The 144179-nt window shown below is 42.5% G+C and overlaps 1 pseudogene; it reads right to left on the bottom strand.

Annotated features, from left to right (window-relative positions):
• Nucleotides 1-74519: 74519 nt before the first annotated feature.
• On the bottom strand, nucleotides 74520-74637 carry LOC126189138 (5S ribosomal RNA; annotated as a pseudogene).
• Nucleotides 74638-144179: the final 69542 nt, after the last annotated feature.

Raw genomic sequence — 144179 nt, 5'->3', positions numbered from 1 at the left:
AAAATGTTCGACTGCTGCCCTGGCCAGCACATTCTCCAGATCTCTCACCAACTGGAAACGTCTGGTCAATGGTGGCCGAGCAACTGGCTCGTCACAATACGCCAGTAACTACTCTTGATGAACTGTGGTATCGTGTTGAAGCTGCATGGGCAGCTGTACCTGTACACGCCGTCCAAGCTCTGTTTGACTCAATGCCCAGGCGTATCGAGGCCGTTATTACGGGCAGAGGTGGTGGTTCTGGGTACTGATTTCTCAATATATATGCACCCAAATAGCGCGAAGAAGTAAACACATGTCAGTTCTAGTATAATATATTTGTTCAATGAATACCAGTCTATCATCCGCATTTCTTCTTGGTGTAGCAATTTTAGGGCTAGTACTGTATTTGACGCACTGCTAAAAGCCTTTAAGTGTTTTTTTTTAATTTTTGTAAGACTACACCGTTGGTATTTGTAAGTAGGCTGTTTATGTTTTCTTATTGGCAACGTTACGTAGCGCTCTGTATGAGAATCACTGGCTGTGCTGTGTGCAGTCTGAGGCTAGTTTGCATTGTTGTCTGCCATTGTAGTGTTGGGCAGCGGCAGCTGGATGTGAACAGCGCGTAGCGTTGCGCAGTTGGAGGTGAGCCGCCAGCAGTGGTGGATGTGGGGAGAGAGATGGCGGAGTTTTGAAATTTGTTATACTGGATATTATGAACTGCTATATATATTATGACTATTAAGGTAAATACATTGTTTGTTCTCTATTAAAATCTTTCATTTGCTAACTATCCCTATCAGTAGTTAGTGACTTCCGTAGTTTGAATCTTTTATTTAGCTGGCAGTAGTGGCGCTCGCTGTATTGCAGTAGTTCGAGTAACGAAGATATTTGGTGAGGTAAGTGATTTGTGAAAGGTACAGGTTAATGTTAGTCAGGGCCATTCCTTTGCAGGGATTTTTGAAAGTCAGATTGCGTTGCGCTAAAAATATTGTGTGTCAGTTGAAGCATAGTCTTGTAAAAATTGTTCTAAGGGGACGTTTCAGGTAGAGAGAATCTCCTTTGTAGTTCCAGCCTTTCATTGTTGTACAGTAAAACAGTTGTTGCATGCATGTAGATTTGCACCAAGTATTTCGCAGCCGCGCTTGCAGTTAGCTAGATATTATTTTGTTTGTATTATTATGTTAATGTGTTCCCCTATTTTTGCTCTTCAAATTGTGTTTTTCTGTGTTGTCGTGTGAAATATTGTGACAATAATGGTGTGTGAAAAACGTAATACTAGGCTCCAAAGTAAACTGAGAAATGACAGTGAAGACGAAAGCAGTGTGTTAGCGCCACCAAGTAATGAATTAACTAATGTTCAAAGTAGTAATTTGGTAATTGTACATAGGGAAATGGAGCGGGCTGCAAACAATGGTGTAGACAGTGAAACAATTAGTCAACAGGGATGCATTATCGATCGATCGGTCGGCAACAACTTGCCTCAGGAATCCGAAATGACAGGACAAAATATTGCATATACTGTAGACTCAGGTTTTGGGTTCTCACCGTTTTCTCAAATGAGTCAAGACACATTTTCCGCTTGTCAAAACGTGAATGTTGCCAGTGCAAATTCACTGCCGAAAAGCACTGAGGAACATATTTCAGACACCAGTGCACTGTTATTACAGTAATGCAACAAATGGGACAAAGGCTACAAAAGTTAGACGCAACGCTTGAACAAAATCAGAAACAAATGGGTCAAAATCTTCAAAAGTTAGACACAATGGAACAAAATCTTCAAAAGTTAGACACAATGGAACAACACCAGAGACAAACACAGCAAAAGCTTCAAAAGTTAGACTCATTGGAACAAACTCTCGAACAAACACGTGAAGTCTTAACTGCTGAGTTACAAAACATTGAATCGAAATGTCAAAGAGCATTTCCAACCTATTATTTCGCGGCATGAAAATGCATTACAGAATCACGAAGCAGCCATAAAAGAACTGCAAACTATTGTTCATGAAAATCATGAGGGGTTGCAAGCTAAAATTGACTCAGTTGTATCTACTGATTCGGTTACGCAACTTGCAAAAACTCAGGAAAACTTAAAGGACACAGTAGAAAGACACATGGAGGAAATTAGTTCATTATCAGAGAAAGTAGTTGAACTTGCGGATCAGTTAAATAATTTATCTACGAAGGTAGATGATAATCTGAATGACACAAAACCAGTAGTCTTTAATGACACAGAAGAGTGCGAACAAATTAGGAAATTCAAACAAAATCAGAATCAAATTAATACGCAACACCAAAGAGAAATCCGGGAAGTACAAGATCAGCTGACACAGGTAATACAAGAATTACGTATTTCAGAGGACACTAGCGCTCCAATACGGGAAGAGGGACATAGAAATACGGAACAGCCACAAAATAATAACACAGGGCATTTCGGAAGTTATGAAAGAAATTGGCAATGTGCACCGAATTTTGAGATGGAACCGCTGACACGACGTAACAATGACCAACATGCGACTCGGCGACATGATGATTTTGACTATAAGCTGTTCATTACTACACGTAAATTCAAAACGTTTAAGAATTCTGCCAACGACATTCATCCACAAGCATGGCTCCATCAATTCTCTCATTGTTTTCCTCCCAACTGGTCACTGGAGCACAGGTTAGAATTTATGTGTGGCTACTTGGAGAATGAACCAGCTGTAAGAATGCGATCGGTCATTCACGATTGTCACAGTGAAGGAGAATTTTATCATGCCTTCCTCTCAGTGTATTGGTCTCAAGCTACACAAGACCGGGTAAAACATGGCATCATAATGATGAAACGTTTCGAACAATCTGAATTTTCGAGTCTTGTGAAATATTTTGAAGACATATGGCACAAGAATCAGTATCTTTCAAACCCATACAGCCCCTCAGAACTCATCCGCATTTGCTTAATCAAACTGCCTGAACATTTACGACATATTATTTTAGCAGGACGTTGCAAAGACGACATTGAAGCTTTTCAGGGACTGTTACAAGAACTGGAAATTGACACTGACAATAGCGGAACGCGAAAACAGGGGTACAACAATTACAGGTCACATCTGTCGCAATTCCGCGATGACAGAAATAATACACGACAAGGCTATTCTTATAACGTAAATCGTGACCTAAACAGACACCACCCGTATTACAACCGTTGGCAGAGTAGTAATAATTACAGGGAAAGATCACCTCTCCACGGTAATGACTATCACAGAGACAATAAGAGAAACAGACAATATGGGAACCAAAATAATTATTATCAAGGGAGACAGAATAACTTTAGACGCAACGGGCCAGTGCGCAGTTACGACTCGGAGAAATTCTCCACCACGTGACAGACAAGAAAGAAACTATGGAATCTACCGACATGACGACAGACGATATGATCGTAACGACAGGCCTGAACTGCATCAGAACTGGCGGGACTCAAACAGAGCAGGGCACTTTCGACAACGTGAATTTGTAGAAGCTAGGTCTCCTAATCTCAATAACGACGTGCGCCAACAAAGGAACAGACAATGACTCGCACCGCAGGCTGCCGCGTGCGCCGGCTGGCTCAGAGAAAAATAACATAGACGCTAACCTTGAGAAAAATTTTAGCATTCCTCACCGACATATACCGCCTGATAATTCTGTTCAAGTTGAAACTCTGCGTACTAGGAAGAGTAAAGGTTTTCACCACATTTCACATGTAAAACCGTTTATTGAAAGATAATCTGCTTTTTAACTTTGTCTTTGCCATATAACTTTTCACTTTACATCGGTAGTATGCTTTGTCAGACTTTGAAACTGTTATCATGCAATAATGTTTTGAAGTTAACTATCCAGTCTAGTACCTATGGAACATATTTAGAAGGTAATTACCACTGCATTGTGATAGTGAACAGAGGACACAGTGTTCCTGTGTGTGTACATTCTTGCTTGTTAGTTGCACAATTACGTAACGACTATAAGGCTCACATACTTAGAACATTTACCAGTACCGCTAATGAGATTGTAATGCAACATTTTGGTTTACTTGAAAATACATTCTGGATTTAAGGTACTTTCTGTGAGATACCAGATGAGACAATGGTTAGTTTATGTGACAGCTACACGATTTTATCACGACGCTACTAATGAGTGACAATTTACAATGTTGCTTTTGCGGTGTTTCTTTTTTATATCTGCACAGTTTTTCTGAATTATTCTGGAAAATAAAACATGTTTTAGTAATAACTTTTGTGATATAGCGACAAGGAGACAGCCTCTTTCGTAGCACAACAATACGTTACAGCACAGTACTTTCTTCATCATAACAATAAGTGTAATAACTAAGATATCTATACGCAAAGCATTTCACTTTTGTTTATCATGAGGTAAGTACATTGGCTTCTGCAGAACTTAGCTTTCGGAGGAAAATAACTACGACACTTCCACAGAGATTATCTTACAACAAGATGCACATTTAGCGCTACAGGACACGCATTTGAGTGCTTAATTTTGTACTTAAACCATTTATTTTTCAAGATTTTTGAAATACAAAGGTTTTCTGTGATACATTTCATTCCATTGCTGTAATCTGTAACACCTGAGGGTATAATTACAATAATCCTCAGGGGTGTACACGCTTACTTTGTGTACCATGTGTTTGGCAAGCACAAGGACCCCTAGCTAATATGGTATTTGCTTACACAACTTTACACATCAGTACCATATTTCTCTAACACATAATTACACAGCTGAGAGAGACAAACTTTTTTACTACATCAGTGACACATGTTTACACAATTACATAGTTGGGTAACTTCACACTTATGAAATTATATTCTGTCTGTACTTTGTGAACTGTTCATATTTTTTCGGAACCATTGTGATACTATGAGAGCTTTGAATGATGTATCTGGTATGAGATCATGATTTTTAAAGTATGTTTGAGGTAGATGACACTATTGAAATGAGCAGAGAATTTTCTTTAGGTTTTGAAATTATTGCAGAAAGCTACGACGTTTTTGAGATTTGACTGAGGTGTTTTGATGTTATTATTATGACGACGATGTGTATTATGCTGTTGAGGAATGTTTTTTATGATATGTATTTATTATGATGAATTGTTGAAGACGTGTTGATGAATATGTATATGTGTAATAAGGTAAGGAATAAGGAGTGGTGGTTAGGGACTCTGACTTGTGAAAAAGGATGTTAGAAATCAAGAATCGTACTTTCAGAGTTATGAAATGTGTGTAAATGCACGAATGTATCACAATGCCAAGGAAAACCTTTTGGACACTGTTATATTTATAGGATTTTGTTTCTACACATTTGCAATGTAAAGTCTTGACCTGTGAAATATTTTAATATGAGACTGTCACTGTAGTGGAAACGGCTGTCGTAAATATTTCCGTAAGAAAGTTAAGTGACCACCTGCACGTAATGCGTCGTGGGCACCCAGCTGTGTCAGAGGCCTGAAAAAAAAAAGCCATTAGTGAAAGCCTTTGCTGAGGCACAGGTAGAACAAAAAAAAGGGGGGGCCCTTATCCTCGCTATTGACATTCCTTTATAGAAAGCACCGCAAATACGACACGCTCATTACTTGGAAACATTCTTACATCTGCACACCTGATTATGACAAGGATTTTTTACTACCTTATGAAATGCCATATGGCTAATGAATGATGTTTCATGCCTTCCTTTGTACATAGTTGCTTATTTCATTTAATATCTAGTTTCTAGCTGCACTGCAGCATTGTTTAAAATAAAATTTTATGAATGTACTAATATAGATATTTTATGCCTACAGATCCAGTAAACAATAACTTAAAAAAAAAAACGAAGGAGCACAAAAAGACATTTCCCTTCACAGGACTTGCATACATAATTTTCTTTTCAACTACTTGGTAATATTTTTCGTAGAATAAGTTGTGGTGCACCACTTTAATTACATAGACATTAAGATGTGAATATACATTTCCCTTGTCTGCATTATAGTCTTTAGTGTAATGTTTTTTTTATGCTTGAGCTATGTCATGTTTAGGTATAATTTGCTGCTGCTGCTGTTTGCCAGGCATAGTGTTACTGAATTTGACTTTGTGTTACTCTGCTAAGCCAGTTTACTACTGATTTATTTTTCTTGTTTGCTGCACAGTGCCTTATATTAGTTGTAATATTGCAATTGCTTTGCCTATTTAAATTTTTTGTCATTGATGTTTGTGTTAATTGTTTTGTGCTGCTGCATTGCCTCGTCCCTTAGTTTAGCATCTGAGCTCAGTAGATTTAAGTTAGCTTAAGAGGGGGTAGCCTATAAGAGAATGAGTTGCGATGAATTTGAAGAAATGCACTGTGAGGTTATACGAGAAAAATACAGAAAGCATGTTTGAATAGGATTTTTTTGGTGGAAATAAATGTTGAAATAAGACGAAAGATCTATGGAATGAAGTTTTGGGTTGGACTGCAGTACCAAATGTTACACTGAAAACGAACCCTGTCCTTTCCTTTTGTGTTATCCCACTATGTGTTTGTGTATCCTTGTGTATTTGTTTTCTTCCTGTCTCTGTGTAGTTTCATAGAACTTTTTCTTTTTCTAATACTAAGCTACATTCACTATGATGAGGAATACTGTTATCCTCAAATATAATTGGCATTAATAATATGTTATTTACCTTGTAAATATGCTTAGACATTATTTATTCTGTTTTGTTTTAATGCTCATGTGTGAAGTTGATGTTTCGAAAGTTATTCTGATCTTTTATGTATGTACTCATGTCATAATTCCTGTAACACTGATGTATATGTTATTTAGATTCTGTTGTAAAGCCTGTACTACAAATGTTATCTGTATTGTTACGTTCTTTAATGGTGTATTTTGTACCTTTGTAATTGTATTGTCATGTTATAATATTGTAATTGACACCAGTTCATCAAATTAAGTAACTTGTAAATATTCATTTCACTGCACACATTTCTGTTGGTCATAGTAATGGACAATATGTGAGAAGTAGGGACTGTTAGTGTTTGCATGTGTGTTAATAATTCAGCAAGGGACTGGATAACAGCATTGCTGGTTCAAAGGACATTTCAAAAAAAAATTTTGTGAGTGCTCAAGTGGTGGTTCATGGACTTGCTATATTGTCCACAAGACTCTTCGATGGTGATTGTGGCACCTGCACAGTCGCAACAGATGGCTGCTGGCCATCTCTACAAGGACTACAGTGGGTCTGCATCTCTGATGGCCCACCAATATCATTATTTCTACAAGGACTGCAGTGTGTCTGCATCTCTGGTGGCCCACCAATACCGTAATCTCTACCAGGACTACAGTGGGTCTGCTCTGTGATGACCTATCTACCAATATTCTCTGCTGTGGGTTTGCTCTGTTGTGGCCCATTACCTGTCAGCATGTCAAGAGTCAGCAGTGTCTTTCCGTTCGAAGGACAACACTACTTCTTCAAGACTGCATGTAAATCCACTACTTCCGCGTGCATTGTCTTTTACTGCTCAGACATTGAGAAAAGAAACGGCAGTTTTACTGTGATGAATGATCAGGACTGTCTTTATGGACTGTGAGAAAATTTTTGCTTTTGACCAACATTGTATCAATAAGTGTGTGCATTTGATATCTTTGTTGTTTTAATTATGAAAAATTTTAACAAATCATTATTGGCCACTGCCCAAAACAATTTGTAAAATTTTTTTGTGGGGAGCATGGGGACTATGTAAGTAGGCTGTTTATGTTTTCTTATTGGCAACGTTACGTAGCGCTCTGTATGAAAATCACTGGCTGTGCTGTGTGCAGTCTGTGGCTAGTTTGCATTGTTGTCTGCCATTGTAGTGTTGGGCAGCGGCAGCTGGATGTGAACAGCGCGTAGCGTTGCGCAGTTGGAGGTGAGCCGCCAGCAATGGTGGATGTGGGGAGAGAGATGGCGGAGTTTTGAAATTTGTTATACTGGATATTATGAACTGCTATATATATTATGACTATTAAGGTAAATACATTGTTTGTTTTCTATTAAAATCTTTCATTTGCTAACTATCCCTATCAGTAGTTAGTGACTTCCGTAGTTTGAATCTTTTATTTAGCTGGCAATAGTGGCGCTCGCTGTATTGCAGTAGTTCGAGTAACGAAGATTTTTGGTGAGGTAAGTGATTTGTGAAAGGTACAGGTTAATGTTAGTCAGGGCCATTCCTTTGTAGGGATTTCTGAAAGTCAGATTGCGTTGCGCTAAAAAAAAATTATTGTGTGTCAGGTTACGCACAGTCGTGTATAAATGTTTTAAGGGGACGTTTCAGATTATGTAATTTCACTCTGAAATACTCATTGCTGTAAAGAATATTTGGCAAACCATCGTAACTAAATTTTAGATTTGCAGTGTTCTCAGTTTCGAAATTGATAACTACACCGTTTGGTTTCGGGGGCCATCCTTTTAAGTTTGCTGATTTGGTGAATTACGTGAATTTTTGTAATTTTAATAAATCGTAGTTCAAATGTGCGTTAGCGAATGATCTGGTTGCCCAGGCCTCCCTCGTCATTCCTAGTAGAGGCTTACTGACCTGTTGCAGCATCTATCTGTCCTTGTTATCTTCGGAACATTGTGAGTGACATTTTCCCTTAAGAATGAGCATCTGTTTCCAGACTCTTCTTCTACTCAGCAACTTGAACAGCGTTTAGTCGTCCCGCAGTATCTCATTAGATACGACTGCTCAGCCGGTACCGAGTGACCGCCAAGTGGCCGAGCAAAAGCGTCTGTATGGCATGGCGTGCGGCCGACCACGAGTAGATAAGTAGGGGGAGATAACGCGAGTTCGTCTCCCACCCCCACTACACACACACACACACACACACACACACACACACACACACACACACAGAGCTCGTCCTCCGCCGCCGGGTCGCTATTTTAAGAAGAAATATCGCCCGTTCCTCGGCGGCGGGCAGTTAGGCCCGGTTCATGAAGGTCCAGGCACGCAGGCCGAGCCAGAGCGCGAATTAGGAATGCGTGTGGCCGCGCCGCCAGTAAATTGCGCTCCTACTGGCGCCACTAAACGAGACCTAACGGACCCGAACATTGTTTCCGCGTAAACGCGGCCGTTCGCGTGCGCCTCACGGACGACTGGGAGAAAGTGCTCGCTTGTTGCTGCCCGGGCCGGAGCGGACGACGGGCGGGCTGCACTAGTGCGCCACAAGGACCGCCCTTTTCTGGCACCCTGCCGGCTCTGCCCTGTTACGAGAGGAATAATGCTGCTCCCGCATTTGCTGGCTACTCCTGTGTACACGCGGATAATTCGAGCACAGTAGCAAAATTCTATTTCCCTCCGTCTTTTCCATCGCTTACTTTATTTCGCACTGGTTCGCCCTCCTCGTTTTCTAAATACTCGTTGCAGCATGTTACACCTCTCCAATTCGATTTTGTGCATAATAAAAGCAAAGCGTTTTATACAAAGACTGCAAGTTATCTGTTTATTGTTGGTTGTTGTACGCTGAAACTGTTTCGAAGTGAATGTCTCGTTAACTTTCTGGAAAGTGTCTGACCTCTAAATTTCCGATTATAGATTCGAGATCTAGAATCGGCGTAACTACCCTGACTCACTTCTTATAAATATGATTTTAATTAATCTTAAGTGCACCTTACTCACTGTAAATTGCCTGGCATGAAAGGATAATACACAAGAGTAATAATAAGTAAACCTGCCCGAGAGATACATTTAGAATTTGACCGACTTGGAACAGATACAAAAAGACACTTCAGATTAATAAGAGTTATATCATTTTTAATATATGTTATAACGGTGGACATAGATATGTCAAAAAAGTCTTTTTCTTAATGTCCTTTGCATGGTGCGCAAAATCAAAGTGTATTTAGCATTTTCTTTACCTGAAAAATTCTACACACCCTCATTTTTCTAGAGATGTACAGTAATACAATAATGTTGTAATTATAATGTACAAACAGTTTATAATATAAAAATAATTTAATCTGAAAATGTTACAACTTAAAAAAAGGCAAATGCTAAAAGAAAATACAAATACAACATAATATCAAAAGATAAATAAAATTAAAAGAAAAAATGTATACGGAACAATATATTTAGAATAAACATTCAGCTTATATTTATCTGGAAAACACTAATCGAACAATCCTACATGAGAACTGGCACTGAAGTGGTCATATATCGGGCATGTGTACAGCTTATATGAAGATATTTCTATCTTATTCCTGACAAATACGTCTTTGGAATACCACTTCATAACGTATGACTGAAGACGCTATTAACGACGTCATACGTTTTTCTGTTCATCAAACGTCGAAATGACAAACAAAACAGTGAGGGGAATTTCGTAAAAAATTGCTTTTTCAATAAATTAAGGTTCACCATTGTATCATACATTAAAAGCGGTAGAACTAATATTAAACTCAGTTTTTGTCAAGGGATACCACCGTAACGGCCTAGTGGGTAGATAATAAGAAATCTTATTTGCTCTATAGTACAATACACTCAAAGCTGAACAAAATCGAAGTTTTTCCTTTAGGTACGTTTCCTTGTCACGATGACTAATTGTTAGATAATTTAAATGTTCCCATTTACAAAAATTGGCTGCTGTGGACGAGCGGTTCTAGGCGCTTCAGTTCAGAACCACGCTGCTGCTACGGTCGCAGGTTAGAATCCTGCCTCGGGCATGGATGTGTGTGATGTCCTTAGGTTAGGTAGGTTTAAGTAGTTCTAAGTCTATGGGACTGATGAACTCAGATGTTAAGTCCCATAGTGCTTAGATCCATTTGTACTATTTACAAAAACACATCTGTTTAAATTTACATTACATTTCACTAATTGGAAACCTTATCTAACATTCTGTAAAAAAAGATTCATTCAGTTCCTACAATAAATCCTTACCCTACAATGGTTAATATGACGCTGCTCTAACTACACTGCAAATGGTTACCTGAAATAAATACCTGGACGGCAGTTCATCTTCTTAGCCATTCTTAATTTGAATCTTGATATTTCAGCAAGTTAGTTTTCGGTTCTCTTTCCAGAATTATCAGTTATTGTTTCTCGAAGAAGTGGAAGAAGTGACAACGTCAGGTAGCGCACGGTATGACCCTCAGTTGCCTCTCCCCTCTTCACCCTCAGCTGATGCAGTTCCCCTCCACGGCGGTGTACGACTCCAAACCTTCGAGAAGCGACGATGAGCACTAACATCAACTGCTGCGAGAGATGAGTGAGCATCGGACGTCGATATAGCAGTACTACAGGAAGTACACTTGGCAATACTTCCACACGTCGCGGGCTATAACACTTATCCTTCTCGTGGTGAACACCAGGGACGTGGCGTAGCCATCTACGCCCGAGAAGGCATTCCGGTGGCTCATATCACATACCATCCGTTCGACAGACACCTGGCCGTCACCGTCATTGGGAAGCGAATTATCAACATTTACGCTCCGTCAGGCTCCACCCGCCAACGCGACAGGGCACACTCCTACTCAGAAGAGATCGCCCCTTTGTTTCTTGGGCGCCGTGACAATTACTTGCTTTGGGGTGATTTCAATTGTGTCCTGCGAACTAAGGATCAAATGCGACAGGGCACACTCCTACTCAGAAGAGATCGCCCCTTTGTTTCTTGGGCGCCGTGACAATTACTTGCTTTGGGGTGATTTCAATTGTGTCCTGCGAACTAAGGATCAAATGCCACACTACAACACCTGTCAATAACAGCGCCTTCTCGTCCGTGATCTGTTGCTCCGTGACATTTGAAATTAAAAAAAAAATGGCTCTGAGCACTACAGGACTTAACTTCTAAGGTCATCAGTCCCCTAGAACTTAGAACTACTTAAACCTAACTAACCTAAGGACATCGCACACATCCATGCCCGAGGCAGGATTCGAACCTGCGACCGTAGCGGCCGCGCGGTTCCAGACTGTAGCGCCTTTAGCCGCTTGGCCACCACGGCCGGCGACACTTGAAAAGTTCGGCACGGCGACTCACCTGGATATACCAGACGAGTCGCTCCGCGAGCCGCCTTGATAGAATTTTACGTCTCTCGGGAACTCACATCTGCAGTCCAAGGTCCACAACTTTGGCCCTTGGCTTTCTCAGACCAATGTGCCTACATCTAAAACATTCTCCTCCCTCAGCAAGTGGTCTGTCGCAGCCGTGTGCCATGGAAGCTAAACATCTCCCATCTTCGTGATCCCGAATGTCTTCAACGCGCTATCGAGACATGGGCCACATGTGAACGTTGCTTACCTAAGTACAGCACAACCCTGACGTGGCGGCTGGAATGTGTCAAACCTAATTAAGTATGGCAAGGAAGTAGCTGATTGGCGGCGGTAGACTATCGACTATTTCTACGCCGTTCTCCGCGGCCTCGACGCCCAGCCGCCCATCCCCAAAACCCAGAGGGAACGCAGCAGAATCACGGCACAAATTGTAACGTTGACACGCCGTAGACTGCAGGGGCCGATGGCTCCCGCCAGAAGTGAAGATTCTGCGGAACAGAAACATCCCACCATCCATCATATCATCTCCTATAGTAAACACCGGCAACAAAGACTCATCACCGAATCAACATATTTTGTGCCAGCATATCACTTGCCAGGCCGAAATCGTCAGTGCCTTTGTAGACGACCACCGCACAACGTACCCGGACGAGACTACCAACAACCGCAATGTGGAGTTTGTGATAACACGTAATTCGCGCCCTCGCCGACGACGAGGCGGACGAGCTGATGGAGCCGGTTACGTGCGACGAAGTCCACGACGCAATCAACAAAAGTCCTCTGAATAAGTCACCTGGCGTCGACGGATAGCCTTTAGAATTTTATCCCGGTTTCCTTGCGCTAATGGCGTCACGGTAGAAGACAATGTTCCATGAACTGTTGACGATGTGGAACGCCGTACAGCCGTCCTTTGTCACGGGAATTATTATACCCACCCACATCACCGTCCACTGACCTTGCTTAACGCAGATTACAAAATTTTTGCGCGAGTCCTGCCAACGCGATGCTGCAAAATCTTGCCTAGTATTCTATCCACAGAACAGGTAACTGCGGGTTGCTCAGTTAATATACAAACAGCCAGAGGAGAATTTGATTAAATTGCACTGGCAGCGGCGTGCAGACTCCGCGCCGAGGTGGTTGCCATTGATTTGGGCAGCTCATTTGACAAGATATGGCATTATTTTCTACTATAAATAAGAGCCAAATGGGTTTTCCACCCGCCTTCATCGATATCATCCGCTACCTGCACAGCAACGCAGTATCGCTGATACAGGTCACTGGCCGTGTGGCGGGATCAGCGACAATACAGCGTTTCATAATGGAGGGGTGCTCATTTTCGACACTAATCTATGGCACAAACCTGGAGCCACTCTTCGGATCGGCCTGGGTGGCCGAGCGGTTCTAGGCACAACAGTCTGGAACCGCGCGACGGCTACAGTCGCAGGTTCGAATCATGCCTCGGGCATGGATGTGTGTGATGTCCTAAGGTTAGGTAGGTTTACGTAGTTCTAAGTTCTAGGGTACTGATGGCCTCAGAAGTTAAGTCCCATAATGGTCAGAGCCATTTGAACCACTCTTCGGGAGTTTGACGATTCACCTTTCTGGTATCACTTTGCGGCAGCACACTTTTCGATGTTGTGCGTATGCGGACGACCTCCTCCTCTTAGTCCCCTCACAGAATGAAACACAAATGGTTCTTGATTTGATATCAACGTACGGAACTGCAGTGGGCAGTAATATGGATGTGGCTAAATCCACGGCGATGCCCACTGGACGCGGTTTCTCACACGAAGACTTAGCAACTTTCCCGTGTGTACAAAAACTATGATACCTTTGTATCATAGTCACCTCAACCGTGAGTCACACCACTGACATCAGTTTTCGGCATACTCTCCAAAATATCCGCACGGCAGTGCAGTAAAATCTCCTCCGTCGACTCGACTCTTTACAACGTGTCGAGTACCTCAATCAAGTACCGGTAGCAGCCTCCAGGCCGCTTTCGGATACTTTGTTACGGCCGTGACGCTATTTAAGGTCCGTTACGAAACGCTCATTCTCCCCCCCCCCCCCACCACCCGCTAGTGGGAGGCCTCGGCCTTGTCAATGTACGACTCTGAGCGGCGTCCTTGTACATGTCCGCCATGCACAAGCAGTGGAAGGGAGCGCCTCCCTTGCGCGCAGCTTGCAGGAAATTCTTATTCCAGCGACCATAACGCCACCAGTACCATTCGGCCAAATCACGCACCATCTGAAGCACATTTCTGATTTCGTCGTCTACTTAAGTCAGGGGCGGGCAAACGTTGCACGCGGCTCATGAGCACACGGCGCTGCACGTGTGCTGCTCGCGTGCAATCGTCAAACGGGACAGTGACGACAGCCGGCAGGTTGCGGCAGTGTAGTACCAGGCTAAGCTGCGGACGTTGATGCGAAGCGACCACTACGTAGTGAACGTTGTATTTCAAGAACCGGAAAATGCAGAGTGAATCAAGGAAACGGAGAAGTGGAGATTTGCTATCTTTTAAAAAGGAATGGGAGAATCATTTTTTCTTTGTGCAAAAACGTGAAAATTCGAAATGTATAATATGTGACAGTATTCTCGCTGGTCAGCGGAAGTTCAATATTGAACGCCATTATAATAAATTTCAATATGTTCCCGTACTTAGTGCAATATAAGAGGAATTTCTCAAGCGATTTGGGGATATATCATACTTATCCCAAGGTTTTGAATAGTTCTCGAGACAATTTGCTGTTTCTGTAGATGATATTCATCCCAGTTTGCAAATGAATTAATAGATCTGTACTGTAGATTCTACAGCATAATCCTCGTCTGAGAGACAAGTTCCTTTTGGCAAGACGTTTAATAGATATTTATCACAACTTTCCACAGCAAGAGTTTCCTCGTCTCCATCGTGAAGCCGCGAAGATAATGTCAAAGTTTGGCTCCACATACGTTTGTGAGAGTTTTTTTCTGTTATGAAAATTAATAAGACTCGGTTAAGAGCAAACATCAGTAATGAAAATTTACGTAACTGTTCGCGTTTGTCTTATGTAGAAATTTTGTTCCAGTCATTAAACGTACTGTAAACTCCACCTGTGATAATTAAATAAAACGTATCGTAGATAATAGGTACTCTTTCAAACCACGATTTCTTTCAAGCAGCCGGCCGCGGTGGCCTTGCGGTTCTAGGCACTGCAGTCCGGAACCGCGTGACTGCTACGGTTGCAGGTTAGAATCCTGCCTCGGGCATGGATGTGTGAGATGTCCTTCGGTTAGTTAGGTTTAAGTAGTTCTAAGTTCTAGGGGACTGATGATTTCAGATGGTAAGTCCCATAGTGCTCAGAGCCATTTAAACCATTTCTTTCAAGCACTCATACTAACCTTATTCCTTCATTCAATAAAGCAGGCCAGGAAACAAAACGCATTACAGAGGTACAAGCGGAGAGACGGTATGGTGGGGAGTGGAGAGGAGCGGGTGGCCAGCTTGCCCCTGCGTGCATGCAGAATACCTGTTAACTACACACGTGCAAGTGCATCGCACACGTGCAGGATTCCTGCCCGCCCAAGTTATGCTTACACTCACTTACCGAGCACAGGTCTTCCTTGAACCACCCCACTGCTTCGTTACATATTCAGCAACAACATCGAACTCAAACATCCATCGACGTAGTGCCCAACGGTTTGTCGTCATATCCACCGGAGTTTCCTTCCCTCCAACGTCTGGGCAAGATAGCACCACGACGCATGTGAAAAATTCGCCACAAATCAACGTCTCCACGCCATAGGACTAACGGACACTCCCCTTTGTTCAGTTTTTCACCTCGTGATGACGATGTCCACAAGCTGACTGTTGCTGCCACCACTGACGTCTGGAAACATGGTCGACAATAATGACGCTGCAACAGTATGCGTTCTCAGAAGTGATAAGATCACGAAGTTACATGTATCACATTGGAACAACCGAAATCAAATGTTCAAACTTATCTACGTTATGTATTTTAATTTAAAAAACCTGCCTGTTACCAACTAAAATGAGCCATATGTTTGTGACTATTACAGCGCCATAAATCACAAAGCGAATAAAGTGGTCCAACTAAAACATTCATATTTCTTTACGTACTACACGAATATGCAATGAAAAATGGGGGTTTCTATTTAAAAAAACGTAGTTGATACCCGTTTGACCTACGGCAGCGCCATGTAGCGAGCCAACCATAGCGCCATCTGGTTTCTCCCTTCAAGCTAGACAAATTTCGTTCTTTGCAGTTTTTTCGTTTGATGCTTATTTCGTGAGATATTTGGCCCGGTCACTATCAATGGACCACCCTATATATATGTATAGGTGGAGAGAGAGAGAGAGAGAGAGAGAGAGAGAGAGAGAGAGAGAGGAGGAGACGATGTACGCTCCTCTTCTCTTGATCGTCGTCTCTCCTGTTCTCTGGTTCTAAAGATCTGTTAATATCTTTCGTAGTCATACAATGTCTGTAACCGTATATGTAATGGATTAATTGTTAAAACAAATAATTGATTAAAATTGGTTGCTTCATGCGTTTCTTCTATAATTTTGCGTGCTGTGTGTCAAATATCTGCGTTATTCCAGTGTTCATAGCAGGCCGACGGCAAAACAATCTAGCAGCTTCTGATCGATCAGATCACCGCCATTAAGCAGCAAAACTGAATTTCAAACATTTTTCTTTCCAGCAGTGCTCATATCAGAGTACTAGACGGACCTGGCGCAGCCAGTAATTTATATATTTTTTTTTTTCCAAGTCGGTGGACTCTAAGTAATTTTCTGCTTCGCTGTGCTAGTTACATTTAACGAAAAGCCATTATAATTATATTCTCAGTTAAATAGTATTAGAGCAACTAAATAAGAACTGAAATTAGTCCAAACTGTTTCCTATTTAATTTCGGTGAGAGATTTGACATGGAATTTGGTGTTATAATGTTTGTCTACGACATAGTGTGTTTTATCGCCTGATTTTAAAATCGTGATCTTATGTCAGTTAACGCATAAAGTACAATAAATTAAAATAATTTATTACAGTGGCCAGTGAAATAATCCTGTGGCAGGTTAGTAAATGATATGACACGTACATACGCTCGAACCAAACGAAAATACAAGTCACAATTTCTACTAAAGAACTACGACAAACCTAAATAGCTAAATAATAACCAAAAGTAGTAATAATCAATAAAACATTCCATTATTAACAATAACATCTATAGAGTGTTTAGTATGTTGGGAATTTAATGGTTCAAATGGTTGAAATGGCTCTGAGCACTATGCGACTTAACTTCTGAGGTCATCAGTCATCTGCAACTTAGAACTACTTAAACCCAACTAACCTGAGGACATCACACACATCCATGCCCGAGGCAGGATTCGAAGCTGCGACCGTAGCGGTCGCTCGGCTCCAGACTGTAGCGCCGATAACCGCACGACCACTACGGCCGGCGGGAATTTAATGGGGTGATAAGAGATACAGGTCAGTTTGCGGTTTGGTGGAGCGCATGACGTTCAAGACGCTGGTGGTACAGACGTCCTTACAAAATAGACATGGAAAAGAATAATTTCAACCAAATTTATGAAGTGTGCAGGACAGTGGACGAGTGCGGCTCCCTTGTTTTGCCCACTCCAGTTGTCAAAGGCTGTTGTTAACTTTCTACACCCACATGTACGCGTAGACACCGCAGTATGTGGAAACAAATCGAGAGACTCTTCGTATGAAAATTTCCAACGTGCGACGGTTATTCGATGAATGCGACGGGCCGGTGATTGGACGTTGTCATGCGCAAGTTCGTGGCGTAATAACAGAACATCAGAACCAATTAAAACTCGAATTACCGGAGGTGCAACTAACGCCCCCGTAATGGCCACTGCAGCGCGGTAATAACAGCTCGAATCAATAAGTCGGCCTTCCCGCGGCGGGCGCGCCAAATTGCAGCCTGTCAGCCTCTGGTCCCAGCGCTCGACAGTTGCCCACACGTCAGAGGTGTAATCACGCCTCGGCCCGCGGTACTTAACACGTGGCTGCTGATACTGCCACTCCCCGTCAATGATTAGGTGTGTGCACAGCTGGTTGCTTCTTCACTGAAAGAGTCTACCCATTTATATAAGTTTATACAGTATTTTAATTTATCACACTGTACCCCGTATTCTGTAACAGAAACACGGAATCTATGCAATCTTACTAATGTTAATATTGACAGCACTTAATTTTTTCCCTGTCCACCGGCAACTAAGGGCACAACATACGGCCTTGAGCTGACAGGAGTACTAAAACGGGTGCTCAGTATCTGTTGTTGTTGTGGTCTTCAGTCCTGAGACTGGTTTGATGCAGCTCTCCATGCTACTCTATCCTGTGCAAGCTTCTTCATCTCCCAGTATCTTCTGCAACCTACATCCTTCTGAATCTGCTTAGTGTATTCATCTCTTGGTCTCCCTCTACGATTTTTACCCTCCACACTGCCCTCCAATGCTAAATTTGTGATCCCTTGATGCCTCAAAACATGCCCTACCAACCGATCCCTTCTTCTAGTTAAGTTGTGCCACAAACTTCTCTTCTCCCCAATCCTATTCAATACCTCCTCATTAGTTACGTGATCTACCCACCTAATCTTCAGCATTCTTCTGTAGCACCACATTTCGAAAGCTTCTATTCTCTTGTTGTCCAAACTAGTTATCGTCCATGTTTCACTTCCATACATGGCTACACTCCACACAAATACTTTCAGAAACGACTTCCTGACACTTAAATCTATACTCGATGTTAACAAATTCCTCTTCTTGAGAAACGCTTTCCTTGCAATTTCCAGTCTACATTTTATATCCTCTCTACTTCGACCATCATCGGTTATTTTACTCCCTAAATAGCAAAACTCCTTTACTACTTTACTACTTTAAGCTGCTAATTCCCTCAGCATCACCCGACTTAATTTGACTACATTCCATTATCCTCGTTTTGCTTTTGTTGATGTTCATTTTATATCCTCCTTTCAAGACACTGTCCATTCCGTTCAACTGCTCTTCCAAGTCCTTTGCTGTCTCTGACAGAATTACAATGTCATCGGCGAACCTCAAAGTTTTTACTTCTTCTCCATGAATTTTAATACCTACTCCGAATTTTTCTTTTGTTTCCTTTACTGCTTGCTCAATATACAGATTGAATAACATCGGGGAGAGGCTACAACCCTGTCTTACTCCTTTCCCAACCACTGCTTCCCTTTCATGCCCCTCGACTCTTATAACTGCCATCTGGTTTCTGTACAAACTGTAAATAGCCTTTCGCTCCCTGTATTTTACCCCTGCCACCTTCAGAATTTGAAAGAGAGTATTTCAGTTAACATTGTCAAAAGCTTTCTCTAAGTCTACAAATGCTAGAAACGTAGGTTTGCCTTTTCTTAATCTTTCTTCTAAGATAAGTCGTAAGGTCAGTATTGCCTCACGTGTTCCAACATTTCTACGGAATCCAAACTGATCTCCCCCGAGGTCGGCTTCTACCAGTTTTTCCATTCGTCTGTAAAGAGTTCGCGTTAGTATTTTGCAGCTGTGACTTATTAAACTGATAGTTCGGTAATTTTCACATCTGTCAACACCTGCTTTCTTTGGGATTGGAATTATTATATTCTTCTTGAAGTCTGAGGGTATTTCGCCTGTCTCATACATCGTGCTCACCAGATGGTAGAGTTTTGTCATGACTGGCTCTCCCGAGGCCTTCAGTATCTAAGGCAAAATATATACCTATTTTTGTGTGAGCAAGTTGGTTTTATTCAGGATTCCAGTACATCATAAACTACTGGAGTTTAAAATTGCTACACGACGAAGAGGATGTGCTACAGATGCGAAATTTAACCGACAGGAAGAAGATGCTGTGATATGCAAATGATTAGCTTTTCAGAGCATTCGCACGAGGTTGGCGCCGGGGGCAACACTTGAAACGTGCTGACATGAGGAAAGTTTCCAACCGATTTCTCATACACAAATAGCAGTTGACCGGCGTTGCCTGGTGAAACGTTGTTGTGATGCCTCGTGTAAGGAGGAGAAATGCCGACCATCACGTTTCCGTCTTTGATAAAGGTCGGATTGTAGCCTATCGCGATTGCGGTTTAACGTACCGCGACATTGCAGCTCGCGTTGGTCGAGATCCAATGACTGTTAGCAGAATATGGAATCGGTGGGTTCAGGAGGGTAATACGGAACGCCGTGCTGGATCCCAACGGCCTCGTATCACTAGTATTCGTGATGACAGGCATCTTACCTTCATGGCTGTAACGGATCGTGCAGCCACGTCTCGATCCCTGAGTCAACAGATGGGGACATTTGCAAGGCAACAACCATCTGCACGAACAGTTCGACGACGACTGCAGCAGCATGGACTATGAGCTCGGAAACCATGGTTGTGCTTACCCATGACGCTGCATCACAGACAGGAGCGCGTGCGATGGTGTATTCAACGACGAACCTGGGTGCACGAATGGCAAAACGTCATTTTTTCGGATGAATCCAGATTCTGTTTACAGCATCATGATGGTCGCATCCGTGTTTGGCGACTTCGAGGTGAAAGCACATTGGAAGCGTGTATTCGTCATCGCCATACTGGCGTATCACCCAGCGTGATGGTATGGGGTGCCATTGGTTACCCGTCTCGGTCACCTCTTGTTCACACTGACGGCACTTTGAACAGTGGACGTTACATTTCAGATGTGTTACGACCCGTGGCTCTACCCTTTATTCGATCCCTGCGATACCCTACATTTCAGCAGGATAATGCACGACCACATGTTGCAGGTCCTGTAGAGGCCTTTCTGGATACAGAAAATGTTCGACTGCTGCCCTAGCTAGCACATTCTCCAGATCTCTCACCAACTGAAAACGTCAGGTTAATGGTGGCTGAGCAACTGGCTCGTCACAATACGCCAGTCACTACTCTTGATGAACTGTGGTATCGTATTGAAGCTGCATGGGCAACTGTACCTGTACACGCCATCCTAGCGTCAGTTGTAGTATAATATATTTGTCCAATGAATACCCGTTTATCATCTGCATTTCTTCTTGGTTTAATGACTAGTAGTGTATTATTCCCCACTCTTCTGCTAAAAACACCTGTTTTTCAACATTATCTTCGTTCAATGTGACTGCCCTACTCCACCTTACGGATGTCCTGTATGGCCGCATGGTATCACTCCACTGGTCGACATCGAAGTCACCGTCTTGCTGCGTCAATAGGCTCCACTTTATACACGTACTGCTTCCCGCGGAGAGCTTTCTTCTTTGAGCCAAACAGACGGAAGTTGGAAAGTGCGAGATCCGGGCTGTAGGGTGGATGGGGAGTTCTGTGAGATCCTCTCGGCCTTCCGTTATCAAGGAACAAGAGGATTCCATTTGGATATTTGTGGCGACGAACAAGTTGAAGTTGTTCAATCAATATTCTGAGAGTAGCGCAACACACTTCAGAGTTGCACGTTGCACCATGAGGCAAGACCCTTAGAGTCCCAAACGGCCGTCCAATGACTGTCGGCTGAGAGTGCAGCTTTAAACTTTTACTTCAGAGACGAGATGGTGTAGCGCCACTTCTTGGAGTGCTGTTTTGTTTCCTGTTCGAAGTGATGAGCCCCTGCCCCATCGCCGGTGACGATGGTCTAAAAAATAGTCATGATCCACCTCGTAACGTGCAAGCAAATCCGCACACGCAGTCCCTAGTTGCTCTTTCTGGTCTTAGGCTAGGCGCAAATTGAGACGCGACGCGACTGGGACGCAACACGCGCCTGCGCCAGGTCGAGCGGCGTTGTGGTTGAGGCACAGTTTCTCGCGCCGCGCATCGCGCTTGCCTCGCTAGCATCGTGGGAAATTGGAGGAGGGGAGCGGAAAAGTAGCCCTGCCATATGCTCACATCGGAACGGCGCATATCAGCAGTGGTAGTATTGTCCATACGATAAATTTTGCCTTACTGTGTACTGAATTTTATTGCCTTTGGGGAGTGTTTCGTTTTTCACCATTTAAACGCTCCAGCTTTCTTCGTTAGCACGTTATACTTTTCTGTTATTTATATCTGCATAGTTTTGTTTTTCTTCTGTCAAGAAAAATGTATACTTCAGTAACTGATGAGCCATTGGCCGCTGGAATTGCACCATATGCCTCCGTGATGTTTTCAGATCGCAAGAACGGACAGAGGGTAGTGAATAAGGAAGCAAGGAATATTATAAAATCATGTGATTAAGAATCAAGGCAGGAAAGTAAAGCAAGGTTATATTCTCGCTGCCTAGTAAGCTAGCGTATCTGTACGATCTGTTACAAAAATTTAGAAAGGGATAATCTCCACAGGTGTGATCTCTTTGTTCTTGTGGTAAAAAGCGTCCAAGATCTGAGGTACAGAAGTTTCATTGTGATTACTCTGGTATGTAATACTGTAATACGACACACTGTACTACATGCATGTGAACAACATATTTCCACTGCAAGCTAGAAACAGTCGAAAAGCAGTCACAAATAACAATGTTTTAATTGGTTCGCCGTGATGAGAAAAAGAATTTCAATTGTTGATGGACGTTATCGTTCCCGGGTTCTATTCCCGACGGGGTCAGGGATTTTCTCTGCCTCGTGATGACTGGGTGTTGTGTGATGTCCTTAGGTTTAAATTGTTCTAAGTTCTAGGAGACTGATGACCATAGATGTTAAGTCCCATAGTGCTCAGAGCCATTTGGACATTATCAGCATTAATAAACTAATTATACAGCCGGCCGCGGTGGTTTCGCGGTTCTAGGCACGCAGTCCGGAACCGCGCGACTGCTACGGTCGCAGGTTCGAATCCTGCCTCGGGCATGGATGTGTGTGATGTCCTTAGGTTAGTTAGGTTTAAGTAGCTCTAAGTTCTAGGGGACTGATGACCACAGCTGTTAAGTCCCATAGTGCTCAGAGCCATTTTTGAAACTAATTATACAACAACAGGCTACACAAATGAAGAAAATGGTCGGTATTATTACGAAAGTAGGAATATCCTAGAAGAGTGTTATGTTTAGATATATTTAATTTGTTGAAATGTGCTGCTGACAAAGGCAGATCTACTTTCATGACAATGTTTTTCGAACTCCAACTCACAAGGCACACATGGCTAGCTTGTGCATTCCTGTCGCGCGCATTATCCTCCGTTGCTGACAGTACACTGACCTTTGTGTCGTGAGACAGATCATTTGTTTATTTTTCTCAATAACAACTATTTTATTCGCGATCACGCATTGTCAGTTTGGCAAGCCCTAGGTGAGTAAACAGTATCTGGCATGTGCCTATCATTCCGCATGAAGGAACGCTCGTAATTATTTTAATACTACTCAGATCAAGAGAAGGAATAAAATCCTTCGGTAAGTTCCCATTCCAGTCGCTCAGTGTTAAAAATACGATGGGTTACGGGGATTCCACCAAAATTCCAACAGAATTGCCAATCTGTTTTTGTGTGAGATGTTAACCTTTTATCATTCGAAGAAGCATCACCATTTATGAGTAAAGGCCACATTTCTCTTGGTGACTGGTTTAATTGTACTTCCTTTGTCACAATGTAATGTGCCAAACTCATCTCACAGCAGCTATTGAGACAGAATTCCGAAACGGAGGGCCTCATTAAACAAGTAATTGGCAATCACAGAGCTCAATAGCTTACGAAAAAACTCATAGTATCGGTTTGCAGTAACATAAAAAAAGAAATTTCATGTTTATTTTCATACTAGGAAGCTCTTGTTTCGCTAGCTGTCTATAACTCTTAAAAAATTGCAGTCACTGGAGTGAAATAAATAACAAAAGAAGTATAAGTAGTGATATATCGCCATAGATAAGAAAGTTCCGTGTGTTTAATAATTGGCAAAATACTCTCCTCCTTGTGTGCTATCATTCGCCAAACTTTCGTTTCGATGTCTCTAGCGGTTTAGGAGATAAGAGAGATGTTGCGAGTATTTCATTCTCGCGTGAAGATCGGAAGTGAGCGCAGTACATGGGATCCATTTTCTCGAGATCGGAGGCAGATAGAGATCTCCTCCCAAGTCTAAGCAAAAATTCAGCATGTTAGCTAAATTTCATACGCAGCAACATATGGTGTAATACGTACCAAACGCAAAGTTATAGCGACCCCTAATTTTCGTTGCAAACTTTTTGAGTTTTGCGTAGTGGCTTACTAAAATGTGTACATCACAATAAGATTGGTCATTAGCGAGGTGATGGGCACTACGCCACAAATCTGACATATAACGCTACAAGTAAAGCAAAAATCATATATTTTCCGTGAATAGTTTCTGTAAAATCGTTTGAGAAAGATAACAGGTTGCGCTCGCTTCCGTTCTGTCAGCACACAGCGTCGCCAGTCGGCGCGTACGAAGTATGGTGTACACGTCGCAATATGCGCTGGAACCGCGCGACCCGTGCGGCACGTGCGTGTAGCGCTGTAGTGTCGTGTCACGTCACACGTGCTATACGCCTCTCAATTTGCGCCTAGCCTTATGTTCACCAGCGAGGAACCTAGCGGGCACACACCTTTACGCACCCCAACTGGTGCACGAGTGAGTCAACACTAGCAACAGAGACGTCAATCGTTTGCTACGTTTGCTACTGCCCTTATCCCGCATTGTGCCCAGCGTCGACAAGGTTAAGCACGGAATTGGCATGGTTAATTTTAAGGGGTGGCCGGATGCCCTTCCTGCCGCCACCCCATACCCCCCCCTCCCCACCCGGTACGGAATTAGTGTACCCCAGCTGTCTGTGTCTAGTGTAAATCGTGAAATAATGGGAATGTGTTTCAAATGTCTGCGAGTCGTGTAACTGAGGCGGGACGTGGGGACCAGCCCGGTATTCATCTAGGAAGATGTGCATGAAAACCACTTTCAGGCTGGCCGGCACACCGGCCGTGGTCGTTAATTCGCCAGGTGGATTCGATCCGGGGCTGGCGCGCCTACCCGAGTCCAGAAAGCAGCGCGTTAGCGCTCTCAGCTGTCCTGGAGGGTCAACAGAGACGTCCATCAGAGCGGCAATTTGTTTGATTGTCAATCGTCGATATTCTCATATGAGAGTGTCCGCACGTTCTAATATTGCAGGAGTCATAACTGTGCGGCTGTCCGGTACGCTGAAGGCCGGGCAGGCTTGCGCGACCTCGTTGTGGTGATGGCAGACGCCTCTCCCAAAGACTCACCGTGCTTTTGTTCACTATTAGGTCTTCGTAGACATTCTCGTTGGTGCTAATGGGTGCTCTACGCCGAGGCTGTCATCGTCCGTGGACATTCTTCAAGCGCTTATGAATATCTGAGACGCTCTGGTTTTCCACAAAAGAAACCCAGTGACAACCCTCTGCTTTGGACGCATCTTCTTTGCAGACGCCAGTTTGAAGGTTAAGTATAGCGCCGCTACCTGTCTGAATTTCATGCAACCTATAGGGCTGAAGTGGAAACATTCCACGATAACCCACAACAAGTTCCGCATTTTTTCAACTGAAATTGGGAGACAAAAACATGTGGTCCATTGCTAACTGGACGCCCCTCGTACTTCACAATTACTGTTTCTACTAAAAATGAAAATTAAATCTCATACCACTCCTGACTATATCCACCACTACTTTCGCAGTGCAGACTGTTTCCTGTCTGTCTCTAGCATACATTATAAATAATTGAAACACATTGACGTAATACTACGTTAACAACGATGCTTCTCTGCCACTTTTCACGCGACACTCCGTCGCTGTGCAGCGGCGGGTCCTTCCGTCCCGTTATGACGAACCTGCACCTACCTGTGAACATTGTCTCAGCATATCAACAGTAGGGAAGCCGAGTGAAACCTACTGTACATCGACGTGAACCAGGCTGCAATTAAAATCAGTAATCTACGTTTCGGAAGATAGTTTTCACACGAAATGAAAAGTTGTAAATTTTGTCCTTAATCAATATATTCTGAAACTTAGGTGAACAAGTATCACTGCCAAGCCCGTGCTAGGCTTAACACAGTCACTCAGAATACCTTTCACTCACGTTAACAAGTTTATGGTGTTCCATTTCCCGAAAACGTAATAGCTAAAAAAATACTGATTGTTTTTGATTGAGAATGCTCGATAAATATTAAGTCTGTTGGTACCTAATGCAGTCACAGGTTTTAGCCACAGACCTGCTCAATACGCCACGGTGAATTTATGTCTTTTCTCGTCACAAAATTCACTTAAGTATTCCGAAATTTCTACACACCCATCGGAATAATTATGCTGTTACTTTACAACACTTTTGATGTAGGGAACACTGCTACATCCAGCAACTTATCATTTCCATCGGAACTACTACTACACACGTGCGAACTGTTTCATGGCTAGGCTCCGACTCCTCCCTAGAATAAGTCTTCTCTACCAGCAGAGAAAGGCGCGCGAAGAATATTGCTTTACCATTGGTCAGTTTACTCAAAAACCAATAGCAAAACAACATTCTCCCGCGTCAGTCCGCGCTTTGCATCAATAACCAATCGCAAAATAGTAAACCTTACGACTGCACTTTTACTGACGTAATTATCTAATATGCTGAAGTTTTGTTTAGGCATAAAGTTAGTTACTATTGTTATTTATACCTGAATTAACTTTCCCTTTACCATAAACTGACTTTACAGATCTATTCTACAAAAATCCCCTTTGTCCCCATCCATACTTCTTCGAAATGTTCCCACACTAAATCCCACTACATAACTCGTTAAACAATTATCTTTACATTAACTTTAAACCGCACTCACGCTTCATTCATACTGCTAAAACACATTTATAACATTTTACATACACAAAAAGACTAATAACACTTTATGAAAATACTATAACAGTTTATAAAAAACATTCTATTACTTTAGTGCACTTTAGTGGGCACAATCGAAATTAAATCACAGTTCCCTATCCAATACTGTCCTCTATCGGCTGATATATAAACTACGTGCGCGTCCAGTCTCGCGTCACCATCTGTCACTATCCAGCTCTGAGAAACGTCTCCCACTTAATTGCCTCAAAGGCAGGATCGGTATACTGCGCTACGCCTCAGCTGCGCGGTCCGTTTGCTTACCTTGTCAGTTCCTTGAGTCTTGTGGGGAAATCTGACTGTGCGTGAAACTGCTCCTCTCTTAGTTGAAGGAGTCGTCTCCTCTCATGTTCTGTAAATTGGAGCATGCGCAGTGTTTACAGGTAATGAATTTTCTGAAGACCGAAGGTCTCCTGTGTATGAAACGGCACGGTTTCCTCAAACATCGATGCGTAGAAGCTCAGCTTGCTCCGTTCGTTCATGACGTCCAGAAGGCAGTAGGCAGCCGAGTTCAGGTTGACATAACGTTCATAGACTTCTGGGTAGACCTCCTTACAGTTTCACAACTTTCCAGAGTACACAAAATACCTCAGTGGTGCTTGTGCAAAACTGTTCACGGTGGATAATCCTACGAATTCAGTACTTGAACCTCGTGATAAATATGACTATTTTTGCCTGCAGGAACAACAGGACAGGTGACATTTGGGCTATCGAATTCGTGAGACTGAGGCAGATAAAACAGGCCAATTCATTTTCAGCAGGAAGAAAATAAGAAAGTAACCATACAGTTATTTTTAATTTACTTTTATTTCAATAGTTTACTTCAGCCTGTAAGTTCTTGTAAGATTGCACGGAAGTTTTTCCTGATTACGGCAGTTTAACATAAAGAATCTGACAAACGTATTACCTAATGGCAGACTGATGTAATGGTGAACGTAACGAGAACAAGAGACCGGCTAAACAGACAAATATGGAAAGGCCGTTGGTTGATTTTGCTGATCAGCCAGAACGGAAGAAAAAGAAACCAGAGGAATGGAGGAAAGAGCATACTCATCGGAGATACCGAGTACTTCCAGCATTAATGATGATGAAGATGGCAAAGACTACGACTACCAGTTACTCACACATTGAAATAGTAAGGTACTGAATAGCAAAGAACGAAATAAGTCACGTTGCATCTGTGGAGAAGTAGGTGAACACAGAGAACTATGGTAAAGATATGTTTAGAACCATGCTGTATGTATTGGAGAAGACACGCGAAGACTACGTTTGTGATTACTGTTTATCGACGAAATGATCATTCTCACAGTTGGTGAAATGTGCTGAAGTCCGCCTGCCATGCTACTGTTAACGAAAATTTCAGTATTCTCATAACGAATACAGGCAAATAATTTAACTGGCGATTAATTTCCATTGTTGTTATGGGATTCTTACAGCATACTTACATACAGTTGGTTTTAGGTTCCTTATTACGAGTATGTCAAAATAATAATTTTTGCTTATGTGCACACTATTGCCCCACTTTTGCTCGCATAGGGGATAATGGAATAGATATGTGACTGGACAGAAGACTTCCAGGCAAAAGGAACGTAGGATTTTCACGTGTGACTTGTGGGGGAGTTTAGGGTCGGAAAGTGTCTCAGAAGTAGGGGGGCCTCTCTGTGTACTGCTAGTTCTTCTTGGCCCAAATCATCCCCTCTCAACAAGGAATCCTCATGTCCCTAACCCACACCCATCCTGTTGAAGACAATTCGGAGCATGTTACCGTATTTCTTATTGTGGTTCGGCTACTTAAGTGTTTTTTAGAATTCAGTTGCCACATATATTTTGTTTTCACTGTGTTCATAACTCACAATATTGTTAAAATTTAGTTTGTATCGTTGCCTATTAATCAAACTACTGCCTTATTTTTCGCCTGAGGCAGTAACTTTCTTCTGGTATGAAGAAAATGTTAGTCGGTACATTGTCTGCGGAAGTTCTTGTTATTTGTGCAGCTTTGACCCTGGCCAACCTCCAGTAAATAATCAGATCTCCACATGTGTACCGATGAGGCACAATATCAACAAAGTTACAATTACTGCAGAGGTTAGTGTCACTCAAATCGATAGCACAGAAACGCTCATTAGTGCTGACGATGTTATTAACTACCTTGTACCTTGCTGTTCTCACGTCAAACGAAAGAACATCACTACTGATGATTTTCCAGACTACATTCCATGTTATTCCAGCATATTTAGTTTCTATGTTATTTTTCCTTTCGTGTTTCCTTATTTCCGCTAAAATCGCCTTTGCTGTAATATCTTCGGATTTTAAAAACTGTTCCCTGAGGTAGCTTCATTCAAGATAAAACTCCCTAATATGATTTAGTTTAGAACTTATTTGTTGTATATGATGGGCAGTTCAACACTTTCCGGTCTGACAAGGTCCTATAGTTTTGCTGTAATGCATTCTGGACTGTTACACATTATGCTGAATGTTCATTTTACATACAACACCATCGCTTTAAATTTGATGTCACTTAGTCCCACTACTCCATCGCTTGGAACCAGTATTGCTGTCTTCACAGGCACTCAAAACAACTCCCCTTTCTATAAGAATTTTGCTAAGGTGTACATAACCGTCTCAAAAAAATTACTACTGTTTTCATCCGGAACAATATTTTGCAGTTGCCGTCTCTAGTTGTAATACATTTGCGTGGTTTCGGACGAGTACGCCAACATCGTCCGCGTAGGCACCTACCACGGTCTTTGTTCTCTGAACGGTAATGCCTGTCAGTCTATGCTGTAGCTGACAGGAAACGTTCCAGTGATATAACGATCAGAAGCAATGATAAGGGGCTTCCCTTTTTATTTCATTTTTTTTATCAGTTCGAAATTAACGGACATAAGTGCAGTGAAACCCATTGCCATGTTCTCGATTATGTTGATGGTTTTTGGCAGGACGTCCAATCGGCGCATTGTCTCTACCAAGTATTTGTGATTAATTTGATCAAATGCCTTATAGAATTCTATGAAAAACAATCCCCATTTTATGTTCCTGGTCTGTGTCAGCGCAATTACATTGCGGTACAAAGCCGAAGTCTGTAAAATCTTTCTTCTAAAAGCACAGGTCTGCTTTTGTCCTGTGGTGTCAGCTGTGCGTGGTGTAAAGCGCTTATTAATAACTCAAGTTATAATTTTATAATCCGAGCCGTGCGGGGTAGCCTTGGGGTGTGAGGTGGCTTGCCACGGTTCGCGTGGTTCCCCCCATCGGAGGTTCGAGTCCTCCCTCGGGCATGAGTGTGTGTGTGTGTGTGTGTGTGTGTGTGTGTGTGTGTGTGTGACTTGCCTTAACGTAAGTTGGTTTAAGTTAGATTAAAAAGTGTGTAAGCCTAGGGAGCGATGACCTCAACAGTTAGGTCCCATAGGAACTTATTAATTTGTAATCCGAATTTAAAAGGGAGATCGGCTTCAGGTTATTTATTTTTGTGTAGCCTCTGTTCTTCGGGGTCAACACAATTTTGCATTGTTTGAACTGTGAAGGCACTGGCTTTCCCCCTGAACCTTCATTGGCAATTGCGGTCGACTTGTATTTCATTAGGGTCCAAAATCGTTTATAGAGTTCAGTGGGTAGTCCGTTAGGTCCTGGAAATTTCCTAGCGGGAGAGCTGCACATGACTTTCAGTACATCTTCCTTATTGATGTTCGAATAAATTTCCTCATCGTCATCTCACGAGATTCGTGGAAGATATATACCAAAGAGCTTGTATTCATCTTCGTTTGTTTGCCATAATTCATTCATGCGTTCATAGTAAGTGGAGATTTCTTTAATTATTCCCTTCTGGGTGGTGATAATCGTACCATCATCGATTTGAAGTTCCTCCATGAAAATTCTTCTTCTATTCTTGGCCTGTCTGACGAGACGGTACATTGCAGCAGTCTCATCTTCAATGACTGACTTTGCTCTGGATTTTATTGTAAGTCCCTCCTCCAGTTCCTTAAGTTTTATACTTATCAACTTTTTTTTTATTTGCTTGGTGTCTTTTAATATTGTAGAAATTGCATCTGACTGATCGTAGAGGTACCTTACACCCTATGAAAGAATTCTACAGCCTCTTTCCTTTCTCTGGCCTTATCTATACCAAAAGATCCCTTAGCTTCGGTTTCGACCGTCAGGTTCACCATTCTAACACACTCGGATAATTGTTCAGTGAATGGAGTCACAGTTCCCAACCTCTTGTTCGGTCATCTAAGTCTTTATGAGAAAATAGCGATATATTTACACTGAAGCGCCAAAGAAACTGGTACAGGTATGCGTATTCGATTACTTCGAACACAGAGACACGACGAGACGTAAAATACGGCGCTGTGGTCGGCAACGCCTACGTAACACAAGAAATGTCTGGCGCAGGTGTTGGATAGGTTACTGCTACTACAGTGTCAGGGTATCAAGATTTAAGTGAGTCTGAACGTTGTGTTATAGTGGTAGCACGAGCGATCAGACACAGAATCCCCATGGTAGCGATTGTGGAGATTCATTTCACGACCATTTCACGAGTGTACCGTGAATATCAGGAATATGACAAAACGTGAATATGACATCGCTGCGTCCGGAGAAAGATCCGGTAAGAACGGGACCAAAGTCGATTGAAGAGAATCGTTAAACGTGACAGAACTGCAACCCTTCCGCAAATTGCAGATTTCAATGCTGGGCTATAAACATGTGTCATCGTGTGTACCATTCAACGAAACATCTACGATATGAGCTTTCGGAGCCGAAGGCCCACTCGTGTACCCTTGATGACTGCTCGACAAAAACCCTTTCGCCACGCCTGGGGAAGTCAACACCGATGTTGGACTGTTGATGACTGAAAACATGTTACCTGGTTAGACGAGTCTTGTTGCAAATTCTATCAAGCAGATGGACGTGTATTGGTATGGAGGCAACCTCATAAAACCAGGGGTCCTGCATGTCAGCAGGAGACTGTTCAACCTGATGGAACCTCTGTAATGGTGTGGGGTGTGTGCAGTTGGAGTGATGCGGACCTGTGATACGTCTAGGTAGGACTCTGACAGGTGACACGTATATAATCATCCTATCTGATCGACTGCATCCATTCAGGTCCATTGTGCATTCCGACAGACTTGGGCAATTCCTGCAGGACAATGCGACAGCCCACACGTCCATGATAGCGACAGAGTGGCTCCAGGAACATTCTTCTGAGTTTACACACTTCCGCTAGCCACCAAACTCCCTAGACAATAACATTATTGAGCATATCTGGAATGCCTTGTAACCAACTGTTCAGAAGAGATCGCCACCTCCATACACTCCTTACTTTCAGCCCTGAAGGATTCATTGTGTCAGTTCCCTCCAGCACTACTTCAGACTTTAGTCGAGTCCATGCCACGGTGTGCTCGCGGGGGTCCTACGCGACATTAGGCAGGTGTAGCAGTTTCTTTGGCTCTTCAGTGTAGAATCTGCTGGCTTCTTACTCTTCGGGTAGGTTGTGGTGTTAAATTTACGCTAGTTAACAAAGCACTGTGGTCGGAGAAACTAACGGGAACAGTTTGTGTTTTCAACACTTTGACTGCTAATTTTTCCTATACGTAAATTCTGTCATTCTTACTACAGGAATTCGAATGATATGAGTGAAGTTCAATATTGCTCGATACTTTATTTTAATCGTATCCTTTAGTTTTAAATCAACAACAAGACCTCCGCAGTCTGTTGAGTAATTACAGGTGGGTATTTCACCATTATGACTCAATACCCATTTAAAATCTGCCCCCATTATAAGTTGCAGGGGGTTTTTCCTCAGTGAATAAATTACGGTTTCTTTAAAGAATGTGGCACTTGCAGCTTTATTATTTCTGCCGTAAGGCGCATATAAATTGACAATAGTAACTCCTGCTGTATTTATTACTTTCCCTCACACCGATTTTAATTCATCAATGTTACGTACGGGAATGCTTTCTCCAACTAAAATGGCCGCGTCAACCTTGGTTTAAGTGGATATATTGTGAAAAAAAAAGAATAACGTAACTGGAAAAATTTTGTTGTAGGAACACCGATTCCTGTAGGAGAGCAGTGTCCGTTCCTGACTCTTCTAGAAACTATTTCAGAGCAGCTACTTTTACATCCGATTGTATCCGACTAATGTTTAATCTGGCAATCGTATATGACTGCAACACTGGAGAGTGAGTTCTTTTTTCTAGTCTATCATTTCATGCCAAATCCTTCCTGAGAATCTGACGGGAGACTACCGTTTCGGTTTGCATTTGAACCTTTCTTTTTACTTTTCTAACTGTTTACATTTACACTGGCTTTCACCGAATATCTGCTCCACCCACTTTCAATCGAGAGTAGCGTCGGTGAATCTGAGGGGCAGCCGTGTGCCAGCATTGCTTCTGCCGCACGCGTTGCATACGCAGTTTGCAGACATTCTTCCATCGTCCGGTCAGTTCTGAGAAGACTCTCGGTTGTTCTCTGTTTGTTATTGCCGTAAAACTCCACTTGTTCGTTGTAAGATCTGGACGGTGAGGTTATCTGTTGTTGATAATCACTCGCTATCTCGTTACTGCATCCGTGTGTGAGTCTGTTTGCATTTATTGAGATGCCGGTACTGCAGCGCATGGTTGTGGCATCAAATGGAAGCGCACTGCCAGCTACTGACTGATCTTGGACTACAGAGTGGAGCTGTCACATCACCTCGACCCGTCCGGTTGAAGGTGGCGTACTCGATTTGTCTACTGATATACTTGACTCACACGTTGAACCTATGCTAACAACACTGTCTGAAATTATAGTTTCCTATATAGTTGAACCAACAGCATTCAGCGATTTCTTCTTGTGAGCTACTGCCGCCACAAGTTCGACATCTCTTGTTAGTGACTATACCACTTTTCGTCACTGGATTGTCTACAGCGCCTTTCGTAAGTAAAGGTGGAACAGCTTCAAGAGTATTTAGTTGCCTCTCCTTCACATTTCCCGTAATGCCTGAAGTGATTTTCGGTCACAAGATTAGCCAGTGGTAATCTTTTATGCAGTTGTAAACTGTTCTGCAATGCACCATTTTTGGACAGTTTTGCCGAAGATGTCCACTTTCGTTACATTTGTGACTAGTCAAAGTCTGTCCTCTGTAAATCACTGCGTCTTGTAACTACAACCCAAAATATGAGATGGAATATTTTGGTGATATGCATATCAACAGAACGAACACCACTAAAGCATTGCGATTTGTGTTGGCTTGACCATCGTTCTTTGCGAATTTGCTTGATGTCTCCATAGTTACATAATTCGTCTCTTGAGTAGCAATTTTCTACCTCAGGGAAAAATTAAATACTCTGACTTGTTCGAAATCATCAGCACGTGAAATGGTAACTGTACCCATCAAATTTTCGTAATTCCGGAATTCAGCTTTCGCTTCAAATGTTTTTAAAATCCGTTCCTGTGCCAATGGGCAAAGCAGATTCACAAAAAAGCAGTATTGTTCCAAGGCGTAATAAGCAGTTTGCGTCTGATCTGTAGTAATCCGAACAACATCAACGAGCCAGTCATAAATTTTGGGTGAACTTGGCTGAACATTACGGATCGCTTTGTCAAATTCAGATCTTAGAGTAAGCTTCAAGGGAAACATGGGAAACATGCCAGTAGTTAACAGCTGGCGAAAACTAGGAAAAGACTTTATCACCACAGTGACAATGCTACACAACACTGTAACGCCAGAATGAATAGAAATTAGTGACATCCAAACAGAACTTCACTGCGTCTGAAGCGCCACAGCGCGTCCGCTCAGCACGGCCGCAAAAGCCACTATTCTGGTCCTAGACAAACACAACTTTTTTTTGTCAATTGCTTGTCGAAAGGCAGTGAATGACAATGGACACCGATTAAAGCTGAACTGTCAGTAATATAGCTACATTTTTAAATTATTACTGAGAGCGAACCAAACTACGATATCTGTTTACGTTGCTGAGCGTATACTCGTAGACTGTATGTGAATTGCTTAAGAAAAGGGCATTCTTTGTTAAAAGAAATTTACAATAGTCCGATTGAAATTAGGTGACAGTTGACGTCTGTCAACTGCCGCTACGGTGGTGCCACATGGGCTGCTGAATACCGCTAGGCTCTAGGTGAGCCACAAACACAGTGGGTCATTTCCAAAATGCTTTTAATGTGTAACGCAGAAAAGGGTCGGAAGTGGCTGCTACGAGGTATGTTGGATAGGCGAGATGCTCTGTCGACAGCTGGTTTAAAGTGAATTTAAACTCTTGTCCTAGACTAGCCACAACTTTGGGATGTGCGGGGTACCCGAGTAAAGGGCGGTCAGCAATCCGTGGCACAACTAAAGCCACGATCGCTTTGCTCACGGCAATCGCAAATAATATGTACGACAGAAAAAATTAAGTTTCAGCGCTAAAAGTAAATTAATTTCTCGCTTTCTTTGTTTACCTGAAACCATCAAATGTTCAAATGTGTGTGAATTCCTAAGGGAACAAACTGCTGAGGTCATCGGTCCCTATACATACACACTACTTAAAGCAACATAACCTAACTTACGCTAAGAACAAAACACACGCCCATACCCGAGGGAGGATTCGAACCTCCGGCGAACGGAGCCGCGCAGTCCGTGACATGGTGCCTCAAACCGCGCGGCCACGCCTCGCTGCCTGAAACTATCCTCACAGTGACTACATGAGCTGGCGCGTTACCAAACGATGAGAAGTCGTCATTGGTTCTTGGTTGCTCATTATAGGTGACACTAACACAATGTCAGGAAGAGAAATAGAAGCAAACCAAAAAATTGATGCGTTGATGAAAATTACGCTAAAGAATTAAAAATAAAAAATACATTTAAACCAATTACCTGCATAAAAATAAAACCTAACTCTTTTGATTAGACTTATAAACGGAAGAAGTTTCGTTACATTTCATGAGGTTCTAACCTACAATTTTCTGTATGTCAGGCTTATGCGGTAACCAGTGTGCCATGCCACAACGTTGCATTCAGTATTTATATTTGTGGCTGTTGTGACACAGTTACAACGATGAACTGCAGCCTTCAAAACTTCAGCTTCACGCCATGTCGGGCGAATTTTATATAATGTAAGTTCGCTTTCGCACAATTTCGGGAGAAGCTCATAAGATGTAAGCCGATCTCTGTGATTATGAACCTGTATGTGTAAAGCTGGATCTTGTCTTGTGCGGATGTATACAGTCAGGACCATCTTTAACCTATTTGAGGCCCTGGGAACATTAGGATAATGGAACACCTATGACCTTGACAGAGCAGTATTTTGTTAGAATAGGCGAGGAAAGTAAATAAGCGAAATTCTAGATATTATTTTATTTCTTTATTGTCATATTAAATGAGTATAATCCACAAAAATAACTTCTTTGGCATTCACAGGTTAGATCTTAAAAATCTGTATTGATTGAACAGGTACCCAGATGGACAAAATCGTTATTCACTCTTTCAAAATCTATATTTTTGAGCATATCATATTCTACGGGCATCCGCGATAAACTGGTTAATCTCTCTTGAAACTTGCTACTTCTTAAATCATTTTTTATTCTTTTAAATATGGAGAAGGATCGTTCCGCTCTGAAGTTGGTTACCATCTTGCTTAAAAAAGTTTCTCAACGAGATTTCTATATTTATAAATGTGTCTTCAATTTCGTTTTCTATCAAAAGGTGATATATTTCCAATATACAATTAGTTCCCCCATTTTCACTATGATCAATTCACAATTATTCTGTTCAATTCAGACATTCCGGGTCTAACTCTTGCTTCTTAACGTCTTCATAATAAATTTCAGCAAATTTTTTGCAACTTTGTCCCAGCTCTTCGGGATTCAGACTTTTAAGGCGAAAAAATAAACCAAAATCTTGACTAATGTTCTCATTTCTTTGGCACATCATTCGATGTCATCAAATTTATCCCTGAGCTTAATGATAGAATCATCAAGTGAAGCAAATAAATTAGTTGAAAATTGCAGTGTTATCGTATCTTTCTAATGATAATTACTTGTTTTGTCTAGTCTTTCCAATACAAAGCTCCAAATTTCCGTTAGTGTAATAAATTCTAGCTTTCCCATTTTACTGGACAGACTAATGGCTTCGTCTCTAGTTTCTCTTGCCTGTTCTACACCTTCTACGATTTACATCAAAGTTTCTATAATTTGTTTGTGACCCTCATGCAAGGCACTTACTGTATTAGCTCGGGCTGACCATCTGGCTTGCGAAAGATTTAACAACGTATTTTGCACGTAGATGTTCCGACAATACATTCCACAGGTGGGTAGAGCTCGACAGAGAGTTGTACACTTTCTGAACAATTTCTAAAAAAATTTTTGTTGCCTCTGATACACAACCAGCAGCTTGGACACCTACCAAGTTTAGTGAATGTCCCGCACATGGTACACAGGTGGAAAATTCACATTTATCCTTGAATCTTGCTTGTAGACCAGTATAATTCCCCGACATATTTGAAGCATTGTCGTACCTTTGTCCTCTGCGATCTTTTATGGGAATGTCATAATTCTATAAAACATTCATGATAGTTTCCGCTAAATACTCAGATTAATGGCCATTAATAGGTATAAATTTCAGGATCCTTTCAACATAAATACGGTCCTTTACGTATCGAATTATAAAAGTTAGTTGATCAATATGTGAAGCTCGTGCGTACTGTCAACGTTACGGGAAAAATAGTTTTGCTAATTTAGCTTAATTTATGATATTTCTAGTACTGTTTCCCATTACGTCACTAAACTCACTGCAGATATTCACTGATGAATAAGAAGTGTTTCCTTGTCCACGATTCCCAAAATTTGGTAAGTGACCTGCAGGAAATGGATCGAATTCACGCAATAACTGCATACATTCCAAATACTTTCCGGTTGGGAGATCCTAGGATTTCATTGTTACTGCGAAATGGAGAACCTCTCGAATCCAAAAATTTTACAACAGTTATAATCCGTTCAATCCGTTCAAGTACACTTCTCCAGTAATCTACGTCTTTTTTATGCTGAATTAGTTAGTCTACACCTATTGTACCAACCGCTTTACTTCGTGCGAGTTAAGTCATCATAGATTGCCTATGTGCTGGGCTATTTTCATATGCCAAAATTCTGTGATTAATGTACTTCCAATCATAACATCCACTCGGAGAGCACAGATTTACATCAGAAGGGTTAAATAAGGAGCATGAAAAGAAAAATACGGAGTTTTTGGAAAGCGAGTACAACAACCATTTTCTTTCGACGCTTTCATTGTTCTCTAATTTGCGAATAAATAATGCTTTCTTTAAATACCTAGTATTTATTTATTTATTTATTTATTACCATCTTTATTTATTTATTACCATCTTTGTAGGTTCTGGATGCATCGAAAATGTCAGAATCTTTATTTTAGAGATATACATGTCCCTCACGAATCAAAATTCCGCGATTTCTTTCTGTAAAATTTTCATGAAAATAATCAGCGGGATCGTGTGATATTTTCTCTGGGTTGGAAAACTGCTGTTTAGCTGTCACAGTTGTTGGTGTTGGTGAAGTCACCGAAGTTGTTGCATTTTCGTCACAGGGACGGTTGCTTTCTGATTCAATCTCTTCTCCTAAAGTGGTAGAAATCTAAAATTGGTGTACAACATGAACTATCAGAAAATCACGCAATCTGTTATCGACAGGACTCATCATGTAGAAGATTTATTATCTGACTGCTACTTACAGAATTTGCACCAGAAGCAGTAGTAAAATATGCGGTTAATTTTGGTAACTTTTCAGTTACTTCCTTCTGCTGTACAGCTTCTCTTCTTTTTGCAGATCCACTGTCATATGACCGCTTCGTAATGTTACATTATAATTCAGTATTTATTTTTACACCGAAAACAGTCGCTAACGCAAAATAAAACAGGCAAACGACAATTTAATCAAAGAATACTCAGAGCACATTCAGTAACAACTACAAACAAAACAAACGTCAAAATAGCGTAGCCAAATACAGGGTAATTTCAGATCGTCGAGTCGGTTTATTTAAGTCTGTCGGTAACGTTTAATTTTACGTCCGTATTCGTTACGTGCAGAACTGTGCACTGCGCAAAGCTAATAAGCAAGTAGGTATTGTAGTCAGTCATTATCGTTCTATTTTTCCGAAATAAATTTGTTTTTCGGTAATAAATATCTGTTACCGTTTGCTGATCTGGCAGGAACAAGGGGCCACCTACCCATCGCGTGGCTCTGGACATGTGCCCATGGTGCCCAAGTCCGCAGCTCGTGGTCCCGCGGTCGCGTTCTCGCTTTCCGAGCACGAGGTCCCCATTTCGATTCCCGGCGGGATCAAGGATTTTCATCTGCCTCGAAATGACTGTGTGTTTGTGTTGTCTTCATCATTTCATCATCATTCATGAAAGTGTCGAGATTGGAGTGAGCAAAGATTGGGAATTTGTACGGGCGCTGATAACCGCGCAGTTGAGCACCCCACAAGCCAAACATCACATCATCATAGTGCCCGATGGGATAGAGGAGCCTGTATACAGTAATATTAGGTCAGTGCTCTGTGTGATACGTGTGTATTTCCTTTGCGTCGCTGTGTGGGCGTGTGTTGCTCATGGTGTGGTTATTTTGTCAGATTAAATTCGAAATACGAGTACTGCACCCATGATTCGGGATCCAAACGCAAGAAAGAACGCCAGACCAGGAATTGGACTGAAATGACCGATTGTTGTGGCAGTTTGGAAACGGCGAAGGCTTCGGGCGTGACGTTGAGTGCTGTGATTGGAGGAAACATTCTCCAACGTGTGAAGCGTCAACTATCAATCAATTTTAATCGGAATGTAGTGTCAAGTACTGTTTTGAGGAGGAACCTTCTGAGAATGTACGTCTGGAGTAGATTATTGTACGAACGTAAAACATGGATCGTGAGTAAGCTGGAATTGAGCAATGCGCCAGGTGTGGCATTATTTTGCATCGGGTCTGCTAGGATGACATTACTTCTTGTGATAAGCGGCTGGTTAGCGTGACGTGACTCTCTGGCAGAAGACGTGTTTATCTTCCGGCGCAGAGGAGTTTTGGGTGTGAGAACTGTAAGTCCAGTCATGAGTGTCGACGGTGGTGGCCGGTCGCCTGCAGGAGCTTGCCTGCAAGACACGAGGTTCAAATGGTTCATATGGCTCTGAGCACTATGGGACTTAACATCTGAGGTCATCAGTCCCCTAGAACTTAGAACTACTTAAACCTAACTAACCTAAGGACATCACACACATCCATGCCCGAGGGAGGATTCGAACCTGCGACCGTAGCGGTCGCGCGGTTCCAGACTGTAGCGCCTAGAACCGCTCGGCCACTCCGGCCAGCGCGGGATAGGGTGGCCGGCAGAAACTACTCAGCCCACCTGCTCTTGTGGCCTGTACGTTACGACACCATCATTTGTCTCAACATAGGGATCACACAGCCAACCAGTTCCTAATAACTGTTTGGCACATTGACCTAGGTTTCGACACCTCTAAGAATGTCTCCATCAAACTGAAATTTTAAGAAACCGTAGAGTCACGTTGCGAAAAGGCAATGGTCGAAGTTTCCAGCAAATGTACTCAGGTCAAAAAGTGCCTCTGGCACATATGCTTTGCTGTTGTTATTCCTAGCAAGGCATATGTCGAGGTCTAAAACGTGATTAATTTTAATTTTTGACACAAGCATATGTACTTGAAATTTTTACCATTGCCTTCTCGCAGTGTAACTTCCTGGTTTCTTAAAATTTCGTTCTGATGAAGACATTCTTAGGGGTGTCGAATCCTAGGTCAATCCACCAGACAGTTATTGGCAAACGGTTGACTGTGTGATTCATGTGCTGAAACTTAGTTGCGGCTGCTGAGAGACAGCCATGTTTAAAACTGTAAACTTTCATTCGCGCTGAGGACAGTGGGACTAGTCAGAGTCCGCAGCTCGTGGTCGTGCGGTAGCGTTCTCGCTTCCCACGCTCGGGTTCCCGGGTTCGATTCCTGGCGGGGTCAGGGATTTTCTCTGCCTCGTGATGACTGGGTGTTGTGTGATGTCCTTAGGTTAGTCAGGTTTAAGTAGTTCTAAGTTCTAGGGGACTGATGACCATAGCTGTTAAGTCCCATAGTGCTCAGAGCCATTTGAACCATTTGGACTAGTCAGAGTTGCTATATCATGAGCTGGACTCCAGTTATTGCCGTTTATTTGTAGTTAGTCTTCGTTCGCTTCTAGACATACAAGTGAAATAAATCTTCTGCTTATTGTGTTAACTTGTTCGCTGGTCATTTTTGCTCCTGTCTTGCTTTCCTACGACAGCAGTTGCTGCACCGCTCTGTATCCAACCTTTCCTTAGCATTGTGAAGGAAGTCGTGCACAACAGGTGGTTATTCTGATCAAATGAAATCTGCTTCTTTTCAGTGCTGTTTGTAAAATATTATCAATAACTATACAAACATTGTACTGTTAAACTCATTCAGTCGATTCCATTCCTTTCACCCTAAGAGCCAAACCTAACAAACTCAAGTGTCTAGGAGTCTCTACGGGGAACAATTTAGGGTGCAACGACCAGCTTTGCAAAAGGCAGGACGAGAGCCAAATTTACTGAAAAGCTTACAAAACTACTGAAAATGCTTACAAAACCTGCATGGCTAATTCTAGAAAGTATTGCGAGACTACTCGTTTAGAGTAATGAAAGAAAGTGAAAAGTTTCGAAGGAGAACTTCACGATTCGAGAGAATAACACAGACATAGCCAACAAACAGCATTGGGAGACACTACAAAAGAAGTAATGTGCATCGCTGAGATTGTCATATTATTTCATGAGCTCACGTTGTGAAAGTTATTCAGAAGTATACCACGCCTCCTAGGATATACGTAAAGTTTGGATCACAACAGTAAATTATGAGAAAATACGGCTCACACAGGGGGGTTAAAAACTGTTTTTTCTTCTGAGACGAGCTAAAGGAAAAAGAAGGGAAGATGGAATAACACTAATGCCCTTTTCATGCCCACTGCGTCATCAAAGCCCGCCTCAAAATCGATATCTGCCTTTTTTCGAGAGCGTGTAAACTGGTTGTTAGAAGGATGTGCAAGCTTTCGTTGTGTCCGGCATGAGTATTGGCACACGTGTTGTTTGGTAGCAACCGTATTCCTTTTTGTATCAGTGCTTCGTCAGAAAAAGTGTCCGTAGAGTAATGTGAGTAAATATACCCTCCTTTTGTCGATCTACGTGTCATTTTTTTTTTTGAGAGAGAGAGACTCAAAAATATATTTTCTACCCCGGACCTGTCTTCTCAGTGGCTTGCAAAACTATATAAAATGTGTTAGATGTGTTTTACGGCTCTTAATTTACCTCCAACAAACTGGTAGAGCTGTGTATCTTCACACTAGCGTGTACGATACATGTGATGTGGATTAGTTCCGTATACTGCTAAAATTGATTTTTTTCTCGTCTCCTTTGGATTTTTGTAATAATGGCGTCTCTTAGCTTTCATTGTAATAGTACCACTATTATTCCTCTCCAATGGTAAAGAGTTACGAAACAGAGCAGTCGACAAATTTCATGTATTTGCCACAACAGGACACCTTTTTATCCTGTTACATGTCAATGACCTAGTTCACAAGGCCATCCAGTCATAGCGGTTCCTTCGGTCCAGCAGAAAAAAGTATCACCAGCTCCAAAATGTACTTAAAGTCAACACATAAAAATTATACCACACAGTTACGAAGGATCGTTGTTGAAATGAGTTATTAAACAACGTGTTTTTCAAAGCCACGTTGTCATAGAAATTGATTTAGAAACTCCACAATGAACAGCCAATCAGTTGCTTCCCTCTCCTCCTGCTTTAAACGTATCAATCATACGTATTTCTGCTTTCTCTGGCGACCTGAATGGCTGTACCTCTGAACGTTCAATTGATGCAAACTATCAAAACAAGCTGCACCTCGTACCAAGTAAATTGCATGGCTGTGAGTGTAATCTGATTTCTTAGTAGAATTTCTCACTTTATAGTGCAGACACGGCCGTTAGATGCAGCCGACACACCCTTCGGTGCTTTATGAGGGATGCTGGAGGCGTCCGTAGATGCCTTTGTTTAACACTCGCCCTCGCTCGTGCCACAAAAGGAAGCTTAAACATTCACCCTTTGATATGGGCGCAACTTACACTTTAAATATCAAAGTATTAATTATCTCGCAGCACCGAGAGCAATGGCAAGACTCAACAGTAGGGGAAGGTGGGGGACTAGCTTGTCTGCCTTGCGACGGGTAATCGCACGCTTTGGTATTTTCCTGTTACAACGCTGTCATTGCTGCTCCAGAAAATTCTGCGATCTAGTGCTACCAATACCAATTAATGGTACATTGCCGTTCACCATATTAAATTGCTTGAGAAGCTTGTAAAGAACAGTTTGTGCTTCCTGCTACATTTCATCTTGTTTCTAATTTTGTGTAGAGCCACGGTCATGTAAAACTATTTGAAAGATGTGATCGCCATTTGAATGTTTAGCAGCTTTTCTTCCACAGTCTTTCTTTGGGCCTTAGGCCATTATAAAGTGTTACAATTGCGTATTACAAATCATTAGACTTGAGTCTGAGCGGCGTACAAGTCATCGTCAAAACATGTATAAAATCGAAGATAGATGTTTTCACGATGACGTGTTTTCTACTCCAGTCTAATGATTTTTATACGCAACTGTAACACTTGATAATGGCCTAACGTCGATGTCTAAATCGTGGAGTAAAACTTGTTGTACCGTCAAATGGCAGATATATCGTTCAACGAATTTCATCTTGTTTTGAGAGCACATTCAATGCAAGTTAAGGATGGTTTCTACAGTTGATATACCTTGTTATCCTATCGCAGGTGTACCAGTGATATTATTCGTATGCAGAGGTGATGGTGGTGCTGGTAAGTTCCTGTGGGACCAAACTACGGAGGTCATCGGGCCTAAGCTTACATACTACTTAATCTGACTTAAACTAACTTACGCTAAGGACAACACACACAAACACACACACCCATGCAAGAGGGAGGACTCGAACCTCCGACGTGGGTGGCCGCGCTATATGTGGAGGTTTAGGGAAGCTACGTTACGTGGCTTTCCTCTGTGGATATGTGATTCATGTGAGTATAAGTCGGAGCTATCATAAGCTATTTTGTTGACTGTGTGCCAATAACACTCCATGGGTTATTTGTCCATCTGAATTGGTGAAGAATCTCTGTTACCTACCGTATTCGTTAAGCATTTGACAAAAGCATATTTTATATTCCAGGTGGCATCGAGCTATGTAAGAACCATTATAATAAAGGCTTTAGAAGCCATTAAAGGAACGAGATAAGTTCGAGATGTGTCAAGGGCCCTTAGAATACGAGGCGACGCTCAGAACTAGAATAAAGACTAGTGTATATGCTCCTCCGAGATTAGGTAGAAAGACACATTTTCAGATACTCAAGAACTCTAACTGGCAAAACATATAATAAAGTTAACTAACTCCGCCGACATGGATCCCAAACGTTTCAAGGTGGCCTGTCACAAGCCAGGACAAAGAAGGACTAATAGAGGAGTAACACCTCCTAAACAAATCTGGGATCAGCTGGCCCAGTCGATAGTACCTGTCACAAGCCGGGACAAATAAGGAGCGATATAGGAGTAACACCTCTTAAAAAAGTTCTTAGATCAGCCGGCCCAGCCGATGGTACTCTATAAAGGCCGCCCACCCAGGATTACGGTGAAGACCTCGACGATAGCGAAGACAGAAAAGATGGACTTGGTTACAGCGGAGCTGCCTAAGCGGATAGAGAGCACGTCGGTTTCATATGTAAGTAGTGGTACCCCGAAAATGTTTGTTCCACGTGTTAGCGGTGCCTTAATCAGTAATATTCCAGGGTAACAACCTGGTCTTAATTAGGGAATTGAAGGATGACCCTAGATTTCCTACTCTCTACAATTTACAACTTCAAGTCGCAAAATGGGAAGTTCGCACAATTGATGCGCTACCCCAGGTTGTAACTCTCATGAGGAATTCACCATTACATCTTCTAATGAACTGGGGCCTACGGCTCTGGAGGGTCCCAACATTTTCAGTGATGAAGAGACGAACTATAGTGAAAAGCCTTCCAACTTTAAGTACTTCTTTGAAACATTAAATGTAAATTCTCTACTGAAAATTGGGAAACAGAAGGAAAAGGAATTATTTCTACAGAAGAACCATACACGAGCTACCAAGACAATCAAAAACTTCTATATCTCCAAATCGAAACGAAGGAGAATTTCAACAGGAACACATATCCATATGAAGCAAATTATGAACGTTGAAATCATCAGAAACGAAGAATTTGATTCAGATCGTTATATCTACAAAACTAAAATAAAGTTTCTCTCATCTAAAACAAAAAATACAACCAAGAAAGTAATCAGGTACAACTCGGCTACACCTTATATTACAACAGAGAATAGAGAAAAATTGAGGGAAGAAATTGAGACAACAAATCAAGGTGACTGGCATGAACTCCAGCTACAGCAGCGAAGACCAAGACCAAGAATTAAAAGAAGACATGGTGGGACGAAGAGGGTGAAGAAAAACTAGAACAAAGAGCTAAAATATGGAGAAAATGCAGATGTTTCAAGAAATAACGACTGTTAAAAAATTCAGACAACAAAGAAATGATGAAAATGGAAGAATGGGATAAATAACAAAGGAAATTGCGAAATACTAGCAAATTTTTTTTGCAAGCTCTTAAAGTTCCAGTTCAAACAGTGAAATTGGAATTTCAAGGAATACCACTAAATCTGGAGGAATATTCCGAACCAACAGAGCAAGAAATTTATGAAGTCGTCACATTACTAAAAAATAACGGAAGAAGTGGTGAAGATTCCATTATAGCAGAATCATTGAAATGGTCAGAATCAAAAATTATAAATGATATAAAACTGTTTTTGAGAATATTTGGAAAACTGAAAAGATCACAGAAGAGTGGACAATATCATTAATACACCCGCTATATAAAAAGGGAGATAAACAAAATGTCAACAGTTACGGAGGATTGTTACTACTGACATTGACACACAAAGTAATGTCAAAAATTCTCCTGGATGTCGTGTTAGAAACCTTAGAAAAACAATTGGGAGAATATCAGGGAGGTTTCCGAAAGGGAAGATACTGCACAACAAATTTTCAGCCTCAAATCAATTACTCTCCAGAGAATGTTAACCAGAAAACTAATAATAGTATTTTTTATTGATTCCAAAAAAGCATTCGATACGGTAGACATAGAGTCAATAAATAAAGGCATTAGAGAATTCGGTGTTAAACCAAAAATAACAAACGTAATTCAGGAACCTCTAACAAAGACGATATCTACAGTTAAATAATTTGTAGTACTATCTCAGCCATTTGAAATAAAAAGGACTGCTGTACAAAGAAATGGTTTATCACCTTTACTGTCCAGTTGCATTCTAGAAAAAATTTTAAGAATCTAGAATTTGGAGCTAAGAATCACAAAATTGAATAAATAATTCTAGGAAGGAAAACATATGGAATTAAGGAAAAATGCCAGGCTTTTGTATGGGATTTTGCAACATTTTCAGAAAGTCTCTGACAGACGCAGTTATTCAAATAAATCTTCTCGAAATATCAAATAGAACTGGCCTCAGAGTTTCAGCTGCAAAAAAGAAATATTCATGACAAAAATAAAAAAATGCACCGAAATTCACAGTATACAAATAGGTAAAATAGAGCAAGTAAGTGAACTGAAATACCTTGGAAGAACTATATGGCCGAATGGACTACAAAAATTTGCAGTAGATGTAACGAAATGGAGAAAGAACATGGTTTGACAAAGAATATTTACAACATTAAATGTATATCTAGAAAAACAAATCTAAAGTACTGTAACATAGTGGTACGACCAGAATGTTTATATGGATGTGAATGGTTGATAATGGACTATAAGTTGGGCAGAATAGCGGTACAACGGATCAGACGCAACAGCCAACCAGTTGCAAAATACAGGTTTATTAAACCTTTACCATGATTTCGATGGTTTTAAAACCGTCTTCTTCTGAAGATGTTGTATGTAGAGTCACATTCTCTGTAACCAATGTGGGTGTCGTTGACTCTGTCTAGTATATGTCATTCACTTAATCAACATTTAAAATACGTCGCATAAAAGTAGCAGCCGTCTACTGTAGGGCTTTGTCTTAAAACAAACGACTCTCACATCAGATATAGACACTGTGATTCCACGTAAATCTTCTAAAGAAAACGACTTTAAAACCTTCGAAACCGTGGTGAAGATTTAATAAACTTGTATTTTGCAGTTGGTTGGCTGTTACTTTTAATCCACTGATGCTCTTGCTTACAAAGTTGCTGAAACGCAGACTCGTTCAAAATCGTGAGAAGAGAGGCACTTGATGGGAGGATAGTTAGAGAAATAACAGGTGCAATACAAAATAAAGATGGCTTGAAAATGAGAAGGAATGAGAAGCTCCACAAAAATATAGAGGAAATAGAAGTAATGGCTGAAAGAAGATAAATCTTTTTCGGATAGCTCTACTGAATGAATGAGAACAGACTCAGGATAGAAATATTCCTGTTTTCCTGGAAAAATAAATCTACAATACCATGTATCACATACTTAAGGAAAAATCTAGAAAGAAACAACTTCAAAGAACCGGAAATAATAGACATAAATCTTTTCAAGAATAAAGTATTACGTTCAGGAGGTTTTGACTGCAGAAGAAATAAGAAATCGGGAACAATGTGGACAGAAGAGAGGAAAAGACAAAATGAGGATAAGTTAAAGATTACCGAAAAAATAGAAAATATCAAGGAAAGAAGAAATACTGAAGTTGTTGCCTGCTCAGAGTTGGACAATATAGAAAAAAGTTAACTAAATTCGTCTATGGGGTGTCCCCCACACAGCTACATAGATAGGGTTATGAGTTCACTGAGGCAAACAACATACCTCATATCAACTAGGTTAGAGGGAAAAGACTAGTTCTCCTTATATACAAAACGACATCCGGAAATCAAGCTCAGAAATCAAGAAGGGACTTGTTTAAGTAGAATAGTAGCTTTCAATGAAGAAGATGGGAGTGAAATTTTTCTTCTCAAAATTGCAACAAGTTATGAAGCAATATAACTTCTCACCAAACATAATTTTCATTGTCGATGCAACGAGCAAAGGGTCGGTACAAAAAACCGGTAGAATCTTATCCCCAAAGGAAATGAAATAGCTGAGTGTAGAAATATCGTGGGGCAAGGACACAAACCTAACTATCATTTGTTGTTTCAGCGCTGCAGGACTATATGTTTCTTCAATGTTTGTTTATCCTCGTCATCCCCCGAATATCTTCTCATCTAACTGGGGGTGACCATTGGAAGCTATCTATGGTTGTTATAAAAATGGCTGGAGCTGTGAACAACCCTTTTTTTTGTGTCTTCGTCATTTTGCTGCACACTTGACTGAAAAGACGATCCGGTTATTATTCATGCAAGATAACCACATGGCCCACATTGCTCTTAAGGCATATAAAAATAGCAATTGTCGTGGTAACCATTCCATCACATACTTCCCAAGAACTTAACCTGATTTAGTTCCTCGAAAGCAGCATTTAATCGAGAGTGGGATTCATATATATGAAGAACCATCTGGCTTGTAAGAGCTCTCCATACGATCTGGCAGAACAAAGACTTTCAGAAAGTGGCTACAATGCAAAAGGCAATTTCGGGATACAGATCAGATGGAGTGCGCCTTTTGAACAATCAGTCCAGTTTAGACAAAGTCCACTACAAGATGAGGCACCTCTTAGCGATGATAGAGGGTTGCCTTCTAATGAGAAAGGACAGAACGAGGAGAGAGTCATGATAGAAAAGGAGAAACATGATCGTAACACAGAAGATGATCCTAATACAGAACAAATTCCCGTTCCATCAAATAAAGCCACTCCGTTTCTGTTATGACCGAAAGCATTAAGTAGGTGCGTAAGTTAGTAGCGTTTTTCCATAAGTTTAATCAACACAACAAATACACTAATAGATACTTTAGGCATCAATACTACGAGGGTTGCCCAGAAAGTAATGAACCACATTTTTTTTCTTAGCCGAAGCCAATGCTACGAATGCGAAAAGTTACTTACATATTATTTGAAGTCTCCTGAGTAAGATCGCCAAGTCTGCGTCCCTTCCGACAGATAGCGTAGCTGCAGGACAGTTTCAAAATGGCATCTGTAGATGGTGTACGTTACCAGCAACGTGCCGTCATTGAATTTCTCACTGCAGAGGAAGAAACTATGCGGAATATTCAAAAACGCTTGTGCAAATTATATGGAGCATCTGCTGTGGCCAGAAATACAGTTAGTCGCTGGGCACGGAGGATGAAGTCATCAGAAGGCGAACTTGGCTGGAGCTCCACGAGTTGCAGTAGTCGGGGAGACCATCCACGGCTGTCAGATCTGACATGTTGCAGCGACCTGATGTCATTCGCGAGGACAGACGCATTAAAATTTGGCAGTTGGCGCTGCTTCTGTCAATCAGCAAAGGGAGTTCGCATAGCAACCAGGACAAGGATTGGTATCGACAGGGCATTGTTTCGCACTGGAGGAAGGCCATAAAACGGGATGGAGATCACGCGAAAAAATAGGGTGGGTAGACAAAAGACCATTCCTTCATGTGTGTAATTCTCATTATGTTCAATAAAGAATTGTTAAAGAAAAAATGTGGTGCATTACTTTCTGGGCAACCCCCGGGTGTTCTCATTCATCATTTACAATGGTCTTCCAACACTGGGGTACCTTTTCGCTTCCACGATTCTAGCAATCACTTGGGTTTGAGGCGAGGAACACTTCGAGGCATGTTTGGGTCTCGTCAGGAAAGGAGGTTCCTTGAAATTTGTTCGACAGAGAGCGTAGAAGTTAAAAATATGAGGGTGCAAGTTGAGGTGAAAAAGATGAGTGCGAAATGACTTGTGAACCCAACTCCTGTGTAGTGATTCTCTTCAATTTAGCATAAAGCAGGCGGGTGTTTTCGTGTTGTTTCATCACTTGACGCAGTCTTCCTGACCGTTGTTCTTCGAGTGCATCTGTGAGACATCTCAGGTGTTGACAATAAATGTCAGTATTGATGATTACACCTCTGGGAAGCAATTTGTAGTACACCGCACTGTCGCTATTCCACCAGATGCTTAACATAATCTTTCGGTGACGCGCACAGGGGAGTTTCTGCTTTGTTTGGGCTCAACCATTCCTTCCTCTTCCTTATGTTTCATAAAGATATTTCTTGTCACCTACAGTGATAGAGGATAGGAATGATCTGTGTTGTTCACAAGCCAGTTGATGACGAGTAACCGGAGACGTGCATATCGCCACCTGCTGGTTTTTGTGATTTTGTTTTAAAACGTGTGTTACACATACACACGATTTTTTAACCTTCCTCACTGAACACAAATGTCGCACGATGGTGGAAAGTTCGAAATTCATCACCTTTGCCAGTTCTCGAGTACACTGTCATGTATCATTGGTTCTCATCAGATTCGAGAGCAAACCAGCGCCAACAATGGTTCAGGTCTGCAGGGTGGACCATTTTAATCCACACTGGGGAATAACTAGGAGTAGAGATGAAATGGAGCAAAATGTTTTTGATAAAAGTTGCAGGTGGCAAGGAGCTCACGCATTGATACAAATGGGCGTGACTTTACACTAATTTTCAAGGTGATTAAGAAGTAATCTTACGTATAAAATGAAATATAACTAAGGGTCATGGCAAAGTTCAATGAAGATCAATGGGGTATACCTAAATACAATGTTAGATACAAATTGGAAGGGGAAAATGGGGTCTCATATCATTACCAATAACAACGTTCTTGTAGGTAATTATCGAAGGTCACTCGAAAGTGTGAGTTTTATTTAATGGAAATCCCTAGTTGAGACGTGGGTTTTGAAAAGAGCAAGGAGAGATTTGTACTTAAAAATATTAATTAACGAGTTTATTGACAAAAATAGATATGTCACAATATTAACTGATTTTTCGATGTTTATAAAGGCACAAGAAACAAATAAAACGGAGATCATTGATTTACTAGTCACTGAGTGAGTCCCCTCGCCTCTTATTTCTCGGGGTGCTTCATTTAATGAGTTCTCATGCCTGTCCCTTCGTGGCTGGAAATTAAATGGTTCATATGGCTCTGAGCACTATGAGACATAACATCTGAGGTCATCAGTCCCCTAGAACTTAGAACTACTTAAATCTAACTACCTTAAGGACATCACACACATCCATGCCCGCGGCAGGATTCGAACCTGCGACCGTAGCGGTCGCGCGCTTCCAGACTGAAGCGCCTAGAACCGCTCGGCCACACAAGCCAGCGCTGGAAATTAGCCATTGATCATGGGCTAGAAGTGACCGCAGTTTGCATCACTGTACAATTCAATCGTCCTTAAGAAATATCTGACATTAGATATTCGTTAGTCTCTTCTCGATGCACCATCCAAATGCACGCACATTCTTTGGTCTCTGAGCCATCATCTTCAAGTAAGCCAGTCAAATGGTCTCTCTACATTTCTAAAAAATTATGTTGGTACATTAGCATTAAAAAGTAGAGATCAATCAAATAGCCAGTGACACTTTCACGCTAAACGTTAAATCACCGACGATGTTGGTTGTCAACAGTTCTGTACCAGTGTGGACGGACATCCGACCAGTTATGACAGCTGTGCTTCTTTAGTGTAGCAGTGTTTGTAAAAGTGGCTTCATCTGAAAACATTACTAATGGGAACCTCTCTTCATGCTGTACAGCCCAGCGGCAAAATACAAGGCGTCAAACTGTTAATTCCTTCTACGTTCGATTCTTTTCAAAATGTTTTGGTTTTGGTTTTGCGATGAGACTTTCTGGTGTTCTGCAACGGTCGCTCCATCTACCTCCGAGATTGACTAACTCATTAAGGAAAACTAGCACGAAGATTTCACACCTTCAAAAAAAGTATTTATTCAAATGGACGGTAGCAATCAAATCTTTCCATTGAAAAGTCCTTAGACTAATCACGAAGGAGTCACCTGAATTGCAAAGGATCGTCTGCGAAATGAAAACATAGATTAAACATGCCAATGTGACTGAAAATATTTAAAGATTTTCAATAATGAAAACTCGCCTGTTCAAAGTCATGAAGTAGACCGAAATAAGTTAAAAATATCACTTTTAGTTAAGCTAGTTTATTTCGGTTCATTGATACTCATTAGAAAATTGAACCCCCCAGGGGGCTTACGGCTCTTTCGTGAGTTCGTGCGTGGCGTACACGGGCCCCTAGCTATTGCAGCTCATTTATCATTCCCCACCTGCTTCTCCTTCTCCTTGCCCCTTTCTCCCTATCCCCGCTCCTTCCCCGATGCCACCTTCTTTCCCTCTCTCGGTGTTACGCTTTATGTCGACCTGGCTATTCCCCTGGTTCCCTGTATTGATTGTAGTTTTGTTCCTCTTGGCTGTCCTTCCAACTTTTTGCTGTTTCGGTCCCGATTTGAGGTTTGACTTCCACATCAAAATTTCCTGTTTTTAGTGTGAGCTTTATGGAGAAGAACACCCTCTCTAGTACCAAGGGTGTGGATTCCTCTGTCCCCTCCCTTCCACTCTCCCCCACTGTAGACCCCTTCCACTCTATTAGGTCACCAGCGTTTGTAGTCATTCCGTGTGGTGAGGCTGTTATTTACCCATATGGCTGAGCCCCCCTGACAACACAGGGATCACACTACTGATACCTGAGCTGTTTCCTCCCCATGTATGCCAAGGAGTGGTTGCTTGTCTTCTTGGAGCATCAGAACTCCCAGCAAAGGCCGCCGTGCCCGACGGTCCTTGCCATGGCTGGGTGGCGCCCACGGCGAGAGCCCTTGGTCGAAGTGGGTGATGTCAGGGCGGATGCTTGGCGCATGAAGCTTATCAAGCGTCAAAAATCTGGCCGTTCTCACACTGCGGTCTCTTCGAATGGTGAAGTATCCTTAAATGCTGTCTCTTATGACCTAGCAGCCATCCCTTCCCTGGCTAAACCGTGGGAGGAGGGCCAGGCTCACTGTCTTGCGCTGAAAGTTTTTCCCGTTACCTCACCTGTACTAGAACGGATGGGGACACATTCACAGCCACAAAGCCGTTATTTTTCGTGGAAAATATTGAGGACAAGTTTGGTGAAGTGGGGTCTATTTGTAAGATGCGTTCAGGCACCCTGTTGATCAACGTTTCTACTGCCACCCAACCGCAGCACTTCGTGCCTCTGATCGTCTTGGCAACGTCGCAGTGTCTGTCACTCCTCACTAATCTCAGAATATGGTCCAGGGAGTCATTTTTGATAGGGAACTCACCCTGCAAACTGAAGAGGAACTCCGGGCTAATCTGGAGCGTCGAGGCGTTCATTTCCTTTGATGCGTGCAGAAGGGTCGCTTAGGCAACTGCAGTGATAGTGGCTCCTTCATCTTGCCTTTCGAGGGGATACCCTCCTGGAGAAGGTCAAGGTTATGTGCTACGGATGTGACGTAAAGCCATACATCCCTCCACATACGTGGTGTTTTCGGTGGTTTTCATTTTGGGCATATGCCTTCCCACTGTATGGCGGACCCTTTGTGTGGGTATTGCGGCCACCCTGTCCATGACTGAAGCCCTTGTGTTCTGGGGCCTGTGTGTATTAATTGTGCTGACCGCCACGCCCCTCGCTCACTGGATTGCCCTGCTTGCAAGAGAGAAAAGATGATACAATGATACAAGAATGTAGGTCCCTGGATCGCCTGTCTTACACTGAGGCTCGCCAAAAGTATGAGAGACTCCATCTGGTGTCACTATCTTCAACTTTTGCAACTGTTACTTCCTTTCCTCCTCCTCCTCCTCCTGTCCCTCCCTCCTCCTTACTTCAGCCTCACCCTACTCTCCCCTCCAACTGCCCTGCCGTTCCCACAACCTCCCATCAGCGAGTCGCCCCCCCCCCTCCATCCCGCTGAAGAAGAACCCTGTTTCATCAGCATCTGCCAGTGATCAGGCTTTCTTCTGGGAACCCTCTCCCTGCCGTCTCTCAGGCCAGAAGACTGTTACCATTACCCGACTACGAGTCGCATCATCTGTGGGCCCCAAGGTCGCCCACTTTCTTTTGGTTCTCGATCTTGCAAATGCCTGTACTTCCCCTTTGTCCTGCCCTCCTCCACCTTGCAAAGAGATGAAGAAGAAACATAAATCCCAAGATAAGGCATCCCTGATGGCCCTGGAGGTGCCAACTCCTCTCTCGCAATCTGAATCTGACATCTTATTTATGTATGTCACCCCATCCTTGTCGGTGACAACTACTGACAAAGTAACCTGACGTCTTCCTCAGCTCCTTCATGCCTACCTAGCTAGGACTCACGCCACACGATCATCCGCTGGAACTGCAACGGCTACTATCGTCACCTACCGGAAATGCAACGTTTTGTCCCCTCTTATTGTGCGTTTTGTCTTATTCTCCAAGAAACGCATTTCCATGACGACCACTCTCCCACTTTATGTGGTTATTGGACATTTTGTCGGAACCATGCTGGCCCTGGAATAGCATTTGGTGGGGCCTACTCTTTGGTTCACTCCGATGTCCTCAATGATGACTGGATCCCCCCTACATACCATCTTGGAGGTGATAGTGGTTAGAGTGCAAACGACTCTGGCAATATCCATTTGCAGTGTCTATCTCCCTGCAGGTAGGCCACTTGGCCACTTGCAATGTCAACCTTAATCCAGAAACTCCCGCCCCCGTTTCTCCTTCTTGGGGATTTCAGTGCCCACCATCCACTGTGGGGGAGTGTCACATCAATGGGTCAGGGATCCTAATCGACCAACTTATCATGGACTTCGATTTGTGGCTCCTCAACGATGGTTCCCCTACCCACTTCAATGCCACTCATGGCACCTTCTCTGCTATCGATCTCGCGATCTCCTCCCCTGCTCTCGTGGCTTCCTTATGTTTGTCATCCCATGACGACCTTTGTGACAGTGACCACTTCCCAGTGACACTATCGTTCCCCCTCTGCCGCCAGGCAGACAGGCCCCCACGCTGGGCATTCTGCAGGGCCAATTGGCTTTTATACATGTCTGCTGTCCGCTTTGACACCTCCCTCTCGAATTCCATTGATGTAGTCGTTCAAGGCATCTCTGCCGCTCTTATTCATGCTGCTGGCACTGCAGTCTCCCTATCCACAGGCCCTCTCGTCAACAGCCAGTACCGTGGTGGACCAAGGACGTCGTAGTCGCTGTCCAGGACCGCCGATGGCCACTACAGCGATTTAAGCAATACCCCTCCCAGACCAACCTCGTCACTTTTAAGTGTTTTCGTGCTAAGGCTCGTTACAATACTAAGCGGAATAAAAAGGAATGCTGGGAGCGCTATATTTCCTCTCTAGGGACATACTCCTCTTCATCGCAGATTTGGTCGAATGTCTGTAGCGTTCTGGGTCGCCAGCAACAGTTAACTGTCCAGGGTCTAAACATCCAAGGAGCGCTGTACACTGATCCACTGGTCCTCGCAGAACACCTTGAGATATTCTTTGTGATAGCATCGTCGCACACATCCTACCCTCCTGCCTTTCTCCAGCAGAAACGCAGAGTTGAACAGACACCCCTCCATTTCAACCCACACCACATTGAGCCCTACAATGCTCCTTTCACTGAATGGGATTTGGTGCAGGCTCTTAGCTCTTTATGAGACACAGCCAAAGGGCCTGACTCCACCGCCCACACTGAAACTAGGTTCATTGTGCGGTATCGCTCCCTGTATATCTAGTAAAGGCAACCAGTGCCCATACATAGTGCAAGGAGTCCCTCTACAAGTTTTTTGTTAGACACAATTTCTTCAGGTCTAGTTGTCCCGAAGATCTGTATCTATTACTCTCAAATGTGATGCATTCGAAGATTATGTGTGATGCAGTTTCTTCACCCTCATCACGTATCCTACATTTAGGGTTCTCTTCCATTATACCCATTGTGTGTAGGTGTTTTTTGAAGTTCCTAAGGCCGGTCAACAGTCCAGTCATGAGTTTCATCTCTTTCCTGTTCAATCCCAGGATTACAGAGCTTCTTTTAAAACATGGTTTGGGCATCATTACCTTACCACGTTTTGGTTTTTGGACCTTGGTCCAATATCCTACGTGATGTTTCCTAAGCCAGTTCTGTAGTTTTAATCTGATCATAGCCTTGGTGATTGTCAAGACAGGTTCCGGTCCAATAAATGGAGCTGTTGCCCCCATTCTAGCCAATCTATCAGTTTGCTCATTGCCGCAGATCCCTGAGTGGCCAGAGACCAACACTAGGTCATTGTAGCACCTAATCATATTCTCCTCCTCACGTGCCCTGATTGCAGTAATTTCGGCTTGGAATACAGAGGCCAGTTTCCCTAAAGAGATGCTGCTCTCCAGTCTTGGCTGAACCCAAAACAATCCTGCCCTAACGCCTTCATCTGTTTTCGACCCATTGATGAACCAAACGATGTCCCCCGTACGGTGTCGAATTGTTTTCTCCCACTGCTCCCTACTTCCAATTATTATGTTGTAAGGCTTGTCGAAGCAGTTTGGAGTTATTATATAGTCGGCGGGCATTTCCCCAGCCATACCTATAATTACCTCACTCACTATGATAGTGTGTGATTCTGGATATCCGAATGAGACCCAGTTTTGGCCAGTTTTAAGTCTGTATGCCCCAAATGCTGCCTCCATCTTAACCCAAAGGTGACGTGGAGGCATATCCTGCATGGCTTCCATTCCAGCGGTTCGTATGCTGCTAATTCCGCCTGTTATGGCTAAGCAGGCCAATTAGCAAGCTCTTTGGCAGCAACCCGCCGAACTGACCATTTACACCGATTGGAATCAGCCATCCGACAGGCCTTTACTCACCGCCGGCACCTTGTTGCAGTGTTCTTTGGCCTACACAAGGTGTGTGACATGGCTTGGCGCCATCACATTTTAGTTACCCTCCGTTCCAATTTTTATGCGCAAGTTTTTGTCTTACCAGCTCTTCCGGGTTCGAGTTGGCATGTTACTCAGTACCCCTCCTATTCAGGAGAATGGAATCCCACAGGGTTCTGTGCTAACTGTCACGCTCTTCCTCACTGCCATAAACGGGCTTGTGAACTCTGTTGGGCCTCTCATTACCCTAGCGTTGTATGTTGACGATTTTGGCATCTGGTGCAGCTCCCACGCAATGGCATCAGCTGAGTGCCAGCTCAAAGGCACCATCCGACGGGCCTCTATGTGGGCCACCGCCCATGGCTTCCAGTCTTCCTCCTACAAAACGCGGGGTTTGCATTTTTGTCGTCGACCCGCAGTAGACCCTCATCCAGCACTTTATTTACGTTTGCAACGAGCTCCTTGACGTTGTAACGAAGTCCCGTTTCTTGGGCCTTATTCTTGATAGCAAGCTGACACTGCTGCCCATATTCGCCACCTGAAGATTACATGCATGCAGAAGCTTTGTACTCTCTTCCTCCTGGCCCACATATCTTGTCCAGACTTGATTATGGTAGTCAGGTTTATGGCTCAGCAGCTTCTTACGCTTTGAAACTTCTTGACCATGTCCATCATTGTGGGGTGTGTCTGGCTATTGGTGCCTCTCGCACTAGACCTGTTGATAGTCTCCTCACAGAAGCAAGGATTCCCCCTCTACACATCTGATGGAGCCAACTCCTTGTTTCTTACGCAGTCACCATTCGCCAATTCCCTGACCATACTGTATACCCTGTGCTTTTCGCCAATGAGGGATGTCTCCCTCCTAACACCCGCCCATGGGTGGGATTGCCGGTTGGCATGCGTCTCACTACCCTCTGCCAGGATTTCCATCTGCACTCACTGGGCTGTGGCAAATGTCTTTCCTCCCGAACCCCCCCCCCCTTTGGATAGTGCCTAGACCACGGATTGGGACCGCTCTCTTCCAGGGTCCTACGGTCCTGTTGCTCCTATGGTTTACCGGCGTCTTGTATGTGCATCCTTGCAGAGTTAGAGGCTGCCACCGTCTTTTACACTGATAGTTCTTAGACTACTGATAAGGTGGGATATGCTTTCACATCTCCTACCAGCTTCGAGCAGCATTTGTTGCAAGGATCATGTAGTGTATTTACAGCAGAGATTCTAGCCATTTACAGGGCACTTCTTTTTGTTTCTGAGGTCTCCCTCCATCTTTAATTTGTTCCATGAGAAGCCTTCAGGCTATCGATGGATGCTACTCTCGTCACCCCTTGGTCTCTGCCATCAATGACCTTCTCCCTGCATGCCGCCTGTTCAGTCGTCTTCCTCTGGGTGCCGAATCATGTGGGAATGATTTGACTGACAGTTTGGCTAGAGAAGCAGATACTTACCTCCCTTTTCTTTTAACGATTGCGTACATGCGGAGCTACGTCAAACCTCGCTTTGCCCAACAGTGGAATGCCACCTGGAGCACTACTGCTCTAGTAATAATCTCCGCACAATCAAGGAGTCTACTGCAGTTTGGGGCACTTCTTTCCGCCCCTCTCGTAAGGAGTCCACAGTTTTATGTCGTTTACGCATTGGCCATACCCGGCTCGCCCATTGCTTCCTCCTACCTAACGACCTGCCCCACAATGTGGTTGTGGCGCCGACGATATCTCACATATCTGTGGCATGTCCCCTTCTTTCCACCCTTCGTGCTAAGTATAGTCGTCCTGGTTCCTTTAACTTAATATTAACGGACGATCCACGGATGGTTGACCGGATCCTCAGTTTCCTTCGTGAAAGTGATTTTTATTTCCAGATATAAGGTTCTCCTTTAGACTTGGAGCAGGGACGGGTTGGTTGTGAGTGAGATACTCCTTTTGCTGTTTTCACGGTCTGTGACCCTATGACCGCCCCTCCCCACCTCCTTTCCAGTTTTTAGATTTGGTCTCACGTTTTATGCTTATACTGTGCGTGTTTAAAAATCATTATTTTATAATTTGACTCCTCTGGCTGAATCCGTTCATTTTTAGCAGACTCTCTTTCTTATGTGACTCCCTTGGGAATCCCGGCACTGGTGACCTCGCCGTTAGGACCCGTACTCTCTCTATTAATCAAACAATCAAGAAAATTGAATTTGCTGTAAGAATGTACAGGGTGACAATTATTGAACTATGTGAAAAAAATTAAAATAGCTACAATCTATGGTGTGCACACCCTTTATTCAACACGTAAACTTCACTCCAGGTATTGGGGTTGACGTTATCACATGTTAGATATGCCTGCCATCATTGTTGATGCGTGGCGCAGACGAATAGTGAATTTCTGCGTGACCCGCTTAAGTGTCGGAACAGCTATGCTGTCGATGCCTTCTGAATGGCCGTTTTCAGCTCAGCAATGGTTTGGGGTTATTTCTGTACACCTTGTATTTAATATAGACCCACACAAAGGAGTTCTATGTCTCCAGATCCGGAGAATATGGCACCCAATTGAGGACCATGCCAGTGGCCTCTGGGTACACCAGAGCCACAGTGCTGTCTGCAAAGTGCTGCTCCAGGACATAAAACACTCTCATGCTTCGATGGGTTCGAGTTGCGAACAACACCTTCTCGATATCAGAGTCACTTTGGATAATCAGAAAGAATTCATTTTCCAAAACCTTCATCAACCGTTCTGTAGTCACCGCTCCATCAAGGAATATCGCACCCATTATTCCATTACTCACGACTGGACAATGCAAACCACAGAGTCACCCGTTGATGATGAAGAGACGTCTTGATCGCGAAATGCGGTTTCTCAATCCTAAGATGCCCCAATTATGCAGTTTGAACGTCCTAAGGGAAACCATTCAGAAGTTAAGACGATTTTCTTTAATATGGTTCAATAACTGAGCCCTGTATAACAAGAATAAGCTAGCTTGATACTAAAAATCATGGGATCTTAACTATTCACAAAATTACTAAGATATGGTTAAACAAATCTAGCAAAGAAAGCTCTTAACAAAGAAGATGGCTTTATTAAACCAGATTATACCTCAGTTACCTATGAGCAACTGCAACTTATAACGAGGAATACTGTTAGTGATCGTGCAGGTTGCGTTCCAATAGGTCTGAGCAGCTCACTGATCCAATTAAACGAAACGAAACTGTTGAATACTAAATCCAATTCTGAATCATTACAACCACTACAATCAAGTTGCAATTTATAGGACCCGCATGTTGCGATATGATGAGAGTTAAAAGGACTGCACTGCTGCGAAGTTGTGACGGTTACTCAAACAGTAACCCTGTCCAAAGCTGCAGACCATCTTCTCCGCCATAAAAAATCGGACGTCGCGGACACATACGCCTCTCTACCCCCCTGTATACAACACACACGCACTCCAGGAAGCCATATTATCGAGGGAAGAGTCCATCACGAGTACCAAGTCTGACAACTAGCATTTCTCATTGAACACAGTTCGCAGGAGAGAAACTGCTGAAATTCAAGAATAGGAACCATTGAGTGACCTTAGCTGTCTGAAGGCTGACATACCGACTGCTGCTCCGCTCGTTGGGTAAACCAGAAATGGAGGCGATGACTGCTGGAATTCTCAGAATACGGGAAGTTCTCACGCGGTGGAAGCATAAAAATGGGGGAGTCGCATACTTCCATGCCCTGCAGAGGGAGCAAATACGTCACGCTAGCAAGCAACTACAGGACTCAACGGAACTTCCTGACCTCAAAAGGTGCCAACAAACAAGAGCAGTCACAGGCATCCTGTGCGTTCTTAGAATTTCGTGAAGCTTAGGAGAAGAGACCTGTGTTCCAAAGCGACCATTCCTCCAAGGCATGATGCCGACTCGCCTGTGCTGCTTCACACAAAAGGAAATTGTAACTTCTCAGTTTTCCCAGCAACGTTAAGGAAACACAGGTATTTTCAGAGAGTTTAAATATCGCGTAGCACAATGTCACACAGTAGTCATTTGTTGTAAATCGTGTGACTAGGGCCTCCCGTCGTGTAGACCGTTCGTCGCGTGCAAGTCTTTCGATTTGACGCCACTTCGGTGACTTGCGCGTCGATGGGGATGAAATGATGATGATTGAGAAAACACAACACCCAGTCCCTGAGCGGAGAAAATCTCCTACCCAATCGGAAATCGAACACGGGCCCTTAGGATTAACATTTTGTCGCGCTGACCACTCAGCTACAGGGGGCGGACACAGTAGTTATGTTACAGCGTTCTTTGAACTTCCAGAGCGTTAGTTCTTAGGTCAATGTGATACGGTAAGCATGAACTCTCCGCGTCTTTGGGATTCTGAGAATCACTGAGTTTGATAATCGTAATTCCGTTTGAATTTTTCCGTGCAGTAACACGAGGATTTAGTTGGATCATTGTAGCTACGACGTAATAACGTTATCCTCGTATTCAAGACGTCGACGTAGACGATGTAACCGACCATTTCGGTCTCTGTCAGTGAGACCGTGTATAGTGACGTTATTTGGATATCGTCTTTTGGGAAAATGTCTAGCATAACGTGCGTCCGCGTGGACGTAGACGTCCTGGCACTCTCCTAAAATAGTAATTGTGTCTATTATTTCACTGTAATCAGCCATTCTAGCTACGTGACTCAGCCAATACAGAAAAACAGAACCGTAGTTTTGACGAACTGATCACTCAAAAAAAAAATAAAAAAATGGCTCTGAGCACTATGGGACTCAACTGCTGAGGTCATTAGTCCCCTAGAACTTAGAACTAGTTAAACGTAACTAACCTAAGGACATCACAAACATCCATGCCCGAGGCAGGATTCGAACCTGCGACCATAGCGGTCTTGCGGTTCCAGACTGTAGCGCCTTTAACCGATTGGCCACCACGGCCGGCAACTGATCACTGAAATTCGAAGTGAAGCAAGAACAGTGTTCAGCATGTGGAAGTGGGCAACAGCTCTCTCTCCTCGTGCCTTCCTCGACGACTGAGCGCTGCGGACCCAAACGACCGCCCTTCCGTTCGCTCTGCTCCGAGAGCACCTGAACAGACTGTGCGACCACCTGCCACATTACTATCATTTAGTGGCAAGTAATATTTACTTCGTCTGGTTCAAAAAGAGTAAGTAAACCAAATTACTATGCGCATAAATTGTGTTTCAATATAACACTGGCACCTCATCGACTGTCATTGATTTCTCGAACAGACTGTGGTCTACGAGAACCTGTTTTCTTAGTTCAGGAAGCATAATTTTGTATGTAAAATTTGCCGCTCTTTTCAAATTTTAGACCAAAAATTACTGTTCCCATTCTTAATAAATCACTTTAACCTCCTAGTCACCTTGAAAATAACGTTTAAATTCATTGACAACATTTTTATGTATCTCATCTCTATCCCGAGATGCTCCCCATTATAGATTAAAATGTTCACCCTGAGATGTATAAGAGGATATTGAAAGAGTAGTTCAGTATGTGAATGTGGACGAATATCCAATAATCATGGGGGATTGGAACGCTGTTACAGGGGATGCGTTAGAAGAAAGGGATTATTGGAGGATAGGGGCATGGTGTGAGAAATGAGAGAGGTGACCGACTACCTGAGTTCTGCAATAAATTTCAGATGCTAATAGGTAATGCTCTGTTCACTAATCACGAGAGGAGGAGGTATACTTGGAAAATATCCGGAGATAGGGGGAAAATTCCAGTTGGATTACATCATGTTCAGCCAAAGATGCCGAACCCAGTTGCTGATACAGACTCAGATCACTGTTTAGTAATGATGAAAAGTAGACCGAAATTTAAGAGGATCGTCCGGAGGTATCAGTGTGGAAAGACGTGGGCTACATAATTACTGAGGAATGATGAGACGCATTTGAAGTTCACTAAGGATGTGGATACTACGATAAAGAATACCAAAGGAGGCAGTTCAGTTGAAGAGGAGTCGACATCTCTAAGAAGAGCAATCACAGATGTTGATCAGACAAATATAGGTACAAGGAAGGTAACTGCGAAGAAACAAATGAAATACTTCAACTGATCGACGAAAGAAGGAATTACATAAGTACAGAGAAGGAAGGAAATATAGCAATATAAATCCCTTAGAAGTGAAACAAATTTGTAGTACCAGGCAGCCAAGGATAAACGGCTGCAGTGAAGAAGCAAGGAAATCGAAAAAGAAATGATCGCCGATATTAGCATATAGAAAAGGAAATCAAAGGAAAAGGTACTAACATTAAGGACGCTACGTGATGTCCACTGTTGAAAGCAGAGGAGAGAGTGGATAGGTGGAAAGCGTAACAATGAAGTCTGCTATGAGAGGGAGGGCATGTGTAATGACGTGATAGTAGAAACTACAGTCATTGTATCTCCAGTAATAGAGTTAGAATTTAAAAGAGCTCTGGAAGACTTGAGACCTAATAAGGCGGAAAGGACGGATAACATTCTATCTGAATTTCTGAATCATCGGGGTGAGTGCAAGCAAACGACTATTCACGACGATGTTGCGAATGTGGCTACATACCATCAGACGCTCGGAAAAATATCATTCAAGAGATTCCAAGGATAGCTAGAGCAGCTAGGTGAATCAACTACTGCACAATCACTTTAACAGCTCATTCATCCAAGCTGCTGTCAAGAATAACATGTACAGGAATGGAAAAGAAAATTACGTTACTGTTAGAAGACAATCAGTTTGGCTAACGATGAGGTGAAAAATGTCATGGGATGGCGATATGCACAAATACAGATGGCGGTAGTACCGTGTACACAAAGTACAATAGGGCGTTGTGTTGGCGGAGCTGTCATTTGTACTCATGTGAATGATGTGCAGAGGTTACCAACGTGATTATGGCCTGACGACGGAAATTAAAAGACTGAGCAGGGAATGGTGTTTGTAGCTAGACGCAGGGGACATTCCATTTCGGAATTCGATGGGGAATTCAATATTCCGAGAGAGACAGTGACAACACTGTGCCCGTAGGAGATAAATTAACCGAAATTGCAGACTTGCTGGGTTGCAAAAGGCGAGCGGAACGTTCTGTGCAGCGTTCTCCCAATACACTTGTTGTTTGTTCTATATAGGCCATACTACACTGGGAAGGTATTTCATAAATTGCTGTCTTCCACGATTATCAGTTATCCTTTACTGATCTCAGTAGGTCAGAAATATTAGACGGTGGCCGGAAAATCACTTTCACCTGAAAATTACTAAGGATTAGTTCAAATGGCTCTGAGCATTATGGGACCTAACTTCAGAGGTCATCAGTCGCCTAGAACTTAGAACTACTTAAATCTAACTAACCTAAGGACATCACACACATCCATTCCCGAGGCAGGATTCGAACCTGCGATCGTAGCGGTCGCGCGTTTCCGGACTGTAGCGCCTAGAACCGCTCGGCTACCCCGGCCGGCAACTAAGGATTCTTGGTATTTTGAAGGAAATATTTCCAAATAAGGGAGGAAAAGGTAGGGGCTTTCCTGGCGCATCCATTATTCACTTACCGACTCTTGGTTTTGCGTGAAGTTTACTGCTCGAATTTCCAGAGTGTATGTTCGAAGAAGAATCAGGAGCCATATGAATTCCTCCCACTTACGTCTCGCGAAATAATCAGGGATATCAGAGAAAAGAGAACTCATACGTAGGTTTATAGACAGCTGTTCTCCCCACGAAAAATTCAAGAATGGAACATCCTTGATACCACTCTGACACTTCCGCCTCGCACTTTTTCTTCTTCCCTCCTTGAGGCTTCTCCTCCTTGTAATAGCTATCGAGATTCATAAGCTGCGACATGGTCGCGAATTGAACAGTGACCCGATTATAGAATAAATTTCCTGTACTTCACTTTATGGTCAAATTTTTTTGTCGTCAGACTACCGGTTTCGGTCTATAATGACTGTTTTCAGATTTGTTTTATAAAAACAGCTGTCCCTTGGGGAGACCACGTCTCATCTGCAAGTCGACACGTTGTAATTTTCAGGAATTCATTGGTTATCTTTGGAAACTGAATAAATCCTTTGGACCAGCAGTAAACCACAGAATTTCATTAGACAATCATGAATATACAACGCCAGCCCGTCCATTTTAATGACGCGTGCTGTCGGCGGGAAGTGTGTGGACTGTGCAGTCAGTGGTGGCAACGACGGCGAGTCGCGCTGCGCTCCACTCAAGCGACAGGTGTGCGGCAGATACACGGCCAGCGCGGGCAGTCGCCGTCACCCGTCGACCGCTCGTGCGGCGCCGGACACTCCGACGGGTTCCAGCGCGTGAGGGGTCGCTGGCTACAACGAATCCTACAGCTGAATCCACGTACACACACCACAAGCCACAGTACAGTGCTTGGCAGAGGGTACTTTGTGCCGATTCCTGTCGTCCCCTTTCTGTTAGCCCTTGCGAATGGAACGAGGGAAAGAGGACTGCTTTTAGGTCTCTCGACAACCAGCAGCTAGCGATTGGAAAATCCGACCGGTTAAAGCGGATACGGGCATTTTAGTTCCGAATAACAGGTGCTTTTCGACATTCCTTTTGTCTCGGTTATAACAGGTGCGTGTTTTTTGTTTTTTACTAATAACCGAGGAAAGAAACCGATGTAACAATTACCCCTAGCAGCGTCTTAAAATTTTTCGTTTTTAAATAAACCTGTTTTAAGGCAGTATTTTTATTCGTAAGATTTGTATTGGTTTGAAATGTTGCTTTCTTGTAGAAAATGGGAAAAGCGGTCCATGCTACTGTATTAATAACACATACAGAACTGTCCGCAGCTCGTGGCCTTGCGGTAGCGTACTCGCTTCCCGCACGGGGTCCCGAGTTCGATTCCCGGCGGGGTCAGGGATTTTCTCTGCCCCGAGATGACTGGGTGTTGTGTGCTTTTTATCATCATTAAGTCGCCGAAGTGGCGTCAGCTAAAAAGGATTTGCAATTTCGGCGGCCGAACACCCCGGCCAACAATGCAGTACAAATCATTTCATCTTTCACAGACAGAACTGAGCAAGAAACACATGACATAAGAACTGGTACAGCATTGCTGAGATAATTATGTCCCTGTTGCTGTGTGTCGTGGCTTAAGGTCCGCGTGTACGTGCCGTGTGCAAGACTTGCCCCCGCCTGGTCTATATGGTAATTTCTCGCACTCGTCGCCGGACATCCATTGTATTGCAGAATGGCAAAAGCCCTTGTCTGGAAATGGTTTTACAAAGTGAAGAAGCAGTTAAGTACAGCACCTCATTTGCGTTACAAGATTAAAGACCTTTCTGCCATTCCTATGAAATAATAAGAGGACCAACATTATGGTAACAGTAATAAATCAAGAAGTATAACAATAATTCATTCGCCGGCCGGAGTAGCCGTGCGATTCTAGACGCTACAGTCGGGAATCGCGAGACCGCTACGGTCGCAGTTTCGAATCCCGCCTCGGGCAGGATGTGTGTGATGTCTTTAGGATAGTTAGGTTTAAGTAGTTCTAAGTTCTAGGGGCTGATGACCTCTGAAGTTGCGTCCCATAATGCTCAGAGCCATTTTTGAATAATTCATTGATAGCATAGGTTAAAAATAGAAAGCAGTTTATCTACGTCCAGGGTGTACATAATATGACTTTACATGCTTGTAGCTCTTAAAATCGGTCAAATTGAAATGAAAAATAGTCCTTCAACGTCAGCTTTAACCTTTTAGCGAGGACTATTCGCAGTGCGCAAATACAGCTATGATCCCCTATTACATGATGATGTTTGAGCAGAGTTTCAAAAAATTAGAATCAATAAGAGAAGACTGGTGATTTTTGTAGTATTAAGCCACTTACCGCTTTTCAAGAAAAGCAGCGAACGGTAGATGGTCTAAGATTTCTTTTATTTACCTATTTAATTCAATATTTCGGTTCTATGTCTCTTGAAAATGAGTAAGTCGACATTTTTCAATTTTCGTTCGACTCTTACGTTTACTACAGAAAATAATAGGAAAAATACTGAAAATTGGTTATTTCGAGCTGTTTTAATAGTCAAGATCCACTGGCGTTGAAAAAGCCGATAAAACCGAAAACCAGCTGTTTTAGCGATAACCGCGGCAACAATCTTTATACGCGATGAAATTCTTCTGTCTGTCGCAGGTGTTAGTTGTCCATCCTTCCTCAGTACCATATTGCCTTTTCTTTTTAAGACGTCCGGTCGGCACTCGCAATTTTTCTAGTAATATGGCATTTATTCTGCCTTGCGCGACTGTTATAAAAACTCATATTGGACCGCCTTATTTTAAAGCATCTTCAGTGAACACCGTAACAACTCCCGGTTCACTATAAATCACGTTAACGGGACCACAAACAGCTTTTATTTAGCAAATTACTTTTACTTCTCACCTTTTTGGGCTTCTACAATTAGTCCATGCGTTCTGTCACTCAGGCATACGATTTTTATCAACTGCATGGCATATGTATGCACTGTGCGCCTCGTAAATGTCAGCTGGCGTATACTCTTTGGTGTTTTGACAGATACAGAGGGCGTTTAATAAGCAATGCAACACTTTTTTTTCTCTGCCACTTTCCGTTGAAAAAAACGCAGGATTTGCTGTGGGACATCGGGCAATATTCCCGCTTCAGCATCTACAGTTGCATGAGGTGCTGATAGGTCATGGCGCTATACGGAGCCTTCAAAGTGGTGTCTGTAACGGAAGTGCGTTCCAAGCAGAGAGCTGTCACTCAGTTTCTTTCGACGGAAAACCAGAGTGTCACAGATATACATAAGCGCTGGCGGAATGACTGCGGAGACCTGACAGTGAACAAAAGCACGGTGAATCGTTGGCCTAGGCTTATATCATCACCACAACGAGGCCTCGCAAACCTGTGCGATCTCCCACATGACGGCTGCCCGGGCACAAATGTGACTCGTGCAGTGCTGCTACGTGTGGACAGTCTTATTTTAGGTGATCGACAAATCACAATTAAACAACTCGCTGCTCAATTGAATATCTCTATTAGCATAGCTGACACACTCGTCCACCAGTCGGTATACACAAAGATGTGTGCCCACTGGATTCCTCGCCGCCTTACACAAGACCATATAGATCGAAGAAGGACTACCTCTTTGGTCCAATGAAGGATGCACTCCGCGGGAAGCAGTGGATGATGGGGAGGTTATTGATGCAGTAAGACGTTGGCTCCACGTTGACCAGTAGAGTAGTGTCATACTGGCGTACAGGTCCTCCCAGTAAGGTGGCATATGGCCGTCGCATTGAACGGAGGTTATGTTGAAAAATAGGATTTTATTGCCAAAAGAATGGGGAATAATATGGTGTGCTGGAATCCTGAATAAAACTAAACTACATTCAGAAAAAAAGTGTTGTGTTACTTATTGAATGTTCCTATTATCTGAAACTTGTAATGGTTCTTCATTTACGTGACCATTACGGCACTGCAGCCCCAGTTCTCGATACCAATAATATAGTACTACTTTTCTGCGAAGTAACAGACATATTTTTGTGACAATATTCACATTTGGTTTTATTAATGTATAGGTACTGCGATGTATCGATATATTATAGTGATATGGTTCTTGTGTGTATTCATTTCTGTGAGACTGTTATAATCTTTGACTTACTTGTAACCGTTTTGGCGCGAATGCGCACAGAGCAGTCTTTGTTTCACTTTGCAGAAGTTAAGTTGTTGTTTCCCTGTCTAAAAGAACAGTCAAGACTTGTGTTTGGTGAAAGTGGAAATTAAGTATATGAAGAATGATACAAAACTGTTTTCTTGATGATGTGACAATTAAGAAAAAGTATATGTGAATTTACAAGAAGTTCAATAAAAATGTGGATCGTGAACACCAAGTCAAAAATTATTACTACCATACCATTGTTCTGATCTGGGATTGTTTGATCATTAAAAATTTCCTGAAAAACGCATTTGTTAGGTCTTCAAATATAGCTAAAATACAGATCTGGACCTTCTAGCAGTCAAAGTGTACTCAGCCTAGAATCAACAAGATGAGCCATAACAAGTTCGACGAAATCTACGTGGGAATCCATTCAAGATAAGTGCCAAAATTAATGACTTTTTTACAGTGACTTCATTATTTCCATTCTGACGATACCATCCACAGTCAATAACTTGTTGTTGCCCCATAAATCGAAGATATGCTGCGTAAGCAACATTATTAATCGGATTTCTAACCTACTTTGCAAGTGGTGGTATTGTTAGAAACTTCATTCCTGCAATGTATATATGGAATCAGCCAAAATAAATACTGCTCGTCACGTCTTCCATGTGACGCACACAGCCAACGGAAACAGTCAACTTGTTTCCCATTAAAATCAGAATTATTTTGAAAGCGAAATTTTACGCTCCCGTTAGACAGAGCTGTCCCAAATAGGTCTAATGCGAAATGCAATAACGAGGACAAGAGAACTCGAAAAATTAAAAGTACTCCAGCAGCGAATGAGTAGTGCTGTAGCATGATGGTAGGCGATGCTGCCACTACTGGATTACTGGTTATTCTTCGTGTTTCACTGTCCCTGTTAATATACGTCTATAAAGCTAACATCGCACTAGATTAATTTTGGATCGTTCTATCGAATGGGTAGGTTTACAATTTTGTATGTTACGGGAAACAGACCTGTGCTTTATATCGGCTCTGGGCGTCGCATGAGAGATGTTATGAGCAGTTTAGACTGACTCCAGCTACACACAGAGAATCGTAATTGCAAATCTGTCAACGCATTAGAGATAACACGCCTGACGACTGTGGGGATGGTGAATCAGAACTCTCCTAGGCGCTAGTATGGACCAATCATCATCATCATCATCATCATCATCATCATCATCATCATCATCATCATCATTTAAGACTGATTATGCCTTTCAGCGTTCAGTCTGGAGCATAGCCCCCCTTATACAGTTCCTCCATGATCCCCTATTCAGTGCTAACATTGGTGCCTCTTGTGATGTTAAGCCTATTACTTCAAAATCATTCTTAACCAAATCCAGGTACCTTCTCCTCGGTCTGCCCCGACTCCTCCTACCCTCTACTGCTGAATCCATGAGTCTCTTGGGTAACCTTGCTTCTCCCATGCGTGTAACATGACCCCACCATCTAAGCCTGTTCGCCCTGACTGCTACATCTATAGAGTTCATTCCCAGTTTTTCTTTGATTTCCTCATTGTGGACACCCTCCTGCCATTGTTCCCATCTACTAATACCTGCAATCATCCTAGCTACTTTCATATCCGTAACCTCAACCTTGTTGATAAGGTAACCTGAATCGACCCAGCTTCCGCTCCCATACAACAAAGTTGGTCGAAAGATTGAACGGTGCACAGATAACTTAGTCTTGGTACTGACTTCCTTTTTGCAGAAGAGAGTAGATCGTAGCTGAGCGCTCACTGCATTAGCTTTGCCACACCTCGCTTCCAGTTCTTTCACTATGTTGCCATCCTGTGAGAATATGCATCTTAAGTACTTGAAACCGTCCACCTGTTCTAACTTTGTTCCTCCTATTTGGCACTCAATCCGTTTATATTTCTTTCCCACTGACATTACTTTCGTTTTCGAGATGCTAATCTTCATACCATAGTCCTTACCTTTCTGATCTAGCTCTGAAATATTACTTTGCAAACTTTCAATCGAATCTGCCATCACAACTAAGTCATCCGCATATGCAAGACTGCTTATTTTGTGTTCCCATATCTTAATCTCACCCAGCCAGTCCATTGTTTTCAACATATGATCCATAAATAATATGAACAACAGTGGAGACAGGTTGCAGCCTTGTCTTACCCCTGAAACTACTCTGAACCATGAACTCAATTTACCGTCAACTCTAACTGCTGCCTGACTATCCATGTAAAGACCTTTAATTGCTTGCAAAAGTTTGCCTCCTATTCCATAATCTTGTAGAACAGACAATAACTTCCTCCTAGGAACCCGGTCATATGCCTTTTCTAGATCTATAAAGCATAGATACAATTCCCTGTTCCACTCATAACACTTTTCCATTATTTGCCGTAAGCTAAAGATCTGGTCCTGACAACCTCTAAGAGGCCTAAACCCACACTGATTTTCATCCAATTGGTCCTCAACTAATACTCGCACTTTCCTTTCAACAATACCTGAGAAGATTTTACCCACAACGCTGATTAAAGAGATACCTCTGTAGTTGTCACAATCTTTTCTGTTTCCATGTTTAAATATTGGTGTGATTACTGCTTTTGTCCAATCTGATGGAACCTGTCCCGACTCCCAGGCCATTTCAATTATCCTGTGTAGCCATTTAAGACCTGACATTCCACTGTATTTGATGAGTTCCGACTTAATTTCATCCACCCCAGCCGCTTTATTGCACTGCAATCTACTGACCATTTTTTCCACTTCCTCAAATGTGATCCTATTTCCATCATCATTCCTATCCCATTCTACCTCGAAATCTGAAACATTACTGATCGCATTTTCACCTACATTGAGCAACTCTTCAAAATATTTCCTCCATCTGCCCAAGGCATCCACAGGATTCACCAGCAGTTTTCCTGACCTGTTCAAAATACTTGTCATTTCCTTCTTACCTCCCTTTTGAAGACTGCTAATTACACTCCAGAATGGTTTTCCAGCAGCTTGACCCGAAGTCTCCAACCTGTATGGACCAAAACGAGAAAAAATGCCTGCTAAACATTGACTCTAAAATGCATACCTTAAGAGTGGAAGAGATGTATATCACAACAGCGAAGATAAACAAAAGCTCATAGTTCTTAAGGTATGCACTTTGAAGCTCATGTGTGTGTAGGGCATTTTCTTTTTCTTTTGCTCCATACCACCACCAATCAGAATAGGGGGGGGCGGGGGGCAAAGAGCTTTCAATAGAAGAGATGTGTCTCAAAGTAGCTAAGATGAACAAGTGGCCATAGCTCATAAGGTATGTATTTTAGAGCCATTGTTTACCCAATTTTTTTTCTTGTTTCGGTCGACAATACCATCCCTGAAAGTTTGTCGGTGGAATTCTATTTCACCCTGTGTATCAACCTGGTGGTCTGAAACAGTCTGAAAACTTTGTAAGGGTGTTTCAGGGTAGGTTATGATGAGAGATAATGTAAAGAAAAAAATTCTAAATTATGATCCTTTTCCGAACGAAGGTCAGTTCACAGTGGCCGCCACGGCACCGTCAAGTAACGCCGCCGACCCGCCAGGGTATGTTCACACTGTCCGTCGCATCAAGTCACTTGATACCAACTCGCATGGCTGTCGCCAACTGTTTTTTCGCCGGATCTACGGACTTTGTAAAATGATTCTTAACTGCTTATTTGCGTGAAGTGAAGGCGTAGCACTGTCGCTACGTGTGTGTTTGCTCGACAGTTGCAGTAGAATAGCATTTATCGGACTCAGTGGGTTCTATCTTTCAGCTATAGCTTGTATACTAGAGCAGGAATAAAGATACGCGAAACATCGCAAAAGCAGAGGGTGGGTGCCAAAAATGATGCCATTACAGAAGGGGAGTTTCACTCACTCTACAAGAAGCTCGTTCCACGCACAATCCTGGGAGCTACTTAATAATCTAAGCCTGCTAGTGTGCAGTGTACATATTCAGTTCCTTTCAAGCTTTTTTTTTTTGCTTGATAAATGTTGCAAATGCCTCATCTGTTCTGGTGTTAGCTAGTGAAGCTCCAAATTGACAACTGACGCTTGGAAAACTGTTTCACACACCGAGTAGTGTATCCATTCAATTCATTTCAAGCTTTTTGTTTGCTTCAAAAGTGTTGAATTTGTACTGAGGCTAGTTAGGGAAAACGCATGTTGACCACTGTTGTTCGAAAAACTGTTTCACGCGCAGTGCATACAGCTACTGTACAGCTTTGTGTTAGCTACTAAATGTTGCTAGTGATTTTCTTACACTGGCGCTGGCTAGTAAAACCGCATTTTGACCACTGATGCTAGGAAAATTGTTTAAAACACAATGCAGGGAGCTACTTAACAAACAGACTTGCTACTGTGTAGCTTTTTATTTCGTTGCTAAATGTTGCAAGTGATTTATATGTACTGGGTTAGCTAGTGAAACCACGTACTGACCACTGTTGTTTGGTAAACTGTTTCACATCGATGCAGAAATCTACTGAACAATAAATAAGCCTCTTCCTGTGTAGTGTACATATTCAGTTCCTTTCAAGTTTTGTGTTTGCTTGCTAAATATTTCAAATGCCTTACCTGTGCTAAGGATAACGTGAAATCACATAAAAATTGCCCAGATGCTTACAACTACTCCTTCTTCTTACACTTTACAATTAAATATGGTTGTTGTATTATACAAACAAAATGGTGATGGTGCCTTGATTCAAAATGTGAGAAATTGAATTCTGAATTATTTTGTCCTTATTTCTGTGTTCCACAATTAACTGAAATTGATAATTTACGAGTACTATGTGGTTATAAGAGCATATAAAATAATACATGTATGTCTTACACTTACTTTCACAAATTATATTTGTGATTGTCACTGGTGTGAGAGCTGCAAGCAATAACCTGCCCTTATTTACAGTAACCACTCTCGAAGTAATGGAGTATATGTGATGATATATTCCGTGACTGTCTGCAAAAAACGCCTGTGCTGCAGTGTCTGAAGATTTCAGTTTATATGTCTATCAAACATTACAAATGCTTGATAACATACAAGTAGATTTCACTTACTAAACAGGCTGATTCTACCCAAACTACTTTCCTTCATATCTAGTCACAGCTATACTGCAATCCACTCTACTGTAAAACTAAATGTGTATAAAAATTCACTTGATAAATGTTTTAGAGAACCAATACTTTAGAACAGCTATTGAAAATCTATTGCAAGTACATAATTACAAACACAAATGTGAAAACATTGAAATGTTGGTGAATCTGACTAATCACATTTTTTAAAGATATTTATTACCAAGAATAAAAAATACAGTACCAAAATTCTTCATTGTTGAATGCTGAAATATAACTTCTCAACTCCGCTTCGTCACTCTCTAATTTAGTTACGGTGTTGTTTACTTCATCCCTGGCAGTTCTCTGTATATTAAGTGAGAGGGTTCGCACAGTAACTGACATAGGGCACCGTGTTCCCTGATACAATAATTTCTTAACCTACTGGGAAGAGATTGATCATATTTCCCTCTTCCGTTTTCGGGCTCAGCCAGATGGGGAGATTAAATTTTAACTGAATAACTGGTGACGCTGAGAGATGACATAGACGATTCTTCGTCTTCTTCTTGTTGAGAGACTGGTTCATCATCTATATCACCTCGGAATATATTTGAGGTCGTGGCTCTGTCCCTAAAACATGTCTTTAAATAGCTCAATTTCTGTATTAGACCCTCAGTGAGACCCACCTCGACTAGAATTAGGAACCTGAAATAAAAGCAAGGAATTGTATTTTTATTGACAAACAAGTACACATGCGAGACCACAGAATGGAAAACTTTTTATTTAGGAAGCAATTGCCATAATAAACTTAGGGTAATTATAGAACTGTGATTAGTGCAGATTATTATAAGGGTCACTGTCACTGTTAATTTGAGTTAGTCTATAAGGTATGGTATCACACTAAAGGAAAGAAAAGTAATTCAGTCTCAGATACTTTTCAAAATTTTAGTATACATACGAAATTACAGTACACAGAAAATTATAGCTACTTTAAACCTATTATATTTCCTGCATGTAGTTTGTATAAAAGCACTCCGTCTTCAGGCCACAAGTACCCCATCGGGACCATCTGAATGCAGAGTCATCCTCCGCTAAGGATGCGGATAGGAGGGGCGTGTGGTCAGCACACCGTCTTCCGGTCGTTACGATGGTTTTCTGTGACCGGAGTCGCTACTATTCGGTCGAGTGCCTCCTCAATTGGGCATCAAGAGGCTGAGTGCACCCCGAAAAATGGCAACAGCGCATTGCGGCTCAGATGGTCACCCATCCAAGTGCCCTCCAAAGCCGACAGCGCTTAACTTCGGCGATCTGATGGGAACCGGTGTATTCACTGCGGCAAGGCCATTGCCCTGGTTGTATAAACCAACCACTTATTTATTCCTAAGTATATTTTGTATGATGCCATATTAAAAAAAAAACAAGCCTTAACACCACTTCCTAAAATTCGTAGCTATTTAGCAACTGGTGATTCTTTGTAACGAGATGCTTTCAGTTCCTTACTTAGACATTCCACAACACACATTATTGTTAAGGAGGTTTTGTCGTGTTCTGTGAGTGGTATGGACACTTAATGACACAGCTAGCTTAGGATGGCGCATCCAGTCATTTAACGTGGAGAAGGCTAGGAAGTGAAAATTTTGAATAGTTGTACTTAGTCGCCGATACGGAAGCTCAGCGTGTTCGGTCAGAGGGTTAGCTGCCCTCTGTAACAAAAAACCGAGTGAACAGATCAACGACGAACTTGAAACTTTGAATGGATGTCGTGGAACGTCCGCCCAGAACAAACGCAACGTGCCACAACGAACAAATAGAGATTAAAAGAAGTGTTTCAAAAAATAGGTGCTTGGTCACGATGTTGGACTGCCAAGCGGGCGAGTCGTGTCCAAAGCATCCTCCAGACATACTTTTTTCTTTTTCACTACATTATGAACTATCCGAACGCTCATTGAAATGTTTGTTCTTTTTCTGTAGTCTCGGTAGTTGTCGTATTACACATTGGTAGTAGAATATAAGTCATGCATTAAGAATTCGTAAATGGGCTGAATAGCGAGCGCAGGCGAAATACCACATAGACGTCTCACACAAATGAAAACAACGAATTAACGTCTGTGAACTATGTTACAACCAAGGAATTCAAGAGTCAAGACTTCCAAAAACGTTAAAAACGTATGTTTTGACAGAGCAAAGAGAAACTTGTGGTTGTGAAACTGTTGCAGTTTATGCGAAAGACTATTGTGGTTCAATCATTTCCTTGTCTGTGATCACATTTACACACATACGAACATCTATGTCCGGCAAGAAGCCATATCTCACTCCCTTCCGAGTCGTACAAATTGCGTTAATGAGGGATTTGTATCGTATGACACAGCAAATGTCACTAATACCTTACGTGTGTCAGACCAGACGTGTTTTCCGGTGAAGGATTCGGTTGACTTGTTGCCTTGTCATCAAACGTTTGCGATTCTCATTCGAAGGCCACTTGCTTTCGGCTACTAATTGAGGAGTTGTTCCAAATCTACTGTCATTATAGGTCCCTACCTTAAAAGTTCCGAGGAAGGTTTCAACACGATGCGCCCACTAGGGAGTCCGACACTATATCCGCTTAACGAGGAAGTCATTTCTCTTCCCGGGTGCTCTGTATTGCACTTCCTGTTTTTGAACCTTTCACTGTTTGTATTTATTTTGTTCATAGTTCATTACACCTTCTTCTCGTTTTCATGCTTGATCTGTGTTCAGTTTCTGACGGGCTGTCCACTGGGTTCTCCATTAAATCTGAGGGAGTGCAGAAATATATAAAAGTAGAAATACACACAGATACAAAAGAGTTTTAAATCTGTCACTTTTCAGAACAATATATATTCACAAGTTGTTGAGCCCTGGCCATTATGAAATTCTGTAAATGCTTTTCAGCTGTCGAACACACAGAAAAGTGCTGTGTGCATGAATGTTCGAACGTAAGTACACCCGCTGCTGGAGCTCTGGAGGGGCCATGCAACACACCTCGCTGCCCACGCAGCTACCGGAAGGACCCAGGACAAAGACGTGTGTTCAGAACATCACGAAATTCTGAAAATGAAAAAATAAAAATAAAAATTGGCTCATCCGACTGAGAACTTCATCGTTTAAAACACAACTTTTGCACTTACACCATTTTGCCGCAATTCACTATACCCTTAGCACACCAATATCACTTCCACTAAGTGAAAATTCTCGTAAACTATGAAACACTTCGATTTTATATAAAAAGAGAAGAGCTCATACCTTGTCGTTACTTAATAGCATTTACTGAGTATGTTTATAGCAAATCTATTTTTTCAACGACTACAGTTAAGTTCATTTCTTAGTGTCTTTTTTAAATACTCAACACCATTTCTTAAGTTCTATTCCTGCAACACATACACACAGTGGAAGGTCATTGTTATAAATTTGTGGTAAGATCCTAAGAGACCAAACTGCTAAGATCATCGGTCCCTAGGCTCACACACTACTTAATCTAACTAACTTACACTAAAGACAACAAACATACCCATGCACGAGGGAGGACTCGAACCTCTGACGACAGGGGCGGGGGGGGGGGGGGGAGCAGCGCTAACCGTGGCAAGGCACCTGAGACCATGGGGCGTAATTCAATGAGCGGTCAGACAAGTAAATAAAAGAAGGTCATATACAACTTGCAGTTTTCTAACATATATTACAGTTATATAAGATATATTACACTTACATAACATTTTACAGCACATAAGACAAATAAGCATCGCCTTGACTTCCGGTTACTTAATAGTATTTACTGAGTATGTTTATAACAAATCTATTTTTTCAACGGCTACAGTTAAGTTCATTTCTTAGTGTCTTTTTTAAATACTCAACACCATTTCTTAAGTTCACCGTAAGGTGGCTTGCGGAGTATGGATGTAGATGTAGGTTTATGGGGACTATTAATATTGCAACGCGAATAGATTAGATTTTTTTTTATTCAAATGGCTCAAATGCATCTGAGCACTATGGGACTTAACATCTATGGTCATCAGTCCCCTTGAACTTAGAACTACTTAAACCTAACTAACCTAAGGACAGGACACAACACCCAGTCATCACGAGGCAGAGAAAATCCCTGACCCCGCCGGGAATCGAATCCGGGAACCCGGGCGTGTCAAGCGAGAACGCTACCGCACGACCACGAGATGCGGACGCAACGCGACTAGTTATCTACCTTAGAACAAGACCGAATAGCCTCCTGGATTTGTCAAAATTAGACACCATGATATTCGCACAATTTTGAGAAGGAGGAAGACCTCAAGCTCTACGATGTCTTTGACCAGGCATTTTAAAGTAATCAGATCAAGAGTGCTTTCGTGGGAACGCTTACGAAGTCTCATGACCTTAACTAACAGATCCTTCTGGTTTGCTTATTCGTGTGTATACTCATGCCATTGGGTTTTATGCAACTTGCAACGCCTTCAAAAACACCCACAGAATTTTCATATTCTCTCGATCGCTATGTGCAAACTATTAGCCCTACAGAAAACATCAGCATGATCCTTTTGTAGGAAATTTGATGTAGTTAAATTTTTGGTTAGAATACACTTTCGCTGGAGGAAACGATTTCCGAGTTATACAAGAAATACGCTTCTGAAGGTTATTTTTGACCTTTCTCTTGAATAATTCTAAAACCACGGCCTCTGGCGGAAACATATCCCAGTAAAAAATTAAGGTATACAACATTTCCTACAGAAAGGTCCTGTTCATTTTTTCTGTGAGATTAACAGTTTGCACAAAGCAAGTGGGAGACTATGAAAATATCGTACATGGTATTTGATGTTACTGTAGTCTGCGTAAAGCCTATCAGTAGTCGGAGCTGAATCAACCTGTGGAGAAAGTTCTAAGAGAGGCTGGAGATAGCTGGAGGTCATTAAGGTTCGGATTTTCCGAAGATGGGGTCCACCAAGGGAAAAACGGTGACATTACCATCTTGCTCGTTGTTCTGGACAGACTTAAAGAAATTAGACCTGCGAGAGCAGTTGTGTAGCGGGGCACCTTAGTACTTGCATTTTCAGTGATGGTAGTCACCGTACTTTAAAATATTTCGCGAAACGTCGGTGGGGACTAGGAGTTAGCGGTAGAGGGCTACCTTTAATCCAGTTTGTTAGAAAAGACTTTGGTTTATTATCATCACTGATCAGCACTTAGGATCACTTTTTGAATGATTTCTTGAAGCCTTCAGCTGCCATTTTCTTTATTTCCAGTACGATTATACAATTTCGGCCTTAGGCCGACTTCGAATTATTACATCAGCTTGCGATCAGACTTGAATTCATTGGTTATAGAGAGAACGAAGAACGATCAAGAACGAAGTGCTCGTATTAAGAAGGGTGTAAGACAAGGCTGTAGCCTTTCGCCCCTACTCTTCAATCTGTTCATCGAGGAAGCAATGATGGAAATAAAAGAAAGGTTCAGGAGTGGAATTAAAATGCAACGTGAAAGGATATCAATGATACGATTCGCTGATGACATTGCTATCCTGAGTTAAAGTGAAGAAGAATTAAATGATCTGCTGAGCGGAATGAAGAGGCTAATGAGTACACAGTATGGTTTGAGAGTAAATCGAAGAAAGACGAAGGTAATGCGAAGTAGTAGAAATGAGAACAACGGGAAACTTAACATCAGGATTGATGGTCACGAAGTCAATGAAGTTAAGGAATTCTGCTACCTAGGCAGTAAAATAACCAATGACGGACGGAGCAAGGAGGACATCAAAAGCAGACTCGCTATGGCAAAAAAGGCATTTCTGGCCAAGAGAAGTCTACTAATATCAAATACCGGCCTTAATTTGAGGAAGAAATTTCTGAGGATGTACGTCTGGAGTACAGCATTGTATGGTAGTGAAACATGGACTGTGGGAAAACCGGAACAGAAGAGAATCGAAGCATTTGAGATGTGGTGCTATAGACGAATGTTGAAAATTAGGTAGACTGATAAGGTAAGGAATGAGGAGGTTCTACGCAGAATCGGAGAGGAAAGGAATATGTGGAAAACACTGATAAGGAGAAGGGACAGGATGATAGGACATCTGCTAAGACATGAGGGAATGACTTCCATGGTACTAGAGGGAGCTGATGAGGGCAAAAACTGTAGGGGAAGACAAAGATTGGAATACGTCAAGCGAATAATTGAGGACGTGGGTTGCAAGTGCTACTCTGAGATGAAGAGGTTAGCCCAGGAAAGGAATTCGTGGCGTGCCGCATAAAACCAGTCAGTAGACTGATGACCAAAAAAAAGAGAGAAATCAGCTTTGAACAACTTACTTGTGAACACCACCTGTCTTTTTACAGCTCCTTTATTTTTGTATACTGGTGGCTAGAGCCATTTTAAACTCAACTACGTAGCAGAGCCTATCAGCAGCCTTCAAATTGTTGTGTGATTTAAGAATAATAAACGTTTTTAGTGAAATACTAATCATCTGTATTTGAGGAATGTTATTTTGAGTTTCTGCACCTATCATATACCTAACGTTACCTGAAATCTGATCGGTATGTCATAGGCAGTTCCAGTATTTTATTTATTATTAATTTGGCAGTAACTGTAAAAGAATAATCTGTCAGACGAACCCATTTATACTGTGGCACTGCTGCATATTTTTGAAACATCAACATGGGTAGCAATCTTTCCTACACTGTATCAGCCATCCAGAGTTTCCTCACAATTTACACAACTGGCAAATGGAGCTTGACATTTGTCCACAGCGCTAAATACTGTCGACGATGTCTATAAAGTTATGAAACTTTCTGTCTAGTGGCTGCTTTCTGTGTACAAACACAGTTTTAGTAAGAACCCACCGTAGCTCATTTCTTCACATCACAGGGAGGACGATGTCAGTCACGTGCTGAGGTATATCGATTCTTGTCGTTGCAGAAACTCTTTGCCTAGCGTTGCTTAGCTACCGTGTCCTTAGTGTCTTGAGTGTTGGGTCTTGAGCGCATATTCAGATGACACTTGAAAGTTGCTTGGGTTTGGCAGGTTTCGTGGAACTTCGCATGGTATCGCGCAGAAATGTGGTGGTGGTGCTATCATGGCTATATGGTTTACACCGCATGGTAAGCTTTCGCCCAGTGGGGAGTTGTAATTTTGCTACAGGACCGTCGGCTATCTGGGATTTGGTTGCTCATAAAAGTGGTTCGTAACGCCCTCAACCTGCCTCACAGGAGCGTACATAATTTAAAATTCTCTTTTTTCTATGATTGCGCGTTGGAAATAGTGATTCTCTTGGCCTGGCTCGCAGCAGTGAACGCACAGCTTTAAATTTCCTGATTTTAATTTGTGCGAATGATATTTGCAGATGCAGAAGTCGGTTCTCCAGACTTTCCATGACTGTAAAAACTAATGGGATGACAATCCCCTTGGCTTGTTTTAAAGCTCTGCATGTAATTTTTGTTTTATTTTCCACTAGTAATTCTGTCTATAACAGTGGGTAATTATTGATGTTGGAGTCTTCATGTCTGCTTGACAGACGTGTATATTGTTTCAAGTTTTGAATATCTGCTAATCCATATAACACAAATTGTTATTAAAAGGAATAAATAGTTTCTTTAAGTATCCTACACTACGTATTGTGTTAAGATCCCCCTGGCTGCTTCACGGCTGTGACATATTTGTTTTGGGTGTTTATTGGTGCTACCGTCTATTCTGTCTGTCACAGACGTAGGCCTATATATTATTTCCAGTGCCAGCTATCTGCTGTTGTGTATTTCAGAAACGGTTTGTAACGGGATATCCTCCTCTAGCATTACATTTCCTCAACAGTAGTTGCCTATAGCAGTACTATTTTTCGAATTTTGTACGGGTAAATATTACCTTAATTGCTTTTCTCAAAACTTTCGTATAATTTTATACACAGTATGTTATATTACAAGTAAATATTTATGAAAGGAAATTACTTAATAAAATATTTTAGTTTCGATGTTATAATCGATAAGTAGTAGTTGTGACGGTGAGTTTTAAATTACTTTAAAAAAAAAAACACTTCAAATTACGAATTATTTGCACGCTTAAAATTACGCAACCCTGTACTGTTTACTATGTTTATTTTTGAATTCATTTGTGAAATAATGATTGAAATTAATAATGTAACGAATTCCTTTGTTAAGAAAAATTGTAAGCCCTTCAGAATATTTTTATTTCAGCAGAGTGTGAGAGTCATGAGCTTGCTTCTGATATGATATGATTCTATAACAGGTGCAAAAAAAAAGAAAAAGTAATTTCGGGTTTGTTAATGTGAAAATTCAAAATGCTGTATGATATACTAGAATGTGGGAAAGTGGAAAATATATTTATGTAAAATATTATGCAACAACAATCTTCCAATTCATTTAGTTCAAACCAACCGTGAGGATCTGATTTCAGATTTTCAGCTTCAAGAATCAGATCCCTAGACAAGAAGAACTGGACCCATCTTAGCATGACAAGCTATGTAAACCTGAAAGTTTATTGTAATCTTCGCTCCTCCGACATCTTCATAAAAGATTTTGCTTATTAATTACTAGGACTGGGCCTATTTTAATGTGGACAGTAAAAGGAACAAGGAAGGAGGGGTCATATTACAGCTTGAATGACAAATGTTTGATAAAATTTGTGCACCAACAAGTATACTTGCTGTTATAAATAAACTGGCCTCTGTGGAAAATAAGTAATTTTCTTTCAGATAATATTTTTATTTTCGCTCGGCACTTTACCACTCACAGATCCTTCACCCCTATCAGTTCAATATACTACAGGAAAATGAGACAAGTTTGTTATTCGATAGGATACCCACTTTTAGACGTAAATCGAAGATATGGTCTAGACGACAATGTCAGCGCGTAAACCTTATTTCAGCACTCAGCATACAGTTTATGCCTTGCGGATAGGTGGATAGCCAAGTTGCACTTTTAACACTGAGATAATAAATTGAGGCTCCCGTCGATGTCGAGGTCACTACAGACGGAGCAGTGCCATGGCCTGGTCCATCCTGTGGCGGCACTTTTAGTAGTGAGGGAATAAACCAGGGGAAACCTCATCACTATACGGAGATTTGAGCCTTTTTCCCGCCGACAGAAGGCGCGCATTTGAACAATCCAACACGTCGCTGGATTACATCATATATGTGGATATGGCCTCCACTGCTACCGAGGGAAGCATAATGTTGATGGGAAAAACGCATCTCTGTGAAATACGCCACGGAGATTATAGAACTACTAAAGAATGACAATTTAAATTACAGTTAAAACCTGTATCAATTTGTAGCATACTTCGACTGCACGGTTATACATTGACATTGTATGTTGCAGGCGTGGTTTGCCACAGATTGCTTTATTGCTGTGTCTAGTCGTTAGTAACGGAACATTAATCGTTCAGTAAGTGACGATTACACGGTCGCTCTCTCAGTTCCCTTGTTAATGTTTACCTGGAAAATAAACTAATGTTACTTCTCATTACAGCACTAAAAACTTTGTACTACTGGATTCTAATTACTTTGTGCATAATGAGGAAACGGCTGCTGTATAACTGTGTGCAGTATTTAACTGCACTTCCAATATACATAGGGGAACACGAGAGATGCAAACCTCAGTTACCGCGATGTATTTGCTTGTATAATTAATGCAGTACGTGTAAACAGAACCCGTGTTTGTACATTCCAGTTGTGGAAATCTCCTTTGTGTTTCACTTCGACATTTCGTGCGGCACTCGACACAACACCAGTGGAACAAGACTGCATCCCGGAACCAGAACTGCACGTCTATTTGTAACTCTGTGGGACGATAAATGAAGAACAGCGTAGGGTAAAGTGCTGTCCTTAGTTTTCTGATTTTTACGTAAGTAAGAATTAGATCCACAGGAAATTATTGAAATAGTTACGAGACGCCAGAAAATTTAATCTGTAGTCGCAGCTGCACAGACAATATGGGTAACAAAATGAAAGTTACCAAATTAAGTTGTTTGTCCATTTCACTCTTTCTCTAAAATTTTCCCGATATACTTTTCCTACTGTGGAAGGAGAATGCATTCTCTTATGGTAAGACGCTTAAAAATTATTTTCCTGCACAAACAGAGTAACAGTGATATTAATCACAAAAACACCAAAGAACGACGTCTGTGATTCATACAAATCGTGTTTGTCTGAAATGTGAATGTACAATCATCATGATGTCTTTTAGTACAACTAATAATACGGTCGATTTTTCTCCTTTGATATCTTTTGAAAATGTCATCCCTTACAGGCGACAGTCAGTGCATTCAACGCAAGAATCACCTCCATCCAGGGTGGCAGCACTATTAAGATAGTGTTTTTTTTTTTACTGTAGAACGCATATCTTGTTTCCTTTTGCAGCTAAATTTCCCACTGAAAGCACTGATATTGTTCCTTGATTTACCATGCCAGAGATGTAAGCTGTAGGTGTGAAAAGAGCGCGTTATTTTCTCTTCTGCTTTCATAGACTTACTCTTACGTTCTGAGCCCGTACGGAACTCACTGCAGTATACCTTGTACTGGCTGTTGAAAAATAATGGCTAGACCTTTCAAGATTCGTTTCGGCTCAACAATTAGTGGCATGGAGGAATCAATGCGAGTAGAGTCTCTGGTTTAGAAGCGACATACTTTCAAATCTGATCATCTTTTTCCTCTTCCAGTGGACGTGGAACTTCCTACAGCTGTGAATGGCTGCGAATGAAAAGATGGTATTCAATCGTTACTATATCTGCTGGTAGTATTCTGTAGCGTTGTGCCTCTGTCATATTTAATTCGTTAATTAGTTTCCTACTCACCCACAGATCAATTTACAGTGATCATTAGACATTTCACTTTAATACGACAATAAAACACAACTGAATGTTGACAAAGACCCATGTATATAATTTCTTACAGAAATGATAGCTTCCAAAACCAACAGTACAAAACTCGTTTTCGTCTCGTCACGAGTCACTGCGCATATTGCATTCACTCTGCTCTCCTTCCAACTAATATCATGATCATTTGGATACCCCTGATAAATCACAATCTATGTGCAATCCTAGTTTTCTGTCTGAAATGCTGAGACAGCATCTCACAGTAATGATGGTGATGTTAATCTCATGAAGTTAAAGGATGTTACTGATCTATGCCAAAGATCTTAATGCAAAAATTTCCTGTTGCGTGTACTATATTCTGAAACGAATTATTTTTTAAGTTTTGCCCAGACCAAAAGATTTTTACCAGTGTCTTTTTGATTTAAGTAATAATTTACTGTGCAGCAAGTATTGCTTAGGAGATACGTTTCAATTGCCTTTAAATAAACTGTTTTTTATTTATTTCTCTGGACTGTTTATTATACAGTTTGATTATTTTGTAGAGTAACTTGTTTTCCATTGTTTGCTTAGCTTTTTCCAGAATGTGTGTTTTTAGTTTAGTTATTTTTTTTATGATCATAAAGAGCTGTTCTTGTAATAATTGCTGATATTTATCTCAATTTGCACAGTCGAATAGTAAGTATTCTTGGAGGTGAAATTATAAACAGATATTTACAATGAGGCAAGGAATTATATTTCTCTTCCCTTGTCTGTCGTTTTAGTATTGTGGCAATTTCTAGCGTCTGACTCTTAAAATTTAACGGTGCACCTAAAGTTTGCAAGATATAAGACAGCCGTACCGGATGCATTTCCTAGGTCTTAGCTTAACGTATTTCTAAGAGTGCAAGGTTATTTCGAATTACTATCTGTGATAAGGTAATTAGTAAGTTCACGAAACAGACAGCAAGAGAACAAATTTATGAATTTATGCAAATATTTTCAGTTTCGTTCTTTCGATAAAAATGTTGTTTTTGTAAAAATTTCTGAGCTTTCACGGAACGAGACAGAGGTAGTTGTAAGTTTACACGAAAATAAATGTAGCTAAGGTTGTCTACCTACACGACTTAAGAACTTTCCAACACTAACTTGTAAGCTTTCTGGTCTTTATTTTCTCTCACCTTTGCGTCACGCCTTCAGCATGCTTTAGTTTCCTAACTCGGAAATGTGCAGTTTCCTATATCGCCAAATAGAGCTGGTACGTAAATTAAAAAAGTGTGCGTGAGAAATTGGTGCTAAATAAGACGAAACATTTACATCTACACCTATTCTCCACAAGCTACCTACGGTATCGCTCTCAAATTCTTTCCTTTCTTGCTTTAGTCACAATTGGGGGATGAGAAGAGTAGCTGCTGATAAATGGACTTATGAACTTGTGACTGATAACATGAGACTATTGTATCAAATATGTAAGATGTCGCACAATCTTACGTACAGACTGCTAATTAAAGCTCTGTTGTCTAATCGAAAATACTGTAATTCTTGCCTGTTGTGTATTAATATGAAAATTTTATTATAATGTTACAAAAGTTTGTGGGGGAGGAAGAAAGTCCTATTTTTCTGAACTAGTAAATGCCGACGTACGCGCCATGGACGATAAAGAACGTCCACGACATCGCAGTTGACCGCTACGGAACTAACGAATAGCTAATAAACACAATCGGGCATTGTCAGAAAGTGCAAATAAAGCTGTTCCTTTGCTTTTTATAGTGTGTACTGATAATCAGTTGAATATAGAATCGACACAGTGGATATTTGTCTGCGGAATATGGTAATGTAATTGGTAAAAGGGAAAGTGTTTATGTATGAGATAAATTAGATACATCTTGTTGTTTCGGTAGCGGAATACCAGTTACGATTTAATCCGGTAACAAAGTAACATGTTGGAGAAAAAACAGTAATCTTTAACTTATCGCGAGGTAATTTACATCTCGAGATATGTTTAAATTTGGGAGTTCAGTAATTACGTCTGTCGTTACTCGGAATTTGTAGATAATCCACGGCCAGCATGTTGAGAACGGCCACTGCTTTCCTCTCATGGAAATGTGGTGGTAAGTTACTTAGCACACTAAAGTAGATTCAGATGCTTTGTCTACATCAGCACTTCAGTTCTCATGTATCCCACCACCTCGCATCATACTATAATTACCTGTCGACTCTTCACGACTTAATGCAAGCTCTCACTTATCTAGCATCCTAGCTTTGTCCGTCCACAAAATAAGTTGTGTTTCATTATGTACGGAAGACTTAAGAAGAACCAGGACTCATTCACAGAATTGTCCAACTATAAAAAGCGTTTGCTGTTGTTAAATGGTGCAAGAATTTCTAAAATCTCAAAGAAAAATTTGGATACGCTATGGGCAAGACCGATAATATGCAACGTGTGTAAACATCCAAGAAGGAACGTTAACAATGGATGTCAAGAAACGAATATTGCAGATTTTTTTTTTTTTTTGGTCATCAGTCTACTGACTGGTTTGATACGGCCCGCCACGAATTCCTTTCCTGTGCTAACCTCTTCATCTCAGAGTAGCACTTGCAACCCACGTCCTCAATTATTTGCTTGACGTATTCCAATCTCTGTCTTCCTCTACAGTTTTTGCCCTCATCAGCTCCCTCTAGTACCATGGAAGTCATTCCCTCATATCTTAGCAGATGTCCTATCATCCTGTCCCTTCTCCTTATCAGTGTTTTCCACATATTCCTTTCCTCTCTGATTCTGCGTAGAACCTCCTCATTCCTTACCTTATCAGTCCACCTAATTTTCAACATTCGTCTATAGCACCACATCTCAAATGCTTCGATTCTCTTCTGTTCCGGTTTTCCCACAGTCCATGTTTCACTACCATACAATGCTGTACTCCAGACGTACATCCTCAGAAATTTCTTCCTCAAATTAAGGCCGGTAATTGATATTAGTAGACTTCTCTTGGCCAGAAATGCCTTTTTTGCCATAGCGAGTCTACTTTTGATGTCCTCCTTGCTCCGTCCGTCATTGGTTATTTTACTGCCTAGGTAGCAGAATCCTTTAACTTTCCTTGACTTTTTGACCATCTATCCTGATGTTAAGTTCCTCGCTGTTCTCATTTCTACTACTTCTCATTACCTTCGTCTTTCTCCGATTTGCCCGCATCTCGTGGTCATGCGGTAGCGTTCTCGCTTCCCACGCCCGGGTTCCCGGATTCGATTCCCGGCGGGGTCAGGGATTTTCTCTGCCTCGTGATGGCTGGGTGTTGTGTGCTGTCCTTAGGTTAGTTAGGTTTAAGTAGTTCTAAGTTCTAGGGGACTGATGACCATAGATGTTAAGTCCCATAGTGCTCAGAGCCATTTTCTCCGATTTACTCTCAAACCATACTGTGTACTCATTAGACTGTTCATTCCGTTCAGCAGATCATTTAATTCTTCTTCACTTTCACTCAGGATAGCAATGTCATCAGCGAATCGTATCATTGATATCCTTTCACCTTGTATTTTAATTCCACTCCTGAACCTTTCTTTTATTTCCATCATTGCTTCCTCGATGTACAGATTGAAGAGTAGGGGCGAAAGGCTACACCCTTGTCTTACACCCTTCTTAATACGAGCACTTCGTTCTTGATCGTCATCAATCAACTGAAGTATTTCTTCTGTTCCCCATGGTTTCTCCGCAGCTACCTTCTTTGTACCTATATTTTCCTTCCCAACTTCTGTGATGGCCCTTTTTAGAGATGCCCATTCCTCTTCAACTGTACTGCCTACTGCGCTATTCCTTATTACTGTATCTATAGCGTTAGAGAACTTCAAACGTATCTCGTCATTCCTTAGTACTTCCGTATCCCACTTATTTGCGTATTGATTCTTCCTGACTAATGTCTTGAACTTCAGCTTACTCTTCATCACTACTATATTGTGATCTGAGTCTATATCTGCTCCTTGGTACGCCTTACAATCCAGTATCTGATTTCGGAATCTCTGTCTGACCGTGATGTAATCTAATTGAAATCTTCCCGTATCTCCTGGCCTTTTCCAAGTATACCTCCTCCTCTTGTGATTCTTGAACAGGGTATTTGCTATTACTAGCTCAAACTTGTTACAGAACTCAATTAGTCTTTCTCCTCTTTCATTCCTTGTCCCAAGCCCATATTCTCCTGTAACCTTTTCTTCTACTCCTTCCGCTACAACTGCATTCCAGTCGCCCATGACTATTAGATTTTCGTCCCCCTTACATACTGCATTACCCTTTCAATATCCTCATACACTTTCTCTATCTCTTCATCTTCAGCTTGCGACGTCGGCATGTATACCTGAACTATCGTTGAAGGTGTTGGTCTGCTGTCGATTCTGATTAGAACAACCCGGTCACTGAACTGTTCACAGTAACACACCCTCTGCCCTACCTTCCAATTCATAACGAATCCTACACCTGTTATACCATTTTCTGCTGCTGTTGATATTACCCGATACTCATCTGACCAGAAATCCTTGTCTTCCTTCCACTTCACTTCACTGACTCCTACTATAGCTAGATTGAGCCTTTGCATTTCCCTTTTCAGATTTTCTAGTCTCCCTACCACGTTCAAGCTTCTGACAGTCCACGCCCCGACTCGTAGAATATTATCCTTTCGTTGATTATTCAATCTTTTTCTCATGGTAACCTCCTCCTTGGCCGTCCCCTCCCGGAGATTCGAATGGGGGACTATTCCGGAATCTTTTGCCAATGGAGAGATCATCATGACACTTCTTCAAATACAGGCCACATGTCCTGTGGATACACGTTACGTGTCTTTAATGCAGTGGTTTCCATTGCCTTCTGCATCCTCATGTCGTTCATCATTGCTGATTCTTCCGCCTTTAGGGGCAATTTCCCACCCCTAGGACAAGAGAGTGCCCTGAACCTCTATCCGCTCCTCCGCCCTCTTTGACAAGACCGTTGGCAGAACGAGGCTGACTTCTTATGCCGGAAGTCTTCCGCCGCCAATGCTGATTAATTATCAAAATTTAGGCAGTGGCGGGGATCGAGCCTGGGACCGAAAACGTTTTGACTATGAATCAAGGACGCGACCCCTTTTTTTTAAAAAAAACTCACTACTTTTTCTTTTTAATTTATTTATCTCATTTTGTTCGCTTCGGTTCGTTGCTTCTGCTCGGGGCGAACGTCTAAGACATCCGTTGAAGTTCGTTTGTTGATCGATTAACTCAGTTTTTTTATTACAGAGGGCAGCTAACCCTCTGACCGAACACGCTGAGCTACCGTGCCGGCACCCCTAGACCACGGGTAGTCATTTTCAGATTAAAAAGTGTTTAAGTCAGTCATGCAGTCTTTCCATCCTACAGTTCAACCTTAACATCGCAGAAACTATGACGGAAATGAAACGTCGGTTCAGGAGCGGGATTAAAATTGAGGGTGACAGAATATTAGCAATAAGATCTGCTGATGACATTACTATCTTCAATGAAAGTTAAAAAGAATTACAGATCATGTTGAATGATATGGAAGGTCTGTAGAGAGCAGAATATGGCTCGGGAGTAAACCGTAGAAAGACGAACTTAATGAGGAGTAGAAGAAATGAGATTAAAACTGCGGACCTCTACGTAGATGGGTGAAGGAATTCTGCTACCTCAGTAGCAAAATAACCAGCGTAATCCCTGCCCGAAAGAAGCTTAACATTATCAGATATTGGCCTTAATTTGAGAAAGATATTTCTGAGAATGTGTGTCTGGGAAACAGCACCTTATGGAAAGGGATCGTGGACTGTTGCCGAACCAAAGCAGAAGGCAATAGAAGAATTAGAGATGTCGTCATATAGACGGACCTGATAAGATGAGGTTCTCCTCAGATTCCGAAAGGAGAGAAGTAAGCGATGAACACAGACAGGAGGAAGAGACAAGAAGATAAATCTGTTAAGGCATCAGGGAGTAACTTTCATTGTGCTGCATAGAGCAGAAGAGAGTAAAAGTTATAAGGGAACACAGACATTTGAATACATTGAGGTATCGAACAGTTTTGGTGCAGGTGTTACTCTGAAGTGAAAAGTCTGGCGCGTGAGAGGAAGTCGTTGTGCTCAGGGTGAAACCGGAGGCCTATAAAATAAATAAATAACAAAAATAAATTATAAAGACAGCAGTAACTCTGCGGGTTGGAACACCAGTTGGTCCATAGCTACCAGGTCACAAATACTACATGAAGGGGCATAGATACTCTAAGTGACGTGATATTATCACGATATTTAATTTTACTCTGTTAGAAGATTGGTTCTTCACTTATCCGGGTGGTCCAGAGGGGTTAGGTGTGCTGGTCTCGGATCGAATCCATGTCACGGATTAACGATGAGGGCTGGGGAGCCAGACAGTCTAGCTGCGGTTTACTGGGCGTATAGATTCCTTCTCTGGAGCAGTGGTGGCTTCATAAAGGTCATACGCCCATCGAAACCGATGTAAGAGTAAACAAAATCTTCAGCGTCAAAATTTTTCTGAAGTACTGGCACATTCACTGAGCACCTGGGTGCAGTTGCTGGCCGCAAACATGGAAACAGCACAGACACAATATACAGTATTACATTGTCTAAACCGGTACAGGAAAACCGTTAGCGTACTAAACAGCTTCCAGTCTTCTCCGAATCAATAGAAAAGGTCCTGTATGACTGAAGGGAATAACATACGGTATCATTCGTCTTGCAAAATTGTAACAATGGGGCATGAGGTGGATACCTTTCACTCATTTTTCTCTCCTAAGTATACCATGAAAGCTTAATAATATTGAGATCTCGTGACTGCGGTGGCCAGAGGAGATACGAAAATTCATCTATGTGTTCCAAAACCAAACCCAGATGATGCGAGCTGTGTCAACAGGCACGTTGTATTCTTGGAACACAGCATAATCATTTGGGAAAAAATATCGCGCCTTGGAATCGACCAGATCAGCCAAAGTGGTCACATAATCCATGGTAGTGATGCCATCTTGCAGTGTAGCCATCGAGTACCACGATATGTCTGCCCAAAACATAACCGATCCGTCACCATCTTTCACTCTAGGGACGTATACTCGGCCAGAAGATGGAAACAGTGTGAAACAATACCATCATCTGACTAAATGACTTCCATCCAATCTTCCGAAATCCCGATTTTTTCGGCTTCGGCGTCACGTTATCCGGTTACGGTCGTTTGCATCACTGATGAGTGGTTTTGGAATTCCAGCTTTCTTAGTGTTGATTTGGCGCTGACAGCGTCCAAGAATGCGACACTCAGTTCTGCTGTAGACTTCGCAGCTACTGTCCTCTTATTTTTATTCAATAACTGCCTGTCACGATCGCTCACACATACTTTCGTCCGCATTGCGATTTAGATGATGTTTTTCCGCTTTCCCTCAATGCGGTATAAATTTTCGTTACGGTGCCTCTTGAAAAACCAAACACTTCGGCTACCTTCGTCGCGGAAGCACCCACCATCCGATCAACAATAATTCGAAAATGTTAGAAAGTTAGAAGTCACTTAACTCCAACATAAAGCTCTCAAAACAACATAAAACACTCTTCTGACCACTACAGACGTATGCAATGTACTGAGGAAATTTCTCACGCGTCATTAATGGTCAAATACAACAGCGCTAGCTGCAAGCTTAGCTAGCATTTGCTTTTACGTCAAAACATGCATTTCCCGCCGTGTTTCCATATTTTTTTAAATCCCTGTATAAGGATCCTGTGGTCTCCGGTGGTTTCTTGCAAAACAATTGCATTTCGTGTGATTTCTTACCCCATTTGCCTTTGCATCTGTGTCACATTGTGCACTAATGCAGAGCAATACAAATGTATGTGCTGTGTGTCTCGTTTGGAAAGAAAATTTTCCGTTTACTCACGGTAGCGGCTGTTGATAACAGTGACGTCCTCAGTACTCTTCCCTCGCGAGCTTGCAATCACTACAACTCGTTCTGTCACGGTTTCTTTCTCTGGCAGTGTTAACTGTATGTTAATAGCGATACAGAGCAGTACGGATACATTGGATAATAGAGCGGTGGTAGAAATTCGCCTCGTGTGTGGGTTCAATGAGTGCAGTAGAAGGGCGGATTCCATGCCGAGCTGTTCCCGCAAAGATGGCAAGTACAGATCACAGTGCCGCCGGTTGTAGCATTACTGTTTGTTCCGCGTTGTACGTTTTGGTGACTGCATATTACAAGCTTCTTCACTGTTGTGGGCAAAGAATAAGGTAAGTGCTTCTACAGACTGTGTTACTTTGTACCGAGCAACAGGAGACCACTGGATGGTTACACGGACATATTCACAAAATATTTGTGAACAGCCTCCGAAATTTTGTCGATGAAGTTCTGGTTCACACTGCGTCAAAATGCCGCCCCCGTAGTTTGAAATCGGACAAGCCAAAGGGAAAGGAAAGAAAGAAAGAAAGAGGTGATTTCTTAGCATTAATTATTCCGGCTTTAATATGCGTCTTCCCAAGCTTCATATCTACTGTGCAATACCGAGTACTGCGCTATAATCTAAGCGTGGTATGTCGGTTTGTGCAGTTTGTTGATGACTGCAGGGCTTTAAAAATATTGACACTCCCTCTACATATCGCGCAATATATAGCACCATGTATCGGTGTTATTGTGTAACACGGGTGTTCTTGCGGAGACTGTATCATCTGGGGATATGAAAACAACTGTTACTGAGACGCAATACGAATACGAATACAGTGACGTGACAAAGGTCATAAGATAGCGATGTGCACACAAACAAATGGCGGTAGTAACGGACTTCACGTAATGGCCGAGAGCAGCGGCGTTTCCGTAGATTTGTCAGTGGAAATAGACAAGCAACACTGCATGGGCTAACACAGAAATCAATGTGGGACGTACGACGAACGTATCCCTGAAGACTGTGCGGTGAAATTTGGTGTTAATGGCCTATGGCAGCATATGACAGACGCCAGCGCCTTTGCCAGTAGCTCGACATTGCCTGCAGCGCTCCTCCTGAGCTCGTGACCGTGTCGAGTGGACCCTAGACGCCTGAAAAATCGGGGCCTCTTCAGATCAGTTCAGATTTCATTTGGTAAGAGCTGACGGTTGGGTTCGAGTGTGGCATAGACCCCACGAAGCCGTAGACCCAGGTTGTCAACAAGGCATTGTGCAAACTGGTGGTGGCTTCATAAAGGTTTGGACTAGGTCCTTTGGTCCACCTGAGCCGCTCACTGATAGGAAATGGTTATGTTCGGCTACTTGGAGATCATTAGCAGCCTTTCAAGGACTTCATGAACCCAGACAACAGTGGAATTTTTAAGGAAGACACTGCACCATGTCACCAAGCCACAATTGCTAACGATTCGTTGAAGTACATTCTGGACAATTAAATCGTCTGAATTGGTCACCCAGACAGCCCGACATGAATTCTATCAAACGTTCATGAGATATAATCGAATGGACACTTCGTGCACAAAATCATTCACTGGCAACACTTTCGCAATTATGGACGGCTGTAGAGGCAGCATGGCTCAATATTTCTCCAAGGGACTTCGAACGACTTGAGGAGACCGTGCCACGTCGAGATGCTACACTACACCAGGCAAAAGTGGATCCAACATGATATTAGGAGATATCCCATGAGTTTTGCCACCTAATAATAGATCAATAAAGACAGATGAAATGCATCTTCCGATGAATTGTCTTAGGAGGGGTAGTTACTATATTTATATTTAACACTTATTCAACAATTAGCTGTTGAAACATTCGACAAAAGTGTTTAGTGGATTGAAATGGTTGAGCCCCATTGGGACAGCTAGCTTTGGGTTCAGTGCTGGAAATATTAATTGAAAAACATATACACTGGTAAAAAAATCATGTAATTAGCTTGGTAAAATTATTCTGTTTCTTTCTTTGTTGTTTTCACATTCCCGGCCCCATGGGGTGGGCTGTCAGCTGATACAATTTGCCGCCATTCAATAAAATTTTAAGAAACCTAATATAAAAGCTGGACATGGTAAGTGACAAAAATAAACCTTATGTACCATTAAAATACAGATAATCAATTGCATATGTTATAATATAAAGGCTTGTTCTGGTGATTAATTAAAATATAGACACAAATGAACGGATAGTTATTGTTATGCACAAGTACATAAAAATAGATAGGCAGCTGTATCAGGTAAGTATTGTGTATAACCTCAGTAGTTTTAGTTATTTTAGTCTGTTGTGAGCTTTCTGTTCAACAGTCAGCAGAATGGGGCCTCCATGTTAGTCGGTGATCGAGTACTAGTCTGCAGTATTTTAATGTGATACTTAACTGGTTGTCAAAGGTAAGGTAAAAGTCATGCAGTTGGAAGGTGCAGGTGGTTAGGCCTTTAATTATTGCCTGGATTTTGGTAGGGCTGATTATGAAGAGCCACTGGTTGGACCAGGAGGTGAACTGATTGAGATTGTGTTGGAGGGACTGTTGCGTTTTCTGGTTGGTAGGGTAGAATCTGAAGAAAGTGTCATTGATATACTAGAGGAAATGAACAGGAGGAGGTTGCTTTGGCATACCGGTGGTGTGGAGGACGTATGGAAGAGTCGAGAGGATAGAACCTTTGGACACCCCTGCAGTAGACTGGAAGTCATAGGAGTTGCTGTTATTGGTGATGACATAATACAGGCACTTGGAGTGAAAGGAGCTGACAAGGCAGACGTAATTTATGAGAAGTGCTTATGTCTGAAGAGTCAAGAGAACCCAGAATGCCATACATGGTCCTAAGCTTCCTTAAGATCTAGGGACACCAAAATGGCGGCTTCGCTGTTGTTGATTTGGTGCGATAGGAAAGGAGTGAGGTACAGGAGTTGGTCATCAGAGGATAAATTGGGACAGAAGCCACATTGATGGAGAGGACTGGCAGGTGCTCTTTTAGGATAAGATGGACTCAAAGACCTTGCTGAAAACGTAGGTGAGGCTGATAGGACGGTTGAAGAAGGTTGAAAATGGTTCAAATAGCTCTGAGCACTATGGGACCCAACTTCTGAGGACATTAGTGCACTAGAATTTAGAACTAGTTAAACCTAACTAACCTAAGGACATCACACACACCAATGCCCGAGGCATGATTCGAACCTGCGACCGTAGCGGTCTCGCGGTTCCAGACTGCAGCGCCTAGAACCGCACGGCCACTTCGGCCGGCGTTGAAGAGGGTATCAATAGAAGACTTGTTAGGTTTGAGAGCGAGGAGAATTTATAGGTCTTCCGCGGCTCAGTATACAAACTCATGTCTCGAATTACACTGTAAAGGAAGGTGGGATTTCCAGAAATAAAAGGGAGCATTCTGTCAGTTTTCTGTAGGTGATGCAGTCCTGACTGGAAGCTGTGTAGCGGACACGTCGTTGTAGCTGTTAGTGGCGTGTAAGTGTGTCTGAGTCATGGGTCCGCTGGAGGGAACAGTAAAGACCATGTGAGTCATGGAGGAGTAAGAGACCACTTGGTTGGTGGGTGGGACAACGTAGACAGATGGGTTTCTTATGAATGAGGTGAGCTGTGCCGTTTGACAAGGTCTGTTGCAAGAAGGTGGAAGCATGGTGGATGTCTCTGGGGTGTTGGAAGGACAAGAAATGGTTTTCGAGTTCGGTAGTAATGAATTCTAAGTATGCATCCCAGCAGGTCCAGGAGCAGTCTTGGATGTGTCTGGGAGAGACAGGAGGAGTAGGTTCAGGGGTAGGAAGTGTGGTGTGGGGGATGGCGATTAGGACAGGAAGATAGTCACATTCGATGGGGTCAAGGACTGCTGAAGTGACCTGCCCAAAGATGTTAGGAGAAGTGAGAACAAAGTAGGAACTGCCTTCAGGGCAAATACGCAGTAGGGGAAGGAAAATATCGCCATGGAGGGAGTCAGAAAACTGATGCCACCACTGCAATTCACCACGAGACCGCTATGGATGGTCAGTGGCAATAACATACACTATATGATCAAAAATATCCGGACACATGGCTGAAAATGACTTACAAGTTCGTGGCGCGCCCTCCATCGATATTGCTGGGATTCAGTATGGTGTTGGCCAACCGAAGCGTTGATGACAGTTCCACTCTCGCAGGTATACGTTCAATCATGTGCTGGAACGTTTCTTGTGGAATGGCAGCCCATTCTTCACGGAGCGCTGCACTGAGAAGAGGTCGGTGAGACCTGGTACGAAGTCAGCATTCCAAAACATCCCAAAGGTGTTCTACAGGATTCAGGTCAGGACTCTCCACCGCAGGCCGTGCATTATGCTCGATCGTGTTGAAAGATGCAATCGCCATCCCCGAATTGCTCATCAACAATGAGAAGCAGGAAGGTGTTTAAAACATCAGTGTAGGCCTGTGCTGCGATAGTGCCTCGCAAAACAACAAGCGGAGCAAGCTGCCTCCATAAAACCCACGACCACACCATAACTCCACGGCCTCCGAATTTTACTGTTGGCACTTACACACGCTGGCAGATGACGTACACCGGGAATTCGCCGGACCCACACCCTGCCATCGGATCACCACGATGTGTACCGTTATTCGTCATTCCACACAACTTTTTTCCACTGTTCAGTCGTCCAACGTTTATGCTCGTTATACCAAGAGAGGCGTCGTTTGGCATTTACCAGCGTGATGTGTGGCCTATGAGCAGCCGCTCGACCATGAAATCCAAGTTTTCTCACCTCCCGCCTTACTGTCATAGTACTTGCAGTTGATCCTGATGCAGTTTGGAATTCCTGTTTGATGGTCTGGATAGATGTCTGCCTATAACACATTACGACCCTCTTCAACTGTCGGCGTTCTCTGTCAGTCAACAGACGAGGTCGGCCTGTACGCTTTTGTGTTTCGTCTCGTTTGCACTTCACTATCACATCTGAAACAGTGGACCTAGGGACGTTTAGGACTGTGGAAATCTCGCGTACAGACGTATGACACAAGTGACACCCAATCACCTGACCACGTTCGAAGTCCGCGAGTTCCGCGAAGCGCCCCATTCTGCTATCTCGCGATGGGTGATCACTACGGAGGTCGCTGATATGGAGTACCTGGCAGTAGATGGCAGCATAATTCACCTAATATGAAAAATTTATGTTTTTGGGGTCTCCGGATACTTTTGATTACATAGTGTAGGTTTGAAAAATATGGTCTTTGTGGGTGAGGAAGTCGTATGGATCGGGATTATGGGGTCCGATATAGATAATGGCACAGATAACAGTTAAGGTGTTGAGAAAGAGAGTGAGAATAACTGTGTTCGTTAGCAGTGTTGTAGAGAGACCGTGGCTAAACAAGGAGGTTGTTTTGGTGGCCAATGGCATCTCCACATCGAGTCACAGGCTGCAGGTTTTCTGTTTGTTGGAAGGTGTATGGCGAAGTGCAGATAGTGTGATCAGGCTGGAGGAAGGTTTCATTCAGGATAAAAGCATCGATTCAGTGTTGGGAGACGATTTGTGTGAAAAGACATTTGTTGGCTGGAAAAGAGTGGAAATTGTGCTGCTGTTGCCACAATTTAGCGAAAGAAATGGTGGTGGGGATGGATGGTTTGGGTGGATTTGAACAGGGGTGCCCACACAGGTGAGAAGGAGGTGTACCTGTTTGCAGGGATAGGTGGCTTGTGTTTTGAAGTGGATGACAGAGTAGGCAGCAAGGGAATTTTGTTGAAGGGAGTTTGGCCTCTGGAAAGAGTGAATGTTTTGAAGAACTGTGGTCATAAAGGGAATGATGTCTTCAGGTGTGGGTCGTGGCCGGAGAGAGTTGTTGGGGTGGAGGGGGTTGTCTATATGTTTGATTGAAACTGTAAGTTCATGTTTGAATGGTGTTGGTTGAGCCTTGCAAGTGGGAGAACAGACCGAGTGGTGCAGGTTACAGCTGATACATGAGAGAGGTGCCAACATTAAAAATAAACTGTAGCTGTGAGCTGTGATCCAGCAGTCAAAAGTCTACGCTTAGGATTTAGTATGTAGGACATTAGCAGTTGACATGCATGATAATTTACACAGATCCGCTTCAGCTGTACTATTTTCTTTTTTTTCTATTCTTTTCTTTTCTTTTTCTTTTCTTTTGAGATTTTAAAATTCCATCTTCAGATATATGAAATTATAATATTTGGTAATACATAACGTGTTATCGGACCGGTCAATCCAAGAGTTCCAGTCACTACATGGCGGTGGAAACTGTGTGCCGCCAGGCAGCAGCGTGATAGGAACGCCAACCACTACGATGTGGAGGGCTGCGCTGGAGGTCTGGAAGCGCTTCCAGATCTCCGGCATGTCCCTCTACATCGTAGTTGTTTGCATTTCCACTGTGCGGCTCGCCTGCGACACACAGTTTCCGCCACCGTGTAGTGACTGCAACTCTTGTATTGACCGGTCCGACAGCATGTTAAAATCTCAAAACCGATCGTCATTTGAATAAATATTAGTACAACTAATATATATATATTTCTATTTCTGTATATTTTATTGTATATAGCCATGTGGCTAGGGCCTCCCGTCGGATAGACCGTTTGCCTGGTGCGAGTCTTCCAAGTTGACGCCACTTCGGCGACTTGCGTGTGGATGGGGATGAAATGATGATGATAAGGACAACACACCACCCAGTGCCTGAGCGGAGAAAGTTTCCGACTCGGCCGGGAATCGAACCCAGGCCGTTAGGTACGACATTCCGTGGCGCTGACCACTCACCTACCAGGGGCGGACAGTAACGTAATAACAAGGGTTCTATTCTAACGTCTGTAATTGATGCAGACCACAGAAAATTAGGTGGAATAATCTTTGTTCAGGAAAGGAAATCTCAAATAAATGAGAAGTGGTCCTATGATATTCAGTTACAATACAGACTAAAAATACCAGTACCAAATGCGATAAAGCTAGGTTGAGAGCGTTACTAGAATGGTAGCAAAATCTCGAACCTAAATAGTCATTGAAGATCGTGAAAATACAGTTTCGCCGTTACCTAACGGTTACTGCTGTGTGCAGTTGGCCTTCCAGACAGCATCCCACATGAGCAAACCAGTTGCATCTCTACCCGTGGTACATTAGGTACTTGGGAAATGTACTAATGTGTTTATAAAGAATAGCTCGATGTAGTGTAGGAGCAAGTCGCATTGTTTCGGTGCTTTTTTGGGATCAGGGGTGGCGCAGCGTCAGTGCTGAAGTGTTTGGCAGTGTTCCAGATGGGTATATGTAAGGTGCGTGCAACTGCGGTTAACTGGTGACGGGATTGTTTGGAAAGGGGCTTGGATGAGGAGGGTACCCCAGTCCAGGAACCTGTTACAGAGACATACAACTAAGCCAATGTTAATGGCGCCGGTGGTTCGACGTATGGTGGCGGCAGTTTGGGTTTTATGTTGATCACGGTGGTTCTTGTGCTGGATCTGAAAACCGTGTCACTGAAGGTGGCATGCCGGGAGAGGCGTGGACTGAGAGAGCAGTTAGGCCTGATGGATGTTGGAAGTGCTCCAAGTGATGGTTGTAGGGGATTGGGAGGTGCAGGTTTAAGCAGTGGTATTGGTAGGAGAAGGCTTGGTGGTGATGAAGTTACCACTGTATGGATGGGTGACGAAGTCAGCGGCAGCGTCGTCGGCGATGGAGTTGACGGTGACGACGATGGAGGCGACGAGATGGCGACAACGACACGACGATGATGCACCAAACAAGGCAAACGGACACACACACGGAAGAAATGTCGGAGGCACAATATACTAAAAGGATGAACAGGCCCAAAACATAAGAGAGTTGCCCCTTACAGTCTGTGGTATTAGGAGAGAAACAGCAAGCGAACTAGTGGTGGAATGTACACTAGCCGATTGATACTAACCGAAGAATCATTCCACTGAATGTTCTGATGTAACAGTCGATAGTAGCCTGAAGTATGTGCAGATATTGCTGCTAACAACAGATCCTAACTGAACTTTAATCACTGTCTGTTAGCAAGCAGATGCCTGAGTCTGCTACACTTGTACTAATGGTTCAAATGGCTCTGAGCACTATGGGACTGCCCGCATCTCGTGGTCGTGCGGTAGCGTTCTCGCTTACCACGCCCGGGTTCCCGGGTTCGATTCCCGGCGGGGTCAGGGATTTTCTCTGCCTCGTGATGGCTAGGTGTTGTGTGCTGTCCTTAGGTTAGTTAGGTTTAAGTAGTTCTAAGTTCTAGGGGACTTATGACCACAGCAGTTGAGTCCCATAGTGCTCAGAGCCATTTGAACCATTTTGAACCACTATGGGACTTAACTTCTAAGGTCAACAGTCCCCTAGAACTTAGACCTGCTTAAACCTAAGGACATCACACACATCCATGCCCGAGGCAGGATTCGAACCTGCGACCGTAGCGGTCGCGCGGTTCCAGACTGTAGCGCCTAGAATCGCTCGGCTACCCCGGCCGGCACACTTGTACTCGCAACTCTGTCTCAATTAAGCTGACTTCGGACGTAGACAAAAAACTGTGGAATCCTAACACTGGAGCCTGGAGGATCCTTGCAGCAGCCTCTTATTGGCGTGGTGCGTGGCGCTGGCAACGCCGAATCCATGGAACGACTCCCTTATGCAAGCAGCGGTTCGAAAAGATTGTCCCTCGTGGCTGCCATAGAGTATAACTATCTTGGCGTGAGCATTCGGTTGTGCAGAACGAGAATTCTGTCCGCAACATCTGTTATATCTCAAGTGACGTACTTTTGGGACGACACAATTTAGCCAGTATTTTGAGTGTCATTACTTAGCTGCTTCATATAGATCACCTTGAGATGGTTCAAAATGGTTCAAATGGCTCTGAGCACTATGGGACGTAACATCTGTGGTCATCAGTCCCCTAGAACTTAGAACTACTTAAACCTAACTAACCTAAGGACATCAAACACGTCCATGCCCGAGGCAGGATTCGAACCTGCGACCGTAGCAGTCGCGCGGTTCCGGACTGAGCGCCTAGAACCGCTAGATCACCGCGGCCGGCTCACCTTGAGATGAACAGTGAAATTTTGTATAAGCGTTTAAAAGACATTCTAAATATTTGATACCAGTAACTGAATTGGCTTGAAGCGGTGAAGAGCCGGCCGGAGTGGCCGAGCGGTTAAAGGCGCTACAGTCTGGAACCGCACGACCACTACGGTCGCAGGTTCGAATCCTGCCTCGGGCATGGATGTGTGTGATGTCCTTAGGTTAGTTAGGTTTAAGTAGTTCTAAGTTCTAGGGGACTTATGACCACAGCAGTTGAGTCCCATAGTGCTCAGAGCCATTTGAACCAATTTTTGAAGCGGTGAAGAGCAATGGTATCGTACTGTTTCGCCGCAGTATCGAAGTTCAGTTTCCACGTTATTTACGATTTTTCGCAACTGCATAGGAAGGGAGAACCACCAATATTAAGTTTGCTATTGCACTTATTCATATTGTAGGATCTCTGTTCTAATTAATTACGTTGCTGTGACACTGTAGGCGGCACCAAAGTGTCACGAAAAAACAACGCATTTGAATCTATGCAAATGTTACAGTAAATACGGGAAGCGAATTGCACCACCCGCCTTTCCATTATTATATGTAACTTTCTTTATTTACCTTTCTGCTTTTCATAGGCTAGTAAAATATCTATAACACCATTTGGCCATCTCACCAGAAAAGTAAAACCATACACTATATACAAAAGAAAATAAAAAATGCAAGATCAATGCTCGAATTTTGGAGTAATAAAGGAAGTGACAGCCAACAATAGCTTTAAGTTTTCCGTTGCATTGATTCATATTGTCGAATCCGTTCTGATTAATTTTCTAACAGTGACACTGTATAGGAAACTGTCTCACGCAGAAATACTTACACACAAGGGCTCGAGAACTTGCATAAATTGGAGGGAATTAATCAGATTGTTATGTATAAATTTTATCTCCATATTAACATAGCACTGACTGTCAGTTCAGTCAAACACAGTTGCAAATTTATCTAGCACTTGGCTCGTAAACACGTATCCATAAAGTCGCAGAAATTATGTCTTCAATACAAGGACTTTTAATATTATGATTCGATATTTTTAATATATAGTTTGCCTTATATTAATATGACATTTAAAATTATACATTTGTTGTAAATACCAAAGAAAAGTAACTGGTCCTCCATGCACATACTTCTCTTTGCAATCGTGGAACAAAAGCTGAGCACTATGGGACTCAACTGCTGTGGTCATAAGTCCCCTAGAACTGAGAACTACTTAAACCTAACTAACCTAAGGACAGCACACAACACCCAGCCATCACGAGGCAGAGAAAATCCCTGACCCCGCCGGGAATCGAACCCGGGAACCTGTTAGTAAAACTCAGACCTTCAGCAACGTATATCAGTCAAGGCTAATATGTGTAATATTCAAGTTTCGTTACTACCGCAAATTGTTGACTAGCAGGTCGTCCCAAAATCACACGACTAGTCCGGTTTGATGGTGAGACCGTACGCGGTAGGCCCTGCTCACTCCGTAGGGTGATATGCTCTATGGTGGCTTCCTCTTGCGGTAACCTGCATAGCCGATATTGCCAGCTTCGTATAGCGGAATGATGGCCCCTCCATGGTACCTATTTGTTATTATACCACAGGAATAATATTGCAACAGCTTATTTGTTCATTTCTGAAGAATGTTTACTGCAGAAATACGCAACAGCGCAACTTACCAATCCTCCACTATAATGTATCTTACACATTTCAGTTTTATAGATCGCTTCTAGCATTGTGGAAAATGAAATCCGATGAGTATATGATAAGGATCTTTTCTGTGTACATACGGTGAAGCGGAGTTCACCAATGCGTTGAAAAACTCCTCGTTCATCCTTAAAAAATTCCGGTAGACACGTGACTGTGCTGCAAGTTTTCGTGTGTAGAACGCCATCCAAGGCACTTTTTCCCCATCGCCGCTTCCTCAAGCTTTTGCAGTCGCTATACATGCGAATTCTACATCAATAAGTGCTGACATGTTGTTATGAAGGCAGTGTCCTACCTGACTCGTCCAGCGCATAAATACTGCACAATGACGTTGTGCCGTTCTTGGCCTCGCACTTACGCGCAATACATTGACGCAATAATATTCCACAATAAATGTTGATCATGTGGAGGTCCTTTACAGATATACTCAACAGTATGTAATAACATGGTTATCTTCTTAACAAATATATTCAATAGTATGTAATGACATGGTTATCTGACATGATCATTCAGTGCAGGAGCCGATCTATAGTTTTGTACTGTAGTGTTCTTTTGAAAACCAATTTATTTTCCAAGATATCTATGATAACAAATTTTCTGGATTACTATTTTCGGCAGTATGTATTGCCATCCTCGGGTCTATAAAACCGTACAGTGGTAGTTACATCTTACAATGCTTACGCCTCTCTGTCACATGAGGACTATACAATATGCATAAAAAATTCGAGGCTTTACAATGACATGCCAAGTCTGCTATCGTAAAGTATATAGCAAGTGCTGTCTTGTTTGTGCCATTGGTACTCCAAGTGGTAAATATGTTCTGATAGCACACATGGAATGTCATTGTAGTACCGTTACTTTTATATGCGTATTGTGTAGTCCTCATGTGACAGAATGGGGTCAAATTGTAAAATGTAACTACCACAGCCCAGTTTTATAGATGTTAGAAGGGCAATACGTATTGCCGAAATTAGTAATTCAATAATTCTGTTAACATGGTGATCTTGGCAAATAAAGTGGTTTTAAGAAGACGAATACAGTACTGTATGTAATAACTTCATGAAAGTAGGTCACAATTAAACTTTTTATTATACAACCTACTTGTAGTCATACGACTACGTGTCTGTTTTGGGACAGCAATAAATAAATAAATGAATAAACAGCCTGAAATAGCGCTCTAGATACATTAACCGTCCCAAGCGGCGGCAAATTGCCTCTCATATCCATTTGCCTCTCCGCCGTGGGTTCTCGGCCCCGTAACTCGACATTGCAGTCGGTACACTAGGGGAAGAGTTCCCATAAGAAAACAGATCGTCAATCAGTCATCACAACAGCAACCTGGGCAGTCAATGACGGCGCCGTAACATCACACGGTGCACCTACCGATGGACTACCTTCGAAACGTAATTTTCTACTCTAGCCTGTATTTAAGACAGACAACATATAAGAGAATCGGAAGAAATAGATCCAAAAGAAAGCTTAGAAGGTACGATCCTGCATAGAAGTACTAGAGACGATGATTCCTGTTGAGGCAACCTTGACGACCGTGCAGGCAGTCATCGCCTGACAATCGCTGAGTGTTCATGACTGAAAATACGCTGGAATAGGCACTTGATACGGCTGGAAGCTCATATCGCCACGAAAACATGCTTCTGTATGTTTGAAACTGAAACAACTCAGTATTACACTAAAGAGCCAAAGAAACTGCGGGAACACACGTGACATGGACTCGACGATTGTCTGAAATAGTGCTGGAGGAAGTTGACACCATGAATCCTGCAGGGCTGTCCATAAATCCGTAAGATGGAGATATCTTCTGAACAGTATGTTGCAAGGCATCCAAGATATGGTCAATAATATTCATGTCTCAGAAGTTTGGTGGCCAGTGACGGTCTTTAAACTCCCTGGAGAACTCTGTAACAATTCTGGAAGTGTGGATTGTCGCATTCTCCAGCTGGAATTTTCCAAGTCCGTCGGAATGCACAGTGGACTTGATGGGATGCAGGTGATCAGACAGCGTGCTGACGTACGTGTCCCTTGTCAGAATCATATCTCTACGTATCAGAGGTACCTTATCACACCAACTGCAAGCACCCCACACCATTACGGAGTCTCCACCAGCTCGAACAGTGCCCTGCTGACATGCAGGGCCAATGGATTCGTGAGGATGTCTCCATACCCATGCACATCCATCCACTCGATACAATCTGCAACGGGACTCGTCCGACCAGGCAACGTGGTTGCAGTCAACAACAGTCGAGTGTCGGTGTTGACGGGCCCAGGCAAAGCTGTGTGTTGTGCAGTCATCAAAAGTACACGAGTGGGCCTTCAGCTCCGAAAGTCCATTTCGATGACGTTTCGTTGAATGGTTTGCACCCATTATTGCGATCTGCAGCAATTTGTGGAAGGGTTGCACTTCTGTCACGTTGAAAGATTCTCTTCAGTTGTTGTTGATCCCGTTCTTGCAAGTTCTTTTTCAGCCTATAGCGATTTCGGAACTGACTGCTGATGACTGGAAACATTTTGCCTGGTTGGATTAATCTCGTTTCAGATTGTATCGCGTGGAGGGACGTGCATGGGTAAGGAGACAACCTCATGAATCTATGGATCCTGCATGTCGACAGGGGACTGTTCAAGAGTGTGGGGGACGTGCGCAGTTAGAGTGATGAGGGACCTCTGATACGTTTAGATACGACTCTGACAGGTGACACCTACGCAAGCGTTTTCTGCCTGTCTACACATCTCTGTATTAGAATACGCATGCTTACAACCAATTTCTTTGGCGCTTTAGTGTATTTCATTTATTCAAAGCAGTAGGTTAGCGGTTAACTAGTGTTCACGTCTGGAAACTGACTTATCACTTTCAGTGAGATAATATTACTTATGGTTTGTGACAGCGGATGACAATTTCTGATTAGATCATCCCAAAGACTTAGAGAGTACCTAGAATACCGTCCGTAATATGTCCCACCTTCCATCAGAATTTGGTACATTCTCTGGACGTGAGCTGTTACCGTAGCAGAGCACGGTACTAAGCCTCACTGGCAAACTTGCCGGTCCTAGCCGTACGTGGACCGAGTGCTGATATTCGCTGCGCTTTTAGGCAGCAGAGCCAACTTCTGCAGCGGCGGTATCTCGCTGGACGCATTGCGTATGTGGCGTGCCGGTAACGGCTGCAGAGAGATGCGAAGTTTGCTGCCGGTGTTACGGGGAAAACGGCCGCGCAACCCTTTACGTATGCAGCAGAATAAAAAGCCGGAGCGAGTTTTTCATGGTAACTTTCTTTCCCAACAGCAAATGTTCCTCAAACCTTATGTTACCGCCTGCTCTGCAGAATGTGCAGATTAAACTTATTCTCACGGAATCCTCTTTTGAGGGAACACTGCTTCTGCACACAGACCGGCTGTAAGATAAGCACATATCCGGCCGTTTCTTGCGCTGGAATTTCATTTCCATTGCACCGCGTTTCTTTAAAACAGGCGAGATAAGACGGGTTCCGCGAGCAATTAAAAGTTCCGCTTTAGACTAGACCATTATTCATCCTGTCTACACCACAGCTGCAAAGTGCATGAACAATGATATGCGGATAATGGGAGAAAACCCTCTTTGCGTTTGTTTGCGTTAGCAGAGAACTTACGGAACGTTATTACAACTTCGGTGGTAAATGGTTGCTACTAACAAGGGCACCTCCCCAACGCAGCCTCCTCAGATTTAGTTATAAGATGGCACAGTGGATAGGCCTTGAAAAGCTGTACACAGATCAATCGAGAAAACAGGAAGAAGATGTGTGGAACTATGAAAAAAATAAGCAAAATATACAAACTGAGTAGTCCATGTTCAAGATAATCAACATCAAGGAGATTGTTAGCTAAGGAGCACTGTGGTCCCGTGGTTAGCGTGAGAAGCTGCGGGACGAGAGGTCTTTGGTTCAAGTCTTCCATCGAGCGAAAAGTTTAATTTTTTATTTTCAGACAATTATTATCTGTCTGTCATCAGTTTTTTGAGAGTGATTATCACGTCCACAAGGAAACCTAAATCGAGCAACGTAGAAGAATCTATTTGTCCCATTTGCCAAGTGTACAAGTTACGTAGGTCGACAACATATTCCTGTCATGTGACGCACATGCCGTCACCAGAATATATCCGTCACCAGAATATATCAGACGTGTTTTTTTTGCGGAGGAATCGGTTGACCTATGACCTTGCGATCAAATGTTTTCGGTTCCCATTGGAGAGGCACGTCCTTACGTCTACTAATCGCACGGTTTTGCGGTGCGGTCGCAAAACACAGACACTACACTTATTACAGTGAACAGAGACGTCAATGAACGAACGGATAGATCATAACTTTGCGAAAATAAAGAAAATAAAATTTTCACTCGAGGGAAGGCTTGAACCAAGGACCGCTAATTCCGCAGTTGCTCACGCTAACCACGGGACCACGGCGCTCCTGAGCTTGCAGCGTCCTTGATGTTGCCTATCTTGCACATGAACTACTCAGTCTGTATATTTTGCTTATTTTATCATAGTTCCACACAACTTCTTCCTGTTTTCTCGATTGATCTGTGTTCAGTTTTTCAAGGCCTATCCACTGTGCCAAGTTATAACTAAATCTGAGGGGGGGTGCGATGGGGAGGTTCCCTTGTAAGAAGGAACAGCCGAACTGGGTGGTACATTACTCTCAAAAAGTATGCTCATGATACTACAATGGTATAGTTGTTTTGGATTTCTCCTCTCATTGGTTATATACTAGGAGACAATAGTTATATACTTTGCAGTTTGCACACACTATCTGTCCACAACGATAAAATAAGTAACAAATGCTCGACAGTCTCATACAGATACCAACCTCTCAGCTTTACTGATGAGCTGATTATAATGACACCGCTGCACTCTGGTGTTAACAAAAACCTTAGACAGGATGCCAGTGCTGAAATACACTGAAGCGCCAAAGAAATTGGTATAGCCATGCGTGTTAAGATACAGAGATACGTAAACAGGAGGAATACGGCCCTGCGGTTGGCAACGACTTTACACGACAAGTGTCTGGCGCGGTTGTTAGATCGGTTACTGCTGCAACAATGGCAGGTCATCAAGATTTAAGTGAGCCTAAGCGTCATGTTACAGTCGGAGCACGAGTGATGGGACACAGCATCACCGTGGTGGCGATTAAGTGGAGATCTTCCGTTACGACCATTTCGTGTGTGTACCGTGAATATCAGGAACTTCGTAAAACGTCAAATCTCCGACATCACGGCCTCCGGAAAAAGATACGGTTAGAACGGGACCAAAGTTGACTGAAGAGGATCGTTTAACTTGTCAGAACTGCAACAATTCCGCAAATTGCTGCAGATTTCAATGCTGACCCATCTATAAGTGTCAGCATGCGAACGATTCAGTGCAACGTCTTCGATATGGGTTTTCGGAGCCGACGGCTCACTCGTGTACCCTTGATGTCCACACTACACAAAGCTTTAAGCCTCGCCTGGGCCCGCCAACACCGACATTGGACTGTTGGTGACTGGAAACATGTTGCCTGGTCGGACGAGTCTCGATTCAAAGTGTATCGAGCAGATGCGCGTGTACGTGTACAGAGACAACCTCGTGAATCAATGGACCCTCCGTGTCACCAGGGGACCGTTCAATTGATGTAGGCTTTGTAATGGCGTGGTGTGTGTGCAGTCGGAGTTACATGGGACCCCTGTCACGTCTAGATATGACTCTGGCAGGTGACACGTGCGTAAGCATCCTGTCTGATCACCTGCTACCATTCATGTCCATTGTACATTCCGACGGACTTGGGTAATTCCAGCAGGACAATGTGAGATCCCACACGTCCAAAATTGCTACAGAGTGGCTCCAAGAACATCTTCTGAGTTTAAACTGTTCCCCTGGGCACTAGCCTCCCTAGATATGAACATTATTGTGCATATCTAGGCTGCCTTGCAACGTGCTGTTCTGAAGATATCTCCACCCTTTCGTACTCTTACAGATTTATGGACAGCCCTGAATGATTCATTGTGTCAGTTCCCTCCGGCACTAGGCATTAGTTGAGTCCATGCCACGTAGTGTTGCGGCATCTCTGTGCGCTCGTGGGGGCCCTACACGATATTAGTAAGGTATACCAATTTCTTTGGCTCTTCAGTGTAAGTACAGTTGGATACTTCATATCTGTTGATCGTTTCTATTCAGTTAGAACATCATCAAAACTCTAGTAAAAAGTAACTTCTAAATCCACTCATGATTCACAAGAGCAAAGACAGCAATGTCAGCGCTTGTGTGAGGTATGCGCTATAAAAGTTACCACTGTGTTCCACAATTGACCATCTCTCGAAATCGCCAGACAAACGAAAGCCGGGTGGAGAGTAAGTCATAGTGACATTACGAACGCTACATAACTAAATGAGAAGCATGAATCTCTTAAGATATTGGATGTGTGCGTGTGTGTGTGTGTGTGTGTGTGTGTGTGTGTGTGTGTGTGTGTGTGTGCATGTATGTATGTTGAACAACTTTAGCGCAAGATTCCGATAGGTAATAATACGCAAAGACACAAGACAAGAAGATAGTGAAATAGTTGTGCCAAATCGGGATGCGTGTATCCTAAAAGTTAATTCAGTTTTTTTTATAACGATAGTTTAATATGTTTAATTTCCATGCAGGTTAGTTGCGGTATGAAACTTATTATTGTTACCATCCTGGAGATAAATATTTTAGTGCGCAAGGTGGACACCTATCACTTACTTAGTGACAGTAATCCTACATGGCAGGGCAGGCCGAAGAAACAACTGGAATAATATGGCGGGTGTAGCTCCCTGCATCATTTTTCTGAGGATCCCAGGCGAAGGGATACTACTGGAAAGGAAAGTAGTCCCTGGGAAAGGCTACGTCAATATGTGTCTGAAAATGGCGTATTTTTGCTGATTACGATATGTTAATCACAGAAAATATCAGCCCCTGGTTTCTGAGTGGTCAGCGCGACGGAAAGTTATACCTCACTGCCCGGTTTCGATTCCCGGCTGGGTCGGAGATTTTCTCCGCTCAGGGACTGAGTGTTGTGTTGCTCTTATCATCATCATTTCATCCCCATCGACAAGCAAGTGGCCGAAGTGGCGTCAACTCTAAAGATTTGCAGCAGGCGAACGGTCTACCCGACGGGATGCCTAGCCACACGGTATTTTATATCACAGAAAATGACGTATTCCTTGGTTTCCATAAGACGACCCTCGCTAGTAGCATACGTTATACATAATATGAAACGCTCAAATTATTATTATTATTGTTATAATTTTCTCAATCTTCTGACTGTTTGATTACTATTCGTTTTATTACAAATTTTGTTCTTAGCTCAAATTCTCGAAATGATAACACATTAATTTTACTTGTTATACCACACGTAGCAGAAATTCGACTAGTATTGCTCCCCGCATAACATTTTAAGCAGTGCCTATTATTACCTGGTCGTCAGCAAATGGTTAAATACTAAAATTAACGCAGTGGCCAAAGAATGTATAGCAACTGCTTTCAGCCAATTGTTTATGATAATGACAGCATGAATAGTAAAAAAATGGCTAAAACTTCTTTGAGTCCTCGGTTACTGTCTGCTGAGAAAGATTAACTTTTCAGAACATGTTTACCATACTATTTATGTATAGTGATTGTACGCCTAAGACGAGTGCGATTCCTATATGTCTACTGCTACTAATAATAAATTATGCGATTCCTATATGTCTACTGCTACTAATAATAAATTATGTTTCACCCCGGCAAACACCTTCTCTAAGTTTATGAACGCATATTTGGTGAGTAATTTGAACTTTCATTTCTTTTTAGTTATTTGAATAACAGAAAAACACAGTGCAGGCTGACTCTTAAACAGAAAGTTAAAGCAACCAGACACTTTTTATAATGCTATTTATTTATTTAAACAGTGCCGTCACTGGTTTCGAACTGATAGGTTCATCTCCAGACGGCAAGTTCACACTTTACATTAGATTCTGTGTTTTGTTTCCCCACCTGATGAAACTTCTTCAGAAGATAGTTAGGTGGGGAAACAAATCACGAAATGTAAAGCAAAGAGTGATCTTGCCGTCTTAAGATGAACCTATCGTCTTGGAACCAGTAACGGTACTGTTTAAATAGATAAATAGCATTATAAAAGGTGGCTGGCTGCTTTGATTTCTGTGTAAGAGTCAAACTACATCTTGTACACAGCCACGGGGTCAATATGTTTTTGACAAAACAGCAGAAAAGAACAGTCTGAAAATTATCTGCCTTTCTGAAGCTATGTTGGGCATGTGAACTTTGTTTATGAAAAACACTTAGTAATCATTTATTACTTACTTTTGTGTACATTTTAAAATAGGATTTAGGATACTTATTCCTCAATTGTAATTTTTTTATTGCTGCGACCTACTGAGGACCACATGAAGTTACTTCAGTCTTCCTTCTTTTCTAGTTCCTGTGTTTCCAGTAATATTCCATTCTTTCCCTATGTTGTTGTCTTGTTCGTTTAGTCCAAATTGCACCTGTCTTTTCATTGTTTTGTCCTCAAAACCCTACAAACTTTTTACTTTTGTTCTTATTATTTCTCATTCTCCTGTTTCAAAAAAATGGTTCAAATGGCTCTGAGCACTATGGGACTCAACTGCTGTGGTCATCAGTCCCCTAGAAATTAGAACTACTTAAACCTAACTAACCTAAGGACATCACACACTTCTATGCCCGAGGCAGGATTCGAACCTGCGACCGTAGCAGCAGCGCGGCTCCGGACTGGAGCGCCTAGAACCGCACGGCCACCGCGGCCAGCATTCTCCTGTTTCTTTCTCTGTTATTTACATTCCCTTCAGGCCTGCTTTCTTTAATCCATGTTATTCATGTTGCTGAATTTTTATCAAAGATGTTAAATATTCGTTTTGCTACAGTTTTTGCTTTTGTTCCATAAAATACGATTCTTCTCTTCCTCATTGTATATAATATTCGACCAATTCTTTCAGAAACGTATTTATTACTTCTTCATTTCTGTTTCCCATTGTCATATTTAGGTCCCAAGGTTTACCTGAATATTTTCATTTACTTATTTTCTATTTCACCTAATTTTTTACCTGTATTCAGTGAAAGGCACTGTGAAGCGTAAAGAGATTCTGGTGTAATGACAGTGTTGTAGTGAAAGAGATTTACATTTGTGGATAAAGATTTCTTTATATAGCTCTTTCCTTAATCAAAAAGCGTTTTCAATTTTCCTTTGCCGGCCGGAGTGGCCGAGCGGTTCTACGCGCTACAGTCTGGAACCGCGCGACCGCTACGGTCGCGGATTCGAATCCTGCCTCGGGCATGGATGTGTGTGATGTCCTTAGGTTAGTTAGGTTTAAGTAGTTCTAAGTTCTAGGGGACTGATGACCTCAGAAGTTAAGTACCATAGTGCTCAGAGCCATTTTTTGAATTTTCCTTTCCCCTGCTATTTTGTTGTACTATTTCACTCAGATATTTAAATTTTGTAGCCTTTTGTATTCTAACATAATACGTATCCATGTATTTCGAAGCCTCCTTCGCATCTGTCATGTATTCTGGTCTTTCAAAAGATACAACTTAGACATGCTTTTGAAAATGTCCCTTGTAGGAGATTTATATGCAGTGTCGCGTCCTCCTTAGATTCAGCTAAGATGGCAAGATCGTCTGCAAAAACCAAAACATCAGTTCTCACAATATCCCCTTTACTACCAATCGTGATATTTAATTTCTTCTTCTTCTGTTATTTTCCCCAGTTATTAAATAGAATAATCTTATTAATTTAAAACTATTAAGTAATTTGTACTACATTTTTCTTTATAAATGGCATATTGTACATTTACTATTAGGGACACGTTTATAAATTTGTTTCACTACGTTATACGTCCATATAATTTCTATCTCCTATTTTAGAAGATTGGGATAATTACCCAGCTGGGGAGGGAATAAAATAATGTTTCTCACCTGTCTATGTGGTGTGACATATATAACTGACCACGTCGTGCTGTGGCGACTCCACTGTAGCTTGAATAGATTTTTAAGTTTGTTTTATATGCCCGACTTCTAATTTCACCGCACAAGTCTCCAGGGTTGAGCAGTTATTGCCCGATGACGACACGCATTACAGTTTGTTAAAGCGGAGTTCGCCGCTACTAATTATGTTTTTAGATTTAATTTTATTACTCGTACAGAGACTCAACGTTCCTTTGTTTAACAGCGCGTCGTCAAAATACGTATGAAATGCTAATGTGTTTGCAATACATAATGTCGACTATTTTGTTAAAGTTTGTACCTATTTTGCTATTTTAGAGAAGAGACACCTTGAGCGCTTCAGCTTCTATAGTCTCAGTATGAAATGTTCACTAATTTCAATTTACTTCAGTTCAGCATTTAACATAAATTATATATCAATGTAATTTCAGAGATATTACGTCGGTTCCACACTAACGGAATAACACATAATTGTCATCTAACATCACTTTTATTAACAATCATTTTTCTTATGACGTAAATGTTAATGAATGATCACTACCTAGGAGGAAAGAGGGATTGATCCTAATCATGAGATAATAGCTTTTAATGAGCACGCAATCGTTAATTAAATAAAAAGTCACGTTCAAGGATGATATGCGAACAACTTTCGTTACGTCCGTTTTTACATATCTATCAAAACTAATCCTGTCGCCCACAATTCAAATTAACACTAACGTTAACCCCTTTTGTCGGCACATCGAATCGTAACTATTATGTGAAAGTTTATTATAGTACCCGAATTAATTCCTTTCAGATACGCGCACGACCGAAGAACGAAACACAAACGACTTGTTTTAACAACCGAACAACGCAAGGACGTTACATTACGACAATGTCCGCCCAGTGAACATCTCTCTGACTTTATCTTTTCTACTCTGGTTAGTTAAATTATTCCTAATTACAATTTATTAAGCTATTTAACGAACACATCTAACAAAAAATAAAATAAATGTATCCCAACGTAAAAGATCCGTTATTCATAACAATACGAGTTCGCAGAAAATCCTAAAAGAACATAAAGCGCCAGCAAGTAGACTGTACGCTGGTAAATACTGTCATGATCGTGTTTCGAAAGTGAGGCGCTGTTACCGGCTAACGAGGTGCGAGCGACACAACAGCAGCGCAGCTACAAGCGCTTCCACGGCGCTCCGGCAGTTTAATGCGCCACAACAAATTGTGTGTGGAGTGAACACACGACGGCGGACATGGGCGGTGATGAGGAGGACGTGGTGGCGACACCCGCTACCAGCCACCCGACCGCACGACGGGAGGAGAGGCAGCAGAATGATGAGCAGCCGGCTCGACGCCCCCACCTCTCACAGGCGACGGTGCAGGGAGGGAGGGGGGGGGGCTGCAGGGGCGGAAGTGGAAGCGGTGCCAATCTCGCGGGAGGCAGAGGATAGAGGACGGCGGACAGGCTATCGCGAGTCGCCTCAGGTGCAGGGATGGTGGGACAGCGGCGGGCGGCAGTGGAGGCGATGGGAGGGGCATACCGCCGTTATCTGCAGAGGCCCCGGCACTTAACGGTGGCTGCGGGATTACCATATCTTTTCAATTAAATTCCCCTGCCGCTCTAATCCAGCGAGCAGCGTCCGTGCCACCGAACGGCCCTGCGCAGAGCAACCCACCAGTGGGCCCTTCCACACTCGGCGTCATCATTTCGCTTTTACGCTCATATGGCCAAGCAGGGCTTTGCATAGTGCCGGGCTCCACAGTGGCTGATTGGCTACAGGCACTGTGAAAGAAAGGTGTCGTTTACTGTTGGGCGCGGTTCTCGCTGAGGCAACACAGTACGCAACGCTACACGTTGCAATACAGTTCGCTTGACACAGTTCGTATTCACACTGGAGAGATACGACAAGCACGACACAGCAGGCGGCAATAGGGTCGCTTGTGACGCGTCACTTCTGGTTTCGTCGTTGACAGCTTCCAAATACAGTAAATCGCGTGTTTCCTGGTGACTGTAAAAGTGCTATGAATCTCTTTCTAGAGTTACGTTTGGAACTCATCATTATACGAGGAGAGTTCAAAAAGTGATGCAACACATTTTTTTTCCTCGGTCAGTTTTGGTTCAGAAGAAATGCGGAATTTATTATGAGACATCTTGGATACGAAGTCTGCCAAAAAATTCAGGAACATTCGTAATTTGGCGCCAATGATGTGTTTGAGCGAAATGCGGTTGGCGTCCTCGCACACGCCTGTGTTTAAAGTGTAACCGCCGGAAGTTTCATTGTTGGATGTCAGTTATTGTTCAGTGCTGTGTTGAGTAGAACGTTGTGTGGCACATTCTCCGAATTTCGAGATGGCAGAGTTAGAGGAGTAACACGTCTGCAATAAATTTTGTGTGAAACTCAAGAAAACCTCCACAGGAACACGCCAAATGATGAATTTGTGCAACAGTAACAAACTGTTTATCAGAGGTACTATCGGAGCATGCCTACGACGAAATGTGAGAAGAAAACGGCCTGATTGTGGCGAGACAATTCATGATTCTTGTCTCTCCATAACACGACCATAAATTCATCCCTGTTGGGGCGTAACTATTGACAAGAAACGAATTCGCTGTGCTGCCTCATCCTCCGTAGTCTCCAGATTTGGCCTGTGCTGCATTTTTTTTTTCTTTCCAAAGTTGAAAACCCCATTGAAAGGACTATCATTTGCAGCGATAGACGAGGTAAAAGAGAATTCGCAGACAGCACTTTGGGCAATCCAGCAAGAGGTGTACCAAGAATGGTTACGGAAATGAAAACAGAGGTGGGGGCGGTGTGTCAATTGAGAGGACGGTATATCGAAGGTGACGATGCGTAATAAGTACAAGATTATGATAGAGAGATTTAGTGGAAAATCTCTAGAATTGTCTCAATGGATCTGGTATCCCACTCTATCGTTTCATGAAGTTGAGATAGGTGGCAGCGCTTTATATAACCTGCAAAATGACATCCATACAGAGAGCTGTCATTGAGTTTCTTTTGGTGAAAAACAACAGTGTTGCAGATATTAATAGCCGCTTGCAGAATTTGAGTGCAGACGTGGCAGTTAACAAAAGCATGGTGAGACATTCAGTGTCGGAATGGGGATACTCTCATTCCAGATGATCAACAGATCACAGCCAAACACCGCTCTGATCAAATTGGACGTCTTTGCTGCTAGGACTGATAAACTCTACCACCAGCAGGGATACACAAACTAGCGGGCCTAGTGGGTACCATGCAACCCATCAGAAGACCATGAAGAGAAACAGAGGACCATCTGTTTGGTCTAATGAAGGAAGCACTACGTGGTAAGCAGTGGTTAGAAGATGGGGAGGTTATATATGAAGCATGTTGGCTGTGACGTCGACCATTACAGTGATACCAAATGGGCATATAGGCCCTCTAGGAAGGTGGAGAAAAGCTTTAACACTGAAAGCCTGTCATATGAACTTTTTTTTTTTTGGAGTCATCAGTCTTCTGATTGGTTTGGTGCTGCCCACCATTGGTGCTGCCAACCTCTTCATCTTCCAGTAGCACTTGTAACCTAAATCCTCAATAATCTGTGGAAGTATTCCAATATGTGTCTTCCTCTTACAGTTTATGGCCTCTGCAGCTCCTCTAGAACCATGAAAGTCATTCCCTGATATCTTAACAGATGTCCAATCATCGTGTCCTACTACTTGTCAGTGTTTTTGACATATTCCTTGAAAGAAGGCGGTGCCTTCCAGGCAGGCAACTGCCTTGATAATACCTATCATGCACTTCCTCTTTCATTTTGTTTCGCTGTATTTCATAGAATTTCATTCACCTTTGATGTATCTAAACATTGCATGATTGACAGTAATCTGATGGACTATTAGGGTTAGGGTAAACCACTGATTGATCTCGCAGTACTTCCATGGCTTGAGTAACAGCAGTAGAATTTAACTCAGCTATAGAGACAGCCTTAGCACATTCCCCGAGCAGCAAGTGAGTCCTTGGAGCCATCCCATTGCTAGCCTACCTTTGTAGTAACTGAAACTGGCCATTGGGCCCGCAGGGCGGTGGTTTATGGGTCGCCATTCTGGCAGTCAGTCGTGTTTCGCTGGCGGCCAAGTGAGAGTGTGGGAACACCATGGCTGAATGCGAAATGACACTTCTTTAGAGAGTGGTGTGGCCAGGCATCCTGGTGCCAAACTAACCACTTTATTAATGAGTGGAGGTGTTGTGGGAGCCTGGTCTCCTTAATCCATTGTGCAGGTCCAGGTAAAGCGGCGTCGAGCTGGCGCCCGCCTACTGTGTTTCTTACAAGAACAGCATACCTTTTGAGATGGGATGACGAATTTCTCTGGATGTTGCATTTCTTAGATGCCGCCGTGCCTCGCCAAAACGGTGCCCGCTAAATTTTTTTATAGACGAGACAGAGCTTGTTTTCGCTACGAAGCTTCCCTCATCTTGTGAAATGCGCATGAGTTTGGCTGCAGGACCTCTAGGCATTGTGTGCTGTTTTTTCAGAGAACAGAGTGTGTACTGCACTGCAGCCATTGGTCGAGGAAGATTGGGTCTCCCTTTCCTCAAAACATCATTGGCACGGTAACCACTACTGAGCTATGAGCGAACATCATGGGAATGGCTGTTTTCCAGAAGGTTTTGGGCAACTGGAGTGATGAATTTCCTTCTTGACCATCGTGCAGTACAGTCACTAGAGCTCTTCTGTTTCAACAGAGAGAGCAGTTAGTTGTAAACACATCCAGACACCTGAGTGAAACTTTATATTTTTGCGGACGTGAGACAATCAGCGGCCTATGTGGGGTCATCTCACACAGTACGCTGCACCACTTATCCCAGCAGCTTCAGCAATGCCCACGTGCAGACGACAGCATCTCGTCTGTCACTGGCTGTATCGGTAAAATTGCGCAGCTTCGGCAAATTCAGAGGCCTATCACTCGTTTTCACAGTCATTTTTTTATAGAAGCCTTGTACTCGCAGAAGTCACTCCCAGTGTCCATTGCATGTTTAATTATATTTGGACGTGAGAGACAAGTCAGTAGAACGATACAGCAGAGTTTGTTCACCTAGACTGCCTTTCACGGTAGCGAGTTTCATCTAGTTGAGAATTCTAGTTAGGTTCCCCAAGTCTATTGCCAACCACCCGGAGTTTGTGGTAATGAAATTTTATACAGCTGAAGTTTCTGTTTTTATGTTTGTTCTCTCTTTACCTTGAAATTATCTGAAAAAATCTCCTTGTGTTACCATACATTGTCATTATTGATTTTTAATGACACCCATTCCCATTCCCTGCGATGTCATTTATTTTGTTGTGGGTTTGATGCCATTCAATTAATTTAATGTGTAGTTAGTCAATCATTAGGTGACCCACACAGAGGCCACTAGTTAACGAATGTCAGATTTCCTTGCACTATTGATAAACGTGGCACCTCTTGGATTTGGTAATTATTACTTTTCAGGTTGTTTGTCAGATGGAGAACTGACGCCACTATAGGGTAACTTGCATATTGGTGACCCTGCCAGGATAGAAAATTCCCCACAGTTTCCTCTGATAACAGTAATCAGTCTGTAATTATAATTGTGTTTTTCTTTTTGTGTTTCAATCCTCTTTTTTAGTTTCTTGGTAGAAATTAAAGCTGGCTCGAATGTGAAAAAAATTCGCTTTTAGTATGTAACATATTATGTGTATATGTTTTGGCTTTGTGCATTTGTACAACATCCACGATTTTGACGGTTCAGTGTTGCTTCTTACATTGCGAAAACTCTTTTTGGTGGCGTAAATGTGTGTTTTTGTTTAGTATGTTTGAGAGTCAGATATTATTAGCTGTTCTTACATATGCATGTTTTCTGTTAGGTGTTCCATTTCTTTGTTTGCATTTCAGGTCATGTAAAATATTTTTTTTGTCCTCCATTGTCAAGAATTTTGACAAAGACTACAGTGAAAATACTTCATGGATTCATGACCGAAGTCTAGTACACTCGGGAAACATGGTGGAACACGGTAATAATTGTGATGTCAGTCCTTCTGGCGATGTGTTGGACATGTTTCCCATGGAGCAGTCAGGCCAAAACACATATGATGTGCATTCAGTGCTGACAGATGATGCGGGACCTAAACAGGGAATTAACAGTGGTGACAAGTCTGACGATAGAGATGACTGTTGCCATTTAGACGTATTAGTCACGAGTAGGAATTCAAAAGGGAGATAGAAGGCAGACATACAGTGCGACAACATTGCAGCTGCGCTCAGGAATCATGGGCTTCTTTCCCAATGGCTGAAATTCATTATGAACTGGAACCCGATCTGCTCTCCTAGATCAACTTAGGAAACAGATGGATGAATTAGAAAGAAAACGAAGGGAGGAAGCAGACGAATTGGAAAGAAACCCAGGGGAGGAGGCAGAAGAATTTGAAACAAACCGAAAGCAGGAGGCAGAAGAATTAGAAAGAAATTGAAGGGAGGAGGCAGAAGAATTGGAACGAAAAAGAGAGTGTCAGGCAATCGCATTAAAGAAGCAGATTAACGAATGCATGCACGAGTTTGGGGCAAAACGTTTTGAAGTACGCAGACTCGGGACATAGGTGAAGAAGGACGCTCGCCTTGCCCAAATAGAGGCAGCAGGTGCGAAGAAGATCGCTCTTGCTGCAGACATCGGACCAAAACGAGATAGCTCCATGGCATACAAAAGGTCGAAAGCCTTGGCGGAGGGCCGGCCGGTGTGGCCATGCGGTTCTAGGCGCTTCAGTATGGAACCGCGCGACCCGCTACGGTCACAGGTTCGAATTCTGCCTCGGGCATGGATGTGTGTGATGTCCTTAGGTTAGTTAGGTTTAAGTAGTTCTAAGTTCTAGGGGACTGATGACCTCAGATGTAAAGTCCCATTGTGCTCAGAGCCATTTTGAAAGTTGGCGGAGGAACATAAAGCAGTGGTCGCCAACACGCAGAATATTGCCAAAGTAAACGATCGACTAGCTCAAGTAGGGAAAAACTTGCAGACAAAGTCTTCGAGACCTTGTGCGACGGAACAATTACGTAGCTGTGAAACTTCAACGGCACGTGTGATGCCATCGGTTGGTTCACAGAGCAGTGCGTCGCAAGCCATGTCTGCTGCCGAGTGTTGTGCGCACTCACGCGATACCTGTCAGCCAATGGGTAGGAATACGCCGGATACGGTCCTGGAGAACTTCGGTAGATGTGGCAGCCACAGAGGACACGAGGTGTCCCATCATCTGGACCAAATCCCAGTGGCGGAATCTGACACATTCCCAAGTGCAGGGGTCGAACCTACGTCTGACCAGAAGCGTTTTCTGTGCGTCCTGAAATTTCAAAACTGGCGCTTTACATCCTAAGCTTTGGATTGGAAAATTCACACGGTCGTTGCCACCTTCATGACCCCTCAGTGCAGAGCTGGAATTTATCTGTGCGCATATTGAGCGAACGTCCGTCGAAAAAATGCGAGATGTCGCGGAGAAGTGCAGCACATTCGAAGAATTCAAATAAGCATTTCTCGCCACCTATGGGTCACGAGAAATGCAAGAAAGAGCAAAACAGGAGATTATGATGTGGCCAGAACTCGAATCTTCGGGATACAAAGGACTGGTAAAAATGTTCGAGAGGTTATTAAAGAAGAACCAGTTCTTGGACGCACCCTGCAGCCTTTCTGAAATTATTCGTTACTGTTTCTCGAAGCTCCCCATGCAGTAGCAACAGGCACTCGTCGGTAGGTACGGAGACTAGACTGAAACTTTCAAATGTCTACTCAGCGAGGTGGAATAGATATACACTCCTGGAAATGGAAAAAAGAACACATTGACACCGGTGTGTCAGACCCACCATACTTGCTCCGGACACTGCGAGAGGGCTGTACAAGCAATGATCACACGCACGGCACAGCGGACACACCAGGAACCGCGGTGTTGGCCGTCGAATGGCGCTAGCTGCGCAGCATTTGTGCACCGCCGCCGTCAGTGTCAGCCAGTTTGCCGTGGCATACGGAGCTCCATCGCAGTCTATAACACTGGTAGCATGCCGCGACAGCGTGGACGTGAACCGTATGTGCAGTTGACGGACTTTGAGCGAGGGCGTATAGTGGGCATGCGGGAGGCCGGGTGGACGTACCGCCGAATTGCTCAACACGTGGGGCGTGAGGTCTCCACAGTACATCGATGTTGTCGCCAGTGGTCGGCGGAAGGTGCACGTGCCCGTCGACCTGGGACCGAACCGCAGCGACGCACGGATGCACGCCAAGACCGTAGGATCCTACGCAGTGCCGTAGGGGACCGCACCGCCACTTCCCAGCAAATTAGGGACACTGTTACTCCTGGGGTATCGGCGAGGACCATTCGCAACCGTCTCCATGAAGCTGGGCTACGGCCCCGCACACCATTAGGCCGTCTTCCGCTCACGCCCCAACATCGTGCAGCCCGCCTCCAGTGGTGTCGCGACAGGCGTGAATGGAGGGACGAAAGGAGACGTGTCGTCTTCAGCGATGAGAGTCGCTTCTGCCTTGGAGCCAATGATGGTCGTATGCGTGTTTGGCGCCGTGCAGGTGAGCACCACAATCAGGACTGCATACGACCGAGGCACACAGGGCCAACACCCGGCATCATGGTGTGGGGAGCGATCTCCTACACTGGCCGTACACCACTGGTGATCGTCGAGGGGACACTGAATAGTGCACGGTACATCCAAACCGTCATCGAACCCATCGTTCTACCATTCCTAGACCGGCAAGGGAACTTGCTGTTCCAACAGGACAATGCACGTCCGCATGTATCCCGTGCCACCCAAGTGCTCTAGAAGGTGTAAGTCAACTACCCTGGCCAGCAAGATCTCCGGATCTGTCCCCCATTGAACATGTTTGGGACTGGATGAAGCGTCGTCTCACGCGGTCTGCACGTCCAGCACGAACGCTGGTCCAACTGAGGCGCCAGGTGGAAATGGCATGGCAAGCCGTTCCACAGGACTACATCCAGCATCTCTACGATCGTCTCCATGGGAGAATAGCAGCCTGCATTGCTGCGAAAGGTGGATATACACTGTACTAGTGCCGACATTGTGCATGCTCTGTTGCCTGTGTCTATGTGCCTGTGGTTCTGTCAGTGTGATCATGTGATGTATCTGACCCCAGGAATGTGTCAATAAAGTTTCCCCTTCCTGGGACAATGAATTCACGGTGTTCTTATTTCAATTTCCAGGAGTGTATGAGAGACAGAAAGCAAGGGATAAATGCCGAAACAATGTCAGTAACAACCAGCAACTGCATAAGATCAAGGATTGGCACACTGAGCCCCACGGTACACAGGGAGGGACAGAAGAAGGAGCACCTCAACCCGACTGCCGAAATTATCGGTACCGGAGCCGAGCAGGGGTTAACGTGCAGCACTACGATCGTTAAGTGGCGCGAGAGGGAACAGAACCAGCAAGCTTCTGTAGGTTGGAGCGGTCCAGACAGGAATAAGCGGGTAGGAGAGGCGGTTGAGAATCGTCCACCCAATCCTTCCACAAAATTATTGACGACTGACGGGGGGGGGGGGGGGGGAGGGAAGAGGTTCGCAATCTCCGAGAGCGCAGAATCGCTCACGAGAACGCCCTGTAGTTGGAATCATTCAAGACAAAAAGGTTGGTCGGCCTTCACCATGTTTGTCACATGAAGGACTTCACACAATAGGGTCTTCATAATGTATCACACAATTGTTTAGTAGTAGAAATTTTAGGTATTGTTGTTTTTTGTTTTGTAAATGTAATTGCGTAGACATTATGTGTTATGTACGATCTATTTTTGGTTATATGGGTGGAGTGAAAACTAGATTGTAATGGACATTTGTATCTGACTACTACATTTTATGGTTGTCATTCTTCTGTGTCACATCCATCTTAAAGTAGTGTTTTTTTTGTTTGTTTTTTGTTCGGTGACTGCTTTTCTCATGGAGCACTGATCTGGAGTGCGAACGCCATAATTATAAGTCGTACTTGTCGGTGTCTGGGCGAATGCATTCTCTTTCTGGGGTCATGACTGCTACATGGTCGATTTCAGCCTTTGCGTTCTTCATGGGAGAATCGTCATCTGGCTTGTGTGAAACCTGGGCCGGTCTTGTGGAGCGGGTGGTGTTCTTGGGTGCTTACCTTTCTTACGAATGTTTTCGTGTTGTGATAAATTTGAGTCACCTCCATGTTTAAATACGTGTTTGTATATGCAACCTCATCGTGGAGCAAAGATAGTGGGGAATAGTAATTCGCACTCTCCAACAACAAAACCGAGAAATGGGACTGGACGGCGTGTTTCTGATGAATATCGGTTAAGTCTCATTGTAGCGATAGTTCCATTTTATTGCTTGTGTTTCTTGGCTATTGGTAAAACCGCACACATCAGCACGTTCGTCCGGATTTGCTTGTGGAGTTTCAGAGTCTGCTATGCATTTCGTCCTCGAGGACATAAGAATACCTAATCACAAACACAGAAACTTGGAGAATAGGACAAGAACTGCCGTTGAAACATTAATACCTCGGGGAGACGGGGGAGACGGCATTTCACGACCCGGTTGTCGCTGGTCGGGCCAGATGAACACATATGTATCGAAATATTATTTCGCTGCGTGCAGATTGTACTGCCGGTATTCATTGTCTTCTTTGTGTTGCCCCTTTGTTCCGTTACTGGGGAACCCTGTGCTTGTCTTTAAAATGTTCACAGATCTCCCAGACGCTGCCACCATACAGGATTTCTACGTTGTTAGACTTACTGTTAAATGTTGTGCTTAATCATTTGGTTCAGCACGTTACATTTGGTCTCCATTTATGTTTACCACTGTGCATTCCTTAATGTTATATCCTAAACAGTTGTTGGAGGGTGTTTTTTTAAATAGAATTAGAGTCCAAGGTACGCAAATTTACATGTAAGTTAATTAGTGAGGGTACCCCTGTGTACTGATAGATATCAGAGTAAGTTCTGTGATTTTTCACGTATATTGCTAAGTGCGACATTGTGGTATTTTGTTTTATCTATGTATACAGTAGTAAACCGCGAATAAATATTTTAACCTTTGAGTTTTTAGTATCGTCTAGATTGTGAATATTTTAGCTTTTTTTAGTGAGTCAGAATCTGGCACACTACTGTAACTATGTACAAGCTGTTGTAAAGAAGTGTGGATAGCGTACCAGTTGGATTTCTGTGAGGTCTGTACATTCACTATTCATGGAGCTATGAGGAGGTCGAACGAGAAACCAGCCACCATGGGATGACGCTAAGGCCATTGAAGAGAAGCAGGTGGTGTAACCCGTCAGGCAGCCTAGACACGGTAGACAACGCTGTGATAGGCAGATGACCAGGGCTACCTCTGCTGGGAGAAGCCAGCAATGGTAGCCACACACCACGCTCGCTTTCGCTGACAGGTGACGTGAGAGAAATGACCTTGGGGGATCCCGAGCACCTTGGGGTGCGAACATCCACTCTCGTTGGGACAAGACAATTCCAGCCGGTGTTCTGGCCTGACTAGCTGCGTGAGCTGAAGGGAGGGGCACCTAGGGCACCTCGGGCATACGGCTACCCATAAACAACACCCATGAAGGGGCATCTCCATTGGCTGTGGGACGCCTGGATTGCCTTATATATCCTGCCAGAAAGTTGGTGCACATGTGACCATCGTCCACGTGACTGCCTGCAGTCTGTTCTGGCCACCAGCACCTCGCAGCTCTACAAGATGTGCCACCTGCTCCTCCCATCAGTGCGCCAGCTGGAGGGAGATGTAAGTTGTAACACATTATGGCAAACGTTGGCTGACATGTGTGCAGTTGGTCCTCGTGTGGGCATGGTATGTGTGCCTGCCTGCACCCCACAGAGGCCAGTGGCATTGCCGTGGTGTGACCTGCATATAGTATCTTACATTATGGCCACCAGTGCCCACACCCACCGACTCGCATGTGAGAATGTTGTGTAAGACGGCAGGCAACTCGGACCAAGACTTCTGTGCTGTCAGCCTGTGTTATGTAGTGTCTTGTGTAAAACAATTCTGTCGACACCTACACGAGATAACTCGATCCCAAGGGCGCTACCATCCACAAATTATTTCATAAACCAAAGAAAAATTAAATTTCATTGTTGTTGTATGTACAAACGTTCACTGACAGTTTCTTGCCATAATCTATTACACTTAAGAACATTACACACTGTATTTGTCTGTCTGCTTCCTTGCCATATATTTTAGTGGGTCTCATTTTTGTTTTGGTAACCACTAAACCACAACTGGCCACCATCGATCAGTTCCTGCTATAAAGATTCCTAGTTTGTGTTTTCATGTTACATTACTATCAGACCTCTTTTTTTTCTTTTGTGTACCCTGGATAGTTTATTTTTGGATGTATCCTCACCAGTTTTTGACCTAATGTTAGTTTTGTACTATAACATATTTTTCATGTAAAAATTGTGACACACGTTTACCAAATCCAGCTATACATGTGGGCACTCCTTGTATTTACAAAACCTGAATGCAAGGTACATAATAGTCATGTTTCATGAATAAATCAGTGTGCAAGGACATTAGGTCACCTCACTATGGCTGTCTCTTGTCTTTTGTTCACGGATACTGAATGCATGTTCTTACTTTTCACATAGGGAGGCATATCCTTTCTAAGGATTTCCACTTTCCTTCTTCTAATGAATATCTGTGTTTGTGCCGGACACTATTAAACTATGCACTGTTAACGAACTAAATCTGAATGTTTGCCGGACAATAAGGTCCATGGTACAGACAATGGCAACACGAAGCAGTGTTCTGGTTTCTTGCAGCTGCAGGAGAGGATGTGTGTGTGCACTTACGTATCCCTGTCAATAAATGAGTATCACTTGAGGTAAGAGAGTAAAATTGGCTGTGAGGTTGGCAATATTCGCCTCTGTGAACTCTGTTCTCTCTTGCTTCACCAGCACTAGTAGCTGTTATGATGTTATAATTGAGACAGTTTTCCTTGTGTCGCTCTATCCCTTTCCTTAAGTGAGCCACAAATAGCAAAAAACTATCAATTGTGAGTTGGGGGGAGGAGGGTGGTAATGAAAGACGGCGGTGCCTTCTGGGCAGGCCACTGCCTTGGTAATACCCATCAGACAATTCCCCTTTGATTTTTTTTTCGCTGATTATCATAAAATTTCATTCACCTTTGGTGTATCTAAATTTTCCCTGAAGGATAGTAATCTCATGGACTAGTAGGGTTAGTGTAAACCATTAACTGATCTCACAGTATTTGCATGACTTGAGTAGCAGCAATAGACTTAAACTCCGCTATAGAGACAGTTTTTTTGACGCTGGGGTGACCGCTGCATTAGGGGGAGCTTCAGAACTTTCCCGGGGCAACAAGTGAGTTCGTGGAGCCATCTCATTGCTAGTCTGCCTTTTTAGTCACTGAAATTGGCCATTCGCCCTACAGGGCGGTGGTGCATGGGCCGCCATTCTGTCAGTCGGCGTTCTACCAACGGCGGCCAAGCCAGAGGGTGGGAACGCCGTGGCTGAGTGCAAAATGACACTTCCTTAGAAAGTGGTGGGATCGGGCATCATGGCGCCAACCTAACCACTTCATTAGCGGGTGGATGTGTTGTGGAAGCCTGGTCTCCTTATCCAGTGTGCAGGTCCAGGTAAAGCGGTGTCGAGCTGGCGCCCGGCTAATGTGTTTAATACAAGAACAGCATACCTTGTGTGACGAGATGAGAATGTCTCTGGATGTTGCATTTCTTAGATGCCGCCGGGCTCCGCCAAACCGGTGCCCACTAAATCGTTTTATGGACGAGGCAGAGCTTGGTTTCACTGGGAAGCTCCCCTCATCTTGTGATATGCACCAGGGGTTTGGCTGCAGGGCCCTCAGTCATTGCGTGCTGTTTTTTTTTTTTTTTTTTTTTTTTTTTTTTTTTTTTTTTTTTTTTTTTTTTGAGAACAGAATGTGTGCTTTACTGCAGTCATTGGTCGAGAAACATCGGGTCTCCCTGCTGGAAAACATCATTGGCATGGTACCCACTGCTGGGCTATGACAGTTTTACTCTAGAACATCAGGGGGAATGGCTGTTTTCCGGAAGGTTTTGAGCAACTGGAGAGATGGACTTGTTTCTCGACCATCGTGGAGTACAGTCGCTGGAGCTATTCTGTCTCTACAGAGAGAGCCGTTAGTTGTAAACTCATCCAGACACCTGAGCGAAACTTTGTATTTTCGCAGATGTGAGACAATCACCGCCAGATGTGGGGTCATCTCCCATCCTAGCAGCTTCGGCAGCGCTCGTACGCAGACGACAGCGTCTCGTCTGTAACTTGGCTGTAGCGGTACAATTGCGCTGCTTTGGCAAATTCAGAAGCCTATCACTCGTTTTCACAGCAATCCTTTTTTTTATAGAAGCCTTGTACTTGCAGTAGTCACTCCCGGTGTCTATTGCATGCTTAATTATATTTTGATGTGAGAGACCAATCAGTTGAATGATACAGCAGAGTGCGCTCACCTAGACTGGCATTCACAGTAGCCAGTTTCATCTACACGAGGATTCCAGTTAAGTTCCCCAAGTCTATTGCTAACCAATGTTAATGAAATGTTATACACTTGAAGTTTCTATTTTTATGTTTGTTCTCTCTGGTCCTTGATGTTAGGTAATAAATCTCTTTGTGATATAGTATGTCCTTCTTATTAATTTTTCATAGACACCTATTCTCATTCCCTATGATGTCATTTATTCTGTTGTAGGTTTGAAGGCATTAAATTCATTTAATGTCAAGTTAGTCAGCTCATTAGGTGACCCACACATGGTCCACTAGTTAAGAATGGTATATTTCATTGCACTGTTCAGAAACATATTACCTCTTGATTATGGTGGTTACCACTGTTTTAGTTTTTTTTTTTTCAGAAAGAGAACTGCTGACTCCATTTGCTAGCTTGCATCCTTTCCTCTCCAATTGTCTACAGAAGCACCTCATTCCTTACCGTATCAGTCCACATAATTTCCGACATCCATCTGTAGCACCATATCTCAAATGCTATGATTCTCTTGTGTTCCAGTTTTCCCACAGTCTATGTTCCACCACCATCCGATGCTGTGCTCCAAAGGTACATTCTCAAAAATGTCTTCCTCAAATTAAGCCTTATACTTGATACTAGTAGACTTATCTTGGCCAGGAATGCCCATTGTGACAGGCTAGTCTGCTTTTGATGTCCTCCATGCTCTGTCCATCACTTTGTAACCATCAATACTGATTTCTAATTTTCTCCCTGTCCTCATTTTTGCTACTTGGCATTACTTTTGTCTTTTCCGATTTACTCTCAGTAGATGTTCTATACTCATTAAACTGTTTAGGCCATTCAGAAGACCATGTAACTCTTTTTCACTTTCACTCAGGATATCAATGCCATCAGCAAATCGTATCACTGATATCTTTTCACCTAGTATTTTAATTCCACTTCTGGAACCTGTCCTTTATTTCCATCATTGGTTCTTCGATGTACAGATTGAACACTAGGGGCGAAAGACTACGTCCCTGTCGTTCAACCTTTTCAATCTGAACATTTTGTTCTTGGTTCTCCACTCTTATTTTTTCCTCTTGGCTCTTGTACATATTGTAGTGCTAGGCGTCGGGATTTTGGACACCTTGCACGTCAGGTGCCTCAGTTTTATGTGTCGTTTATAGTGTTGCAAGGCAATGGTTTTTCATACCGTGATGGGCTCTTGTGTGTATATTTCACTTGTTTGAGATTTAATACACTTGGTATAGAGATTGACGAGAATGACTCTCTTACGTAAATTTGCACGTTTAAGTAGGTTGAAACAGGGTGGAAGCTAGTTTTAGTTATACATGGTGTGACACAACGGCCTGCACAGCCGAGGTCAAGTGCAGGTGGCGAGCACGGCAGAGAACTGGGGGAAGAATTGTATCAGGTGAGTGACATCCACTTTTTTGTATGATGAAGTGTTAATAGTGGCGGTAACAGACCTGGCTGCTCACTTGAAAGCCAGCCATTTATACAACGCTGTACTTATTAAGCCTTTGCTGAATCGGCAACCATGGCTACTGGAAATGAAGGAGCGACTGCGATTGGCTGTTCCATCCAGTGTACAAGCCCACTGTAGAGGGAAGGAAGTTAGGCTGAGGAGATGTGCAACTGCCGGGCGAAACTGGAACTTACCCTTGAGAAATTATCGAGTGTGGCTGGAGGAGATATATTGGTGTGACCAATTTTCTCATCAGGCTCCAAAATTCAGTGAAGAGGTGGTTGAATTCTTTTCGTAAATCTCTTGAGCCGAGAACGAAGAGGGCCAATATTGATAAATTCTTCTGAGAACAGCGAGGCCAGAGTAACACACGGCGCACCACCCTTTCGCTTGTGTTTAGCCATTAAAAGCAGACTAGGGTGAGGTTAACGTATTGCAGTACACGATATCGAACCAGCCGAGCTCAGTATAGAATATTTATAGATTTACAGGTCCATTGACACACGGCAGCAGCCAAGCAGACGACGGTACACAGCACAAGGTAAAGAACGCAGCATGCCATTAAATGTAAATGTCATCTCGTAAGCCAATGTTTGCTACGGTGATACGTAGCTCAAAATACGAAGTCCTGTCCACCTCGTATTATCGCGGAATGAAGGTATTCCCTTTTTATGCTCGATGGCCACATTTGGTTAACATTTGTGGGGAAAGAATAAAATGTATTAGAGCCAGTTACATTGTTTAGCTCGACTTTAGGGCAATCTTCCTCCAGACAATCTCTCAGTTGAAATAATTATCCTGAATTTGGTGATCTTATTGAACTTTTAAAATTTATGTTATTTGAGAAATTTAATTTCGGGATCCCTTTGTCTGAACAGGCGATACCTGAGATTGTTCTTGTGCATTGTAATCACTCAACATGTCCAAAAGTGATTTCAATGAATACACTTATAGGGAATAATTATTGTCTAGTCTCAGACTGAGATCCCCTTCCTACCACACTGGGATTTTTTAGGAACATTGATGGCAGCTATTCTTCGGAAGTCTAAAGGTAATGGTGAGTAATAACACGTTTCCTTACGGGTCGGGTTCAAATTACATTACGTGCGCTAAGTGGAATCGTGCACACAATGCGAACATAGCATTCATTCGTTACCAACCAGATGCGTGTTTAGATAATGGTGACCCTACCAGCATGGTTAATTACAGAATTAATTAAAAAAGCAATTGGTAAGAAGGAACCGGATTTGACTGAATACAAAATTCATACCTCGAGCATGTGTATATCAGGAGTAGTACAAATTAAGGCACATGTGTGATACACTAGCAGATTGCTTTGGATTATCCTGATTAATTTAATTGAATTAAGACAATTTCACTATATTGACAATTTAGTGTATTTTAGGAGTAGTGGCACTAGTACAGCTGGCGCTCGCTGCACGATTCATAACGGGGTTGTTGCGTTGGATGTTATTCCAACGCATGTGCTGACTGGTACGACGTTCCAAGGGGTTGAATAATTGCGGAATTGGGCCAAGAGAATCAGAATCAGATAGGATATTCATGCATTTCTGGAAATACGTTAAATCGTATGATCGAATGTCGACTAGATTCCAGGCAAAGCAGCGTGGACAGGAACAGAAGTTACTGGCTAGGACAGATAAGACAGAAAGCAACAGAATGGAGGCCAATCAGGAAACAGAAAATCTCGCTGGTGACGAAAATGAGACACAACACTCTGAAAGTAGTGACTCAAGTGAAATACAGCAGGACATATTGGTAGGGGAAGATGATGTGATTTCACCACACTCAATGCAGAGTGAAAGTTGTGAAAATCTTATAGATGCACGAAGTAATGGCGGTAGTCACAAACATGCAGATTATTCCAGCGACACACAAGCAGAATCTGGTGATGCGCAGATGGAAGAACTCAAAAAAATGTTCAAATGTGTGTGAAATCTTATGGGACTTAACTGCTAAGGGCATCAGTCCCTAAGATTACACACTACTTAACCTAAATTATCCTAAGGACAAACACACACACCCATGCCCGAGGGAGGAATCGATCCTCCGCCGGGACCAGCCGCACAGTCCATGACTGCAGCGCCTGAGACCGCTCGGCGAATCCCGCGTGGCCGATGGATGAACTATTGCAGAATGCGAGTAGATTCAATCAGCATATGTCAGTACAGGGAGGCAGAAGAAGTGTCAGTGATCTAAATACGAGTATATTCAGAAAATAAGGTGAATAGTAACCATGGGGAAAGAGTGTTTCCCAGACCCGCAGGCGAAACAACGAATATTCCAGATATGTCGACAGTTCTCCAGCATTTACTCCAAGTGATACAGGATCCCTATAAACCTATACAATACTGAGTCAGAAGAGTGAGGCAGGAACTCAGGAATCGAGGGTAAGCCGGCCGCAGTGGCTGTGCGGTTAAAGGCGCTGCAGTCTGGAACCGCAAGACCGCTACGGTCGCAGGTTCGAATCCTGCCTCAGGCATGAATGTTTGTGATGTTCTTAGGTTAGTTAGGTTTAACTAGTTCTAAGTTCTAGGGGACTAATGACCTCAGCAGTTGAGTCCCATAGTGCTCAGAGCCATTTGAATCGAGGGTAGATATAAACAGAGCCATAAAGAATCGAGTGCGAAGACAGACATGGATGAAGGAATCGAGTGCGAAGACAGAGGCAAGGATACATGATATAGGCAGAGAAATCCAAAATACACATATCCATATTTATGAACAGTTAGACACGATTCGTAAAGAGACCAAAGGAACATAACAAGAAATCAGATCGCTAATAGCAGAACAAAAGCAGATACGTACAGAGTTCAATACGTCGCACTCAGAAACACAAACGGAGTTAGACAAAGTCAACCAACGTGTTTATTCATTAGCATGGAAAACTACAATCAAAGTACATCAGATCGCTGTAGACAGTCACCTCCAGCAAAGGATGTCAAAAGCGGCGCTTAAAGAGGTTTGACAGTCGTATTGGCAAAAGAACCGCAAAAAACGAACAACAATTGCTGTAACTTTGTAGCGAACTGAAGCAAACAAAAGAAGCACATATGGATAGTGGCAGTGATATTTCAGAATCCATTTTGTCTTTAGACGCGGTGCTAGGACACAAAACGGACGTACTTAAGAAAATTAAGGAACCTTAAGTGTCTTTAATGAAGCATGCCGAATGCACATCGCAGAACATGGAACAGTTATAGGCGCGTGTGGATAATTTACAAGGAAAAGGGAGTACGGCAGAGGAGCTCTCACAGAACAAAATATCATTAGTACCAGGTGCGCCCACGCCACAAAGTAACAGTGAGACGCCGGAAGAATACAGGAAACCGATGCGTCCAACAACAATTTTATGCACGCGGACGATGTTTAGAAGATGCCATTTATTACACCAGCACCCACAATACAAGCCAGTACGAGTTATGCTATGACACAGTATTTGCCGCCTGTACAGAAAACTTTATAGGACAGGCAAAATATGCCACAAGCTATGTCACAGTCCGAAACACACAATTGAACGCCACTGCAAAGATTCAACACCCAGCAACAGAAGATTTCGTACATACCATACCAGCATTCGGTACGAAAGAAGGACTGAGATGAATCTGACGATCATGGTCTATACCCAAGAAGACTTATTAATCAATTTAAAGTAGGTCTTCCACATTGGCCGTTAAGACATAAACTAGATTTCATATGTGGACGTATGGATAATAAGATTGCTGAAATCATTCAGAGGATAGCGTCAAGGTGCAGTTTATGTGAGGAATTGACATCAGCATTTCTGATAAGGTATTGGCTTGAATAGGCGTAGAATCGGATAAAATATGGACTGTTGCAGGAGAAATCATTCGAATAATCGTGAGAAAAGAGTTCAGTTAAGTTCTTCGGTGAAATGCCGAAACGGAAGGAATATCTGGATAACCGGAACAGCGGTGGAGAATTAATTAGGATGTGCAAAATGAAACTGACACTCCGATATCAACAACCATTAGTAGGCAGGGGCGGTGATAATATACAAACACTTGAAGGGGTACATAATGAGCTGGAATTTACTTTTAGTGAAGACGATGCGAGAAAACAGAGAAACGTGCGTGACAGTAATGGGAATAATAGGATGAGGAACGGGAATGGATTTAATAATGGGAATGGAAATGTCAATGGGAACAACAATGTGATAGGTCTTTCAAGGCAAATGGAAATCACCAAACACAGCGTAATGCTGGCAACCGCGATCAAGGATCTTTTCAAGTAGGATTTAATAGAAGAAACCAGAATTGGTCAAATGACGGAAACAGTAGTAAATCAAGAGGTTTAGAGCAGCGGAAGTAGAGTTTTGGAGGACCGAGCAGTTCGACAGGCGCCATCCAAGGAATACAGAAGGCAAATGTTTGTGGCGGACACCAAGATGATATAGAAATTAGAGGTTCTAATCCAGGGAAGTCGAAGAACTGACTAGGGGACGGAGACGTGGACTGTTCAGATGACTGACCAGTCCTAACAGAAGACGACTTCGTTACGAAACATATTAATAGAAAGACATACATTGGCCAGAAGAGAGAAGAGGGAACAGGCCTCAGCATGAACTATGAAGGGCTTAAGGACGTTATGTCCTTTATATTGTAGCAAGATACACAATACATGAGATAATCAATTGCCGAAGTTTCAAGAGGTGATAAATGAAATGCCTCAGACGACCTCGTTGATACCATCAATCACTGTTTTAGTGTACAAACCACCTCCTGAGAAGATCAGAGAAGCTATAAAGTTTCCTCCTATACTAAGAGAAAAATACAGAAATCTGGTAAATTGGGTTTTACAGAATACCCAAGCCGCAGCGAGAACAAGAAAAACCAGAACTGACAAAACGGCCACTAAATACAAATTTGCAATTGGACAGAAGACGTTGGTGAAAACACATTGTCTTTCATGGAAGCCTAAACAACAGTGCCACAAATTCTTTGCAGCATATAAGGGTCCTATGGAAGTTAGTAAGATTATTCATAAAAATGCAATGGAAATAGTACATCCCAAAACATGGAAAGCATTAGGTCGATACCATGTGAGTCATCTAGATGAATTCTGTGATTAGGTTCAGAAATGTTTCGTAGCAGTTTTTCCGTAAAAATGTATTGTCTCGTAATTTATGAAGTTGAGGTTCTAAATATTTTCAAGTAGTAATATATTATGTTAAATTTAATGACTTAATGTATAATTCATCTTTAAGTTCTTGTCTTTGTATGCTTCAAAAGAATCACGATATAAGGCGGTGTAAGAAATACGAGGATGCCATAAGAATGTAAACAGTTGTACACCATTTGGTCAACGTTGGTAAGGTGGGAAAGTCTTTCAGTAGCTAGGAGATGAAGGGAGATATTTAGATGGGGGACCTTAGAGGCAATGTCAGTTATATATATATATATATATATATATAACTTATGTATCTGATCGCAGGAAGCGACAGATCACGTTTTTATAATGGGATTTGTCGACCTAGAAAGAGCGTGGCATTCAATGCAAAGCAGCATTTGGGGTGCTGTAAGAATTTATAGGCGTCAGACTACGAACTTAGAGAATTGTTAGGAAGATTTTGAGATAGAGATTCATGTCAGATCCAATAGAGGCCAAGGGAAAAAGTTTAGAGTTGATGGGTTTATGACAAGTTGTTTATAAAGAGTCAAGAAAAAGGTATGACATCGATCAGTTCAGTGAACATCCATAGAGTAATACAGGAATTTTTGTTTCAAACATACAGAGAGAGGAAGAGACGGAAGCAACAACAGGAAAATGGTAGAAAAGCAAGCGAGTCCAAAATGAAACTTTAGATACAACACAAGTCGAAATCGTAAGTTCATCATGGTGTAAGGAAGGTAAATTATTAAATGCATGTATAAAATAAGACTAACACACTCACAATACAGTTTCCTCTCAGGCTATCCACTTTTGAAGCTGAGGAAACCTGGATCATCTTAAAAATAATGTAAGCCTGGCTGTAAAGTAGAGGAGGAAGATAAGTTAGATTAAAGGGGTTTAATGATAGAGGGACTGCCGATGAGAAAGACACGGCATAACTTCATGGGTAAAGATGCCTCTTCTTATAAAGTTGATGAGGCTGTAAAAAGACAGTTAAATGTAAAAATTTGGTTTTTTTATGTAACGTCACAGACGGTTAAAATGGAGAAAGAAGAATGTGTAGCAGAGCTAATATCCTAATTTCTGAAAGCTCGTTGTAACACACCACCAAGGTGACTGCATCCTGCCACGAAAGAAGAATGTGTAGCAGAGCTAATATTATAATTTGTGAAAGCTCGTTGTAACACACCACCAAGGTGACTACATCCTGCCACTGGAAATTGAGATGCACCGAGCATAGCAACAGGAGCGATAAGCAGTTTCCTGCTATGCAGAAGGCGAGATAGAGAGGGAGGAATGTGTGTGCTATATGTAACAATGATTTTAACGAGTGGACCAACCACACTGTTGCAGTGTGAACTTCGAGGGCGGAAGAAAGCAGAGAAAGAAAGTACTGTTTCTGGCTGCGGAACGCAACACGGGACAACGGACGAATGAGCAAAATCAAGCGATCGGACCACTATCCAAGGTCACGCGCATCGGCTAACACAGGCAACGAACGAGTGGACGGAAGTTTTGTGTTGAGGCCGGCCAAGGCCCAAGAATTGTCTGTCTACAGATGAAGTCTCATGCCGCGCGCTGCTCCACAGCAAAACAGACGTGAAATGGGAAACGAGCATTGAAGAAATTTAATTTACTATCCATACCAATACTGTCCAGATAAATTAGATCATAATCCTTCTCACACCAGGTCCAGAGAAGAGAGCAAGCTAATCGAAGTAGAAGGAAAAAAGGTTACAGCAGAATATATGAGAAGAGACAAGGTGGTCAGAAGTGCAAGATTACGTTCCTAATCCATCCTATAATTACCAAGAATTTTATAATCACTTCCAACGGAAACAAGATGCTTATTCTCCATTATCATGTCGCTAATATGAACACAAAGACCGTCCACGGCGAACAAGAAAGCACTTCATTTCTGATCAGTATTTGACGTCAGCAGCATTGATAGGAACAAGCGCAGCATCGGACCATTATGTCTGTGAGAACCATTTTCCCGCCAGAGCTTATCAATGTACACTTCTACACTCAGAGTTGGCCGAGTAAATAACCTCTCAAATTCTCTGCACCTCAACAACGTCTGTCAATTTCTTCACGAGCACGACTTCGACGAAGCCGTATGACATCTTTGCAATGTCAGCAGGACTGTGAAGAAAGACACTAATGTGCAACTAGTCCACTAAAGAACTGAGAACAATTCATATTAATACAATCGAACTGAAACCCACTCATGAGAAAACAGATGTACAAAAACATTGAAAGAGTTTGCGTCATCTTTATATCAAAGAAACCAAGTTATTGAATATTCATTGAAATTTATATGTAAAAATTTTATGTTGAATGAATATAAATGTGTATATTGTTGTTATATTATTAGATCACAGTACCAATTCTATGTGTAACAAATGTACTTGAAATGTAATACATCAGTGTATATGAATTTGAATATTATTGGTTATTAGTCACATTAGTAGTTCAATAAGTATATGATATTAAAGACTTTCTATTAATCATTGTAATGAAACTATATTTAACTTTGGGCAGTGTAATGTAAAGCATTCAAAAGGAAGTAAAAATATGTGTATGTATATTTTTATTTAAATGGAGCTTTGCTTACCAACAGCATATATTTATGAAAATTAAAAGGAAATAGACTAATTTCTGTTCCAACAAGAGTTGGTGGTTGAGAAATAGACTAGTTACATACTGAGGAGAGAGGTTTCCTCATCTTCGTTTCAGTTACATAATCATCATAATTGTAATTACATCTCTAATTGAAAGAGAGTCAAGCTAATAGAATTGAGCATTATCTACTTCAATTGTAGTTCACTTCTGTTACATAAATGTAATTGTAATTACATCTCTAATTGAAAGAGAGTCAAGTTATGTTTGTAGGACAATTTTTTAAGAATTTTAGTTTTTAATTGTAAAATCTTTCAAGGAGTTAATTTAGTAGACGGGCTATAAAGGATTTAAATTTATAATTGTAAAGCCAGTCAAAGTGTTTATTTTTAGAAGCAGTGAGATTAAGGATAGACATTTACAATCAATCTGTACAATATCTGAGAAGACAGTTGATACTTGATTAAGTTGATAAGCAATTTTGTGGTTACTTAATCAACGATTAACCATTGTTTAGCCTAGTACAAAATTGAAGAGAAAGGGGGCAGATATGTAAGGCGTCAGGATTTTGGACACCTTACATGTCGGGTGCCTCAGTTCTACGTGTTGTTTATAGTGTTGCAATAGACTGGTTTAGCAGCATGGGATGGGGTTTTTTGTGTATATTTCACTTGTCTGAGATTTATTACTCATGGCATAGAGACTGACGAGAATAACTCCCTTACGTAAATCTGCGTGTTTAAATTAGGTAGAAACAGGATGGAAACATCACTGGACAGGAAGCCAGTTTTAGTCAGCCACACTGTGACACAATGGCCTACAGAGCTGCTGCCTAGTCAAGGTCAAGTGTAGATGAAGTGCCCGGCAGAGAACTGGAGGAAGAACAATATCCCACGTGAGCGGCGTGCGAGGACGTAACTTACCACTCTTGTAAATGAGAGAGTGTTAATAAAGGCGGTAGAAGACCTGGCTGTTCACTTGAAAGCCAGCCAATTATACAGCGTAGTACGTATTAAGCAATGTGCTGATTGGGTAGCCATGGCTAGTAGAAATGCAAGAGTGACTGCCGTTGACTGTTCCATCCAGTGTCGAGCCCCACTGTACTGGGAAGGGAAGCTAGGCTGAGGACACGTGCAACTGCGCAGAAACTGCGCAGAGCGAGAGGCGCTTTCCCTTGAGAAGTTGTCGAATCTGGTCGGAAGGCATCCCTCTCTAACGTGACAAGAGGGAAAGGAAATATATTGATGTGATAACATTGCTCACCCGCCGCCACAATTCAGTCAAGAGCTGGCTAATTTTTTTAAGTAAATCTCCTGAGTGGACAATGAAGAGAGACAATGCAGCTAAAGTCTAGTGAGTACAGCGAGGGCAGACTAACACATGGCGTGCGAACTTTGCACATGTGCTTAGCCATTAAAAGCAGACTAGTGTTAAGTTAACGTTTCTCGCTTCACGAAAACGTCGGGCAAGTTTGCTGATGTAGAATCAGCCAAGCTCAGTATAGGATTCTGGTAGATTTACAGATCCGATGACACACAGCAGCAGCCAAGCCGATGACGCTGTGCACCACAAGGTAAAGAACGCAGCACGTCATTAAATGTAAATGTTATCTCACAAGCCAGTTTTTGATCCAGTGATACGAAGCTCAAAACGGGAAGACCTGTCCTCCTTGTAGTATTTTCCGAAATTAGCACATTTCCTTCGTGTGCTCGATGGTCACGTGTGGTTAACATTTGTGGGGACAGAATAAAATTCGTTAGAGCTGGTAACATTGTTCAGCTGGACATTAGGATAGTCTTCCACCAGACAGTCTTCGCTCAGTTACAATAATTAACTGTCCAGAAATTTATCATATCATTGATCTTTTTCTAATTTACGTTATTTCGTGCCTGTACTAATACACTATGCATCAAAATATTCTGTTTATTCGCTCGTACCCAGACGGCAACAATTGGCTTTTATGCATTCCAGAAGGGATCAGAAACAAACTGATATGGTATACGCACCTAAGCTATGCACAGTACAGAGCTAGGAAATGCTTTCTAATTCTTCGACAAAATTGTCACTTCAACAATATGGAAAAACACATTCGCAAAGTTATAGCATCCTGCAAGATATGTCAGAAAGCTAAATCATCTACAGTATCACATATTCCACCACTGTATCCCATCATACCGGGTAAGTTAAGACACATGGCAGCAGTAGATCATTTCAGTCAAATCCCCAGAACAAGTAAAGGTTATATTTATATTCTAGTAGCCATAGAACTGACATCCAAATTTGTAACATTTTCTCCACTAAGGAAAGCTACAGCTAGATCAGAATCAAGAGCATTTGTAAGAGATTTTCCATCAATAGTAGGACATGTACAGAAGGTTATTTCAGATAACGGACCGCACTTTGGGCCAGACATGTGAAAACAAATGTTAGAGAGTAAGAACATAACACCAATTTACATATCAAGATATCACAGTTCTTCTAACACGGCAGCAAGAATAATGAAAGAGATCGGGAAACTTTGTAGAATTTATTGCCACAGAAAGCATACAACATGGGACGAATACATTTCACAGTTTCAGGAAGTAATAAATGCAATACCTAATGAGTCAAAGATGCTCTCACCAACTGTAATACTGACGAATAAGGACCCACCGAATAAACTTACTGAAATGATTACTTTTCCAAAGAAGTGTAGTCTTCGTCATTGTGAGATAATAGACATGGCATTAGCGAACATTAAACGAGGTGCAGATCGTCGGAAGAGACAGCAGAAGCAGGTAAGTAGATTACGCAACTACGAGATTGGCGATGAGGTACTAGTTCGTACCCATTATCTGTTACACAAAGGGAAGAAACGGTGCAAAAAATTTTAACTTCTATACGCAGGACCGTACAGAATTCGAAATATTCCGCAGGCTAATGTAGCACACATTAAGGCACTCAGAACAAAAAAATCGAGATGAAACCATCATGTTGTTGTTGTTGTGGTCTTCAGTCCTGAGACTGGTTTGATGCAGCTCTCCACGCTACTCTATCCTGTGCAAGCCTCTTCATCTCCCAGTATCTACTGCAACCTACATCCTTCTGAATCTGCTTAGTGTATTCATCTCTTGGTCTCCCTCTACGATTTTTACCCTCCACACTGCCCTCCAATGCTAAATTTGTGATCCCTCGATGCCTCAAAACATGTCCTACCAACCGATCCCTTCTTCTAGTCAAGTTGTGCCACAAACTTCTCTTCTCCCCAATCCTATTCAATACCTCCTCATTAGTTACGTGATCTACCCACCTTATCTTCAGCATTCTTCTGTAGCACCACATTTCGAAAGCTTCTATTCTCTTCTTGTCCAAACTAGTTATCGTCCATGTTTCACTTCCATACATGGCTACACTCCATACAAATACTTTCAGAAACGACTTCCTGACACTTAAATCTATACTCGATGTTAACAAATTCCTCTTCTTGAGAAACGCTTTCCTTGCCATTGCCAGTCTACATTTTATATCCTCTCTACTTCGACCATCATCGGTTATTTTACTCCCTAAATAGCAAAACTCCTTTACTACTTTAAGTGTCTCATTTCCTAATCTAATTCCCTCAGCATCACCCGACTTAATTCGACTACATTCCATTATCCTCGTTTTGCTTTTGTTGATGTTCATCTTATATCCTCCTTTCAAGACACTGTCCATTCCGTTCAACTGCTCTTCCAAGTCCTTTGCTGTCTCTGACAGAATTACAATGTCATCGGCGAACCTCAAAGTTTTTACTTCTTCTCCATGAATTTTAATACCTACTCCGAATTTTTCTTTTGTTTCCTTTACTGCTTGCTCAATATACAGATTGAATAACATCGGGGAGAGGCTACAACCCTGTCTCACTCCCTTCCCAACCACTGCTTCCCTTTCATGTCCCTCGACTCTTATAACTGCCATCTGGTTTCTGTACAAACTGTAAATAGCCTTTCGCTCCCTGTATTTTACCCCTGCCACCTTCAGAATTTGAAAGAGAGTATTCCAGTTAACATTGTCAAAAGCTTTCTCTAAGTCTACAAATGCTAGAAACGTAGGTTTGCCTTTTCTTAATCTTTCTTCTAAGATAAGTCGTAAGGTCAGGATTGCCTCACGTGTTCCAACATTTCTACGGAATCCAAACTGATCTTCCCCGAGGTCGGCTTCTACTAGTTTTTCCATTCGTCTGTAAAGAATTCGCGTTAGTATTTTGCAGCTGTGACTTATTAAACTGATAGTTCGGTAATTTTCACATCTGTCAACACCTGCTTTCTTTGGGATTGGAATTATTATATTCTTCTTGAAGTCTGAGGGTATTTCGCCTGTCTCATACATCGTGCTCACCAGATGGTAGAGTTTTGTCATGACTGGCTCTCCCGAGGCCATCAGTAGTTCAAATGGAATGTTGTCTACTCCCGGGGCCTTGTTTCGACTCAGGTCTTTCAGTGCTCTGTCAAACTCTTCACGCAGTATCTTATCTCCCATTTCGTCTTCATCTACATCCTCTTCCATTTCCATAATATTGTCCTCAAGTACATCGCCCTTGTATAAACCCTCTATATACTCCTTCCACCTTTCTGCCTTCCCTTCTATGCTTAGAACTGGGTTGCCATCTGAGCTCTTGATATTCATACAAGTGGTTCTCTTCTCTCCAAAGGTCTCTTTAATTTTCCTGTAGGCAGTATCTATCTTACCCCTAGTGAGACAAGCCTCTACATCCTTACATTTGTCCTCTAGCCACCCCTCCTTAGCCATTTTGCACTTCCTGTCGATATCATTTTTGAGACGTCTGTATTCCTTTTTGCCTGCTTCATTTACTGCATTTTTGTATTTTCTCCTTTCATCAATTAAATTCAATATTTCTTCTGTTACCCAAGGATTTCTATTAGCCCTCGTCTTTTTACCTACTTGATCCTCTGCTGCCTTCACTACTTCATCCCTCAGAGCTACCCATTCTTCTTCTACTGTATTTCTTTCCCCCATTCCTGTAAATTGTTCCCTTATGCTCTCCCTGAAACTCTGTACAACCTCTGGTTCTTTCAGTTTATCCAGGTCCCATCTCCTTAAATTCCCACCTTTTTGCAGTTTCTTCAGTTTCAATCTGCAGTTCATAACCAATAGATTGTGGTCAGAATCCACATCTGCCCCAGGAAATGTCTTACAATTTAAAACCTGGTTCCTAAATCTCTGTCTTACCATTATATAATCTATCTGATACCTACTAGTATCTCCAGGATTCTTCCAGGTATACAACCTTCTTTTATGATTCTTGAACCAAGTGTTGGCTATGATTAAGTTATGCTCTGTGCAAAATTCTACAAGGCGGCTTCCTCTTTCATTCCTTCCCCCCAATCCATATTCACCTACTATGTTTCCTTCTCTCCCTTTTCCTACTGACGAATTCCAGTCACCCATGACTATTAAATTTTCGTCTCCTTTCACTACCTGAATAATTTCTTTTATCTCGTCATACATTTCATCTATTTCTTCATCATCTGCAGAGGTAGTTGGCATATAAACTTGTACTACTGTAGTAGGCATGGGCTTTGTGTCTATCTTGGCCACAATAATGCGTTCACTATGCTGTTTGTAGTAGCTAACCCGCACTCCTATTTTTTTATTCATTATTAAACCTACTCCTGCATTACCCCTATTCGATTTTGTATTTATAACCCTGTAATCACCTGACCAAAAGTCTTGTTCCTCCTGCCACCGAACTTCACTAATTCCCACTATATCCAACTTTAACCTATCCATTTCCCTTTTTAAATTTTCTAACCTACCTGCCCGATTAAGGGATCTGACATTCCACGCTCCGATCCGTAGAACGCCAGTTTTCTTTCTCCTGATAACGACGTCCTCCTGAGTAGTCCCCGCCCGGAGATCCGAATGGGGGACTATTTTACCTCCGGAATATTTTACCCAAGAGGACGCCATCATCATTTAATCATACAGTAGAGCTGCATGTCCTCGGGAAAAATTACGGCTGTAGTTTCCCCTTGCTTTCAGCCGTTCGCAGTACCAGCACAGCAAGGCCGTTTTGGTTAATGTTACAAGGCCAGATCAGTCAATCATCCAGACTGTTGCCCCTGCAACTACTGAAAAGGCTGCTGCCCCTCTTCAGGAACCACATGTTTGTCTGGCCTCTCAACAGATACCCCTCCGTTGTGGTTGCACCTACGGTACGGCCATCTGTATCGCTGAGGCACGCAAGCCTCCCCACCAGCGGCAAGGTCCATGGTTCATGGGGGGGGAAAACCATCATATGTCAAACATAAAGAAATTCTTAAAATAAAAAAAAAACCTTCTTACAGGGATACATATAGACAGAGTATAACAATGAGCTTTTTGACACATTCCAGCAAGCCCGAATACAGTGAGCTACTAATGGGCTATTTACGTGCACAACAGGTCACCTCGATTCGACCGCAGATAAATACACTGAACATTAATAGCAGTCTTAGAAGCGTTCTCGCGGGACATTTATTTCACATTAGGTAAGGCAAGTGAAGCAATTAACAGGACTACTTTAAATGTAAATGTATAACACGTACAAATAATTTTCATACAGTAGTAGCAATAGATGTATTCTTTAACCCGTGCATGCAGCATTGTTGTCATAGTTCACCAAAATAAACGTAGTTTTAATTATGATATAAGTATTGAATATGGAGAAATGTGGATAAATGCTTTACAGGTCATGCCGAGAGCTGACGCGATTTTCCAGATGCAGAGAGGTGTTGAAGTATGCCGTGCGCTGACGATTATTAACCCTGAATATTTTGTTATAGGTAATATGATTATTAACAATGAATATTTTATTATTGGCTATGCAGAGAGATGACACGAGGTACAAAGGGGAGAGGAGAATGAAGATGTTAGTATGTAAGGAATATAATTTAGTAATGGTTTATTTTGATAACATGTGACAGCGCAGCGCAGCACTACAGATGGAGAAACCACATTAAATTGCTTACTATATGTACTTTGCTATTCGAAAAACTTTTTCTGCATTGAACATGATATCTTCTACACCAGATACATACATTGGAAAAACAGATCACGCCAAATGTCAGCATAACGATTCGCACTCTACGTAAAATACAAATGTTTTCTCTTAAATAACAATGACAATGACAATGTGTGCTACACAACTCAAACATAATATATAGTTGACTGACAATATGACTCGTAACTGACGAACACCAGATTATGATTTATTTAGTCACAGAAAGTGACATAGTTTGTATAAAGGTACTTGTCTATTTTATTTAAAATGTTGATGCCTAAATGCATTATTAAATTCCACTTACAGAAATATTTGTTTATGTTATTGACTGTCACGTAATGTAATATGTATTGTAGGCTGAATTCACTACAGATGGAAAATGTGTTTTTTATGTAATTGTTTAAAACTATAAACTTTTTCTACAGTCACACAAGGTGACATATTTTGTCCTTTTAAACGTAAAATAAGAATACGGTAAAGATAATTTTTATGAGCACAGAGAAAAGAGATGATGTAAAATTTGGTAATAATGGTATCAAGCATATCCGTGAACCTTTTGACAAAATGCTTACACCCGTACCTTAATTGCTGTGCATCCCCATGGTTATGGAGCACAAACAAAGTGAATAGTGATGCACGTTACTTCAATCTACGATGTTTTCTATGAGGTGTCGGCAGAACAAGATGCACACCACAGTCATGATG

This window comes from Schistocerca cancellata, chromosome 5 (genome assembly GCF_023864275.1).
Source record: "Schistocerca cancellata isolate TAMUIC-IGC-003103 chromosome 5, iqSchCanc2.1, whole genome shotgun sequence".
In the NCBI taxonomy this organism is placed as follows: Eukaryota; Metazoa; Arthropoda; class Insecta; order Orthoptera; family Acrididae; genus Schistocerca; species Schistocerca cancellata.
Note: the sequence above shows the minus strand (reverse complement) of the source record. Positions and strands in the feature narration are given on the sequence as shown.